The sequence below is a fragment of the Arvicola amphibius genome, chromosome 12 (genome assembly GCF_903992535.2).
Source record: "Arvicola amphibius chromosome 12, mArvAmp1.2, whole genome shotgun sequence".
Taxonomy (NCBI): domain Eukaryota; kingdom Metazoa; phylum Chordata; class Mammalia; order Rodentia; family Cricetidae; genus Arvicola; species Arvicola amphibius.
The window spans coordinates 124,570,565-124,706,384 of NC_052058.2; the positions used below are offsets into that span (position 1 = coordinate 124,570,565).

Consider the following 135,820-nt stretch of genomic DNA (forward strand, 5'->3'; position numbering starts at 1 on the left):
AGCAAGACTGTTCCAAGCAAAACCCTGAGCACAGTGGGTGATTTAAAGGAGGCGCTCTTTGGCAAACACTTGGGTTGTTGAGGTTAAAAAAAAAAAGTGCGTTAAAATGTCAGATGATTTTTTTTTTCAATACAAGTCTTTTATTGTCCCAAAAGACACCCCAAATCGTATTAAAATTCAGGATCTTGTTTCTGGAACTGGCAACTTAGGTCTACTCATCAGCCTGCTGCACTGTTCCCTTTTCAGACACATAGATACCATCCAAAAACTTCCTGATATCCTTGTTCTTAACTGTTGTGGCCTGCTGTATCAGAGCCGCCGAGTTTGAAACAAGTTCAATATCATTTCCTTCAAGGATTAATTCATCCTTCTGGGCTTGAGAGACAGAACAAGCAACGCCTGTCCTCATGCGAACCCTGCGGATGTATTTTTCACCCAAGAAATTTCGGATTTCAACCAAAGACCCATTCTCCTGAATAACGACGTTGATGGGGAAGTGAGCATACACGGACCTCATCTTGTAGCGGAAGCCCAGTGTAACACCCTTGATCATGCTTTGAAAGTGGCTGCAGATGGTTCTGACGGTGGCCATTTCCTTCCTGTTGCCCCACCATTTGTCAACCCGGAGCCTCTTCTTCTTCCCAAGAAGGCTCAGCTCTACATTGATGTGATTGAAGTCCCTCCGGAGGGTTCCTCTGGGGCCCTTCACAATGACTGTGTGCCCCTTCAGAGTTATGTCCACATTTTCTGGAATGTCAACCGTCTGATTGCTGAGAATGGTCTTCATTCTCGCAGTAGATGGGGCAAAGAGAGAACCTGTCAGATGATTTCTAAACACTTCCTTCAAAGCTTTTCTCAGATTACGCTGTCACTGCCGGCTCCAGCCCAGGGCTGAGCACAGCACCTTGCAGGTGTGTACCAGTGTCTCGCGCTGCGGAGAGAAATGGAGTTTCCGTCTCCCAACTAAGGAGCTCATGATTACCTAACACAGTCCCTCCTGCAGACAAGACATTGCTACCAAGCCAGATCAACTCTAACTAGAGAAGAATTTTCCTGGCGATTTTATTAATTTCACAAAGAAAGAATTTGCGAATTAAATTCTAGATCCCCAGCAACACCTTGGATCTTTGTCAGTGTTGCACGTGACCAGTGCAGCTGTGAGCAGTCAGTGAGGTCTGTAAACTGGTGTGTGCCGTCTGCATCTCGAAGGCTGGGCTGAGGTTTGTGGGGAGGGAAGCACCATGGGACTGTAGAGCTCAACTGTGAACTGGTGTGTGCTGTCTGCATCCTGAGGGCTGTGCTGAGGTTTGTGGGGAGGGAAGCACCATGGGGGCTGTGCGACTCTCCACGGCCGCTCAGAACTCCTCTGAGCACACACGCTGGGAAATCCAAGGTATACTCGGAAGATGCTTGCTGTAGTTCTGGCAGTTACATGGAGTATCAGAAGATCCACCCGCAAGGATGCAGTTTTATCGAACTAGGCTGTGTTTGTACTGCATGTGCTTCATGAAGACTTTTTCTCTTTGAGACAGGTGATGTGGGAGAGTCTTCTGTTCGTGTTGATTTCATTCGTTAATAAAGAAACTGCCTTGGCCCATTTAATGGGCCAGCCCTTAGGTGGGTGGAGTAAACAGAACAGGAAGAAGGAAGTGAGGTAGATGGCTCAGTCAAATGCCACGCCTCTTCTAAGTGAGACAGATGCCATGCCTTTCCTCTCTGAGACAGTCGCCATGAAGCCAGCCACCAGGCCAGCCGCGATGAAGCTCCGGCCCAAGATGGATGTATGCTAGAATCTTCCCAGTAAGGCACCACTTTGTGGTGCTACACAGATTATTAGATATGGGTTAATCAAGATGTGAGTAAGAGGCTGAAACTAACGGGTCAGGCAGTGTTTAAATGAATACAGTTTGTGTGTTGTTATTTCTGGGGCTAAGCTAGCCAGTGGCCGGGAGCTGGGCGGGACAAAAAGCAGGCCCGCAGCTCCTCACTACAGACAGGGTTTCTCTTGGCTGTCTTGGCTGTCCTGGAACTCACTCAGTAGACCAGGCTGACCTTGAACTCCACTATCCTTTTCTTAATTTTTTGATTGTGCAGCTTAAATATAATGGGCTATTAAGGAACAGAGAGATGGCTAAATGGGTTAAGAAACTTGCACCAAGGCTGATGACCCGAGTTTGATCCCCAGACTCATCAGGTCTTAAGGAGACATGATTCTCCTACTCCTAAGTTATCCTCTGATCACACAGACATATAGTTAATATAAGAGATTAAAATCTTATTATTGAAGAAGTGCAGTGTGGTGTGGAGGCCAGGGGCAGCTCTGTGGAGTCAGTTCTGGGGACTGACCTGCCATCAGACCTTCCCAGGAAGCGCCCTACTCACTGTGCCATCTCGTTGGATCTGGCTGAGACTTTATGTTGATGCTGCCACTGTGCTAACCCATCAGTTCTATTTCAATAGACAGAAATCACCTTAACAGAATCATGTTAAGACATGAAACGCGCTGAACCATCTCTCCAGGCCCCTGACCTACAAAGTCACCACACTTTTGTCTGTCTGTAGTTATCAGAGTAACAGTGGCTTCATAGAAGTAGGAAAGTTTTTTCTGTTTTCTCAGCGATGTGAGGGCCTTTAAAAAAAATTGTGTGTGTGTGTTTGTGTAAGATGTTCGTGTTTGCACAGAGGTTAGAGAACAGCTTGCAGAAGCTCCTTCTGACAATGCAAAGCCCGGGGACTGAACTGAGGCCACTGGGTGTAACAATAAGCTCCTCTACTCCACTGAGCCACGCCACTGCTCAGTGACGCAGCCAGGCTCCCGACTTGCTTTAGAGAGGGTTTTCAGATTACCAACTGCATCTGAGTCAGTCTTGACAGTGCCTTCCTGGGAGCCGACATATTCTACAGAGATGATCTAATTTGTTGGCTTATAGTTTATTGTATCCCTCAGGGCCCTATTTTTTTGAAGGTCAAGAATGATGGTTGTCTCTTTCGTTCCTGATCTTTTTTTAAAAATGTACATTGGGGGCAGGGCGGTGGTGGTGCACGCCTTTAATCCCAGCACTTGGGAGGCAGAGGCGGGCAGATCTCTGTGAGTTTGAGGCCAACCTGGTCTACAAGAGCTAGTTCCAGGACAGGCTCCAAAGCCACAGAGAAACTCTATCTCGAAAAACCAAAAAAAAAAAAAAAAAAAAAAAAAAAATGTACATTGGGGTTTTGCCTGCATGTATGTCTGTGTGTAGATGCCATACATGTATATGTATTTGATTATAGATGGAATTGGGGTTACAGATAGTTGTGAACTGCCATGTGTGTACTGGGAATTAAACCCAGGTCCTTTAGAAGAGTGGCCAAAGTGGCCATGTTCTTAAGCGCTGAGTCATCTCTGCAGCCCCCTCATTCCTGATCTTGATCATTTGTCTTCCCTCGCTTTAGATGATGCTGGAACTACAGGTGTGCACCCAAATACTGCAAGATCTTTTAAAGACTCCACCTAGTTTGGGCTTCTTAGCTCTGCTCATGTTTCAAACAACCTGATTTTAGTATCAGTAATGTTCTCTATTGGTTATTTCATGTTTTATTTTCACCAGAATTTATATACTTCTTGATTTCTTTTTGCTTGGATGTACTAATCTTGTATTGTTGCTTTTTTTTTTTTTTTTTGAGACAGGGTTTCTCTGTGTAGCTTTGGTTGTCCTGAAACTTGCTTTGTAGACCAGGTTGGCCTCGAACTCACAGAGCTTTGCCTACCTCTGCCTCCCAAGTGCTGGGATTAAAGGCACACGCCACCACCATGTATTGTTGCTTCTTAAGATAGATGTCTGGGCTATAACTTGAGATCTTTCTGGTTTTGCAATAGGCATTTACTGAGGTAGTTTTAATATTCCTTATTTGAAATGTTTGGTACCAGAATGTCTCAGGATTGAGAATTTTTCAGATTTTAGAATATTTGATGTAGGTTTTAACCACTCAAACCCTCATCTGAAATGGATTAAAAATCTATTTCCCAACATCTCACCAAATGCTCTGGGCTTTAGAACACCTGATATTTTGGGCTAGGGATGCCCAACCTATATTGATTTCCCTTTAAAAACTATATAAACTATATGCTCCAAATTACAGCATCCCATTTTAATTAATTAATTTATTTGTTTTGGTATTCAAGACAGGGTTTCTGTAGCCCTGGCTGTCCTGGAACTCGATTGTAGATCAGGCTATCCTCGAGCTTAGAGATTTAGCTGCTTCTGTCTTTTGAGTGCTGGGATTAAAGGCATGTGCCACTACTGCCCCGGATATTCTATTGTTTAAAAAACATTCATTTAAAATATTTGAAAATTTCTGTTATGACCCTCCCATACAACACACGAGCTAAAAGATAACGTAGAACTCCTCACGGTGGTCAGACTTTCGCCTAGTTAACATGACAGTTCTTCATTTTAAAATGTCAGCTGTTGACTTTTTTTTTTTTTTTTTTTCCCCGAGACAGGGTTTCCCTGTAGTTTCTAGAGCCTGTCCTGGAACTAGCTCTTGTAGACCAGGCTGGCCTCGAACTCAGAGATCCGCCTGCCTCTGCCTCCCGAGTGCTGGGATTAAAGGCGTGTGCCACCGCCGCCCGGCTGCTGTTGACTCTTGAAAGAAATACATCTCCTCCAATACACAGCTTTCTGTGTTATGCCCCACGCTAAGGAGAACTATCTTCACCCTACAGAACACCAACTGCGACTTAAGATGGACACTGTGCCCTGTTTGCCAGTGAGAATCTGGGCTTCAAACTAGATTTTGTGCATCTTTCCTCAAGTCCAGAAAGAAATTATGCAACAAATTTTATTTAGCCCAGTCAGTCCCAACACAGCACAGAAAGCTTACAGAGGGTAGAAAGTGCATTAATAAAAGCCAGTCTTTACCCAAAGAAAACAGAAAATATATTATTGATTCAAAATATTTAACACTCGAATGATAAACTGCAATAACTTATTCTGGGTCCTACTGATGAGAGAAAGGAAAAGAAAAGAAGAAGGCTTTACGAAGAGGTCCGTCTCCAGCTGAGCTCGGAAATCAGTAGAGGTCACTAAGTCCGGCAGTCTTTCTTGCTTTTTGCATAAGTGCCCTCAGTTGGAATTGTTTACGGGACAGGAGGCGGACATGCTAGGAGGAAGGAAAATGTTAATAGTTTAGAATGGCTTTGACCCAGGCATGAGGTCAGAGAACATCTATCAATCCTAAAAATATTTAGCAACCTTTGGAACCCTTATCCTATTACATGTACATAAGGCTTTAAAAACTCTACTACACTGCAGGATCTAGCTCAGGGGGCTTTGTTTGGCTTTGCAGTACTGGGATTGAATCCTCAGCATACAACAGGTAAGTGCCCCACCCTGAGATACATTCCCAGCTACATCTTGAGACACCAAAATAATAGGAAAACACACAACAAGCTTAAGCTTAATATAAGTCACCAAACTGTCTCTTGACTAAGAGATGAGGAGAAATGGGGTTAACTTGGCCCCTCGACAATGTCTAGAAAACAGCTTACTTCTCTTGCCTCTCTATTCACATCTTTTCTTATGGCATGCGGCCCTGCCAGAAGACAGTGGTAAAGAACCTTCTTTGTGATTTCTAGCTTACACCCAGCCACTTACCATGTGCCCTGCTCAGCTTGCATGAACACTGAGCTGTCAGCAGGAGCCAGGTCAAAAATACAGAGTGGCTGGTTACTAAGCCTATATTCTCCATGGCCCAACAAACAACAAACAAAGCTTACTAGATCTTCAGGTCTGTTCAGTATTAGCAAGCCAGAGATAACCTACACTTCCTTCTAGGACTATTTGATCTGGAGAAACTCATCTAAAATTATCCAATTCTAAGACATTACTGAATTAAAACCAAAACAAAATAGGGTGGGTGATAATCTCACATTTAGGTGGTGTGACTTGGGAGGCAGAAGAAGGAAGTCTGGAGGGATGCTTATCCCAAGCTGCCCTGCCGTGAACCTGCAGCAAAGCCCCGCAAGGAGGAAGAAAGCCTACCTTCAGGAACACATCCAGGTCTATCACTCCCCGCCTCAAGGCTTCTCCCAGGTAAAAGATAGTGTCTTCAATAGCATTTTCCTCTGCATACAGATTTAGAATCTGTTTATATAGCGGGGCTGTGGGGATGATAACTTCATCAATGTCATTATTTTCTGATTGGTTTTCCATTTTCTCCAGAGCAGAACTTAGTTCTTCATCTTTCTTTTTCAAAAGTTCTATGTTTTTATCAACTTCAGCCTGAAAACAGAACAGTCCACACGTAACTTACACTGATTTGCGCAGGATCACCTGCCGTGCACATCTACACCCCAACCTCAGACAGTGCTTTAAGCAGCCGACCGAATGCTTCCAACAGCTTCCTGGTAAAATGTGTGAGGGAATCTGCAGTCCCTGAAATGAGCACAGCTGTGAAAGTGACACACGGTGCCGATAACTGCCAGACACGGTGCTTTCCAAAAGGAAGTCCCTCCCACAGACAACCATCAAACAAGACTTTCCCACAGGAGGACTTCCCCGTCTGCGGACAAGATTCAATGCCCAGGGCAACACCACTTTCTCCAGTGTCGAGACGTGTGGTGGTTGCAGACTCTCCCTCACGCTGGTGTCACATTCCTGAACTGAAACGGTTGGCTACTGCTATGCTCACTTTATACAAACCCAAGAGAAAGCCTGGAGAGCGAAGGGTCACAGGCTGCACTGATGTGAAGCTCTCGAGGCCCCAGATGTCTCCGGATGATGACACCAGGGAAGCTGCAGAGATACATGTGTGCATACACACATGTCTAAGTGTGCAGGAATTAAGGAGGCCAGGAATAGACGTCAGACTCTTTGGAGCTGGAGTTAACAGGTAGTTGTGAGCAGCCTGATGTGGGTGCAGAGAAAGCAGTATGTGCTCTTAACCATGGAACCATCACTCCAGGCCCCTCAAAGATACTTTTAATAGTGACTCCAACAACATTTAGAAATACTATTCTCTCTTAGGTAGTTTGAGGCTTGAAGATCTTTACCATTTCTCCTGGAAAAGGGGCAATTTTCCAGCTAGCACCCACTTTCCAGGAGAGCAGATGTGGCTGCACTCGAGACCCAAGGTGCTGTAGTCTCTCCTTTCCTCAGTGTCCTCAGCCGATGACCTCCTGCCCCAGTCCCTGAGAACCACCACTCTGCTCAGAGAGCTACGCAGCTGTCTGAAGACACCCGCAGTTCACTGAACTTGTACTTCACACACCCAGGGTGCACACATCATCCTTTGCCTGGGCTATAATTAAACTCCCAAATGTAAATCTTCGATGTATTACTTACTACTTCTTGATCTAAGCGGGTGACCATCTCTTCCAGTTTCTGATGGCCCTTTTTCAGATCCTCCTCTGTTCGTTTCAAGGCATTGAGCTCTGCCTGGGCACCGTCCATCTCCTCTTTCATCCGCCATCTCAGTTTGTCACTGACTGCTGAGATGAGAGACGCTCGGATGGTGTCCTCACTGATTGTGCCGTCTCTGCTGGGACCTGAGGAGATAAGGCACAGACTCTGGACACAGAGGCTCACGTAGGTGTTCAGCATTATAACCGTGTTTGCTAGAAACAGCTGTAACCAGCAATATGACAGTTTCCAGAGTTGTGGCCTTGGAACTGCTACATTTGAGACTACTGAGCTCTTGCCACTCGAGTCTGACAACCCTCGTTCAATTTCTGGGACTCAAGTAAAAAGCTGGATGCAGTGGCCCTATCTGTTACTCCAGCACTCCTCTCTTGGTAGGAGGCAACAACTGGAGAGCTGGATGGAACCAGGAGAGACCCTGCTTCAACATGCGGAAGGTGAGAAACACGCACACATGCACACACACGCTCGCATGCATACACCATCATTCAACATACATGGGACACATTTCTTCTGCTAAACGCATCAAAGAGCTGTATTTCTTAAGCTCCATTCACAGACTCCTTTTTACTTAAAGGAGTAACTGTTCAGGAGTTGAGAAGCAGTTCAGTGGTTAGGAGCACCCATAATCAGGCAGCTCACAAAAGCCTGTTAATTGCAGTTACATAGGATGTGACACCCTCTTCTGGACACTATGGGAACCAAAACACACACACACCAAAATACTAATTTTAAAAAAGGACTTAACTATTCAGTCATCAGGACAGGATAAAGGCCAAACCGAAATCTCTGGTTCCTTACACTGTACTAATTTATAAAGTATTTTTTAAACAAGGATGAGGGGCTGGAGAGATGGCTCAGAGGATAAGAGCACTGACTGCTATTCCAGGGGACCTGAGTTCAATTCCCAGCAACCACATGGTGGCTCACAACCATCTTTAATGAGATCTGGTGCCCTCTTCTGACATGTAGGCATACATGCCAGCAGCACGTTGCATGCATAATAAATAAATAAATAAATAAATAAATAAATAAATAAATAAATCCATACAGAAACACAAAAGGTCACAAGCAGCCTAATCCACCCTGAGCAGAAAGAACAGTGCTGGTGTTATAAGCACAGCACAATGCCGGCATAAAGTGGGCATGCAGACCTGTGAAACAGAACAGAACAGTCAGAAATAACCCCAAGTATCCACTACCATGTGATTTTACGAAAGAAGCGAGAAACATGAAAACCCAACATTACCGTGTAGAAGACCGAGATTAGGTACCTGTCTCTCACCTGCAAAAATCAACTAAACAGGAGCTAAACTAAAAATTCCAACGGCAAACAGTGCAAACACTTAAAGGCCAAGAATATGACTTTCTGACTCTGTCTTCAACAGCTCAGGAAATAGCAAGTGACAAATGGGACCGCATCAAATTAAAAGGTCCCACACAGCAGAGTGGACACCCACAGAACAGGAGAATGTCTCTGTCAACTCTAGCATCCATTTGACCTTCAAAAATTAGACATCAAGGGGACTGTAGATGTAGCTATGATGGCTAATCTTTTTTAAAAGTGTATTTCTGTGCTGTGGATGTCAATATCCACCTTGTGTGCAGGTGCTCGAGGGGTCCAGAAGAGGGCATTCTCTAGGGATTTAGCTAAAACTACAGGGGCTATGAAACATCTGACATGGTGCTGTGATCTGAATTCAGGATCTCTCCAAGAGTAGCAAGTGCTCTTAACTGCTGAGCCATTCATTACTCCTGCACCTGTGATGTCAATCTTGCCTGTCAGTTTGACAGGGTTTAGACTTACCATGGAAAAAAACTCTGGGAGACATGGTGGGAAGACATAAATGTGGGTGACACCTCTCCACAGGCAGGGGGCCCAGGATGAATAAAGAGTAGGAGAGCTAAGCTGCCTGGCTGCAGATGCAATGTGATCAGCTGTCCTACATTCTTGCTACCCTGGCTTCCTTGACAAGAAGGCCTCTAGCCTCAAACTCTGAGTTAAATAACCCTTCAGGGCCGGGCGGTGGTGGCGCACGCCTTTAATCCCAGCACTCAGGAGGCAGAGGCAGGCGGATCTCTGAGTTCGAGGCCAGCCTGGTCTACAAGAGCTAGTTCCAGGACAGGCTCTAGAAACTACAGGGAAACCCTGTCTCGAAAAACCAAAAAAAAAAAAAAAACCTTCAGTTCATTCTGTCAGATATGTTTTTACAGTCACTAGAAAAGTAACTAACATGAGGGCTCAGATGGGAGAGCGCTTGCTCGGCATGTACAAACCCTGGGCTCGATCCCTGTTGTCTTACAAACAGGCATGCTGCAACCCACAGGACACTAGGCAGGGGGTTCAGAAGTTCAAACAGTTCTCAAAAATAATACAAATGGTCAATAAGTACATGAAAGCTGTTCAACATTTTTCCCCAACAGGGAAATGCAAATCAAAACCACACTAAGACTATCTCTCTTGAGTCCTATTAGTCATTATCACAATACAAGCAGCAAACGCTGTTGAGAATGTAAGGTTAAAAAAAGACTATATAAGGCTGGAGAGATGGCTCAGCGGTTAAGAGCATTGCCTGCTCTTCCAAAGGTCCTGAGTTCAATTCCCAGCAACCACATGGTGGCTCACAACCATCTGTAATGAGATCTGGTGCCCTCTTCTGGCCTTCAGGCATACACAGAGACAGAACATTGCATACATAATAAATAAATAAATAAATAAATATTTAAAAAAAGACTATATAGCAGCAGCAAGTCCAAGACTCTTCTTAAGCGTGGACACAGGCGGAGGCAGCAAAGTCCTGTCTGTAAAGGTCACAGTCGCCGTTAGGCTGTAGCTGCTGGGATGAGACCAATCCTAACTTCTTGTCACACAGACTTCACTATAAAACACATCCACGCTCTCTTGAAAGCCAGCCTGCTTTCATACAGGAGAAGAATTCTAATTAAAATGTGAAAGATGGCAGTGGGATATTGATGAGTTAGAGGCCAGCATGGTCTGCATGGTGTTTCAGAACAGTCAGAGGCACAGTGAGACCCTGCCTCAAAAAACAACAACAACAAACCAACAAACAAACAGAATAAAACAACCTGAAAACTGAAAGGCGAAATAAAAAATTCATGGGTTTCTGAAGTAGTAAAATGGGGCAGGAGAGCTCAGTGGCTGAGAAGTTACTGCACTCACGAGACCTGGGTTCACATCTCAGGATTAATATGGAGCTCACAGCCACCCAGACTTCCAGTGTGAGGTAATCCGTACCCTCATATACACAAAAAATAATCCTAAAAAACAACCCAAAACATTCTGAACTACATTCTGAACTTTAGTTCAAAATTTAGTGAGCCCCTTGCCACTGAAAGAAGAAAAAAGAACTGTTTGAAGCATTTCAATTTTTAAACTATTTTTTAAAGTGCTTCAAGAGAAATCATATGTTCTCTTTGTCTACTACAATAAGCCAAGTTCCCACAGACTGACAGTTCTCCAAGTAAGCAGAGCCAACTTCAGTTTTCAGGACTGCAGACTTCTGCAATTCCTGATTAGCAAAAGGAAAGGTCCGGGTAGTGTTGGCACATGTCTTTAATCCCAGCACTTGGAGGCAGAGGCAAGTGGATCTCTGTGAGTTTGAGGCCAGGGTGGTCTACAAAGTGAGTTCCAGGACAGTCAGAGCTGTTACACAAGAAGCCTTGTCTTGAAAAACAAACAGGTCAAAGACTTTAATAATAATAACAACAACAATAATAAATTCTTAAAACTTTATGTCAGATGATATTCTTCACCAAATTTAACCCTTAGGAAATAAGACACAATTTTCCTAGTGTTAGGAAACCAATACCCTCCCCGAGAAGATAATTCCTCAGATAATTAGGCTAATATCTTTAAAGTGCTGTAGGACACAATACCCGACTTAAGGCTACTCAGTTCTCCAACGGTACTTACCAATCACTGTTTCCTGTAAGCCAAAAGGCACCATTTTATATTAGCGAATCTAAGATTAACCTATTAGAAAACAAGATAAACGGTAGTTTTTCTAATTTTTATTATCTTATTTTTAAAACTTTATGTGTATAGGTGTCTTGTCTGTAAATATGTCTGCATACCACATGCATGCAGTACCTGCAGAGGCCAGAAGAGGGTGTCAGATTTCCTGGACCTAGAGTTGCAGACAGCTGTCAACCACCAAGTGTGTGCTGAGAATCAAATCTGGGTCCTTTAGAAAAGCACTGTGTGCTCTTAACCACCGAATATCTCTCTGCCCCAACTTTTCTGATTTTTCACCCTTAACCCAAGCCCACAAAATTGTTTCTCAGCCCTGTTTCAAAAAATGGAATGTAAGACACCTGAGGTTGACCTCCAGCCTCCCTTCACACATGTGTACACATATCTGCAAACACACACCACACAGGTACATATATATACATAAATATAAGAAAAAGAGGACAAATAATACTTAGGGGCTGAAATTGACAGTGGATGGAAACTGCTGGAAACAAACCAAAGATACGGGAAACTACTACTTACTGTGTGGTAACTGTGGAGCCGGAGTTATCACACATTATCTGCTCAGAAAGTGGATCAAACCACGGATATTATTTCTTATAATAACAAAGCAAAAGGTTGGTTTCTGAAGTAGGAGAAAACCTTCCAAACCACTATGTGCACAGAATTTCCATTTGTAGTATTGAGTGCCAACCTGGAACTCGGCACAGAGCTTATGACAGCTTTTATTTAGCAGAGAGAGCTTCAACATTGTTCCAGCTTTGTACAAACAATAGCGCTCTTGCTCCACAGAAACCAAGACTTAGGCAACCACAGGATAGTAAAGTGAAGAAAGCTACCAACAATACACCACATGAGACTCGATTTATTTAAAATCATTAGTTTTCAAAAGCAGCCAACAATTTAGCAGGAGGCTGAGGTCCCAACAGCCCACTACCCACCAACGTGCTATGGTCAGATCCAGTCTTGTGCAGGCGACACAGTGTGGCTGCTGTGCGCTCATGGCGGAAACAGCTATGTCATAGACTACGGTATTTTTCCAAAAAACACAGTATTTGCTCAAGTGCTTACTCTTTTTGAATCTCAGATCAAATCTACCTTTAAATGTATCATTTTCCATAACAGCCCATTTTGCGGATAAATGGAAAATTTCTAAGCCATAAAATTCTTCAAGGTTAATGTTACGAAATGAATTAACTACAAAAGTCTTTGATGGGCAAAAGGTAATCCACAAAGCCCAATAACCTGACAACCTGAGTTTGATCCCTGCAGTGAGTGCTGGAGAGAGTACAGATTCCCCAACATGTCCTCTGAGCACCAAACTAGCGCTAAGAATAGACATACACAAACAAAGACATCTATAACCGAGATCAGAGGGATCATATTATCTAAGAAACAAGGCAACTAACTGTCCCATTCCCATTTCTCTTGTTGCTTGAACTCAAAGAGTAGTTTATTTTAAATGTATGAGTGTTTGCCTGCATGTATTTCTGTGCACATCTTGTGTGACTGGTACTTGAGGCCAGGGCATTGGATCCCTTGGAAAAGCAGCCAGTATTCTTAACCACTGAGCCATCTCTTCTGTCCCAAATTTATAAGTTTTGTTTTTTGATTTTGTTCTTTTAAACTTACAGATTGAATTAAAATCTCCCAGCATTTTAATTTCTTATTCAAGTAATTTAAATTATATTGTTTAGGGCCAGACATAAGAACACACGCCTTTAATCCCAGTACTTTTGGGAAGTATAAGAAGGCAGATCTCTGTGAATTCAAGTCCAGCCTGCCTACAAACTGAGCTCTGGGCCAGTGAATTGTACAGGGAGATCCTGTCTCAAAATTAACAAAAACAAAAGTTTACTGTATAAAGGAAAGTACATTACAGGAAGGACAAGCACATCTTAATTTTCCAAAGCTATGCCATTAGGCAATGCCAACAGAAGCAGACGCTGTCTCGGTAGCAAAGGCACAGGCATAAGCTCCTGATATCAGAGCTCATGACATCAAAAAACACAAATACCAGCCTCCCACCATCCTGTATTCATTCAAGCACGTAGCAAAATACATTCGGGTGAGCTGCCACACACCAGCTGTTTGAGGAGGCAGCACAGATTGGTAAGAGTGAGTTTGACAATAATACAAAGGAAATAAGCAATGAACAAATTCTCTGAGAACAGTAAGAGATAAGGTAACAGAAACGATGAGGGGCAGGATCCCACAAAGCCTTCTAAGCCCAAAACATTTATAGTGAGCGACTCATGAAATGAGGCTTTTAGCAGGAGACATCACCGACTCATGTTTGAGTAAGATCCCTCAGGCCACTTCTGTTAGTATCAAATGCAGGGGCAGCCGGTTCTCGTACAGTAATTTAGACGAGATAATGGTAACTTGTACTGACTCTAGATATTCTGAAGATAAGATGATTCTAGAGGAATCAAGAATGACTTGAGTTAGACTACGGAATAGGTATCAATGAAGATGGGTAAACTGTAGAAAGACGAGTTCAACTTGAGTCATGATGAGTGTAAATTAAGATGTCTGTTAACATCAAGTGGAGACAGCAATAAGGCAGCTGCATATAAGACTGCAGAGGTCCGGACAGAGGTACAGACAAGGCACAATTCAGCAACTGTGGGTACAGACAGGGCATTTAAAGCTCTACCACCAGAGTAAGGAGTCAAAGTACCAAGAACTAACTAGGGATTCCAACATTAAGTGGAGGAACCCGCAGAGACTGAGCACAAGTACCTGTGATATGGGAGGAAAAGAACAAAGTGTGTCCGCTGGAAGAGCGTCAAGCTGGCAGCAGCCCAAGGACAGACCAAGGAGGAGACGGCAGGCACCAGCCATTGGATTTAAGCCCAGAAAGCTCACTATGACTCTGACAGAGCGGTTTTAAAAGATTGGTAGAGGGAAGGCAAGAAGGGCTGAAGAGAGCAAGGACAGACTGTAGTTTCAAGGACGCTTGCTGCACGGAGGAAATGGGGTGCAGATCGGGAAGTACAGTTGAAGCTTCAAGTTGTTTTAGGGTATTTTTTATGTGCCAAACAGTAGCAGACCATGAGGTAAGAAAGGAAATGCTGAAATGGTAACCAGCGCGAGTCAGAAGACATAAGCTCTGGTGGAGAAGCCCTCAGGCCAAGCAGAGGAAGGCAGCCGAATGACAACAGGAGGCAGCCGAGTGGGACAGACAGCAACGGTGTGCAACCCTTTCATGCACGACTTGCGCGGGTGCTTTCTGCTACAGGTGCTCGTACCTGTTTCCACACAGCCAGGCCACAAAGCCCTACGATCTGCTAATGGTTCCTAACCTTACTTTGGGGTTTTTTTCTTTAGGACTATTCCAGCTGTTACCTGCTGGAATAGTGAAGGTGACCTTCAGACCCAACTCAACACATGTGAGATTCACCAGTATGAATGTGGCAACAGGAAAGTTAGTGAGCCATCAGCCACACGTTTAGACTTCTAAATGGCAGAAGGCTCATTTATAGGATGTTAAATCACATTACAGGACACTGATCACTACAGACTTTCCTATATGGAAGAATATTGTAAAATTTTATATGTAACAATGAAACACTTTTCACAGGAGACCTTGACTTATGTAAACAATAAAATGTTCACAATACTTACCAACAGTGGTCACCGGAGGCTGGGAAGGGTACTGGGAGCTTGTTGTGGCAGGGTATGGGCCAGCAGGTGGGTAAGGACAGCCAGGATAAGCACTACAGGAAAGAATACCAAACGTGAAGATGACTCAACGCTGAGTGCTATGAGAACCCCACCGAGAAGGTGAAGTTGACATTGCTAATTAACGAAATTATAGTTTTAGAGATGAAGATATTTATTCAAAGAACAATGTGTGCAAATTCCACTAATGGCACTGGTTTAACGTAAAATGCTAGGACAGCATGGCAGTGTGTACCTACAATCTTGGAAGGAGGCTGAGGCAAGGATATGAGGCCGGGGCTAGAGAGTTGGCTCAGTGGTTAAGAGTGCTTGCTGCTCTTGCTGAGGACCCAGGCTTGATTCCCAGCACCCACATGCTGGCTCATAGTTACACATAATAACTCCAGCTCCAGGGGATTCAATACCCTCTTCTGACCTTGTGGGTACCACACATTCATATGGTACACAGAGATTCATGCAAGCAAATTGCTCATACACATTTAAAGAAAAAAAAAAAAGTCAGATGTGGTGTTAGTGGCTTATGCCTTTAAACCCATCACTGAGGCAGGTGGATCTTTGTGAGTCTGAGACCAGCCTGGTCTACACAGGGAATTCCAGGACAGCCAGGAGGACTGTCTTAAAACCAAAGAGAGGTCAGTGTGGGCTATGTAGTGAGACTCTACCTCAGAAACAAAAGGTCAACATACACAACAGCCTGAAGGTATGGCACACCTATAATCCCAGCATCTGGGAGGCTGTGATGAGTTCCAGACCTGCTGGAGAAATGGCTCAGTTGTTCTTGTAGAAGAGCCAGGTTCAATTTCCAGCACCCACATGGTTGCTCGCAACTGTCCGTAACTCCAGTTTCAGGGGATCCAAAACCCTCTTCTCAACTCTTAGGGCACCAGGTATGCAAGTGACACACAGACATACACATGAGAAAAACACTCATACACATAAAATAAATACATCTTAAAAAATGTGAGCTCCTATATCAAAAAAACCCCAAGAAATAGTAAATAGTCAAGTGTTCTTGCTTGGCTCAGACTATAAGGTTATCTTCACAGAGGTATTCCTAAGGAAAAGACCCCATTAGTAACAGAAGAGCAATTTTCCATTCTGATTTCTAGTCAACAGAGAATGACAATATTAAAATTTTGTCTGAGGCTTATTGGTAACCTTCAAAGCCTTCAAACATTCAATCTGAAAGCAAGTCTTTACAAAATTTAAAAAACTTTTAAGTGGTGGTGCACGCCTTTAATCCCAGCACTCAGGAGGCAGAGGAAGGTGGATCTCTGTGAGTTCAAGGCCAGCCTGAGTTCCAGGACAGGCCCCAAGCTACAGAGAAACTCTGTCCCCCACCACAAAAACAAAAAACAAAAAAAAAAAAACCAAAAACAAACAAACAAACAAAAAAAAACCACTTTTGTTTCTGGGTAGTTCTGTGGCATCCATGTATTCTAATAAATAGTCCTAAATTTAGATTCTGGAAAATCCAAAGTTTCTTTCTAATGGTTTATTTTTATTATCTTAGTTAACGAGTCAGGGTCTTGTTATGTATCCTTGGTTGGCCTGGAATTCATAAATATCACCTTGCCTCTGCCTCCGGAGTGCTGATGCCCAGCTATTTTTACTTTATGGTGTACATGTGTGGGAGCCAGGAGACAAAAAAGAGTGCTAGGTCCCTGCAGCTGGAGCTCCCAGTTTGGGTCACTCATAATTAGGAAGCAGGAAAGTGCTCATAACCAATAAGCCATTTCTCTAACCACTATGAACTTCTCAAAAAGGAAAGAACAAGTATTTCAAAGCCCCAAACCAATCAAAATCACTGTCATTGCCAACCCTAACCCCATTTTTATTTATTTATTTATTTAAAAAATAAAACAAATTTGCATTTCTCTAGATAACCTAAAACTCTTGGAATTATATGCATAGTATCTGCAACAAAATATGACCAACAAGCCATACATGGCAGCCTGAACCTGTAATTCCAAGGCTGAATTAGGATTATGAATCTACAGAGCCAGACCTATCTCAAAAATACCAATAAACCTTTCAGTGAATTTCAACTAACCTTATTTAATTTCCCGTTAGCATTATTTTGATTCCAAACATAATAGAATTTTCATTACCTGGGATTGGGAGGGTATCCAGATGGATATGCGGAGATTCCACTTGGCATGCCTGGCATGTAGGAGGCTAAAAATAATTTTTTAACATTTGAAAGTCATATGCACAGTCCTGAATATAAAGGCTGTAGAGTATTACACATCACTGTCAAACCAAGCAAAATTCCACACCAAGAATCCAATCTCAGGCTCAAAACAAAATCAACACCTGTATTTCTTTAAGGAACTAACAGTTCTTTAAGGAATAAATATTTTGAAGTCAATTAAGTCTCAAGTCATTAAACTGCGTGACAACACTCATGCAAACCCCAACAAGAAGTGACTGGCAGATAGGTCAATCTGGTCAGCTCTACAGCATCATATCCATCTGGAGTTTAGAAGTCACGCTGGCCCCATTTGCTCTAAGACCTGCTCCTTAGGCGGTAACCTGCCTCTGCATCTAAGAAATCCTGGCACATTGAAGACCATATTGACTGATTTGCACAGTCGGTTTTGTTGGCTTGTTTGAGAACACAAGACTCCAAATCACTGTAAGAAATCCTATAAAAAACAAAAACAAAACAAAAAAAAAACTTACATCCACACCCATCTAGACCGGTTAAAAAAAGCTTGGAAATACTACGGGAAAAAGTTAAAAGTCATTAGTCTTCAAGAGCTTTCCTTCATTCGGACCACTTAAGTCAGTGGTACAAAGGCCGGCTCTGGCCTCGATGGAAAAGGACTCAAACTTTCCTTACTAGATCCAATGGTGAATCAGCACTTAAGTCAACAAACAAATGTTTTATTGCCTTCTATGTGATAGGAACCAGGGTCTGATGATGGAGGAAGGTGAAGAGAAAGAAAAGATAAGAGGATGATAAGAAAAGAAGGCAAGAGAGAGACGAGAAGGAATCCTTGGCCACGTGTTGCTTGGAATCTAGTTGGGGCTACAGAGAGTCCCAAGTGGCTGTGTGCTGGCAGGGATAGCACAGAGTGCTATCTATGGGACCATCCAGGGAAGGAGCTAATGTAAACCTAAGAGGTCGAGCAAACAAAAGTGATCCAGTAGAGGAATGACAGATTACGCTCGAAGAAACAGAGACAGGGAGCCTTCAAAGAATGACCTAGAGGACAGAATATAAGCAAGTGGGAGAAGTACGCTGGGCTGCTATCAACAACAGGCTTGGAAGCCTTTACCAGCCCAACAAATCAGGGTTTACAGTCTTCTTGTTAGAATGTTTCAGTAGGTGCTGTAATACTTTGCCTAAGTATAATGAAGGATGAGATTCAGTATTTCATTAAAAAATAAAAAAAAGTTCTCAAAATGTCACAATTCCATTCCACACACAGACTTTTCAAGTAGGATCTCTGAGAAAAGGCGAGTCCACTGTTAAATATCAGCAACACACATGGTCAATATCATTCACTTCCATGCTACTTTCTCCAATGTGCAAACCAGTTCTCAGAGTAGTAATAATTTCTTTTCTTTTCTTTTTTTTTTTTCTTTTTCTTCTTTTTTTTTTTTTTTTTGGTTTTTCGAGACAGGGTTTCCCTGTAGTTTCTAGAGCCTGTCCTGGAACTAGCTCTTGTAGACCAGGCTGGCCTCGAACTCAGAGATCCGCCTGCCTCTGCCTCCCGAGTGCTGGGCTTAAAGGCATGCGCCACGACCGCCCGGCATAATTTCTTTTCTGGTGGCGCACGCCTTTAATCCCAGCACTCGGGAGGCAGAGGCAGACGGATCTCTGTGAGTTCGAGACCAGCCTGGTCTACAAGAGCTAGTTCCAGGACAGGCTCCAAAGCCACAGAGAAACCCTGTCTCGAAAAAAAAACAAAACAAAAAAAAAGAATTAGTTACTGAAGGGCCTGGAGAGATGGTTCCATGGTTGAGAAGCCACACACACACACACACACACACACACACACACACACACACACACACACGCGCACACGCACACGCACACCCACGCACACACGCACACCCACACAACACACACACACCCACCCATACACGCACACACAGAGGTGAAAAACAAGCACTGCTCCTGCAGAGGACCCAAGTCCTATTCTTAGAGGCCACACTGGCCAGCTTACAAATGACTGCAACTCCAGGTACAGGGATCCGCTGCCTCTGGCTTTCTGAGACACCTGCCCTCATGTGCACATACCCACATAAACACACGCACAGGCAATTAAAATCAGTCTTTTTTAAAACTGAGGTGTGGATATAATGGTGGCTTTAATTTTATGTGTCTGAGTGTTTTGCCTGCAATTACTTAGATGCTCCATATGCATGTCTGGTGCCTGAGGGTTCAGAAGAGGGAAAGGATTCCCTAGAAGTAGAATTACAGATGGTTGTAAACTTCCATATGGGTCCTCTGCAAGAGCAACAGGTGTTCTTAACTGCTGGGCTGTCTCTCCAGTCTCATGATGCTGACCTTCTACAGACTCAGTGTCTCACTAGGCTGTCCAGACAGGCCCCGAACTCCTAGGCTCACATAATCTCTTGGCAAAACTTCCAAAACCTTTGGAACTACAGGCACACACTACTGTACTTGTTTTTAATAATGTCTTGTAACATGACTCATCATTCAAAAATTACCCTGAAGAGATAAAAAAATGTTCTAAGCAATGATTCCTCAACTATTAACTATGTACTCAAGTATGTATCAAGGCCTCTTGCTCTCAGGACACGCATGGGAGCATCCAGACCTCGGCTCACAGTCACTGGTGACAAGACAGCTGCTCCCTAAATGTCTAAACTGCTGCTGAGACTGGGAGAGACGGAGTGCAGGGTCTCTTAGGGACCGACTTCAACTAGCCTTTCAGTGCCCAATGAGACAGCCAGTGCAAAACCGGACTGCAACAATGACCAGTGCGGCTTCTTTTCGGAATACTGTATTTCCAAAGCCAATGTGAGACTGAAAGAAATACAGCAATGTTCCCTTTGTCTAAGTGGTAACAAAGTGATCTGAGCAAATAAACGAGGGCATCACACTAGGAAATATTTAGTGCTTTAAACGTAAAACCCTCAGTCAACAGGACCTCACTAAGACAAATCACCAAGTTCACTCTGGGAGGAAGGGGAGGGAGGGGAGAGGAGTCACTTCTTTTACATTCCCATTCTGCCCACGGATCAAGATACTCTTCAGGAAAAACAGATTAAAAACAAGAGAATGAATGACTTTAGGTAGAAAGAAATAAAGTTCACATAATTGGTCATCAAAGAGAAGTTTGTCAGATTCACAACTTAAAACACAATAAAAACAGTACAAAACAAAAATGTCAAAACAAGTTAAGTACAACCAACTCTCAATTACCCAGGATGATTGTGAAGTAGCAGCAAGAACGTCTACATAAAAAGAGCAGGGACCGAGCTGTCCCAGGCATGGACCAATACTGTGCCTGTGCCCTCATCCTTCCAACAAGGTAGTCACAAATTGGCTGTACCATAGAGAAGCACCACAGAGCTAGATGTCCAATATGTACACCCAGAAGAGCCCAACGATGAGCTAGCTGACTGCAATTAATTCTCTACCACACTGACCGTGGAATCTCAGAGACCTCAGGCTACCTTTCAAATTACACCTGCTTTCCAGGTGGTCAAATAAGGCTTTTCCATGGCATGTATAATTTAAAACTTCTAGCTCCATTTGGCATCTTCTCTTCCACTCTGGAATCCAGAACATTCACACTTCGATTTCTACCCACAGATGGAAACCCAAATACCAGTCTTTGGTAGGAACCTGTATATGTGGACATGGGGCCTCAGGATATCTCCCAAAACTCCACTAACAGGACAAGCTAAAAAGCAAAGTAACATTATTTTTAAGAGTTTCACAAGGCTTCACTTCACTTCTGCAAACTTTAATATCAGATCACAATCATACTTACTATTTGGTGGCCCTGTTGCGGTGTATGGCGGGTAGGACGCAGAAACAGTGGGTCGGGAGAACACTGGGGGCTCCTCTCCAAATATCACAATCATGATCTGAATAAGCTCCAGCAACTCTGACCGTGGCTAAAAAGAGGTGAAACAAGAAATCAAGTCAGCCATAATTATTTCTCAGTAAAATAGAAGAGTTTGGCATTTATGTTGTTATTACTAAAGTCTGAACTCAGTCTGACACTCTTCACTCTTGGCTTTTTATTATTGGATGTGTGTGCACGAGCACACGCACCGACCCGTGTGCACGAGGCTGGAAGACAACGCTGCGGTTAATTTGCTCCTTCCACCTTGACTTTAGTTTAGGGGTCAAACTCGTGTCACCAGGCTGTGTGGCCTGTACCCGCACTCACGAAGTCATGTGGCTGGCCTCAGCTATTTTCCTGAACACATCAATGTTCACAGCAGACAATGGGTTACATGAGCATGAAACACGAATATATCTTTTTTACCCACAGTTCTCCTTTTGCTGTGGTAATCACTTGTGAAAAAGTATAGAGCAGGCACAAGCCTTCCAGAAACAGCAACTAGTGAGGATCACCTCAATAGAAGGGACTGGGCCAGCTCAAGGCCAGGCTCTCACAAGCTCACTCTATCTCTAAGTTCTCCCTCTCAAGAGGCTAGAGCGCAAAGCAGCATTGCTTTTTCCTGCCTATCTTCCACTTCTAGCTTGTGAGTGCACCTATGTATTTACCCCACTGCCACCACCACTTGGAACCCAGTGTCTGAGGTTTGGCTTTCTAATGTAGACTGAAAACCACTGGATCTCCAGGTACTCTCCAGGCCAGCAGCACAGACTGGGACTGCTGAGGTATTTATTCATTCATCCTCAGGGATTGAGGAGCTATTGGGTTCTCAGCCTCTCTAATGTATAGATAGACTGCCACTGTTGGTTTACCTAACACTATCACATAAACCAACCTCTTAAGTCTTCTTTGTAGGGCTGGAGAGGTGGCTCAGCAGTGAAGAACACCGGCACAGAGAACCTGGGTTCAGTTCCCAGCACCTACATGTTAGCTCACAACTGCCTGCCAACACCAGATCCAAGGGATCTGATACCCTCTTCTGGTTTCCACAGGGACCAGGCACACATGTGGTTCATATACACATCCAAACAAAACATTCATACACAAAAAATAAAAATCAATAAATCTTAAAAAATAAAAACGCTGGGCTGGAGAGATGGCTCAGCGGTTAAAAGCATTGCCTGCTCTTCCAAAGAAGTTCAATTCCCAGCAACCACATGGTGGCTCACAACCATCTGTAATGAGGTCTGGTGCCCTCTTCTGGCCTGCAGGCATACACGCAGACAGAATACTGTATACATAATAAATTTAAAAAATATTAAAAATAAAATAATTAGAATAAAATAAAATAAAAAAGCTTCTTTTGTAACATATTCACTGTACTGGTTCTGTTCCTCTAGAGAACACCAATACAATACAGGCCTAGGTTATCTGTAGTGCAAATGCTGCCCTGCCAGTTACACTGTCGGCAGAAACACAAGATATTATCCTGGACAGCAATATTTTCAAGAATAAGATTGAGTTCCTCAAACAGATCCCATCAGTGTACCTATTTTTATAAAAAATATTCTACCTCTGAACCCTGTCTGTTTTTGTAAGTTTAATTCAAGTAAATAAAATGATGAATAAGCATTATAGATTCTGTTACGGAACCTTTCCACCTGGTTAGTATTGTAGCTTACGTCTGCATCTTAGTACTTAGGAAACTGAGGCACTACGGATCTCTACATATTTGAGGTCAGCCTGGATGATACTCTAATAAACCAACCAGCCAACCAACAAAAGCCACTATCACCAAAAGCCAAACAAAGGAATAAATGAGAGTCTTTTCTAACTGCCTCAGTTCAGTGACTGGTCCATTGTCTGGATCACCTACTGTCCTTGGAATCTTCCTAACGTGTAAACTGAAGACAGATGCTAGTGAGCAGAACATACATACATGATACTTACGTGTTTCCAGTCATGTAGATAAGGTAGGTAGATTTTCCCGTTTGCATCCACATGCTTTCCTGTTTTAATAGTCATTGAACTAGTAGGCTTAACAAAACAGATAGGGGGATTATATGGGTATGTGTCCAGCAGCCACAGGCATATTGGAATATTATATGTATTACCTGAGAGAAAAGAAGAAATCTCAATTACTCTACTTTTACTATTTTCCAGGAATACAATATATGATGTTGAGAGCAACAAACATCACCACTACTGCCCGCAAAAGCGTTATTTATATTTTAAAATTAAAGCTGCTTCTTGGAGTTTTGGTTTGTAAGCCACATCTGAGGGATAAAAGTGCTGACTGCTTGCTACTGGAGAAATTCTTTTGACTCAACCTAACATTTGATGCTTGACTCTTGTTATTCTAGCTAAAGCCCTGGCTGGGAAAGGGGAAGGGAGGACAGTGACACACCACTCCCTTCCAAAGCCAGCTTCTACCCTCCAATGTTGGCAGGTGCCTTGCTGTGTCTCCCACCAGACCCAAGCTTGCAGCAGCTTTGGTGGTAATTACTCAGAATCTGTGCTGTTACCCTCTCCTCTTGTTTATGAAATAGAATCTCAGTTGAGAAACCTGACTACCATAGTTCAATGGAGGATCTCAAAAGATGCAACAGTTACCACATTAAACATAAACCAGTCTTTAGTGTTCTCAAATGTCCCAAGCAACCATTTCAACACTGAAGTACATGGGTTTCACCTTTACTCAGCAGAAAGAAATATGTAAGCATGTTTCACCTAAAGAAATCAGATGCTAGTGGAGCTTCCAAGTTTTTTTTCTCAGCCCCCAAACACATCTACGATGTGTAACTGTAATACACAAAGCCTTAGGTTTATTACCAACAGCTAGAATTCCCTTTTTGGAGAATGGGGGGGGGGGTGAGGAATCCCTACAGTAACTTGGACCTGTGTGCTGACTCATGAAGAATGGTTTAGAGAAAAGCAGGCTTCCTTTAGATAAAAATCAATATTCATACACTTCCACAACCTGCATTCCCCCACCAGAGCTCATTCCCCGTGCAATGGTGAAGGTAGTAATTAAGCTTACGTTCATCACAGATGCTCTCAGTTAACCTGGGACTATGTAGGCACAAATGACTGACAAGTGTGATCTTCCTATGTGCCCTTCTTCTCCCTTTGAACCTCACTGCACTGCAATTACAGACTGCTGTGTAATATCCCCCACTGGTCGATGCTTGTTCCCCAGATGATGGCAATATTCTGGCGCTTGGTAACAGAACTAGGTCACTAGGGCAGGGCCTCTGAAGGTGGTCCTGGCCCTGGCCCCAGCCCCTCTCTCTGGGGACATTTATGTCCTAGCTAGCCACAAGGAATAATTATCAAACACAACTGTCCTGAAGCAGAATGGGCTCTTAAGAAACTAAATGCTCACTTGTCACTTATACTCAGCAGAGAATCGACTGGTTGAGAGAGACAAGTCATCCAAAGCCATCATTACCAATAGCATAGCTGTAAGTAACAGGTGCCTTTTACTGTTTGCTTAGTACACAGCAGGCTACGTGCCAAGCCTTACATGTATCGCTTCCATGAACTGTCAGTGCCTGAGTTAGGTACTATTCCCGAATGCTGTGGGCGCCCAAGGTCACAAAATTCAGACTGCACAGCAGGAAGACAAATCTAACTGTGTCCCTATTTTAAAGTAAAGTGCCACTTCATCAACAACAACAACAACAACAACAAAAAAAAAAAAAGTGCCACTTCATCATGACAGTCCAGCTTCCCACAGTCAGAAAGGTGTGAACGGTGAGAGGCTGAAATAGCAGACACCTAAGACCCCTCTACAGTGCTGATCCCACAAAACAGCAAATCCCATCCACTGCGAGGCACCTGTTTGCTGCTACCTGACAGAAAAGTTAAGACAAAGCAAAACTGTGAGGTGCTGCTGCTAAATAAAGGGGAGTCAGAACTGGAGTTAAAAGACTCTTTTGTCAAGAAGGCCTTAACTCCTTGGCAGCATGTTCTTGTCAGCAGATACATAAATGACACTTACCTCTATAACGCACAGGGATCGTTCCAGTGAGGTTCACCAGCTCCCTGGAGCTACCATCATTAAAAACTGAAAGGAAAAAAACAAAATTTAATCATGAGCATTTTTGTAGAGATCACCATGTAAGTTACTCTTTCAGAAACACCAGTTAACCAGGAAATGAGGTTAACTTATCAGTGTTCAGTAGGAAGACTCCTTTGTTGACTTGGCTTAAAAAGCTTTGGGTTACCTGTGAAAATGGATCTGAGTGGGGCATTCCCAAATACAAGCTTTTCGTCTCCAACTAAGACAATTCCAAGGCAATTTAAAAAAATCACTCTAAGAGTCAGGCAGTAATGGTACACACCTTTTAATCCCAGCACTTGGGAGGCAGAGGCAGGTAGATCTCTGTGAGTTTGAGGCCAGTCTGTTGTACAGAGGGAATGCCAGGACAGCCAGGGCTGCACAGACTAACCCTGTCTTGAAAAACCCACAACAAACAAAAAACCCATAACATTCTGAAATTACTGGGCTGTAGGCCTGAGATGGATGCCTATGATTATGCCAAAATTATATTCCCAATAAGTTGTTTTTTTAAACAATTTTAAGAATAAATATATCAGTAAATAATAAAAATCATCAAAACTGAGTATAGTTTAAATGGAGCACTTGTCTGGAATCAAGGCCCTGGACTTGATCCCCAGTGATGCTAAAAAGGAGGAAGAAGTCACTACCAAGTGGTGCCATACGAAAAGCTAACCATCATTTCATTTTAGAAGCCTCCACTCGCTGTGGCCAAGTTAAGAGTGCTTATGTGCTTTAAGCCTTGGGTTCATTGCTGCACTGCATAAACTGGGCACGGTGGTACATGTCTATAATCTTAGAGCTCAGAAGGTGAAGACAAGAGAATCAGAAGTTCAAGACCACCCTCACATAGAAATCCTGTCATTCTCAATCTCAAGGTGGAATCAAACTACAGTAATGAAAACAGAGACACCTCCACAGTTAAGCACAGACACCTTCTTTCAACATTTATGTTTACATCATTTGTGTTTTGCTTGCATGTATATAAGTAGACCATGTGTGCATAGAGGATAGAAAAGGGCACCAGATCTCCTGGAACTGGGGTTACAAGCTGTTGTGACTGCCATGCAAATGCTGGGAGTTAGACATGGGTCCTCTGGAAAAGCAGTATGTGCTCCTAACTGCTGAGCTATCTCTCCAACTCACTTAGCCTGCCTGCCTGCCTGCCTGCCTGCCTGCCTGCCTGCCTGTGTCTCTCTCTCTTTCATTTGTTTTTTGAGACAGGGTTTCACTATGTAGTCCTGGCTGGCCTGGAACTCACTCTGTAGACCAGGCTAGACTTGAATTCAGAGATCTGCCTGCCTCACTAGTGCTGGGATTAAGGGTGTGGGCCACCACGGCCTGGCTCTCTTTTTTCTTAAGACAAACAAGTAAACAAACCAACCAACCCATGTTTTAGGTGAATGGGTATTTTGCTGACATGTATGTCTGTACTATGTACATGCTTGCAGTCCATAAAGGCCAGAAAAGAGTGGCAGATCCCTTGGAACTGGAGTTACAGACAGTTGTAAGCTGCTGAGTTGGTGCCGACAATGAAAATGAACCTCAAAGCCTTTTCTATCTTTTGCATAATTTGTGTTGCACGAACTGCTTTATTTTTAATGATTGTTTGGAACAAACACTGTTACACAGGGCAAAGGCTGTACTACGGATTTGTAGGACACAAGGTCCACATTGTTAAACATACAGGCTTTTCTTTAACAGAAGAAAGTAGCAATGTTTACATGGAAAGCTGGAGGAGATACTGTTTGATACCCTGATGATTTTTTGTTAGTCTATGGAGCCAGTTCTCACCCAAATTCCCCCAGAATTCTGAGATAGTTTCTCAGTCCCTAGAACCCAACCACATGAGAGGTCCCATGCACCTTACGGGAGTTTGCTATTATGCTTATTACAAGCCCTTTCTCCCCAGACCCTTGTCCTGAGCATTGTTTCTCAGTAAACAGACCCATTCTTGCTGAAGAGGTCCCAGGTGCTCTGCGAAAGACAAATACTTTGCAAGGGAGTTTAGATGTAGTCATGCCTGAAGCTTTGTTGTGATAATTATCACGAAGAAACTTTTTTACCAAAGTATCACTGTATTTAAGTATGTAAAAAATAAACTGCTTGAGCTGGAGAGATGGCTCAGTGGTTAAGAGCACCGACTGCTCTTCCAGAGGTCCTGAGTTCAATTCCCAGCAACCATATGATGGCTCACAACCATCTGTAATGAGATCTGGCGCTCTTTTCTGCTGTGTGGGCATACATGCAGGCAGAATGTTGTATACATAATACTGCTTGGCATCAGACTCCAGAAGTGTGAACCATCTTGGCTAAGCTGTGCTGAGCCAAATTTCATTTTTGCCTCTCCACAGAACATTTTGCTGCCAGTTGTGAAGCTTTTAAGGACCCCCATATGGATTCAATATGAAACACCATTCAAAGGTTCTTGTGTTGAGGTCTTGGTTGCCTACTGATGGGCCCCAGAGAAGTGACCAGACCATGGGAACCACAGCCTCAGTGGTGAATCAATCACCAGTGTTCATAGTGATGGCATTACTAAAATGGCAGACCAAGCTGGAGCATCTCTCATCCCAGGTCTCTCTCTCCCTTCCGCTTTCCTCCACCATATCCTTCTGCCATGATGCTTTCCCCACCTCAGGCCCACAACAATGGAGTCAAGAGATCACTGACTGAAGTCTGAGACTGAACCACAGCCTCTCCAGCAAGTTGGTGGATTTTCCCAGATAACCTCTCAGTGAGAAAAGCTGACATGTGCTACAACAAACAAGGCAAGCACACACAGCTACACTGGCGACACCAACTCTTCTGCTGACAACTGTCTAATTTTGTGCATCTTAGAGTTACAATACGTGCTTGAAAGCACCTGGGACACTGAGGCAGGAGGATCACTATGAGTTCAATGACAGCCTGAGCCATATAGTAATTTCCAGGACATCTTAGGCTAGAATTAGACCTTATCTTAAAAACCAAACCAAACAAAAATATTACTATGTTGAAACATTACATTTAAATTTACAGTGTTGTTTACTCTAAAAGTATTTTGATAATAGCTTAGGCTGGGTTTAGCCATATAAAATCTGTGTGATGGTGTTAGACTCTATCAGTTTTGATTAACAGTTCGTTTCAGCATGCAGTAAAAGCCACATGCCTTTAATCCCAGCTCTTAGGAGGCAGAGGCAGGTTGATCTCTTGAGCTGGAGTCCAGAGCCTGGCCTACTGGAGCCACTTTGGAATTAATTTTGGTACCATGAGGAGTTTCGTTATGTGGACAGAAATAAGGCAGACCCTCTGTTACCTCCCACCTCTCCACAGACCTACTGTTTTCAGTCCTGCAGTGAATGCAGTTTACAAAGTCTCAGGGACAAAACCCAGTTTTCTGCCTCCAGAGCCAAGGACCTCATAGTGGACAGGAGGCAGCATGGTTTCCGCTCAGCTCTAGCGCCCTCGTGTGTTCAAAGCGGGACAAATGGGACTGTAGAAGCATTCCGCGAGGACAGAAAAGCCTGCTGCACTTAAAAATAAACAAATAAATAAATATTCCAGGTGTTACTTCAGTTACAAATTTATCTTGTCTCAGGATAAAGACAAACTGGCACCTAAAACTGAAGACCGTTATTAAAAAATACTTTGCAGCCAGGCAGTAGTGGCTCACACCTTTAATCCCAGCATTCAGGAAGCAGAGGCAGGTGGATCTGAGTTCAAAGCCAGTCTGGTCTACAAGAGCTGGTTCCAGGACAGGCTCAAAAACTACAGAGAAACCCTGTCTCTGAAAACAAAAACAAAACAAAGACCTAAAGTTTGCAGTTTTATAAAACATAAGGGACAGTTAGTCCCAAGTTGTCTTGAGCTGTGCTCCTGAGAAGAGAGGTGCTATGGGGAAGGGGGTGCTGAGCATCAGGAGCTAAGATCCTGGAAATCCCTGCATGGCATTACCATCTCTCAGCTTCACCACAGGCTGCACTTTGGCGCACTGAAGAGCCTAAAACATCTTGCTACAGTGAAACCTAGTTTTAAAAACTGAGAGGCGAGGGCAGACAGGCAGACTGATTGACTGACTTCATTTAATGTCCAGGCTGGCCTAGATTCCTAGGCTCAAAGTCATACTCTGATTCCAGCTTCCTGAGTAGCTGAGATCACAGGCTCATGCTTCCAGGATACACGTAATACTGTTTAATCTGTAACTGTTAAAACTTAACCACTGAAGTCTGCCTTTAACCTACTGCCTCAGCGGCTCTTAGCAACCGTCTTCACAACTCTGGTAAAAGGCCTGGCAAGATGATTCCCTGGGCAGAGCACCCACTGCAAAGCCTGATGACCTGAGTACAATCCCCGTAACTGACATGGTGAAAGGAGAACAGACTCCTCTAGGTTGTTGTCTGACCTACACGTTTGCTGTAGCATGCTTCTTTAAATATTTTTTGGGAAAAAAAAACTTTATAAAATGATAAACTAAATTATCTTTAAATTTTCCTCCTATGGGCTGGAGGTAGGCATGCTCATATGAGACTTTAGGTGTGATCTCCAGCACAGAAAAACAAATATCTCCCAAGCCTAAACCTGTGTAGTATTGTGTCACGGTAATGCTTTTTAAGACTTGGAAGCACTCGACAGACCTTTTTTTTTTCAGACATATACTCTCCTGTGTCCTGACACCTTTATTAGGCGTAAGTTCAACCCTTCAGTTGGAAACCCAACAAACTGAAAAGGAAAACAAGAAAATTGTAGCTAAGAAGACAAGGAACAAACTCAAACACTAAGGTGGATATTCTCGATCCATTAACTTACCATACGAATCCAATACAGGTTTGAGATCTTTGTACAGAGCGATGACATTGACAGTCTGACGGACAGTTAGATCTCTGTATTTGTACTGAAAAGAAAAAAGTACAAAGTTTACTCAAAACCAATGTACATCACTTTACTGACCGATTTGCTTTCTTTTTTGAAACAGAGTTCTGTGTAGCTCTGGCTGCTCTGGAACTCAGAGAGATCTGCCTGCCTCTGCCTCCCAAGTGCTGGGTGGTGCATGTGCCACCACCACCAGGCTGGATTTTCTGAAAATGTTATTTACTTCGTTGCAGTCTTCTTGAATCTCCTAGTCATCATTAACATTAAAGTCTGAGGGCCCCAGGCTCTCATCTCTTTACTGCCACCTACGTGAACTCTTACTGGAGCTGCACACTACTACTTTAGCACTTGATCAGGTTCAAAGGCCCCATCCAAAGGGCTCGGTGGTTAAGAGCAGGTAAGAGAACTAGCTATTCTTCCAGAGGACTCAGGACGGATTCCCAGCATCCACATGGCAGTTCACAACACTCTGTGTAACTCCAGAACCAAGGGAGCCAATGCCCTCTTCTGGCTTCTACAGGTAGTAGGCACGCACAAGGTGCATGGATATACACGCAGGCATTTAAAAAAAAGTTCCCGGGGGCTGAAGAGATGGTTCAGTGGTTAAGAGCATTGACTGCTCTTCCAGAGGTTCAATTCCCAGCAACCATATGGTGGCTCAAAACCACCTGTAATAAAATCTGGTGCCAACTTCTGTCTGCAGGCACACATGCACGCAGAACATTGTATACCAAAAAAAAAAAAAAAAAAAAGTTTCCGCAGGGCGGTGGTGGCGCATGCCTTTAATCCCAACACTTGGGAGGCAGAGGCAGGCGAATCTCTGTGAGTTTGAGACCAGCCTGGTCTACAAGAGCTAGTTCCAGGACAGGCTCCAAAGTTACAGAGAAACCCTGTCTCAAAAAAAAAAAAAAAAAATAAGTTCCTATCAAAAAAAAAAAAAATTCATGGGGTTTCCTTTTGTTGACTAATCTAGCTGTGAAGTAATGACCGGCCTCAAGTCATAAGACGCTGGGGATTTCAGCTACTCAGAGACTATGCTGCATTTTTCTTTTTTAACAAAATCTTTCTCAGTGTAGTATTCACTGTCAAGATCACTCACCCACTGGTCTTTTCTCCACTCTAGAACGAGCACGCTGCTTTAGGCATATCTGGCAGGAGCTAACCAATCATAACACACTGACACTCATAGGTTGACAAGCTCCATCCATGCAAAGTTCTTAATGGGCTTGTCTTAAAAAGCAGAAAAACACTTAGCTGCTGGGGATGTCACCCATAGGGAAAGCTCACCCAGCATGCCTATGGTCCTGGGTTCAATTTTCTCAGTACAGAAAACAAAACAAAACCATAAGTAAGCCATCAGTTATTCCAACAGAGACTAATATAAGCACAAGGCAAAGCATCAGTGTAATGGCTCTTTATTGCTAAATTAATCACACGGAGAGCCCACATTCCACCTAGTATTCAGCTGACAGTGAGAGCCTCATCGCTAGTTTGACCTCTTGGCACTTCTTTGCTGCAAACCTGTCCACCTGACTTATGAAAGGTCCCATAATTTGTAAATGGCTGCTCACTTCATTCTTTTGGTATATTTTAACATACACGATCCTTTAAATTAGTTTTTGGATCTAAAAGTTATGAGTCAAGATTTTTATGCTCTTTATCTCTAGCAAGTTCACTGCAGAGATGGTTGGCCACTCTTCATTGGGAAGAAACAAGTGTCTGGGTATTCCTGTGGTGTCAGCAATCACGGTGTAATGTCTCTCTTTAAACCCACTACAGCTGTGGACATTCCACCACGGAAACAGTGAGATGTGAGCAGACCTGGCTATGTCGGAACACAAAGTGCGTAGGATTTTCTGTGGTGGGAAAAGAGGTCGTAAGGGTAGCATCCATGATTTTTGCTTCAGCAAAAGCAGCCTTCATCAAAAGTGCTTATTAAAGTTATCAATGCCTGCTATATGGTCTGCTGTGTTCAATTCTGTCTTCATTTTATTTCTAAGTGGTATTTAACCAAGCTGATTTTTTCCTCTTAAAACGTGTTCATGGGTTGGTAAGAAGGCTCAGCAGGTAAAGGCATGAAAATCTGAATCCAATCTCCCAAGACTCCATGGCAGAAAGATGGAATGGACTTCTACAAGTTATATTCTCATCTCCATACACTCACTGTTGCATGTATAAACACACACACACATAAATGTAATGAAAAAGTAAAAAAAAAAAACAAAAACAAAGTTCTTCATTTGTTTTTTAAAGTATCAAAGCTCCTTTCTCACCCTTTGTTGTCTCTCTCTCTCTCTCTCTCTCTCTCTCTCTCTCTCTCTCTCTCTCTCTCTCTCTCTCTCTCTCGGTTTGTTTTTTAAGACAGGGTTTCTCTGTAGCTCTCGCTGTCCTGGAACTCGCTCTGTAGACAAGGCTGGCATTGAACTCACAGACATCCACCCGCCTCTGCCTCCTGAGTGCTGAGATTACAGGTGTGCAGCACCACCATCTAGCTAAATTGCATTTCTAAGTAGCATGGCATCTTGATGAAAATTCCAGCTCCACTGCCCTGCCCAGGCAGTGAGTCATCTCTTTATCCAGCATATCCACACTATATGGCTACCCCACCTGTTGGTGACTGACAGGCCTAAGGTCACCTGTCCCAGTGTTGTGCTCAAAGATCTAATTTACTCAATGGGCCTGAAGCTCAAGAGCAGCAATGCCAGAAATTGTATTAGAATATATTTTCTAATTATTTTACCTTGCTACATTTATTATTATTAACCTTACTGTAACTAAATTGTAAGTTAATTTGGGGGGGAGGGGTTTTGAGACAAGGTTTCTCTGTAGCTTTGGAGACTGTCCTGAAACTAGCTCTTGTAGACCAAGCTGACTCACAGAGATCCACCTGCCTCTGCCTCCCAAGTGCTGGGATTAAAGGCGTGAGCCACCACCATCCAGCTAAGTTAAATTTTCTTATAGGGATACACAGATAGCAAAAAGTACTGTATATACGGGTTCAATATATCTGCTTTGTCTTGCAAAGTACTGCCCACGGGTAGGGGAAGAGGGAGTACTGTATATGTCCTGTTGCTATCTTAACAGATGCATATCCATCCAATGAATGTTAAACTGATTAGGAACAAAATTCCTTACCATTTCCCAATTTTATTCTTCCCACATCCTCACTCTTGCAGCTGTACCAAACCTTGGAAATTATCCTTGAGCCTCTCTCTCTCAACCCACAGCAAATCCACCTCAGCATTACCTTTAAAATGTATCCAGGATTTTGGGCTGAAGAGATGGCTTAGTGACTAAGGGCACCTGCTCCTCTTACAAAGGAACCAAGTTCAGTTCCCAAGACTCACATTAGGAGACCAGAACTGCCTATAACTCCAGCTCCGGGGGATCCAATGCCCTCTTCTGGCTTCCGTGGGCACCCATATGTACATATACATACAGATGTATACTTAAAAATAAATCCTTTAACAAATGTTAACGATACATCTATCTCCAGAATCTGACTTCTACCTTCACAGCTACAACCACGGGCTGCGGCAGCAAAGGCAGGTGTTGTCTCCCTCCCACTCTTACACCCGAGGAACACCCGAGCAGTCCTGGTACCATTTCCATCAACTTGGCTGGGTGTTGTGGCTTATGCCTTTGGTCTCAGTGGATATCAGAGGCAGGGGGATCTCCACTAGAGGTCAGCCTGGTCTACATAATGAGATCCTCAAAACGGGGGAGGAGGAAGCTAGAGGAATGCACTGCTTCTGAAGAGGACCAGAGCTCTGTCTCCAGTACTCACGCTTAGGTGCTTCACAAATGCCTCTAACTCTAGCTTCAGAGGCATTCAATACCTTTGGTCTCTGTGTGCACCTGCATTCATGTGCACACACCCATATGTATGCTTTTGGGGGGGACTAAGGGGGACAGAGTTATACTGTGTAGCTTTGTCTGGTCTTGAACTCACAGAGACCTGCTATTAAAGGCATGGGCCGCTACATCTGGCTCCATATACATAATAATAAAAAACCTCAATTGTTTCCTATCATAATCCAATCAAATGCCAAAGTCCTCACACTGGCCTGCAAGGTCCTCCAAATCTCCCACATCACCGATACTCGATGTCCTACCCCGCTCTTCAGCTAGCCACACCACTACCCTTTAGCTGACAGACCTCAGCTTCAAGCCTCTGCACTTGCTTCTCCTTTTCCTAGAATGTTCTCAGCTCAGATTACTCCCAAGCTCATTTCCTTTTACTGTCCGGGTTCTGCTGCGATAGCTCGGATCCCTTCACTACCTGACAGAAAACTGTGGCCTTGCCCTCGTGGGCTATTTCTTCCTACTCTTTCTCTCCTCAAAAGGGGTTGTCAACTTTCCTACACTATCACTATGACTTGGATAGTGTTGGTTTCTATGTGATTAAGTTCAGAAGTACAATTTTACTCTAAATTAGTTAGTTTTAGTCTAACTGTTCACACTGTTGCATCCCACAATTTATGGTACAAGAGCACCTTTTTTTTTTTTTTCCTTTGAGGCAGGGTCTCACCATGAAGTCCAGGCTGGCCTCAAACTCAGATTTGCCTGTCTGCCTCCCAATCAAAAAAGGTGGGTGCCACCATATTCAGCTCAATAGCAACTTTTAATGTGACCACTTTCTTCTACTCTGTTAATAGTGACTCATCTTCTATTGTAAACAAAATATTGTGCATAGAAACAGAAAGTTGATGGTATGAACACAGTTATTTGCATAAAGCAAAACTGACTTACAATAGAAATATACTTAATTGATAAAATCACAACCAGTATTAATTAAATGGGAGCTAAGATAATGTTCAAGGGAGAAAACTGGTCTGTAGTGATATTAAAACTTTCTCTCTGCATGGGCCAGAATATCTGATTCCCCAATCAGATGAAGTTAATGGGCTACATCAGGTTCCTCTAAAACAGTGGTTCTCTACCTATGGGTCATAACCATTGGAAAACACAGATGTTTATGTAACGAGCCAGTAGCAAAATTACTGAAGTAGCAATGAAGCAATGAAATAATTCTATGGCTGGAGGTCATCACAACATGAGGAACTGTATTAAAGGGTCAAAGCACTAGGAAAGAAGAAAACCACTGCTCTAAAAGCTTAATTGGAGCTTTGAAAAAGAAATGAAGATAAACATTACTACACAGATAAGGTTTCTCCTAACCCCACTCTGTTATTAGGGATAACTACAGGGATTCTAAAAAATAAAATCAAGACGCCTAAAAGATACACTTAGACAACAACGAAAACATAAGAGGTTTAGCCTTCAAAGACTATGGTCATAAATTTACTAGAAAAAGTCTATATATACATACATATATTTTAAACATCATTTTTTGTTTGCTTTGAAACAGGGTCTGTATATCCCAGGCTGGTCTGGAACTCACAATCTGTCGGCCTGGGAGTGGTGGAATTAAAAGGCCTGCGCCGCCACGCCCAGCTTATTCGTGTTTCCTTGTAAACTGAAAACCTCTTAAAACTACGATTTCTATCCTTCTTGCTTTAATAAAAGTATCAAAGCCAACTCGATGAAATGGAGGAGTTAGGGCTCAACCATATTAGATAGATTTTATTTCAATTAAATTTGGCAAATTAGAGAAAGCATCCTGGAGTCGGCTGTCCCGTGATTAATATGTAAAGTATTTAAAAGCCCTTTTAAAAAGTGAAAGAAAAAAAATCCACAACACCAGTCAAGCAATGAGAATTTTAAGTTCAACTCAAAGTAAACAAGCGAACAACTGAGTTAATCACAGTTAATGCATGCAATGAAACGGAACCGCAGAGTTCGCCAGAGTGGGGAGGGGCTGGCATTCTAGATTTTCTGGCCACTCTACTTCAGCGAGTCAATTTCACCAACAGTCCCCGAGCTCGGGCGGGCCGGATCTGAGCAGCGCCAGGCTCCAGCCCGCAGGACAAGGCGACAGCAGGGCCGCTTGGGACGGCAAGCAGCGCCGGGCGGACAGCAGTGGCCGCGCCAGGCACGATCCTGCTTTTGTTTATGGAGGCGAAGGCGGGAAGGGCCGCTACGCTGAGGGAAGGCAGCCGCAGCCCAGCCCGCGGGGCCGCCCATTAGGAAGCGGGCTCACCTTGGACATCATCTTCTTCAGCTGACTCTCGGACACCGCCATGGCGCGCGCCTCCGTCCCCGCAGGCAGAGGGTCAGCGCCACGGGGCCGCCCCAGGCCGCCAGACAATCGCCGCCGCCCCGCCCCCGCCAAGCAGGAAGCCGGCGCTCCGTGCTTCCGCTTCCTTCGCGTCACTTCCGGGAGCGCCGCTCTGCGGCTGGAGCTGTGCATGGGGTGGCGTCGGATCAGTTCCCACAGTTGTGAGCAGGCTAGATACTGACGGCAAGTCTTTGGGCTGGCCCCTAGCAAGCCTTGTTTGGCAGGGTCCCACGGAAGGCCCTGGTCCTGCGCCACCCGCTCTAGCTTGTGGGCATTGATTTAAGCGACGATGCCCGATGTTCCTCTTGATGTATCACATGCGTTTTTGTTACAGTCTTTTTAGACGCTCGAAAAAGCCTTTATGCTGTGTTTGCCAGGGCAGCAGGGAGCTCTTTTTCTCAGGAAGACAGACAGTAATTTACTTATTTCCTTAATAATTCCTGTGTACCTACCATAAAGATAACACAGGTCTTTGACACAGGTTTACTTTCAAATTAAAAAGAATTTTCCCCTTCTAACTTCTGAGCCATCTCTCCAGTGTTAATCCCAAAGATGCAAAGACCACAGACCCAAGTCATCATGGCCAAAGTAGTTGAAGCAAGCAAGCAAAGCAATGTTTTTCATTTGTGTGTACTGGCTACCTCCCCTAAAGCGGAGTCCAAAAGGTCAACCTTGGACACATGAAAAATAAGGATTTTTATAGCTCAGGAATGATGGGGAATTTGGCCGGCAAATAGGTAGGGTTACAGAAATGGGCATAACAAACTGGTCATAACAACCTCTTGTGAGAAAAGGACGGGGTTGCAAGGTGGTCATATCTTGGACCAGGTAGTACAGAGCCATTTGTAGTTAATGTTACAGGTGAGTCATAGCCCAATCCTTGAGAAAGAGAGATTTAATCATAACTAGGAATGTTTGTCTTACTATAAAATGGCTTTCAAGCCAGACAGTGGTGGTGCATGCCTTTAATCCCAGCACTCTGGAGGCAGAGGCAGGACGATCTCTGTGAATTCAAGGCCAACCTGGTCTACAGTGAATTCCAGGACAGGCTACAAAGCTACACAGAGAAACTCCATCTTGAAAACCAACAACAAAAAGATGGCTTTCAAGCCTAAGATGGAGGTAGGCTGATTCATCACAAGCCCAATTTTCAGATCTTAATTACTTTGTAGAACACAAGAGGTGGTATTCGAGCTAAGCTAAATTTCTATTTCCAATAAAAAGCTTGTTATAGGGACTGAAGAGATGGCTCAGCAGTTAAGAACACTTGTATGTCTGGCAGCAGGTTAGGTTTAGGTTACAGGGGATCCCAGTGGCCTCAGTGGGCATCAGACATGCAGGTGATGCACATATACACAATGTGCTCATAGCCATCATCCTTATTCTTTTTTATTTTATTTTGTTTGTTTGTTTTTTCAAGACAAGGTTTCTCTGTAGCTTTTGGTGCCTGTCCTGGAACTAGCTCTTGTAAACCAGGCTGGCCTCTAACTCACAGAGATCTGCCTGCCTCTGCTTCCCAAGTGCTGGGATTAAAGATGTACACCACAACCGCCCGGCATACCCATAATCTTTTTTTTTTTTTTAAAGTTAGTGATGGGGGCTGGAGAGATGGCTCAGAAGTTAAGAGCACTGAGTGCTCTTTCAGAGGTCCTGAGTTCAATTCCCAGAAACCACATGGTGGCTCACAGCCACCTATAATGAGATCTGGTGCCCTCTTCTGGCATGCAAGCATACATGGAAGGAATGTTGTATACATAATAAACAAATCTTTTAAAAAAAGGTTAGTGACATATCAACCATTAACTCTTATTAATTCTATAATTAGTCATATAAAGACTAGGATAGACAGTAGTGAAAGATGATACAGCTAGATGACCTCAGCATACAGTCCAATGGTATCAGTTCCTTTCTAAGCCAAAAGTCATGGGCAAAAGAGGTCTAAAGTGAAAGGGAGTGGCATGAGTCCGCATAGCCCATTCCAATAGGTAACATCAGCCTTGAGTAACGGTTAGTTGTGGTCAAACCTCCATCTACCCTGTTCTACCCACTGTTTTCAGGTTGTTTAAGTGTGCCTGGGAGCTGGAGAGATGGCTTAATGGTTAAAAGTGTTCTACAAGTTTGAGGGCATTCCTACCCATGCCTGTAACATCTAAGCACTGGCCTCAAGAGGGTTGAAGAAGGATCACTGGGGCTTGCTGGAATCCAGCCTGGTAAAGATGTGAGTCCCAGGTTCGGGAGGAGACCATGCTTCAAAGAACAGGATGAGAGTGATGGAGAACACCGACTGCCTCCTGCCCCCGACAATCTCTTTAAAAACACCCAAAAAGCATGATTTAAAACTTCTTATTTAAAGTTGCAGCTTACTTAGAAATGCCTTTAACTGGAGCAACTGTTTCTACAACCTGGAGGAGCGCTGAGCAATACACGGCTTTAGAAGTTTCCTGAACTAGGTGTAGTGATCTGTAGTCTATGACTGAAGTCCTTGGGAGCCCGAGGCAAGCTATATCACATTACCCTGTTTCAAAAGTTTTCTTTTTTGGATTTTTTTTTAAAAAAATTAAGTATGCAGTATTCTGTTTGCATGTATGCTTGCAGGCAAGAAGAGGGCACCACATCTCATTACAGATGGTTGCAAGCCACCAGTGATTGCTGGGAATTGAGCTCAGGACTTCTGGAAGAGCAGGCAGTGTTCTTAACCTCTGAGCCATCTCTCCAGTTCTTTTCAAAAGTTCTCTAATATATATCTCTATCTAATATATAATCTAATCTATTATATTGTGTATATAATATACATTAGAATATATTCTAAATTATATATATATATAATTTAGAAACAACTGATAAAGGTTGCACTTTCATTTTGCACTTGAACCCTTTAATCTGAATGTATTTTCTTTCAGTTAATCAGACATCACATAGTCCTTTTAAAGTCAAAATTTATTTTGTTCATTATTTTTTATATTTAAGGAAAACAAGGTAAACCAGAAAATGAAAAATATACCTTACAGTATCAAAAAGCATTTCAATCCAAGCCCCGATAAAAACCATGAGGTACTGCATGATTTTGGAAAAATGAGAGCTGCCCCCTCCTTGTCTGATGGCAAGAAAAAACATTTTACTTAACACAGTATTTTTTAAATGAGGAAATAAATCTTTCACTAGTTTTTCATGAAAGCTTGAATTTCAGAACATAATAAGGTTAAAAAAATCAGGATTTATAACAATGTCGGACTGAAACTTATCGGACGGTAGCTATTACCCGGGACTTGAGCACTGCTGCAGAGCCTGCGCTCGTGCCTCAGGTGAGAAGTGCGTACACTGGACACTGCCCCCTGGTTTTGAGACTGACAGAATATAAAGGTTAATCAAGTCAACATTATCTAAACCATTAAGACATGTGGAGAAAATGAAAGTTACCAGACAGACGCGCTGTGATTATTAACCACCAAATCAAAATGAGGTGGTGATGGCGCCACCTGAGTTAATAATGTGACAAAGACTTCTGTACTATGGCCTTTTGAGGTTGAGATCAAACTCTAACAAAATACTTGGAATAACAGTGAGTGCTCAATAAATATCTGTTGTATTGACATTTCTTTCTATAATCAACATAGTTCTGGGCAGTTTGCTGTTATACTATCCTGCAGTTGGCTTATTGTTCAAGAGAGTTATCAGCTTTTAGAAACTAAGTTCCAGATGAAGCACAATGGTGGAGGCCTGGCCTAGCATGCATCAGACCCTGGAGGTCTGGCCTAGCATGCATCAGACCCTGGAGGTCTGGCCTAGCATGCATCAGACCCTGGAGGCCTGGCCTAGCATGCATCAGACCCTGGAGGTCTGGCCTAGCATGCATCAGATCCTGGAGGTCTGGCCTAGCATGCATCAGACCCTGGGTTAGATCCCCACAAACAGAACAAAACAAAACAAAAATTGTTGCTGGGTATGGTAGCCAGCACTCATGAGGCTCAGGCAGGATGATTGCTGAGAATTAGAGACTAGTCTCAAAAACAAATGAAGAGAGCCAGGTGGTGGTGGCAAACTCCTTCACTCCCAGCACTCGGGAGGCAGCAGTAGTAAAGATCTCTGAGTTTGAGGCCAACCTTGTCTACAAAGTGAGTTCCAAGGTAGCCAGAGCGGTTAGACAGAGAAACCCTGTCTCAAAAAAACCAATCAACCAACTGATGTGGGATTCCCCTCTGTATGCTGTGAGTACCAGTGGTTAATAAAGAAACTGGCTTGGCCTGATAGGGTAGATAGGCAGGGGAAACTAAACTAAATGTTGGGAGAAAGGAGGCAGAGAGAAGCCATGTAGCCTGCCGGAGACAGACGTGCTGAAACGGCTGGTAGGTCATGGCCACGTAGTGATGCACAGATTAATGGTGATGGGCTAGAAATATGCTTAAACTATTGGCCAAACAGTATTGCGAATAATGTAGTTTTTGTGTGATTATTTTGGGGCTGAGCAGCTGGGAATCAACAAGCGGCCCTGCTGCAACAACCAACAAAAATAAACCAAAAAGCCAGGCGGTGGTGGCACACGCCTTTAATCCCAGCACTCGGGAGGCAGAGGCAGGCGGATCTCTGTGAGTTCGAGACCAGCCTGGTCTACAAGAGCTAGTTCCAGGACAGGCTCCAAAGCCACAGAGAAACCCTGTCTCGAAAAAACAAAAAAACAAAAAAAACAAAAAACAAACAAAAAAAAAAAACAAAAACAAATGAAAAGAAATTCCATTTTAGGAATTACTGAATTCCTAATTAGTTATCACCTAGTAAAAAACACTAAAACACATAAGAAATTGTTTCAACTTTACCTTCCTATCTTGTATAAAAGGTCAGTAAAAACAACACCAAAATCATCTACAAAGAGCTAGTGCTTACCTCCTCAACAACCCCAAGTTTTGTGGTTCTGGGACCAAACCCAGGGTCCTATGTGTAGCAGGCAAGCACCTTACTACTGAGCTACATCCCTAGTCTGTATGGCCAAGGTTTAACCCAGTTAAGTCTGGAGGAAGTCTTCCTTAGCACGTTACTTTTCTACTTCCTCAACATTCGCTTGTAGTGTAAGTACCCAGTGTCATGACTCCTTTCTACCTCACAAACCCCTGAGCTTCTCGCTGAGCAGCCTAGATTCCAAACACTCTGGATTTCCCTGTACTTAGCACACTTGCATTCATGTGCTGTTTTGTTATTGGGTTCCCCTGCTAGTCCATAAGAACCAGGGCTTGTCCCTAATCTGGGCATGTTCACCAATAGTGTTTTCCGTTGTGAGAAGCTCTTAATAAACACTAGCTGAAGGACTAAATAAACAAACACCGTCTTTGGCACATACCACCTCTGCTATTTGCTGAGTCTCTGGGGGTCAGGCTAGTCAATCTTTGTAAAAAAAAAAAAAAAAAAAAAAAAAAAAAAAAAAAAAAAAACTTTAAAAAATAGCCAGGTGTGATGTGCACGCCTTTAATCCATGAACTCGGGAGGCAGAGGCAGGCAGATCTATGTGAGCTGGAGACCAGCCTGGTCTATGGTAGTAAGCTTCAAGACAGCTAGGACTAAAAACCTTGTTTAAAAAAAAAAAAAAAAAAAAAAACAAGAAAAGCTTCCATATGAAAATAAAAGTAATTCTTTCATAGTATCCCAAGCCTCAACTTTAGTTAGTGTCTTGTGACAACTTGGCTTTTAGGCCTCTAGGCTTCCCCACAGCCTCTGTTGCTACCTATAAAAGTAGAGGTTGTACAGGTAAGTAACACTCCTTAGAACCCAGCAATCTTAGACACCAAAGTTCAGTTTCCTCCTCTGTGATGAAGATAGAGAGTCCCTACCGCAGCCAGTCAATGTCAGGACTCTACAAATAAGAGCTCACTGTATAGGAGCTGTCACCTGTGTGTCACAGCCGCCACTGTGCTGTCGCTCCACATGTTAACACTGACTGACCAATCACCAAGGCACAACTCTCTCTTCTGGGGTGACTAAGGCTCGCTTGGAAGCAGACGACCAATTTAAGAACAATTTTTTTTTTTTTTATAAAAGCCTCACATTTTGCTTTCAAAATATACTGCTTGGCTGTTACTCATTACCTATGGCCACAGAAACATGCATCTCTCCTTTTCTACTAATACAATTTTAAGATACATTTGAGATCTTTTAGCCCAAGAAGAGGTTATTCTAGAAATTTTCAGAAAGGAAGTGTCATTAGAAATTAAATCATATATTATTTTTCATATATTTAAAATTCCATTTAACCAATTTAAATGCATACTAAAATCCTTTCCAATGCAAGTGAACTTGAAGAAGGAAAACAAAACGCTTTGCCATTACCATCAATGGGATGTTGCAGAAGAAGCAAATAGACCCGTGAAGCTAGGAGTCCCTGAATGTACACCTGCCACAGGCTCGGTGCCCACCCCACCTTCAGCTCACCATGCTCAGAATGAGTGTCCAGTGAGACTCTTTACGGAGTGCACGTATTTCAGAACATCTCTAAAGTGCTAGGTGTGCCGAAGTTAGGACGTGCGATTTAAACAACAATATAGGTGTGTCAAAAACTCCAAAAGAAATCAGATCCTTTCCCGTTCTCTAACTTCTCAAGGATTCAAATTATAAAGCTAATTAAGACGTCGTCTACTATAAAGGCTGTTTGTGAAATGCCAAGTTGTGGAAGTTGCCAAAACTGTGTGTGCTGGCAAAATTAAATAAGCTTCCCCCTTCAGGTGACTGCACTCGAGCGTCAGAGTTTCAGCTGTTGCTGGAGGCTGTGGATTGAAGATCCACTGTTCTGGAGTGTCTCAGTCATTGTGTCTTCTCCTGCTGTGGTTTTGATGACCTCAGATACTCCCCCAGTTCCCAGGATGCACGGCAAACTTAAAAACACTTCATTATCTAAACCATGACATCCCTGAAATGAAAAAGTTGGGATTATAATAAAGCTGAACTATACGAGATATTAAAATCACGGGGCTATAGAGAGGGCTCAGCAGTTAAGAGTGTGCACTGCTCTTCCATGGGATCGGAGTCATTCCTAGCACCCATGTCAGGCAGCTCACAACTGCCTAGAACCCCAGAACCCCAGCTTCAGGAGTCATAGCCTTCATGGGCACTGCATTTACATGTTCAACCCTTGCCATATAATTAAAAATTAAAAAAAAACAAATTTAAACAGATAATGAAAAGAATTCTCCCTTGCTTTTCTAGTTATATTACAAAGTGATGGGGCTGGAGAGATGGCTCAGAGGTTAAGAGCACTGGCTGCTCTTCCAGAGGTCCTGAGTTCAGTTCTCAGCACCCAGATGGTGGCTCACAGCCATCTGTTGTGACCTGATGCCCTCTTCTGGCCTGCAGGCATATATGCAGGCAGAACACTATAAACATAATAAATAAATAAATCTTTAAAAAACAAAAACAAAAAACAAAGTAATACAAGTTCAACTTAATTTGCTTATTGATTTTCTAAACTCAAGTTATGGCTCCGGAAAATGTCTGAAAGGAGGAGCCTGGTCAAAGATGCCCTCTTTGCAGGGAGGTAAACTAGCTGTGTGCAATATAGTCAGCAGGCTGGAGGCTAATCCAGAGATGGACAATAGAGTCCTTGGAGAAATACATCATGGGCTCTGGGCCCAGCCACACACAGTAAGTTATTTTACGTTTTCTTTCCATGTTGTTCTTTCCCTCCTGGTGCTCAAGAAAATCTGCCCCAGACTTTATGCTTCAGGTTAGCTGTATTTTGGGTAAAATTTATGTTCTTGTAAAAGGCAGAAAACTGCCGGGGTGACTTGCAGGCTCAGGAAAATAAGTTATATGAACACCTTCGAGACGTCCCCCAAGTTCTATGGGAGTGAAAGGAAAAGCTGCAGGCTACCTACAGTAAAGCAAGTCAAGACGTTCTGTGCTTACCCGAAAGCTGCCGGTGCTGACACAGCAGTACTGCTGACTTTATATGATTAATATCAAAGATATCAAAGTCTAAAACACACGTGAGTGAAAGTAAGTTACCTTTGCAAGAGTTGATACAGAGTGCACTTTCTTTTTATTGTTTACAATAGTGTCCACCAGGTCAGCCACAGACAGTCCAACAGACCAAGATCTCTGACCCTTTACCCTCAACAGTTCCATGGCTCTAGATTAAGGGAGAGAGAGAGAGAGAGAGAGAATCTCAGAAAATTTAAGAAGGCTTGCCGATAATATGACTTAAGCTTTTCCTAAGATTTGAGAGCCACAGTTCACAGAGAAAACACAAATACTCTCATAGCATAAAAAGATGCTTACTGGCCAGGCGGTGGTAGTGCATGCCTTTAATCCCAGCACTAGGGAGGCAGAGAAAGTATGTCTCAAAAAAACAAATAAACAAACAAATAAATAAATAAGAGATGCTTACCATCTTGAATATTTAACTAAACAATAGCTAAACAGTAAGTATTAGCTGGTGTGGTGGCGCATGCCTTTAACCCCTGAACTTGGAAGGCAAAGGAGTTCCAGGCTAGCCAGGACTAACTGTCTCATAACAACAAAAACAACTGAACAAACAGCCATATAAATATCAGTTCAACGCAACAATGATAAAAAGGACTGATAACTAGTTTGGGTGTTGTGGGAAGAAAGCATTCCTATAATCACTGCTCAGAGCATAAAGCAATGTCAGGGAAAACCGGCAGCACTGATCTAGAAGCCCTTTTTCTCATCCTTTGTCCTATGGCTCAAGTGTGCAAAGGTACACATATGAGCATGTTTGCTGTATATGAGAAAAGCTTACCAAAAGGGGACTGGTTAAATAAATGGTTGCCAAATGCCTGCCACACCACAGGAAAATAAGGCTGGCGCTGGAGAAGGCTGGGAGGTTGGGGAGCAGGTGCTGTTTTTCTAGAAGAGGTGACACCCTCTTCTAGCACCCATGCACACACACACACTTACATATGGGCAAAAATCACAGAAAAGGGAGGAGCCAGCTGCTTTCAGACCATTTATTTCACCGTCAGCAACAATGCTCCCAAGTCTGGTGTGGTAGGAAAGTGTAGATCTCAAACTGTCAGCCTGCAAGTTTTAGCACATGTAACAGCTGGGAAGAGCAGTGAGCGAGGCAGTTATCTGCACTGACAGACTCCTCCGAGTTGTTCGGTTTGGATGGTGCTGGAGATTAAGCTTAGAGCCATGGATGCACTAAAAGACTAAATTCCCGTGTCTTACACCAAAGCTGCTGGTGCTAACACAGCAGTCCTGCTGCTTTATATGATCAGAATGGAAATAAAGTCACCTCTCCTGAAGCTGATAAAGAACGTACTCTGATGTGGGAAGGTCTTCTGTTTTAATAAAGAAACTGCCTTGGCCAGCCCTTAGGTGGGTGGAGTAGACAGAACAGGAAGAAGGAAGTGAGGTAGATGGCTCAGACAATTGCCCTGCCTCTACAACCAGATGCGATGAAGCCAGCCGCCAGGTCAGACATGCTGAATCTTTCCTGGTAAGACAACACTTTGTGGTGTTACACAAATTATTAGAAATGGGTTAAAGCAAGATGTGAGTAAGATGCTGAAACTAATGAGCCAGGCAGTGTTTAAAAGAATACAATTTGTGTGTTGTTATTTTGGGTGTAAAGCTAACCATGCAGGAGCCGGGCGGGATGAAAAGCAGGCCTGCCCGCAGTGCCTCACTACAGAAGGAATGCAGCCCGCGCAGCCCCATCACTACAGAACTCTTACAAGATGGTGCCTGGGACCCAACTGGTGACTCACAACTGCCTATAACTCCAGTTCCAAGGGATCTGACATCCTTGTCTAGCTGCTGCTTGTGTCAGACACACATGCAAATCTTTATATATATAAAACAAAAATAAATCCTAAAAAAGAAGGTAGGCTTACTTGTACAATACAGAGGGATATTTAATTTTACAATTAATCAAGCGGCAGGATGGCACAGATAGTATAATCTATTAAAAATGAACACTGTATGTGCAGAAATACTACAAAGTTGGAGCATGTGGATGTTAAACTGGTTGTTTCTAGAAGATGGAATTATCTCAGTTTTTACTCTCTAAAACAGCAGTGGTTTTTGAAGTTTATAATAGGCATACTGTCTTGTAAAAAAAGTATGTAAATTAAAACTGTTTAATTTTATTCCATTTAAAAACTACAGGGAGCATAATTCAGTGGTAAACACATGCTTAGCACATCCATGGCTCTAATTCAATTTCCAGTGCCATCAAAACTAAACCAAGCTGGGCGATGGTGCCACACGCCTTTAATCCCAGCATTTGGGAGGCAGAGGCAGGGGGATCTCTGTGAGTTCGAGGCCATCCAGGTCTACAAGAGCTAGTTCCAGGATAGGCTCCAAAGCTACAGAGAAACCCTGTCTTAAAAAAACCAAAACCAACCAAACAACAAACAAATGAACAAACAAACAAAAAACTAAACCAAACAGCAACAAAATAGAAGAAGTTATGATGCAATAATGCAGACTGTCTTACATTATTACCTTGCGCACTACTCTTTCCAGCTGTTACATGTGCTAAAAAAAACTCATAAGAGGAAGATCTACAAATCTACACTTTACGACCTCTCCAGACCTGAGGGGAGTACTATTTGTGATGGTGAAATAACCAGGGGTCTGAAAATAATCTGTGTGTAAACTCAACGGCCAGGACAAAGTGTGCACAGCACCCCCTCTGACAAGACTGGGAAGCTTTGATCTTACACTGATTTCCAAATGTATTCGCATGTACTTAGTCTGTATCCATTTCTGGGTGCTCGTAGAGACAAGTCCTCTTTCCCATTAACTTAGTATTGGATTAGACATAAAGGAGGCAAACCACTGTTTGAAATAAGGACATTCTCTTTCCTTTACATGTCTGAACGAGCTTGTAAAGCACTCCTAGACGTCCAGGACCACACAGCACTGGTCCTTGCACTTCCAGACTTCCTGTGAGCTAGTCCTGCTTACAGAAGTCTGGTAAGAACCTGCTGGGTAAACAGCTGCCATGTCAGCTGTGAAGCACGGAACTTAGCTGGATATTCGAAATTTTTCACCGTTACCTGCTGGACAGCTGTGCCAGAGAGCTATGACTCATTACCCCGTCTCGGCCACTCCATGAGCACACTAAAATTAAACAAAGAATTAGTTATATTTTGCCAATAATGTGTGACAAATGACCGAGAGTGATGGCTTATGCTTTTAAATGCAGCCATCAGGAGGCAGAAGCCGGAGGACAGATCTTGAGTTCAAAGCCAGCCTGATCTACACGAGTTTCAGGACAGCCAGGGCTACACAGTGAAACATTGATTACAAAACAAAAATGGTGTGACAACCAAAGGCCCCATCTTTTTGTCGTGTCTCATCCTAACAACAGTGACTTTTCCATTGACGGCACTGAACTTTCTGTGCCAGGACAAGAAAGATTTTGACCCTAAATATCCTAAAAATGTGATCCCTGTGTCTTTCCTGTTCTCACTCATCAGCAAAGATTCCCAGGGGCCACCCCACTCTTCAGCCTGGAAGAGCTGCTTCCTTGGGTGGCTGCAGACAATAGGCTTTCAAATGCTGTAAGCACTTGACATTTGTTCTGCTGGGAAGCAAGCTGACTAATTTGAGAAAAAACGTGGTGACCTCTTTTGGGATGGAATTTCTACAATTGTAGGAGAAGCAATGACTTCCAGGCTACCTGCATCCTCTAACCGTAGTGTTCACAAGACAATCAATTTGATTCAGCACAAAGAAGCTGCAGCTTTTAGAGCATGATGGGACCTGAAGCCTTCTTTCTGCCTATGCCAAGCATGCCCTCTGCAAGGCACTGCATCCGAAGTGCCCACAAAATGGCTATCTGTGCTGCTTTTTAATACTGGCCTGAAACTGCAACATTTGAACCATTCCAGTATTCATCTACATAAGGACACTTTTTAATATAAATCTGTTCAGAGTAGGCAAACAAAAATACATTTGGTTATAGGAGAGTATCTTCTGTCTAAGATTCACATACTCTAATCTGCATTAAAAACAAACAAACACCAACAAAAACAGACTATTTACGGTTGTGCCAGCCACAAGGGACTTGGCAATATGCGAACGCCACCCTTCTTCAAGCTGACTGATTATAAGCTGCCCTGGCGCAGGTACCACTTGCTCCTCTTTCGTGTCCTCTCCAGGATATTTTCTTTTTTAAAAAACAATTTATTTAGCTTTTTTTAAAAATGTGCATTGGTTTAAAGGCATCAGATCCTCTGGAACTAAAGTTACAGCCAGTTTTGAGCTGCCATGTGGGTGCTGGGAACTGAACCTGGGCCCTCTGGAAGAGCAGCCAGTGCTCCTAACCTCTGGGCCACCTTTCCAGCCCCTCCAGTATATTTTCTATTATGGTGCTGAGGACAATCAACCCCACACACCATTCAACGTTATATTCGGTAACAACAGCAACAACAACAAAACAGACTTGCAGTAGTTGAGGTGACAACCACGGGAAGCGTCGAGCTGTTTTTATAGCGCTGGGACTGAACCCAGGTCCTTGCTCGCTCTGGGCAGATGCTCCACCACTGCACTCTACTCACTGTTGTCTCCACCTCCAAAACAACAACAGCAAAACCTAAGTCCCGTAAAAGAGAACACAAACCCAAGAACTGTGACACAAAAATATACATACGTATGGGAGGCTAAGAAACTTATTTATTTTTACTGTGTTTTTGTTGTTCTTTTGTTTTTATTGAGACAAGGGCTCACTGTATAGCACTGGCTTGCCTGGAACTCCTTTTGTAGACCAGACTGGCCTTGAACTCCCAGAGATCCTCCTGTCTCTGCTTTCTGAGTGCTGAGATTAAAGGTGTACACCACCATGCTAGGCCCAAGAATTTTAAAATGGTCTACTTTGAAGGGTTATATAAGAATTATTTACTTAAGTTTTAATATGTTAACAATATTTAAAAACTGGGGTATGGGGAACACTTGGTAACTGAAATACAGTATTATAGACCTTGACAGAATGAATAAAAATAGCAAGATAGGTATGAGAAAATATTCACAAAGAAAATAATCAGAAAATTATGAGTATTGCTGCCAATATGCATAGTTAAGATGGAGCAGATGAATAAATAGGAATCTCATATCCTTTTTTGTACTCAAATTTTTAAAAATTTTGTTTATTTATGTACGTGAGTGTTCTATTTGCATGCATGTATGACAGAACAGGGCATCAGATCCCATTATTATAGATGGATGTGAGGCACCATGTGGTTGCTGGGAACTGAATTCAGGACCTCTAGAAAAGCAGCCAGTGCTCTTAACCCATAAGCCATCTCTCCAGCCCCTTTTTTTATTTTATGATTTCCTTACTTTATGCCTACATCTATGTGTATGCATGGAAGCTATGCTGGAAGAGGCCAAAAGAGGGCATCAGAGCCCCTGAAACTGAGTTCCCGGCAGTTGTGTACCATGTGGTGCTCAGACGCAAACCAAGCCCGCTGCAGGAGCAACAAGTGCTCTTGACCACTGAGCCAGCTCTCTTGTCTTGTGCATCTCACATCTTTTAATCTTTCCTCTCTATAAGCCCTGACCCATAAGTTAAGAGAGAAAATGTTCAGAGTTCAAATCTGCTTATCACAGAATAAAGTAAGTTAGGGTTCACTTAATTACTTCATTTTCTGTTTTACTGCCCAAACCTTTATATCCTGGTTAAGACATTTAAAATAATGAATTTAATCATCTTTATCTTCTAGTCCCCAATCCTCAAAAACAATCCCCAAAAATTTTAATGAAAAATGTCCATAGGGGACACAGGCTGTAGTTAGTCAGTAGAGGGCTTGCTCAACATGTATGAAGGCCTGGTCAGACCCTCAGTACTGGGTAATCATAACTGACTGGTGATACACACTGCAATCCTGGCACTAAGGAGGTGAGGGAAGGAGGGTCAGAAGTTCAAAGGTCATCCTCAGCCACATAGCAGGTTAAGGCTACGCTGGGTATATGAGACAGTAAAACACTGTCTATAGGATTGCTCTTTACTGTTACCCACAAAACCAAACCTGTGCCAAAAGAGATGACACACTCTGTTCTGAGGCCCAGCCTCAAACTGCTGAAATGCCACTGCAGTGCTCTGCATTTACGTATGATTTCAACAGCACAGTTTAAAAACAGCAGCTCTTGAGCAAATGTTCTGCTAACCATCTTACTCGGTGCAGAACAAATGGCTGATTTTTGGTCAAAACAAGGGGGTGTCAGGACCATTCATTCAATCCAAAATAGGAAAGCATTCCAAGCTGAAGGAGATGGCCACCGTATGAAGAGCAGGCATGTGGCATAGCATGGTGATGATGATACAAAGACACGAGGGGCACACACTGTGCTATTGCTTGTAGTGCAGGCACAAACTTACCTAACCTCGCTCTGGGAGAACTGGCACTTACGCAGTCATGGAGGTAAGCAGGAACTAGCTAAGTGAATGGGTGTCCGGGGAAAGGAAACAGCAGGTACATTCAGAGTGTGTGAACCACTGTAAGCGGCCATCTGGCTAGCACCAAACACCTGGCAGAAGGGCAGCTGAAGCTGAGAAAGGAAGCAGGGAACAGAGCGGAAAGGTCTTATTTACCCTCGGACTCCTCCCTGGCTGTGGCTATCACTGAAGAACTAGAAGAGAAGAATTTTACTTAGACAATTCTGTTTTTATAACTGTTCCCAAGATGTAACATTATTCCACTTCCAAGTGCTCTTTCATGTATCCTTTTCCTGATTCTCATTCATTATGATCTTGGAATAACAATTCACTGAGTATTTACTCTGGGCCAGGCATGGCATAAAATATTTAAGTGGCATTAAGTGACAGCAAGAAAGAGCAAATCTTTAGTATCAATTTAGAGCAGCTCTCATTGAATAAATCACCCTCAGCAGCTCACTCATCCTTACTGGGCTGTGTATTTCCTCTTCTATACATTTAGAAAACAGGCACTCAGTCAGGCAGTGGTGGTGCATGCCTTTAATCCCAGCACTTGGGAGGCAGAGGCGCGTAGATCTCTGTGAGTTTGAGATCCCAGCACCCACATGACAGCTCATTACTGTCTATAACTCCAGTTCTAAGGGATCTGACACCGGTGCTCACACAGACACGCATGCAGGCAAAACACCATGCACATAAAATAAAAATAAATAAATTAAGAGAAAACTACTTCTTCCTTCCCAGGATATTTGTAAAATTTAAGTGAGATACCTGTATAAAAAGTACTCCATAAAATGATAATAATTAAAACTCAATTTTAATCACATTACTGTTGTTACGTATGCAAAAATTATTACCAGTTGGTTTCTTACATGCAGTCAGCTGAGGGAGCCTCTGATCCATTTCTGCCTTTAGGGCCATGTAAGGAAACCTAGCCATGTTTATATGCCACTGTGAGCAGGAGTTGAAGACTGCACACAGGTGAGAGCCAGGTGTGTGGTTCTGTGGTTAGAGTTTGTCTAAGTAATTACAAGGATCCCTGGAATGGATTCTAGCACTGTAAAAGACAAAACAAGCCATCTGATTCTTCCTAGACAGTAAGCAGGACGATGGCCTGGGGCATATGAGTTACTTCCGTGGTGCTCACGATAATCCTGACTGAGGGTACATTCATGAGTGCTTGCTCTATTAGGTTTCAAAGTTTGCACATGGATCTTTCTATATATTTATACAGATATATGTCAAATATTACAACACCAAATTTAAAGAATCCAAATTTGCATTCTCCTATATTCTTCTGTTTCTGGTTCTCAGTTGAGAACACAAGTCAGATATACCATGTCTATTCCCTGTTTTCACTGCCTCTTAACAACTGCTCGTCCAGAGGACCTGGGTTCAATTCCCAGCACCCACATGGCAGCTCACACCTGTCTGTAACTCCAGGATCCAATATCTTCACACATATATACAGGCAAAATGGCAAAGTACATAAAATAAATTTTAAAAAGAGGCATGCTATAAATCCCTACATTTGAGATAAAAGGCCATTTAATTTTTTTAAAAAACCTACTTTTTAAGGAGATTTTAAGTTATTCTTGTTTAAAGAACTCAAATTCCATTAAATTATTTTTCTTCCTTCACCTAGACATACTAGATGAAGATATACTTTCTCTTTGTGAGTTCTGTAAGTCACTACACATATGAATGTACAAAGACTATGACGGAGGGATAGGTCAGGCAGTAACTACAGTACTGACTGTCTAGTACATTTTAAAATGCTCTTATCCAACTCAATATTTATTGTACATGAAAAACTTGATCTTCTTAGGGGACTCGCTAAATACATTATGATATATCCTATACTTGAAGAGAATGCATGAGCATCCATATCTAAGGCCATCTGCAGGAAATTCTTAGCTAGCGCCTCTGCCTGGTTCTGACTTCCCATTCCTCTATACTAACTATTCAAATCCTACCCATTCTTCCAACACCTAACCGCCTTTACCATCATTCGAGGATTACAGGGACAGTATTCTTCTTTTCCTAATAATCCCAACCCATGTCAAATGCATGTGTAAATGACTAGGCACCAATACTCAGTCAAAGAGTATCCTGTACTTTGTCAGCTGAAATAGCTGGTATTTCCTTCTCTCTAAAATAGACTGTGTTCCACACCTCCCTTTACATGACAGCTAGTGACGCAGCAAGTAAGCGTCGACACTCAAATTTTTGTACACGGGTGGAAGAGATGAAATCAGGGCAGCCACAGTGCTATCTCCTGAGCAGCCTGGCTTCCCAGCATGGAACAAGGCATAAAGGAAGGCATCTCAGATACAGAAAGCCTTCTTTTGGGAGAAGAAGAGGGTTTTGCTTTTATTTCCATACAGAGAACTGAAGTTATGGTTTTGTGATAGGGAGAGAACAAGTAGCACATTAAAAAGGCCATGGGCTGAAAATTTGTTCAAAAAAAAAAGAAGGAAAGAAAGAAAGAAAGAACAAAAGAAAGAAAGAAAGGGAGAGAGAGAGAGAGAGAGAGAGAGAGAGAGAGAGAGAGGGAGCAAGAGAGAGAGAAACAGGAAGCATGCATTTAGGAATGAAGACCGAGTTTAAAAGCAAAAAGTTGGATGTGGAGAGAGTAATGGGGATTTCTAAATGCTTCAGGTATTGAAATGCTTAAATGGAAAATTAAAACTTTTAAATTAATTCTAGACTTCAAAATTCAATTAAAAATATAAAACTTGACAGAGGGGGTCTTTCCTTAAGCTCAAGGAAAACAAATATGAGTATAACAGGGGCCGAGTTGCAGCTCAGTGGTACTGTACCTGCCTAATACACTTGAGGCCCTAGGTTCAATTCCCAGCAGCACACACACACACACACACACACACAAATGTGCACACATATGTGTTAACACACACATACATGCACAACAAATGATCCTCATGAAGGCTCGTTAACAGCAGGTACTCACTTAGCTCCACAGATCTGAATGTCATGACGTCAGAGAATCAGCAGGAAAATTAATAATGCCATACTTACCTTTGTTTTCTCCCTGTTCACCAATAACCCATACTTCTTTGCCTGGAGTCTGTGCCTTCAAAACATTCGTAGTAATGTATTGTAATCTCTGTGAGTCCAGATTGCATCCAGTCCCAATCACTCTATTTGCGGGAAATGTGCTCAGCTTCCATGTCACATAGGTCATGATTTCCACTAAATAATACACGCAGAAAGAAAATTTAAAGATTTTTTTAAAAATGTATGCTTGCTACCTGCTCACAAGGAAAGCCCTGTTTCCCTGGAGAAGGGAGTCAGAGCCTCTACAGACTCTGGAAGTCTTAAATGCACTGAAGCGTTATACTCCCCAAGGCAGGTCTTGTTACACAGTCTAGCTGGCCTTCCTCCCTCTGCTCCTGAGTACCAGGATTACAAAGTACACCAAGATGGCTGGGAGTATGTTTATAAAGTATACTGAAAACACTAGCCAGGTTGAAGCATTTTTCTATAATTTTCTCATGAAACAAAAGTTGTTAGGGGTAGAAAATAAATAAGTTCCCAGAACAGTTAAGCAAGAAAGGTGAAAACTGGGCGTAAAAGCAGGAAAATCTTAATTTCATTTCAATAAAGCACTAATACTGGTGTGTGTGTGTGTGTATGTGTGTGTGTGTGTGTGTGTGTGTGTGTGTGAGAGAGAGAGAGAGAGAGAGAGAGAAAGAGAGAGAGAGAGAGAGAGAGAGCGCAGGCGTGTGCACATGCATGCACGTACGTGAAGGGTTTTGAACTTCATGCACTCGTGGCAAGCACTCTATCTCCAAGACATATCCCCAGCCCAATAATCTCATTTCACTCATAAATTTCTTCTATGTTTTAGGCTTAAATTAAAATACCAGTTCATATATTATTGTGAGTACAGCATCTTGAAAAAACAAACATGACAACTCCCTTTTTCTTATATGACAAAAGTGTCTCCCAGGATATAGAGACCAATCACAAATGAAACACAGAACTCTGGAATATTTCAAACATATGCTCGCCTGCTAAGCCCAAACCACTAACTCTTTGGAAATATTTATTTCCTTAAACAATCCACAAAATATAGAACGCTGAAGATGAAGTGAGGGTGGGGAAGGTGGCTGCCATTTAGCCTGACAACCTGAGCTCAAGGGCCAGAACCCACAGTGTGGAAGCAGACATGCCCTCTGACATTCACACAGTGGGTGCATGTGCACACATTCACAGAGAAAAATCAAGGAAAGAAGTTTCTTTGGATGTGCAGTGTGCTTCCTAACATCTTTGCAACACCAGAGACTCAAGTTCTTACACGTAAACACCACTACATGTTTCTCTTGGGGATTTTCACCATTTTCTCACTGAAGGAGGTATGGCTAACAACTGGAAAAAAATACCACATTTTGTCAGTGGCCACGTCAGAGGAGCTGCAGCCAGCAATGGAGCGTTTTGAGTTCAATTCACTGAACAGCAAAGCTACAACAAATAAACCCTGGAGAAGCAAAGTCCTGGGGGGGGGGGGGGGGGAATTGTCCCTAGAATGCCCCTTGCTACTGCTGTTCTGCTGTATTTGGCATGGTGATTTACTGTGTAAAAGGATCCCACTGTGGTTGTTTCATGGGACAACCCCACTCCTCACTGGGCAATTTAATTACAGATCATGATGAAGATGACTTTTATAAGAGCAATGATGCTTAGCTGAATCTATGATTTAATTAAACTTTTTGAGTAAGCCTAAAAGATATAGTTAGTGTCTTTTATGGGACAGTTAGTAAAGATAACTAAAGAAATGGTTTAGGCAATACCGCCTAAGTGCTCCAATAAAAGATACAAAAAATGCAAAACCAGGCTAGAAGTTACCTTCCTTGGTTAGATCTGAGATTTTCAGAAAATGAAAACAAAGAACAAGGAAGTTTCATGCATTATAGACCCATGAATTCTGCCTGTGGAAAACAGGTTGATGACTAAAGACAGCAATTAGCAAGTATGTCTTCACACCCAAGGTTAGGCCTGAGTTCCCTGGTCAAGTAGCTTACAGAATTAATCACAGGTTTTGGTATGCACCTTGGAAAAAACAAAATTGTGAAAGGAAATTAAATGACCCAAGTGTGTGTAAAGAACAAAGAAAAATAGATGGTTAGCTAGACCACTTGAGTCAAGTTTTTTTTTTTTTTTTTATAGGATAAGAATTTGCAGTCGGTGGTGGCGCATGCCTTTAATCCCAGCACTTGGGAGGCAGAGGCAGGCGGATCTCTGTGAGTTCGAGTCTAGCTTGGTCTACAGCACAAGTGCCAGGACAGTCAGGACCACACCAAGAAAAACAAACAAAGAATTTGCTCCATGGAAACTGCAAACAGCCACCTGCCAGGACAAAAGGAACCGGCTGAAACACACTTGGCTTGCTGAAAGTTTAATCATGGCTTTGGGGTGAAGAGGTTATGATGGAAAAATTAATACAAAGAAAACATTTAACTATATGTGGGCTTCTAAGAAAAACACGTAACTTGTGATCTTAATGTGATTCCTTCTTATGTAAAGATTTTAATTTGTTTTTGGAAAATATGTAACTTGTGGTTATGAGGTAATCTTTCCTTGCATGGAAATCTTTGTTTTAGGTGGTATAAAAGGGATAAGGAGAAAATACAGAACAGAACAAGCAGCAGAAAGAAAATAACAAAATCAAGAACTAAGGTTTGACCCTCAGAAAAGTGTCCTATGTGTGTGTATGCAGTTTTGCCAATGCCACACCTCCGCTCCAGTTTCTCTGACCTGTTGAGAGCTGATCTCCCGGCAATATTTCATGAAAAGCTGTGATCTGTAATCTTGGTGATACAGTTACAAGGAGTAACTGGTGACAGCATACAGTTGTATAGACTATCCCTTGTAAGAGCAGTCTTACTACAGTTTCCTTTATATAACAGTGCTTTGGCTTTTTAAAACCAGCAATGGCAACTATACTGATGATCGGGACAATTGTTTGAATTTGAAATAAAGCCTTTACCTGGTTGAGATGCAACAAGCAAGACAGCATGTTGACTGTAATGTCCCAGAGCCGGGACAAGAGCTCTGAACATGTCCACATTGCTTTGCACAGCATGAAGGTAGGATTCAGAACCACCCAAAGAGTTGGCTGTGAAGATCACCACCTTGGAATGAGCAGAGGCAGACAAATCTGATGAACAAAAAGAAACAGTCTGAGTTCAAGATAGTCTACACTAATGTTAGTACATGATAAAATGTTTCTCCAGTCTGTGAGCTGAGAGCCTCCAGGCATACACGCCCCTACAGCTATCAGTCAGAACACTGAAGAGCAACAACATGGATCCTATGGTACACAGCTGTGATCCAGCACTCGGGAGGCAGGAGCGTGGCTTCAAGGTTGAGGCCAGCCTGGGATACATAACAAGACAGGCAGGAAGTTGGAAAGAGCCAGCACCAGTACACAAAGACTGAGTTTTCTATGTGACTCACAGCTCTTAAAGGGGAAATGAGTAGTATGCTGTAGGCAAAATGAGCAGCCACTGTCTTCTGTACTGAGCCTGGGAGCCTCAGGATTCCTTCCAAGTGACTGTGCTACAGCCCGGGGAGAGCGGGAGGACTGAGCAGAGAAGTGAAGGGCTTGGGTAAGTCAGCAGAGGGGCTGGAATTCAGGCCCAGGCAGTCTGGTTTCAGATTCTACGCTATTAACCCCCAACCCCCAAGGAAAAATGGTACTGGGAGAGGTTAGGAAGCTTGTTCAGAGCATCAAGTTCAAGTTACAACACCACGCCTTGGCTTCAACCCAATTTGCCAGAATCTTCCTCCTTTTCCTCCTTTGGCTCTGAATGATAAAAATGCTCTCATCCTCATGGGTAATTCTGAGTCCTTGCTTGGTGGCAAGTACCATGGACTGAACATTTCGCCCAAAGATTCTGCTCTTTAAATTATTTCACCAGTTATTAATGGCTAACGAGACGCACCAGTAAAGGATTTCCTTAGGTCTTAAACAGTCTCTTCCTCTAGGGTTGGGGACTAAACAATCTTCTTACAGGATCTGAGAGTTAAAAGGTCCCTTAAGAACCTCAGGGCCTGGAACAAGAGAATATCCAGCTCCCCAAGGAGCCTCACACGGCCATTAAAAGAACTACAGTGCTCTCTCAGAGGAGGAACAGGAGCCAACTGTCTCCTCAGGGACTGAAGGCCTATTGAACTGTGACATACTATTTTTAGAACAGACAGGCAAGTCAACCCCACCACCACCACCACCCTCAGTGCATCTCAGTTTGTGTAACTGCTTTACACAGCATTTGGAAAGCAATCAAGGAATGGAGGAGACCTAAGGAAAGACAAAAAGAAGCCCACAGCACTGTGGCAGCATGTGTAAAATGGTCTTCTCTATAAACTGGTAAATGTGTTTTAGGAGACACATTCATTTAGAGGTCTGTTTTTAATATATTTTGATTTTTAAAATTTATTTTTAGTGTCATGCATCTGTGTGTGGGTGCCACGCATGTGGGTACTCATGGAGGCTGTTAGAACCCCTAGAACTAGAGTTATAGGCAGTTGTGAGCTGCCTCACCTGCGGGCTAGGAACCAAACTTGGGCTCTCTGCAACAGCAGTATGTGCTCTTATCCACTGAGACAGCTCCCAGGCTTGGTGGGCTTGTTTTTAAAACTATGCATTCCTGGTAAAACATTTTAAAACCAGTAATCCCTAAATATGGTATTTATCTAGATATCTGTACTAATATGATGTCACATACACTATAAAATGACGCTTTTTTTGAAAAGGCAGAAGCCTAGCCTTGGTGGCAGGTGCCTATAGTTACCACTAAATGGGAGAGGCACGAGGGGCAGCAGGAAACAGCAAGACTGAGTCTCATACACACAAAAAGGGTTAAATGGCAAAAAAACTTCTTTTTCATTTTCTTCTTCCTTTTGTGGGTGTGGGATTGAATCCAGGGCCTCAGACATGATAGGTAAGTGTTCTACATCCCCGACTGCCTAAAATAGCATTTCAGATCTGATTTATTGCACAACAACCTTTCTGTTCTCATTAAAACTCATGGTAAGAATAGTTTGCGCACAATCAAAGTGAACTGAGCATCTTTTGTTAGTCTTGGCTTAGACGTCTCCTGTGCACCACAGCAGACAGTACATTCCCGGCTACAGCTGAGAAACTGAACTTACTTTTCTTATGTGTGAGTGCTCTGCCCACATGTATTCCTGGAGGCCAGAAGGGGTCATCAGACACTGTTACAGATGGTTGTGAGCCACTGTATGGGTGCTGGGAATTGAACTCAGGATCTCAGGAAGAGCAGCCAATGCTCTTAACCTCGGAGTCATCTCTCCAGCCCCGAAAACCAACCTTTCAATGAGAGATTATGTGACCTGCGAATATCAGACTATAACGTGGCTGAGCTAATTGCATCTGTCTAACTCTAAAGTCAGTTCTCTGAACCAATATAACCAGAGAAAGAAAGCAACCATGGCAATGCTTATTTGGAGACATAAATCAGAGAAAAAGAATAAATTTTTTTGACCAATTGGAATGAGTCTGAATGGTATTTGCTCATTTGACTCCTGCTAACATAATCAGTCTTAATTCGTGTAAGACTTTGCATAAATCCACTGATTTAGTTCCAAGCCTTCCTTTCTCAACATGTAAACAAGGGATTTGAAACAGGCAATCTTCATGGCACTTTTTAGTCATAAAATTCTAGGACCTGGACTGGAGAGACTCTCAGTGGATCAAGGTTCCTGCCATTACACTTGATAGCCTGAGTTTGATCCCCGGGACCCAATGCAAGGAGAGAACCAACTCTCGAAGGTACATAATGCTACAGGACATGTGTGCCCACCTCCCAGTCAAAGTTAAAACACTGTTAAAAAAGAACGTAGGACCTAATTCCCAGTTCCACATATCTAAGACTCAATCAGTAGAAAAAGAAATATAACCATCTTTTCTTTTAACCAGACGTTTTCTTTTATTTCTACTTTTTAAAAAAGTTTTATTTATTTATTTTTATGTGTGAGTGCTCTGTCTGCATGTATACCTGAATGCCAGAAAAGGGCATCAGATCCCATTACAGACGGTTATGAGCCACCACATGGTTGCTGGGAATTGAACTCAGAATCTCTGGAAAAGCAGTCAGTGCTCTTAACCTCTGAGCCATCTCTCCAGCCCCCACAACCATCTTTAAATAGAATAATCAAACCTTTACTGATCTCTACATTAGGTAGGTTGAAGATATCAAGGTCCATCGTTCCTTGGTTAGTCCCATCGGAGAGGTCTAAAAGGAGCAGCTTGTCTGCAATGCCCTGTGTGGAAAAATTAGAACAAGAGCAATGTTCTACCAACATAGCCCGTTACTCAATATGAGCTCACTGAGAAAGGAGAGCTCCTGAACTACTTGAGAATGAAAAGAAACAAAGCAGCAATACAGAAGATGTGCACCTTGTGCAGGTGACACTGCCCTTCAGGCTTGACTACTAAATACCGGGACCTAACATGGCTTACTCAAGAGGCAAACTATATCTTCTTTTGGAATGAATGACAAAGGGGATATGGTAGGTATGCTACTGTTCCTCTTGAGTTTTGATTTTTAATACCATAGTACCTGTTGTTGTTATTGTTCTTTTCTTTTTTAGTTTTTTCTGAAACTTGGTTTCTCTGTGTATCCTTGGCAGTTCTGGAACTCGATTTGTAGACCAGGCTGGCCTTGAACGCACAGAGATCCTCCTGCTTCTGCCTCCCAGGTACTGGATTAAAGGCGGGCACCACCACACCCAGCTTAGTACCTATTCTTAAACAGTCTAAAATGATTTGGGGCTCTATTTTAGCATACCACTCCCTGCTTAAAAGTAAAAACTCATGCCAGGTTCTTCAAAACAAACAAACAAACAAACAAACAAACACTTTCTATGTAGAGATAAATAAATATAAGAGAGAGAGGGAGAGCACACCACAATCAAACCCTGCTGTCATGCAGTATTTTCACCAAAGATGCCGCAGAAAAATACTCCCGGTACCCAAGGATGGCTCCCAGGGCAGTACGGTGAGTAGACTGGAAGTGACAGCGAGTCAATGACAAGAGTGTGGGGAGTTGGAGCCTTTAGGTCTCGAGATGCCCAGGGGCTACTAAGAAGCATTCCATTTATTATCTGTTAACTACGCACGGCACCGGCCTTAGCTTTATTTTAGGTGTTTGTGAGATTAAGTATATGGCACAGGGTCAGCCATGGTAGTCCTTTCTAAAGCATAGCTATTACCTTATTATTGTGAACCACACTAGGAAAATGCAAAGAAAGTATATGTTTCCATCTTCATTCAGTACACACACAGATCCAAACGTGTGAGAATAATTAGTACAACTGACATAGCGGACAATTTCTCTCCTTTTATCCTTCCCTCTCTGTATAGTCCTAGTTGTCCTGGAACTCTCTGTATAGACCAGGCTGGCCTTGACCTCAGAGACTTTTCTGTCTCTGCCCATGGAGTGCTGGGATTAAAGGCACGTGCTCAGCTCAATTTAATAATTTCTATCAAAAATTTAAAACATTTTAAAAATTCAAAAATTAATAAATTAATCTGCTAATCTCATTTACAGAAGTTATCCTATAAATGTACTAGTACATGTGAAAAATGACATGATATGTATAGATCTTCAAGATGAAAACCAACCCAAGTATTCACTTCAAACGAGATAAGAAGTACTTCAATTCAGGATTCTGGAAGAGGGGCTCAGGCTACTAGGCTACTCAGTCACCCGTGAAGCACTGATCACCAGGCTGCGGTAAAAGGGAGATTTAGCAGAAGACTATGAATTTCTAACCAGTTCTTAGGAGATGCCAGTGTCACCACTCTGAAAGCCACGCTCTGAAAGCCAGCTGTGGCTGTCCGTGGGCAGAGGCTGCTTGTTCATTTCCCAACTGCCCAGACCCAAAATAATCACATAGAAACTATATTAAATAAATCACTGCTTGGCCTATTAGCTCTAGTTTCTTATTGGCTAGATCTTACATCTTAAATTAAAATTAACCCATTTCTATTATTTTGTATTTTACCACCAGTAAGGTTCTGGCTGGCGGCTCATGTCTTTCTCCTTTGAGGCTACACAGCATCTCTCTGACTCCACCTACTCTCTCTCGACATCTCTATTTGAATTTTCTGCCTGGCTTTACTCTGTTAAGTCACTGGCAGAAATCAGCTTCTTTATTAACCAATGGAAATAAAACATATTCATAGCATACAGAGGGGAATCATATATCAGCTGTCAATGTTTGTAATCTCAGCACTCAGGTGGCTGAGAAAGGAAGACTATTTAAGAGTAGGTTAGGGGGCTGGAGAGATGGCTCAGAGGTTAAGAGCATTGCCTGCTCTTCCAAAGGTCCTGAGTTCAATTCCCAGCAACCACATGGTGGTTCACAACCATCTGTAAAGAGGTCTGGTGCCCTCTTCTGGCCTGCAGGCATACACACAGACAGAATATTGTATACATAATAAATAAATAAATAAATATTTAAAAAAAATAGTAGGTTAGGTTGCACAGCAAAACCCTGGTAATGATCTAGACTACAGGTTCTGATCCCCAGAAGCCCATGCAAATAAATGCGGGAAGGGAATGGCAGCCCACATGCCAATTGTAGCCTCAGAAGGCAGAGCCGGGGTTCCAGAGTAAACTGGCTGGGGAGACTAGTCCCACTGTCCGGCTCCGGCTGTGTCTGACTGGAAGATCCTGCCTTGATGCATAAAGTGGCAGACCAATCGAGGATGATCCCAATATCATCTCAGGTTCCCACATACCCACGCACACTCACACACGCCAAAAAATGCATACACACATGTGTAATACACATATACGTGAAAAATGGAAAAAGAAAATTAAAGTCCAATGAAAGTACAGATATACTTCCAGCAACTAGGTTTACATACCTTTGCTGAAATTGCCATTGTGCAGGCAATTCCCAAATCTCCACTTCCGACCACAGTAATTTTATTTGCTATTTTAGTCTCATGATTTGTCCAGCCCCTTGAATTTATGTCTGAGACACCTACAAAATAAAAAAGATCATCCTGAGAATTAAAAAATAATATTAAAAACTTTATTTTGTAAATGTCTTTATTTATTAAACTACAATTGAAATGTCACATTTCCCTTTTGTCTAAAATAAAAAGGCTATAAATAATATAAGAAAACTATATTATAATAAGTACAATGACTATATACAGTATATACAGGTAATAAATACATCAACAATGTCTAGTCCATTTGCATTTGACAAATTCAGAGAAAATATTTCATATCTATCCTATCTTGGTGAGATGGCATACATTTAAAATCCCAACACTCAAGAAGTTGAGGGAGAAGGATCGGAAGTTGAAGACTAGCCTGAATCACACAGTATGACCTTGTTCCCCTCCCCCCCCCCCCAAAAAAAACCCTTTCTAGCATATTTTTAACAATAAAACTTAAAAAAAAATAAAAAGCTCTGCTAGAGATTCTATAGATTAGTAAAACAACAACACCCAGCCAGCGCTGAAGTGGTGACGCAAGGGCGGGAGGACTGAACTGCGCGGCAGCCAGGAGACGCAGGCGGTGCTGGGCTACACAGTGGCACCTAGTCTAAGGAGCAGGAGGCTGGGCACTTCTGCACACGCCTGGAATCCCAGCCTTGAGAGGAGGAGGAAAGGTCAGGAGTTCAACGTGATCTTCAGCTGCACAGTATTTGAGGCCAGTAAGAATTACCTGAGATCCAGTCTCAAGTGAGTACATTGCACTCCCCTCCCCTGCCCCAAGAAAAACAGTGGTCTTCTATTGAATGGTCTTTTACATAGAGAAGTTCTTTTTAAAGACAGAATTATAAACATTTAAAACTTTTTTTTTTTTTTTTTTGGTTTCTTGAGATAGGGTTTCTGTGTGTAGCTCTGGAGCCTGTCCTGGCACTTGCTCTGTAGACTAAGTTAGCCTCAAACTCACAGAGATCCACCTGCCTCTGCGTCCCAAGTGCTGGGATTAAAGGTGTGCACCACCACCACCCAGCAAATGTTCAAAAACTTTTTATTTGGGGCTGGAAAGATGGCTCAGGGGTTTAGAGAACAAGCTGCTTTTCCAGAAGGCCTGGATTCAGTTCCTAGCACCCACATGGCAGCTCACAACTGTCTATAACTCCAGTTCCGGGGAATCCAAAACCCTCACACAGACATACGTGCAAGCAAAACACCAATGTATATAAAAACTAAAAATGAATCATTAAAATAAGAGTGGGGTACAGGGCGAACAGGCCAGAGACACACTGTAAGCACATATGAAAATGTCACACTGAAACTATTATGCATAATTATTTATGCCAGAAAAAGACTGAGGAAGACACTCAACAGTGATCTTTGAGCTCAATATTCACAAAAATCCTACTGAAAATTTCTGGGCATGAATATTTGATTTTAGCACCAATAAGAAACTTAGACTTATATCCCTCTGGACTTAATAAGCCAATAATAAGCCAAAGCTACAGACACATGAAATGATAAAGGTTTGGATAATTAATTTATAAGGGGCTCTGAATAAAGCAAGAACTATTGTATCTGTCTATGTAAGAGTAACATTTTTATATTTTAACAAATTTTATTTGGAACTATATAGAGCAATTTTTATTAAACAAATATACATATTCATATACTTATTTATTGAATTTAAGTAGCAAAGAGTACAGAATATAAGCGAGAAATTCTAATTTCTTAACCCGTAGGTGATCTGACTGACAATACAAACCTTCAGTGATTTTTGCAATATAGGCTAGCAAGTCGACCTGCTGCGCTTCGTTGGATGATGGCACCGAATAAAGAGGAAGTTCCTCTTGAAACTTGGCGATCATTTCTTTAATTAATCCAACAATGACAGATTTAGGCTGAAGAATACAGGCAAAGGGGACAGTTACACAACATTATTTTTCTAAAGAATACTAGTTTTATATTGTCAGTCAGCCAAGGCGATCCTTGAACAATGCGCAGTTGAAGACCTGCAGATACTGCCTCCCCTGATGTCTTCTACGAGCCTGTTCTTCGTCTTTACTACAACTCCTTCCTGTTTTCTTTCTTCAGCAGTGCTGGGAACTGAATTCACAGCCTTGTGTGTGCTAGGCAAGTACTTTACACTGAGCTACACCCCTTACCAATAACAAAAGTAGCACACGCTTTGTAAGCTATATCTACTATATAGCAAAAAAAAAAAAAAAAAAGAATGCATGGCAGCCATCCCATGTAACTTTTTAGTATTATGCAGAATTTTAAATAACCAGAGAATCATAAGGAACTTCGCATGATGGAAACAGAAGGAAGCCTCAATGGCATAACAATACTCTATATGGTATAGCTCACTTTATGCAGCTTTAATACTGCATATTTGTTCATACTGCTGTTACATTTAAATGGCACCATAACTTTGGCTGTCCTGGAGCTCGCTCTGTAAACTAGGCTGGCCTCAAACTCACAGAGATCCACCTGCCTCTGCCTCCCCAGTGCTGGGATTAGAGGCATGCACTACTACTGCCTGGTTTGTTTTAATAATATTCTTAACTGAAAAGTACAAACAAATTCTGTCATACAATAAGTAACTTCCCTGGAAATCTCATGGAAAATATTCCACATAGCTGTACAATACAAGCAGGAAAATGCTACACCAACATCTTCCCAATGCAGGGAAATAGGATAAACATACTTTGCAGCAGAATACCCAGGGCTGAAACTTTTTATTTTGAAGTCATTTCAAACTAATAGAAAAGCTGCAATAGTATTTATCTGCCATCCAGGTTGGGACACAATACTTTATCCCTATGTCTACTTCCTACTGAATTTATTGTGTATTTCCTTACAAAAGAAAGAAGGAACGGCTAGAGTAATGGCTCAGCAGTTAGAACACTGGTTGCTCTTTCAGGAGACTGGGGTTCGCTCAACTGCCTATCACTCCAGTTCCAGGGGATCTGATGCCCAGTTCTGGCTTCCATGGGCATCAGGCACGCATGTGATTCACATACATATATGCAGGTAAACGTTCATATACATAAATCTTTTAAATTTATTTATTTTCATGTGCACTGGTGTTTTGCCTATATATTTCTTTGTGTGAGAGAGTCAGATCCCCTGGAACTGGAATTATAAGCACTTGTGAGCTGCCATGTGGGTGCTGGGAATTGAACCTGGATCCTTTGGAATGGCAGCCAGTACTCTTAACCTCTGAGTCATTTCTCCAGCCCCCATAAAATAAATCTTAAAGAGGGCACAGATATCAATACATATTTTGAAGGTAGTTTTAAAATATGGTAAGGTAGGGAATTCAACAAAGAAACAGGGCTGAGGAAACGGCTCAGTCAATAAAGTGCCTGCAGTGCCTGCAGTGCAAGATGGGGACCCGGGATCAGATCCTCAGCAACCAGTCAAAGCTAATATGTCAGTGTGCGGCTGGAGCCCTAGAGCAGGGGAATATCTAGAACTTGATGGCAGGTCTGTCGAGCCAATCAGAGAACTCTGGGCTCAGTGTGAGACCCTGTCTCAAAAACAAACCAAGGGACAGAAAAGGGTCAGCGAGATGTCTTGGCAGGTAAAGGAACCTGTTGCTAAGCTTGACAGCATGAGTTTGACCTCTGAAGCTCACATGATAAAAAACTGACTTCCACAAGTTGTCCTCTGACTTCTACACGCGTGCCATGTCACATATGCATGCATACGGACACACACAAACACGTGCAATAAATACATAAAATTGAAAATTTTTAAAAAGTAACAGAATGCCAGGCTGGGGTATAACTGAGCAGTACAATGTTTGTCTGGTATGAGCAAGGCCTGAGGTTCAATCCTTAGCACTGCAAAATGAAAACCTTAGTAAGGCCTAGGGTACAGAATCACAGCTGTTTCAGAGAGAAGGGCAGAAGGGTCACAGCTCAAGGTCTGGCCAAGGCCAACATGGACAAAACTCAGCAGCAGAATGCTTGCCTACCATACTTCAGGCCCTAGGTTCTTCTGTCTCTCTCTCTCTCTTTCATACACACACACACATGCATGCATACACACACACATACACACACACATACACACACACACATGCATACACACACTCAGTTAAGTAAAGCACATTACAGATTACATAGAGTATGATGAACTTACACATAGTTAAAAAACAGGTAAAATTACACATATTACACATATCTACATAAGAATTATATAGCATAAGAATTATTAATAGGCAGAAACTAGGAAATAGAGTCCAGTATTTTGCTAGTAGCTTTTCGTGTATTCCCTCAAGTGGCAAATGAGAATAAAACAAGGAACAACGTCAGCTGGCTCCCTGACCTGGAGAAGGCAGGTATACAGGCTGATGTCATCAGTGTTTTGATAATGTCAAAGACTCAAGAGAAGTCAATTTCAAATTCTTTCTAAAGATCACATGAAAAATGTAATTGAAAGATTATCCCGGTGTGGTGGCGCACTGGGAGGCAGAAGAAGCAGCTCTCTGAGTTCAAGGTCAGTTTACATAGTAGACCCTGACGCAAAAACAAAATGACAATAAATAAAAAAGGAAGGAAGATGCAGTATGCTTACTTATACCACCAAGATCCAAGACAGACATTCAGAAAAGAAAATCCAATCTGATCTTACATGGCTCCAGTTTTGGAGATAGGGCAAGTATATTCTGCCTTTGGCGTCCACATGTTTTCCAACTGAGATTTCCATGTTTGCAGTTGGCTTCAAGAAGCAAATGGGTGGAGCAAAAGGGTGAGAATCCAAAATCCAGAAGCGAATGGGTATGTTGTACGTATTACCTATTTGAGACACATAAACAATCATGACACATACGTATGCATGTATAATGCCACTAGATGGTATTTTAGAAACAGGCGGCTAGGCACAGTGGTAAGAGCTTATAATTCAACCTCAGGATGCTGAGGTTCCAGGAAGACTGAGTTTGAACTCAGTCTAGACAACATCAAGACCCTGCCTCAATATAAAAAGGGGGCTGAGATGGAATTGACCAGTAGAGTTTTGCCTAGTGTGCATGAGGCCCTGCGTTCAGTCCCAAGTACAGAGATAAAAGGAAGAAAGGGTAGCCAAGCCTACGGTATGTAAAGGATGGGTGTAAATCACCCTGCTTTTCCTTTTTTCTACAATGGTAAGAGGGTCTCACTACAGCACCAGCATAGCAGAGAAAAGCCAACAGTGGCCAACTCTTCAGTTCAGAAGCAATTGACAGGACGTGCTGTACTGTAAGCTTGGGACACAAAATCTTTCTGGGGTAGTTTCCTTTGCTCATCCCAAGCAGAGACACTGTCGCCTCTCTACTTTTCTACCTGTTCCACCCTGAAATTGTTTGCTTACCCAGTCTGCCCTTCTACTGTGGATTCTCTCTCATTCATTTCTATATCCCTAGCGTCAGGTACTATGCCCAATATGCTAGCTGCTAAATAAGTCTGTCATATAAATAAGAAAGAACAAACAGATGGAAAAGAACAAATGAGCCGACTGCAGTTCGGATATTTGCCCTCAAGCAGCCCAATAATTACAGGTACTATGAACCATAAGATGAGCTAGACATACAAAACTTAGAGGAGAAGCTGAGTCACCTTTTCTTAGTAACCCTTAAATTTTAGTGCATGTCAGAAGGCTGCACGAAACTGAAACCATGCAGATTCCAGAACTTTGTGAGGGAGGGGAGGTCCAAAACGCTCTGCATTTTCTTTTTCTTTTTTTTTTTAAAGATTTATTTTATTATATATACAGTGCTCTGTCTGCATGCTTTCCTGCAGTCAGAAGAGGGCACCAGATTTCATTACAGATGGTTGGGAGTCAGTATGTGGTTGCTGGGAATTGAACTCAGGACCTCTGGAGGAACAGTCAATGTTTTTAACCTCTGAGCCATTTCTCCAACTCCAATGCTCTGCATTTTCAAGAACCCAGCATACACCTACACTCCAAAAGTGAGAGTGGGGTAGGATTCTGAACAACACCCACCACCACCCACACCCGCACCCAATGGTACATGAGTCTTTTACAAACACTATTCTTTAGAAGCGCTCCAAATTCTTTTCAGGAAAAGACACAGGCTTATGATAACAGGTCAAAGATAAGTCAATGGGTCTAACTCAGCAGATCATCTGCCTGGTGTGTAAGGCCCTGGGTTCAAATGCCAGCACTGCAATTATGTTAGATCAGGACTAATCAAAGCCATGTGAAAATAAGAGACCAACCTGAACAGAGGCGATTGTCCTTTATCTAGAACAATAAAGGAAGGACAGTCATCTCTCTTTGGGAATAGGGACTGTGCCCAGACTGGGGGCTTGACAAAGGAACTTTGAGGGTGGAACTTTATTGGCAGACTTGTTCTTTGTAGTCTTGGGGCCAAGTAATGCCAGTGGATGTTGTTCTCATGGCCTGATCTTATCAGTCCACTCCTGGCTGCCTGCAGGCTTCTCATTACTCGACTTTCCTGTCAGCCAAGTGCTCTTACCATAACTCTGTGAGTTCCTCAGCTCATGTGAGGCTCTGTTTAACCCTTTACACAAAATAAACCACTTTGGAGGAAGAGAGAGACATGACTACATGCTCTTCCGATTTTAACCACGTAGGTCATACCTTCCAAGAATCAGTGCCTGCCTTGGTTGCCATGAAGCCCAAAGCTAAATCCAATGTTAAGTGAAAACTAAACTTTTGACCAGACATCTAAAATTTAATTATTCTATCCTTAACAATCATCCCTGCTTCACAGTCTATGCCTTACACTGTATTGAGAGCATTCTGCCCAGAAGCAGGATTCCTACTTCAACATATTAGCCATGTGACTTCACCCAAGTTACTCAGCTTCCTTCTGCCTCCATCCTTTCCTCTGTAAAATGAGAGTAATACTTGTTCTTATTTCATGGCACTGTTGGGATGAAGTCCATGTATGTTAAAGTAAAGCACTTTGCCCATATCCCTCACCATTTGATGTAACCCAACAGGATATAAACAACATTATTTATTTCTTCTTTCTTCCTTCTCCTTCTTCTTTATTTTATTTTTTGAGACAAGGTTTCTCTGTGTAGCCCTGACTGTCCTGCAACTAGCTCTGTAGACCAGGCTGGCCTCGAGCTCACAGAGATCTGCCTTCTGCTTCCCAAACACTGGGATTAAAGGTGTGTGCCACCACCGCCCCGGCCTAGACAACATTTCTTGAAAGCTTCCCTTGCCATGCTAATGTGCATCCAGGACTGCAATTAATACATTATAGACATGTTAAAACCTGGCAATCTACCGGTTTTATATTGGTCTTTCTCAGAACCATCCCTTTGGTATTTACAAGGTGGATATGGGCATATCCCTACCTGTTGGCCCAGAGAGAATCCTATGATTACAAAACCATGTGACCACAGACCACGAAGGGACGGACAAGTACAGAGATACAGCATCATACTCCAGAAGGTAGTTATGGTCTATGGTGACATACCTGGAGCAGAGTTTTCCAAGTGACAGCTGCAATAACCACTCGTGAAGTGTGTAAAGCCCAGTGCTTGAGCTCCAGTATTGGAGTGAGGGGAGTACTGCAAACACTATTACTGCTCTGATGAAAACGGCACAAGGATCAATGACCACACGCAGAGTCAGCCCTGCAAGGGGCTGGCAGTATTAAGCTAACCCTTTCTTGGGGCTGGGGTGTGGAATGTAGTACAGTGGTAGAGGATGGCATGTGAGGTGTTTAGAGTTTGAAACCCAGCTCTGTGAGGGGGAACCACAATACCCGGAAACAGCGACTATTAAAATGATAAAATTGAGGGGCTCAGAGATTAAGAGCACTGGCTGTTCTTTGGCTGCTCCTCCAGAGGTCCTGAGTTCAACTCCCAGCAACCACATGGTGGCTCACAGCCATCTGTAATGAGATGTGGTGCCCTCTTCTGGCATGCAGACAGAAGACTGTACACATAATAAATAAATAAATAAATAAATAAATAAATAAATAAATAAATAAAATAGATAAATAAATAAATCTTTGTGTGTGTGTGTGTGTGTATGTGTGTGTGTGTAACACTGGCTGTCCTGGAACTTGCTTTGTGGATCAGACTAGCTTTAAACTCAGAGATCCGCCTGCCTCTGTCTCCTAAGTGCTGGGATTAAAGGTGTGCGCCACCACAGCCTGGCTAAATAAATCTTTTAAAAATGATAAAATTAAAATCAGCAGAGTACTAAAAATTATTCTCTTGCCTCAAAACAAATTACTTGAATCAGTTTCCTTCCCCATCTCTTTTCCTCATTCCCTTTCTTCTTAATGTCTAACCAAGCAAAGTAGAGAGTGCAAGTAAACGACGCACAGTACGAGTGAAATTCTGACAGCTAGAAAACAGGCTGAGATCCCGGCAGGAGAGAGAGAAGGAAAGCAAAGGCAGAGAAGCTCTGCCTATCCTACCTCCCACTCTGCAGCCTCGGCAGAGCCTATGGCCAAGGCTTTCATCTTCAGTCACAGGCAGAAAAAAGCCCCTGCATACTTATGGAAAGTCACTAGCTGGCTGGGGAGACAGGAAGTAGGGAGGCTTGCGATGGTCTAGGAATTAACATGGGGAAATGCCTGATATTTAAAGAAGTCTTCCAAAATCTCACTGTCCAATGTTGAACTCTTTCTTAAGAGATGTTTTCTCCCAAAGCCCTCTTCTCTTTCCATCAAGTTTATTTATTCCCATCCCTTCCAGTCAGTAATCAAGTAAACCACACCAGAAGAAACACTCGGTGATAATTTCTAGTAAGTATCAGTTACTGTGTATCAGTCATTCCTGGCGGTGCTCTCCGGGCTGATCTGCACTGTGAATGAATGACATTTTGTTTTGTTGGAGATGTTGACTCTGCTGTCTCACATCCTAGGTCCAGGATTACAAGTGCACTACTTCACACACAGCAACAACAAATGCTGAATGGTGGGACTGTGGGCCCTGCTTCAGGGAACTGCTCTGAACAGAGCTGTGCTGCTGTCTTTCTAATGATATGGCATAGCCGATCTTCTACTGAACCAAAGGTTACACTGTTGAACAGAACAGCAGGTAGGGAACAGTTAAGTCCAGAAACTGTCAATGACTTCTTTTTCTTTCTTTTTGAGCAAATCTTTACTATCTCAACTGTCACTGAACTCTAAAATGTCTAGTATAGCACAACACTCGTGACCAGGCTGAGATTCAGTTTTAGCTACAGAACAGAGAAGGACAGAGAGGGACAAGCACAGATGCCAATGGGAAAGCGCAGGCCTCTGGCACTCCATTGCTGACAGCACGGCCCTCTCTCCCCAGTGCATGCCACATCTGTGCATGCTCTCTTCTGTCTTCAGACCCCACCAGCCCAGTGGACAGTATTCAACAAGTACATGTTAAACAGAATTAGCATTGATCTAGGCCTCCTTTGACACATACAGGATCCCGCCAGATCTGGTAAGGTCCTGACCAGACAAACCTCAGGAGTATGTCAAAACAGTGGTGTGCAGTAAGGAATTGAGCTGAGAAGTCCTGCATTCTCTCAGCTTCTGGACTTACCCTGATACATCACAGGAATAGTACCAGTGAAGTTCAGCAGGTCTTTTTGGGAAGTATCTTTGAAAACTAGAAGAAAAAGTTCCAAAATGTCAGTGAGAAGAGAAAACAGCAATCAATGTGTGTGACTGTACATATAGATTATGCAAAAATAAAGAAAGAAGTAAGAAAGAGGTGTAAAAACTTAAAACTTGGACACTGAAATCCAAGTTCAAAGCCCACCTTCCCCTCTTAAGAGGCATGTTCCTTGCCAGGCATGGTGTCCTACACTTGTAACCCCAGCACTTGAGAGGTAGAAACGGAACTGCCATGAGCTCAAAGTTAGCTTAGCCAGGGGTACATACTGATCCTGCTTCAAAACCAAGAAAGGGCTGGAGTATAGCTCAGTAGATAGAATATTTGGGTAGTATTCATGATGAAGCCCTGGCTTCAACCTCCATCACCAAAGAAAACGGAGTGAAGGTGCCTGCCCGTAATCCCAACACTCAGGAGATGTAGGATGGGGATCAGAAGTTCAAGGCTATCCCTGGCTACATGGCAAGTTTTGAGATTAAAAAAGAAAAGAAACATAATTTGGAAGCTCTTCAGACCAAATAACCGGTAATCCAAATAATGCAGCAAGGACTAGAGGATGCTACCCCTACCGTAGGTGTCCATGGAGTATCTGAAGTGCGGGAAGAACATGCTCACATTCTTCAGCTCTTCGACGGTCAGATCCCTGAACTTGTACTGAAATGAGAGGAACAAGCAAGGAATGAACGTAAAACTGTGAACAAGACTAACGCCTGCTGGATGCCAGGCCCAGGGCAGGGCTTTACCACTGCGGTGTTGCCAGTATTTGGCTCATTATTAATCTGAGACAGGCTCTCTCTTTAGAGTTCAAGTCGGCCTCAAGATGGCCATCCCCCTGTCTCAGCCGCCCAAAGGTTAGGAATGTAGGTGTTCATCACCAAGTCCTTCCGATCTGCTCTTTTAAACCATGGTGCTAAGGAGTAAGCATAGTTCACAGCTGCTCAGTTTTATAAAATAAAACCTAGAGAATCCACGAAATTTGCTAAGTCAGACACCAAGTAAAGCAGTAAACCCCAAGCTTAACCCAAGACCTATGCCTTGATTAGTTAAGTCTATATGTCTCCAAATATCCTGGAAGCCTATGGGACAGCACAGGCTGACAGCATGGGATGAACCACTCATCACTACTGGACATCTACTTTAACAAAAAGAGCGTGATTGCGTTTTAATGTACTGATTTAATGTAGTTTGCAGGAATCGGTTCCTTCCTGCCGCCATTCAGGACCAAAGTCAAGGCTGCCGGCGCTTATGGCAGTGTCTAACAAGCTGTCCGTCCCCAACTCTCTTCTGAATGCCTCAGTCACCAGAGACATCTCGACTTTCCCTCCCGCCTCTAGTCCTGTATCCTGGGTTTCAAGGGGAAACGAAATACCAGCAAGAGTTTGCTACAAGTGGATGAACTGCCTCTCACTGCCTTTCACTATGGCCCTGCAGACAACATGTAACTTCTTTCAACTCATTTTCTTCCCTGCAAAGAGAAATAATACCCACTCCCTAGACTTGCGATGAGGATTAAATGAAAGGAAGGAAATCTATCAACATACTGGAAATAGAATAAAGATACGTGGGAAAAGCTTCAGAAAGGTACAAAAGTGATGTTGAAAACTTAACACTGGGAAGAAATAAAATGGAAAGCTGTTTTAAATGGGAAGATATCCTGTGGTTGTGGATCTAAAACATCAAGATAGTAATATTTCCCAAAAGATTCAGCAAAATCCCTGAGTGAAACTCCAGCTGAGCTTTTTGTCTGCTTGTTTTGTGTGTGTGTGTGTGTGTGTGTGTTTTGTTTTGAGACAGGGTTACTACATATAACAGCCCTGGCTATCCTGGAACTCACTTTGTAGACCAGGATGGCTTCAAACTCACAGAGATCCTCCTGACTCTGCCTCCCCAAGTGCTGGAATTAAAAATGTGCACCACCACTGCCCAGCCAACTGAGTTTTTAAATAAAAGTCTGAAAATTGGGCTGGAGATGTATCTGAATGATAAAGCATTTGCTTATGATCTCAGGAGGCCTACTTTCTGTCTGAAACACACACACACACACACACACACACACACACACATACCTCAACTCCAAACTTCAACTAACATGGAACAGCTATCTTGGAACAGTCAAAATAATCTTGAAAATGAACAAAAAAAGGGTTGGTGGGATCACCACATAATCAAGATACAAGCCATAGTCAAAATGAGACAATAGTAAGTGCTGGAGAGGATTCAGGGGGCAATCAAAACTCCCCCATACCTGTCTGCACTGCTATGGGGAAGATAGAACTGCATTGCAAAACAGAGATGCTCAAGTCAGGTGTGTTGATATATACCTGCCTTCGATCCTAGCACTTGGGAGACAGAGCTGGAAGATCATGGTGAGTTTGAGCCAGCTTAGTTTACATAAAGAGTTCCAGGACAGCCTGGGTTACATGATGAAATCCTGTCAAAAACCAAACAAACAGGTATACAGGCTGGAGAGATGATTAAAAGTATTTGACAATCTTCCATAAGGCCTGGGCTTCAGTTCCCAGCACCCACATTAAATAGCCCAAACCTCCTATACTTCATGTCCAGGGGTTCTGACACCCTCTGTTGGCCTTCTACATGCACCCACATACAGCAAGTAGTATATACAAGCACACACATACACATAAGCATAAATAAAAATAAACCTTTTTTAAAAAGGAATGAGGAGCTGGAGAGATGGCTCAGAGGTTAAGAGCATTGGCTTCTCTTCCAGAGGTCCTAAGTTCAATTCCCAGCATCCACATGGTGGCTCACAACCATCTGTAATGAGATCTGGTGTCCTCTTCTGGTGTATGTATACATAATAAAGAAATCTTTAAAAAAAGAAAAAGGAATGAGCCCGTCGGTGGTGGCACACACCTTTAATTCCAGCACTCAGGAGGCAGAGGTAGGTGGCTTTTTGTGAGTTCGAGGCCAGCCTGGTTAGCTTCAGGACAGCCTCCAAAGCTACAGAGAAACCCTGTCCCGAAAAAACATAAAAAATAATTAAATAAAAAATAAAAAAAGGAATGCATTGTCCAAGAAAATCAGAAATCTGGTTTCAACGGTAATCTGAACTTTCAGGACCACTAACCAAGTAACTAACTTCTGACCGAGAGGGCTCTGGCTGCCCGTGGGCGGGGAATCAGGAATACTGAACATCCGGCCTCCGGGATGCAGGTGCGACGGAGCCCTCCACCTTTCTACAGTCAAGCTGTCTGCGGAGATCTCTCCTCGAGGGTGCCTAAGCTGTGGCCACAGCCTAGGTGACCGCAATACAGAAACAAGAGCACAGTCAGTGGCTGTCCAGAAAGAAGCACTGCGCAGAATCGATCGCTTCCATATGATAATCGGGACTTTCCCAAGCAGTCACCTGCAGGGAGTGACTCATTCAAGAGAGACGAAGGGCCGCCAGCCTCTGACCCCACACCCGAAGGCTGAGGCAGGGGGACTGCTGCAACTTCCCAGCCAGCCTGAGCAACAGCATGAGTCGATGTGTAAAAAAAAAAAAAAAAAAAAAAAAAAAAAAAAAAAAAAAAAAGCAACACAACGATTTTGGGGGGAAAAAAGGATATGGGTAGGGGTTGGGGGACGTCGAGGGAGGGTGTGAGCTGGGGCAGCGCGAGGTGACGAGGACGCCTGGGTCCCGCCCGGCCCGCCGCCCGCCCGCACCTTGCCCAGCAGCCGCCTCACGGCCTCACAGTCGAACTCCATGGCCGGCAGAGTCACGGTCCTCGGCTGCACCGGCCGCACCTACTCCCGAACCTGCTGCGGACGGAGGCCGCCGAGGTCCAAACTTCCGCAGAGGACGGTCCCGCCCCCCACCCGCCCCTTCCAGTGGACCGATTCCCGCAGGACGCACGCCTGGGCGGTGCTCGGAGCCGGGCGTTGACCGGAACCCCGAGCCCTCCTTCCCGCCAGCCGGCGGGTTCTTAGCCCAAACCAAAAGCCGGAGATGGAAAACAACCCGTAGCTCCGGGGACCGCAGCGCTATGCCAGGCGGAAAAACACCTCGGCTTGCTAAGGGAAACTTAGCTAGGAAGAACCCATGAGCAAACAGGTGCAAGCAAATTCCGGGAAGACTTGATTTTAGCCCAGAATGCGAGCGGAGGGGCGCGAAGGGGACGGACGATCAAAACCAAAGACTGTAACTGGATTTGGATGTTCAAAATCAAAGTTTTGGCGTAGATAGGAGTAGATGGGAAACTAGTGGAGTCTCGTCAGATAACTGAGCTAGTGAGGCCGATGATAAAAAGACCAAAAGGCCAAGACGAGGTGGTTAAGGGGAAAAGTCCCCTCATTTATCTGGATCTGGTTAATTTCTACGAAGAGTCAAGAATTTTGACAAGAGCCCTTGCTCCTCCAGAGGACATGAATTCGATCTCAGCATCCACATGCCAACTGTCTACGACTCCGGTTGCCTTCTTCTGGCCCCTACGGGGACCTGCAGACAAAACCCTTATACACGTAAAGTAAAAATAAATTTTAAAAAGTAATAATTTTGACATGACTGACCAAAAATGAAATTCTCTTTCCTGAAAGCCTCATAGGATTATTAAAATGGCTAGTAAGCTATGCTTACGATCAGAACACATCAACCTTGTGAAACCTATGCATAGCAAAATGGCTTACATTCTTTTGATCCATGCCTACACATTACACCCATAAATCCCCTTATAACATCACTTACCGTAGAAGAATCCTATGAGAAAATAAGCATACCACCATATTTAAGAATCAGTCTTATAGACCACCTTTCTTAAACCACATATCATTTTGTGCTTTGTAGTTTTGCCTAATAAACTGCCTTTTTCATTCTAACTTCTCCTGAAAGTCTTTTTGTGCAGCAGGAGTCAAGATCCCTGCTTGCACCTCAGGGAGAGCCCTGGGGCTGAGGTTCCTCCGGCTTCATAGCTAGCGAAATCCATCTTTGTTTCAGGTATAGTGCACTCACAGTAACTTGCTGGAAATGCAAATTCCTGAGGCTGGAGAGATGGCTGGGCAGTTATGTCAATTGTAACTCTGGCTCCAGGCCTGTGGAACACCTCTGGCCTCCCAGAACACCTGCACTCAAGAGCGCGCACACACATATGTTGGGAATATTATTCTCAGGTGTGTGGCTTTTGTTTATGCTGCATTTGTTTAACTCTGTGAAGTTGTGTTACTGTGCCTGTCTAGAACACCTGATGGTTCTAATAAAGAGACGAATGGCCAGAAGTGAGGCAGGAGTAAGGAAAGGCAGGGCTAGCAGGCAGAAAGTATAAATTCAAAGCAAAATCTGGGAAGGAGATAGAATGAGGAGCAGAGAAGAAGGAGAGGAGGAGATCAGGTTAGCCATGGAGCCAGTCACAGAGTAAGAAGGAAAGAAAGGTATACAGAAATAGATAAAGATAAAAGCCCAGAGGCAAAAGGTAGTCAGAATAATTTAAGAAAGCTAAGAAAGGGGCTGGGGGGATGGCTCAGCGGTTAAGAGCATTGCCTGCTCTTCCAAAGGTCCTGAGTTCAATTCCCAGCAACCACATGGTGGCTCACAACCATATGTAATGGGGTCTGGTGCTCTCTTCTGGCCTGCAGGCATACACACAGACAGAATATTATATACATAATAAATAAATATTTTAAAAAATAGGGGAACTTTGAAGAACTTATTTGTTGACACAAAAGTGTATATCTTACTGTATGATGTCTTGAAATATTTATACATTGTGAAATGACTAAAATTAGCTTATTGAACATGAGAGATATAGACTTATTTGACCAGAAACTGTAGGAACAGTCTGAGAAAGCGGTTTGTTGTGGATACTGAGGATAAAAATCAGGTGCCTAGCTCTGTTGCTGACCTCTGTTCCCAGCTGCCAGGTAGCCTGTTTTAGCCAACCTTGGTGGTAAAGTCAGGTCACTGTGCTATTTGACTTTCTAAAGATAATTTTCAGGACTCTGGCTTGAGGAGACTTAGCTACCAGAAGCTGGAACACAGCTGTATTTAGGAAACTAGATTTATTGCTCCTTACAGCGGGGGAGCACGTTTCTGAGGGACATTGGTACAGCTCAGGGAGATGGTATTTGAAGCGTTCAATTCTGTTATGGGATTTGGACACCTGGTGGAAGCTGTAAGGGAAAGAGGCTCATTCTAGATGTGTCATATCGGGAGCAGTACCAGTGAAGATCTTGGGAGACGAGAAGGCTGTGACTGGCAAAGCAGCAGAGGTTGTGTGGTTTAGCAGAGAGGAGGCTGTTTCGTGTTTCATTGCTTTCATCTCTGCAGTGTTAGTATTCTATGGGATGTCTCCATCCAACAAAAGAATGAACTGATCTAGCTCAGAGCCACAGGGCAAATCCTGTCAATACTGAGCTTAGCTATAAGCAGCTCTCTCTCTGTTTCTCTCTCTCTCTCTCTCTCTCTCTCTCTCTCTCTCTTCTCTCTCTCTCTCTTCTCTCTCTCTCTTTGTGTGTGTGTGTGTGTCAAGCTGCATATATGTCATATGTCAGGGATTACTGTCTTCTTTCTCAGGCCATTAGTAAGAAAGAAAAGCCACTGGAAGAAGAAGGTTATGAAGAAAAGAGTGATGTATCTGAGCTTTTTTTTTTTTTTTTTTTAAAGATTTATTTATTTGGGGGCGGGAGAGATGGCTCAGAGGTTAAGAGCATTGCCTGCTCTTCCAAAGGTCTTGAGTTTAATTCCCGGCAACCACATGGTGGCTCACAACCGTCTGTAATGGGGTCTGGTGCCCTCTTCTGGCCTGCAGGCATACACACAGACAGAATATTGTATACATAATAAATCATTTTTTTTTAAAAAAGATTTACTTATTTGGGTTGAAGAGATGGCTAAGTGGTTAAGAACACTGGCTGTTCTTCCAAAGGACCTGGATTCAATTGCCAGCACCCACACGGTGTGGCTCACAGCAGTCTGTTAACTCCAGTTCCAGGGGGATCCAATGCTGTCTTCTGGCCTCGGTGGGCACCAGGAATGAATGAAAGTGGTGTGTAGATATACATGCAGGCAAAACACCCATACCAATACAAATAAAACAAAAAGGATATCTTCACTTTAATATGTATATATATGTACCTGTGGGCGTGTACAAGTGCCCTGGGAAGACAGAGGGCGACAGAGCGCCTGGAACTGGAGTTACAAGAGTGAATGTTAGGAATCAAACCCAGGTCTTCTGGAAGAGCAGCCAGTGCTCTTTAACTTGCTGAGTCATCTCTCCAGCCCCAGAAATCTGACATGCTTTTGATCCCATAACCCCACTTTTTAAAATATTTATTATTATTTATTATGTATACAATATTCTTGGTATCTATGCATTGGAAGAAATGTTGTCTTTGTGTATGCCTGCAGGAAGAGGGCACCAGACCCCATTACAGATGGTTGTGAGCCACCATGTGGTTGCTGGGAATTGAACTCAGGACCTTTGGAAGAGCAGGCAATGTTCTTAACCACTGAGCCATCTCTCCAGCCCCCGTAACCCCACTTTTAAGTCTATTTTACAAGTTGGACATAGTGGTGCACTCTTTTAATCCCTACATTCAGGAGGCAAAGGCAGGCAGATCTCTGTGAGTTCCAGGTCAGCCACAGATACACAGTGAGACCTGGTTTGGGGGGGCAAAGGGGCCTGTCTTACAGAAATAAGAGCACTGCTGAGAGTCCAGTCAGCTAAGTGCTTGCTGCACAAGCACTAAGAACCTGGCTTTATTCCCTCGAACCCACTTCAAACAGCCAGGCTTGCCGATTTGATCTTGTAATGCCAGTACCGGGGAGGTGGAAACATGGGTTCTTGGAGCTCTGGGAACTCAGTGAGAGAAGTGCCTCAAAAACAAGAAGGTGGATATCCGGCGCTCACAACCATCTGCCACTTGAGTTCCTCGGATCACATGTCCTTACCTGACCTCCACAGGCACAGCATGCAAGGGTGCACAGACATACAAACAAGCAAAACACCCACACGTGGTATAATGTCCCGCTGGTCTGGCGCCAGAGGGATAGCAAGCAACCTCCACTATCCATGAAACCCCGCTGGGTTACACCTGACACAGCCCCTAGGCCTTCCTTTGTGTTACAAATACCTCTTGTTACTCCTGTGAATCTTGACTGAGAGTTTCCCATGGACACAAAGCCTATGCAAAACTTGGTTTAGAGGAAACTGGGGAAAACCTTGGTACCTCATGAATCAGGTATTTGCACCTGGCATTGTATTGTTGGGAGCTTCTATTAGTTTGACATATGAGAATCTACTAGCTAAGTGTAAATATAGAAAAAAAAAAGATGCTGAAGAGAAGGGAAGGTGCTTCAGTTCACCGAGACTGAACCCCCTGCAGTTGCAAAGGCTAAATTCATTCTCAATGTGTCTCTGAGTTTTCATTTCTCAGACCCGTGTAAACCCACACACCCAGGCTGAAATATTCGCGACACACACACATATAACACAAAGAAAAATAAAACATAAAAATTATCTAGAGAAAATGAAAGATATAATAATAAAGGTGGTGGTGCAGGCCATTAATCCCAGCACCTGGGGAGTAGAGGCAGGTGGATCTCTGTGAGTTTGAAGCCAGCCTGGTCTATAGAGTGAGTTCCTGGAAGCAAAGGCTGTACGGAGAAACCCCGTCTCAAAATAAAGAAACACATACAAACATACATACATACATAAAAAATAAAAACCAAACAAACAAAAAAAGTTCAATTTCTAGCACCAACATGGTGGTCACAACTGTCTGTAAATGCAGTTACAAGGGCCCCAAAGTTTTCTGCCAGCCTTTGTAGACACCAGGCATTCAACTAGTGTACAGACAGACATGTAGACAAAAAGCCATGCACATGAAATAGAATATAAAAATTAAAAAAGAAAATACAAAAATGCACACATGGTCTCGAGAACCCGGCGGCTGAGTGCACAGTTCTTAGAGGTGCTCCGAAACATTCCCTTTTTGATTGGTGGTAGGTACAATACTGTTGATGTATTTTTCAAAACTCAGTGTTTGGTTTAATCTTAAGAAAAGCCACTACGCCGACACAAATAACTCCAATTAAACCAGATTAGACCAAATTAAAATGTCTATGTTTAATAAATGCAGCACTCACAGGTGGACTGAGACAGCATGGTCGGGAGAGGAGATCACACAAATCCCGGAACCATGTATTCCTCCCCTCTTCCTGTGAACCTAAATAGCTTGTGGAAGTGGTCCTGACCCTCCCCGAGGAGGGGTCAGCTCTTGGCAGGCTGGGGAGCTGGAGTCTGGACCAACGCAACTCCCAGGCCAGGGGCTGGAGTGATGCTTCCAGTCACTCTCTCAGTAGCAGGTTTCTCCTCTATACTAAAAAGAAAGAATAAGTTTTATCATATGTAGATTATACTTCAGTAAGACTTCAGATTAAGAAAAATGAAAGATCGAGGCCAGCCTGGTCTACAAGAGCTAGCTCCAGGACAGGCTCTAGAAACTACAGGGAAACCCTGTCTCGAAAAACCAAAAAAAAAAAAAAAAAAAAAAAAAAAAAGAAGAAGAAGAAGAAAAATGAAAGAAAACAGCCAAGTAGAGGTGGTATATGCCTTTAATCCCAGCACTCGGGAGGCAGAGGCAGGCAGATCTCTGAATTTAAGGCCAGTCTAGTCTACTGAGTGAGTTCCAGGACAGCCAAGGCATGCAGAGAAACCCTGTCTCAAAAAGCAAAACATAAGAAAAACAAAAAAAACAAGAAAGCTAGACAAGGTAATGCATGCCTTTAATCCCAGAACTCAGAAGGCATAGGCAGATGGATCTTTGTAAGTTTCAGGGCAGCCAGAGCTACACAGAACTTGTGTTTTAAAAAAAAAAAAAAAAGAGTGTAGGTTTTGATGTTCTTCTTTTTCGGCGTGGGGTGTATCACTGAGCCAGAGGAAGGGAGACCCAGGACGCGACCACGTGCGTGGGAGGATTGTTTATTAAGGGAAGGGGGGTGCTCCACAGTGAGGGTCAAGGGAGGGAGGAAAAGAGAGAGAAAGAGAGAGAGAGAGAGAGAGAGAGAGAGAGAGAGAGAGAAGAGAGAGCAAGAGAGCACATGGCGGGGTTTTTAAACTTTTAAAGGGGTACAGTGTTCTTGGGAAATGTAGTTTTTGGGTCCAGCAGGGTGAAACTGCGATCTGCGCTTGTGCGCAGGGGCCTTCTGCTCACAAAGGCCTTCTGGGAGGTGTAGTCCTCATCCCATGAGAATCACATCTCCACCCTTTTTGGTTTATTAAAAAATTTGGGGGGAGTCTTAGTGGGTAGGGAATGGGGGCGTAGCCCGGTCTCATAGCTGCTTCCTGCTGACTTTGTGGGCGTCGAGGGATTTTTGTGTGTGGGGGGTTCGATGTCCTGGTGTCCTGGTCCCATTTGCTGGCGTCCTGGGATGGTTCCGGTGTGTCCTGGTAATGATGTCCTGTTTACTGACGTCCTGGGATGTCCTGGTGGTCCGTGTCCCGGGGATGGCTGATTGAAACCGCATCCGTTGGTGTCTTGAGGAACTGGGTTGTCGTTAGGTGCTGGAAAACAAGAATCGCATTAGGAAAGGAAAGATTAAGGGGGGAGGGATATGAGGTGAAGGCTTAAGGATTCGAGGTAGTGGGGGGCTTTAGGGTTTTTTTTTTTTTTTTGAGGCCAAGAGTGATAAAAAATTAAATGATACTTATTCCGTTTGAATACTTATTTTGTTCGTGTCCAATCCGTTCAGGTATGTCAAGCTGGCTTCCTAGAACTTAAAGAAAATGCCTTAAAAGAGAAATAAGGTTTTTTGACCATATTTATCATCTGAATCCCTTGTCTCCGTGAGCGATGATGATTTCTGTAACGACAACTAAGTAGTTATTTAGAATTTAGAGGTCATACATAGGAAAAGGAAAAGAGGGTGTGTTAGTGTAATAAAGAGTTAAGTGTAGATGGAACCGTTATTTTTCTTGTACTGAAGTTGGTGTCCTCTGGAACTTGAGAGAGCAAGGTCCTGTCTGAGTTACTGTGAATGAGGAATCTTTTTGAGTTGGAGGAGTGAATGGTTTAAGGTGTGACAGGTGAATCCAGTGAGGAAGTCCTTCGAGCTTGGCAGCTGTGGGAGTTAGAAGAATTACTCTGAGGGGACCCTGCCATTTAGGGGAAAGGGTGAGGGACGTTGACCTGGGGGAGAAAATAGTACCTGTTCTCCAATCTTAATTGGTGGTGGACATGGATTAGTACATGGTCGAGGTAATGAGTGATCAGTGAAATCCCACAGTAGCGAGCGTAAGTGGGTTAGTAGTAATGGTGTGAGCAGGTGATCAGGTAGGGGGGAGGTTTTAGGTGGAAGGCCAGGGGTTAGAACCGGCCGTCCATACATGAGTTCAAAGGGTGAAATAAACAGCAGGCTCTTTGGTAGGGCCCTGAGTCTAAGAAGGGCCAAAGGTAAGAGCTTTACCCAGTCGAGATGCAGTTCCTGTGACAACTTAAGAAGGGTGTCCTTTAGAGAGCGATTGGCATGCTCTACCTTACCTGAAGACTGAGGATGGTACAGGATATGAAAATGCCAAGGAATGTCGAGAGCCTTAGACAGGTTTTGAGAAATCTGGGAGGTGAATTCAGGGCCGTTGTCTGATTGGAGAGAGGTTGGAATCCCAAACCGGGGGATGATTTCTCGGAGAAGAATATCGGAGACTGTCTGGGCTCTCTTGTTAGTAGTGGGGAAGGCTTCAACCCACCCGGACATTGTATCCACCAAAACCAGAAGATATTTAACTCTTTTGACTGTAGGCATATGAGTAAAGTCCAGCTGCCAGTCAGTTCCTGGAAGAGAGCCCCTAGCCTGATGGGTAGGAAAAGGGAAGCTACGGTATTTAGTCTTAGGATCTGACTTTTGACAGATCTGACAGGAGGCAGTCATGGCCTTTAGAAATCTTATATCCTCAGGAGTATGTTGGAGATGAGCCTTAACAAAGTGGAGCAGGGCCTTATTATTAGGGTGAAAGAGCCTGTGTAGGTAGGACAGGATCTGCTGGGTGTTGGGTGTCTGTGGGAATGTGGGCTGTACTGTAAGGACTCCCTGGGGAGACTGAGGTAGATCCGGGCTCTGGAGTGCTGCTGTCTTAGCTGCCCTGTCAGCCCGATTGTTTCCCTTGGAAACAGTAGAACTGTCGGACTGATGAGACCGGCAGTGAATAATTCCTATAGCTTTAGGGAGATGAGAGGCTTTTAATAAGTCCATGATATGATCAGAATTAGTTATGGATCCACCTTTTGTCGTAAGAAGCCCACGCTCCTTCCAGATAGCTGCGTGGGATAAGAGGATATGAAATGCATACTTAGAGTCTGTGTAGAAATTTAAAATTTGTCCTTCCGCTAGCTGAAAGGCACGGGTGAGAGCTATTAGTTCAGCCTGCTGGTTGGTAGTATGAGCAGGGAGTGCCTTTGCCTCAATTATCTCTGTATCTGATACTATAGCATAACCCGCTTTACGAGTCCCATCACATAAAAAGGAGCTGCCATCTGTGTACCAGGTGTAAGTGGCCTGGGACAGTTTGCCCTCCTGTATATGTGAGGGGTGAGGTAGTAGGTCCTCTAGGATTTCAATGCAGGAGTGGGATGGGGAGTCATCAACCTTAGATCGAGGTAGAAGGTTTGAAATATTAAGAGGCGGGCAGCATTGAAACGTGAGACTGGCATCTTCCACCAGCGCCACCTGTAGGGAAAGAACTCGAGAAGGGGGTAGGGTTTGTAAGCCTTTGTAAGTTAGGAGATTGGACAAGTTATGGTGAGAGAAGACTGTGGTATGTGCTCCAAAGGTCAGTTTTTTTGACTCACAAATCAGAAGCTCAGCAGCTGCCAGCGCACGTATGCAGGGTGCCCAGCCCCGTGTGGTGAGGTCCATCTTCTTTGACAGGTATGCTACAGGCGCAAAAGAAGGTCCCAGTTGATGTCCTAAGACCCCGAGAGCGTATCCCTCCTTCTCTGCTACATAAAGAGAAAAGGGACGAGTTAAATCCGGAAGATGAAGAGCTGGGGCTTGAATGAGAGCCCGTTGGAGTCTCTGGAAGGGCTTTATGATCGAATGGGGTAAGGGCTCACGCAGGGAGCCCAGAGCTGCTTCGTACAGGGGACGAGCTAAAAGGGAAAAGGAAGGGATCCAGGAACGCAGGAAATTGGCCACTCCCAGGAACGATAAGACCTCCTCTTTGGTCAAAGGAACTGTAAGGGATTGAATTAGTTTTTTTCTGTCTAGAGTAATAGCCTTTTGTGTTGGGGTTATGGTTAAACCCAAATACGTTACCTCAGTAGTGGACAGCTGGGCCTTAGAGGATGAGACTCTATAGCCCTTTTTGGATAGGAAGTTTAATAGGGCGGCAGTGTCCGTCTTGCTGATCTCCAAAGACGGGCTGCATAGGAGAATGTCATCTACATATTGAATTATTTTTGATTTATGGAGAGACAGTGAAAGCAGATCAGAGGCCAAAGCCTGGCCAAAGAGGTGTGGGCTGTCCCGGAATCCCTGGGGAAGGACGGTCCAGGTGAGCTGTGTGGAGAAATTAGTGTCCAAATTAGTGTCCGGGTCAGTCCAGGTGAAGGCAAAGATGTTTTGAGATTGAGGGCTAAGGGGAATGGAGAAAAAGGCATCCTTAAGGTCTAGAACTGAAAAGTGAGAGGTTCCTGGAGGAATATTGGATAAAAGTGTAAAGGGATTAGCAACCACTGGGTGAAGGGGAACAACAGCTGAGTTAATAAGCCGGAGATCCTGGACCAAACGATAAGTCCCGTTAGGTTTCTTAACAGCCAGTATAGGGGTGTTGAAAAGGGAGGAGGTGGTGCAGAGTAGTCTTTTCCTCAAAAGGTCAGAGATAATCGGTTTAAGTCCTCTACGGCTCTGGGAAGAGAGAGGGTACTGAGCTTGAGTAATGTATCTGGTGGGGTCCTGTAATTGAATGACCACAGGGGAATGGTGTTTAGCAACGGCAGGATTTTGAGTGTCCCATACTAGAGGATCCACCAGGGAGGCTGGAAGAGGAAGAGAGGCATTAGTGTCAGAAGGCTGGGGAGCCAGGAGCAGCAGTAACTGTGTCGTTGGCGAGTCTGGAACAAAGCGAGTGGGGGGAGCAAAAGAAATGGAGGCTCCCAGTTTAGCTAAAAGATCTCTTCCCATTAAAGGCACGGGGCAGGTTGGCATGACTAAAAATGAGTGAGAAAAATGCCTCTAAACACGCAATTGAGTGGCAGAGTCCGCTGGGGCAAATAGGGCTGTCCCCCTACCCCGACAATAGGGGAATTTGAAGGAGAGGTTGGCCCCCAAAATTCCCTCAGAACCGAATACGTAGCTCCGGTATCCAAGAGAAATGAGATGAGCCTTCCCGATACAGTGAGAAGTACCCGTGACTCCTGGCTGCAGATAACCGTGGCAGTCGGGGCGGAGCTCGGGCACCTTCAGTCATCCAAGGCCAGACCCAAGAGGTCCACTTGGGCATTCTCTGTGTCTGCATCACTGAGCACACGAGGACAATCTATAGACCAGTGTTGTTTATTTTGAGATGGTCTTGCTAGGGAGCTCTAACTGGAAGGGAATTTACTAAGTAACCATGCTGATTTAAACTCAGCAATCATCCTGCCTTAACCTCCCTAGTGTTGGGATTGCATGTGGTTTGTAAGACTCATTTTAAGACTTGGGTGTATCGTTTTTTTTGGGGGGAGGAACAAGTTTTTCATTCGTGCGTGAAGTATGGTCATCTTTAGCAGAACAACACAAGAAGACCGTCTGTACATATGGAGTTGCATGTGCGTAGAAGAACACGGGTATGTGGCGGTCAGACATAAGGAAACGTGTTGCTATACTTGCCAAAAGTGAGGTCTTCAATGGTGTCTGAGAGAGCATCTACGTTCCAAACGTGGACTAGATCAGAACGAGACACATGAGGAAAGGTGTAGACTGTAAAGGAGGGATTTGGGTGTGGGCCACTCATTTAGGAAGTTTGATCATAAAAGGATATCGACCACAGGACAGCTGGGAAGAGAACGGTTGTGTCAACTGGAGGCTTTTTTGAGAAAAGGCCAGGGATTGCTCTGGCTTTTGATAACCAAAAAAGAGGACCAGTGGAGAACTGACCATGGGTGAAGAATATAAGTACCAAGTGATTTGAGGGAATATTCCTCCTCTTAAAGGGACCCCATCGTAAAGATAGGAAGAGAGGTCCTGTAAGCGCGAAATAGTAGAATAGCTGGATTAGGGGTCCAAGGACAGTGTTGGCTAAATAGCAAGTTTGAGGCCAGCCTGGAATACATGAGATCCTGTCTCAAAATAAAGTAAAATAAAACAAAAAAAGTGTCACTTTCCTAGACCCCAGTTTGTTTCATTGTCAGCTGTTGTAGTGACACGCCCTTTCAAACCTGTTCTCACGTTAGTGTGTGCCCTGGTGCCCCCTAGTGTAAGGCATCTGGGCTTTCTAAACTTTGATTTTTCTCACTAGTGAAATGGGGTTACAGGGATGGTGCCTACCTTGTGACAGTGTTGTGCAGGGAAGTACATGAAGAACTCACAGGGCTGAGGTACTGTCTGGGGGAAGTACCGCAAGCAAGTCAAACCTAAGCCACGTGACCGATGATGTCACAATGCCTTCCCAGACTCCAACTTCAGAGAGTCTCAGATCCTTTGGAATCAAGGAATGGAACTAGCGTGCGACACGTCTATCAACTGAAGGTTTCATGAGTTCGCGCCTTTGCCAAGATCTTGGCGAACAGTCTCTCACTGTGTGATTGTAGCTCAGAAATTATTTTTCTTTTGGTGATGATCGTGCTGGGCTGGATGCTTTTTGTTGGGCTTGCATCCTACATGGGGACATTTCCAGAGGTGATGGTAAGTGCCAGCCTTGCATCCCAGCTACTTCGGGCTCGGCTTTATGCTCCTGTCTGGGATTTCTGACCAAACAGGGAAAGTCGTTGAGGTTTTTACCAACTTGGAAGTCAGGATGTGACAGAAACATCTCATCCCATTGGGGCTCCTTCTTTCGAGGGTTTAATACCCCTTCGCCTGCTTTGATAATGTCACTTGTATCCAGGCATTATGGCATTTTTTAAAAACAGCTTTTTACAGTTCTGCTGGTCACAGTACCTAACTTCAGAGTTTCAAGCCAAGCAGATGAGGAGTTTCTATTAGGGACAATGGGATGAGGCATTCCCCAACCGGGCCTTCCGTTCACTACACAGAAACACTGACTTCCCATGGGGGTCAATGAGCGGGGCCATGTCTACTTCTAATTTTCTTTCTGACTCAGCCTCCGACTCTAAAGTGGAAAGAGGGGCTGCCTGTTTGGGAGACCAAGGCACGGCGAAGAGGCCAAGCTTTGGAGGACGAGCTGCTGCTGCTACTGTGAGGTCAGGTCTGTCGGGCTGGGTCCCTGTCTGTCTGTCCCTAGAATGCTCCAACGCCCTTCCCAGACACAGGCCGACTGTGGAGGGGATGGCTTTCGATGTGTATTAGGGGAGAAGACTGGGGGGTACTGCTGGGGAAAGCAAGCTGAGAACCAGCTGTCTGGAAATAACCATGCCTCCCAGGCATGTTCCTTCTGAGCAAATTCCACGTATTAGTCCATTATTTCACACACACTATATTATATTAGCATATGTTAATTATATATTTTATCCTACACACATATATGCTATAGTAAAAAAGTCTGTATATCCATGTGTATAGCCGACTTTGATCGTAGTACCCCTCCTCTCTACTCTCGTTTTCCTCCCTCATCTCCTTTCTCTTCCTAAATAGATCCTTTTTTCTCTCCTTTTTTGAGACAAGGACTCGCTATGTACCCTGAGGAGCCCACTAAGTAAACCAGGCTGACCTCACACTTGAACACAGAGATCCCCCTGCCTCTGCCTCCGGAGTGCTGGGGTTGCAGTCGTGTGCCACCAGGCACGGCACAGATGCCATCTTGTCACCGCCTTGTGTGCATGCTTAGACACTGCTCAGCCTTCTGCCCCTTCACAGCCCCCATATCCGGCAACACCCTGACCACGGTCCAGACGTATTAACCAGAATCGTTAATGTTTGTCCATGCTAAAACATAAAGCTAAAATAACTGAAAGGAAGTGTAAGTCAAAGCCAATGCCATGTGGTTACTTGGAAACATGCTGAGTTTCGCAGGACAGATGTTACTAGGTCCCTCCAAATCCTTCACTGAAGTGACCACCCCCCACTGATGTAATTGTGGCTTTTATCTTTAAAAACATTGCACACCTGAGCTTGGGCACTGAGACATTTTGGAGGCATAAGCCCACTCTTGGTATGGCCATTAATAAAAAGCTCATGCTCATTGGCTTTGTCACACGGTTGTTGTCAGGAACCCTTGCATGGACCATTTCCAGATGAGTACTTCTAATGTCCCTTCTAGAGAACTGGGAAGCTAGAGTTAACAGGAACCTGAGATCAAGACCCAACTTTGCAACTTACTGCATGAACTGGGGAGGTTTAAATCCTCTGAACATCAGTTCATTCATTGGTACGATGGGAACTATTTCAGCCTTTTACTATTTTTGTGAATATCACATTTGTGAATCCATGTAAGGTGTCTAATGCAAACCTTGAAAATTAGTAAACTACAGATTTAACCAAGTGAAATGAGAACCTATTAGCAAGCATTTATAGATGATGGTGGCCTTGGGGTACACACAACCAGCTCATTGTAGGGGTACAAGCCGGACCTCTGAACATCTCACACTCCTTCCACTGCAACCAGGGAGACCCCCTTTCTGCAGTCCCTCTCCTGGACTTCTGCCAGCTCACCCATTTCAGAGCAGTTAGCATTGCTGGAGGAAGTTTACTCTTGGTAGTCTTTTTGTTTGTTAAGACAGAGTTTCTCTGTAGCCCTGGTTGTCCTGGAACTGACTTTGTGGACCAGGCTGGCCTTGAACTCAGAGAGAGCTGCCTCTGCCTAGTGAGTGCTGGAATTACAGGCATGTGCCACCACCACGTGGCTTCTCTTGGTAGTCTTACTTTGCTGACTCGCGAGCAGGATTTGTGGGGAAACTACTCCAGAAGGCAAGGGATGGTAGCCCTGGCCCCAGGTATAGTAAGAGCGGGAAATGACAGCTGGCCTTCTGTTCTGACCTCAACCCACTGGCTCAAAGCTATCACGTTGCTTGGGTGTGAGAGAAGCGACACGAAGCAGCCAAGCCGCTGCCACAGAATGCGACTCAGCCACTGAAATTATTTTGTGCTTGGGAAAGAGCGCCATAAGCAGCCGATATCCATCCTTCTGTTCCTTTCCCAGGGAGGTATTAGGAGGTTTAGCTGGATGAGGGTTGGATTGCCATCTTACAAAATACGAGACTTCGTTAGGTGGCTTAATAATAGCCTTATAAATAAATAAAGCTGTTGCCCACCTAGTTTATTCATTTCCCCTAATAAGTCCAGGTGGTTTTTATGTGTTACAGAAATCTTTTTCTGCCTTTGATGTGTGAGAGGTGTGAGAATAGCTCCCTTTTGAGGTTTCTTTCATTCAAAAGTACCTCTGTCCTGGCCAGCCTATTGATGCTCTCACCCTGGAGGCCCAGTGTCACAGGGACTTATGTCATAATTGGTGCCTGAGCTTTAACACCCAAAATGGCCATCTTAGTTTAGACTAGGCCACAAAGTTCACCAGTCAAGAACTGCCATGCTGGTCCAGCCACCATCTGGTCTGGAATGAAGTCACACAGAGTCCCAGGATCCTGCGAATAGAGCCAGGCCTTCCAGTAACCGCTCCCCACCCGCAGCAGCCAAGAAGGCCCACGATGATCGTTGTCTTATGGATGGTTCTCATTGCAGGAACGATGTGGAAGGGATATAAATATCCCCCCGGAGGGGTAAGTGTACATTTGACTTCTTTACTGTCAGAGTCCCTAGCAGTAACACGGAGAGCATGAAAATCTGGTCCTAATAACTTTAGAAACATTCTCTTTAGTATTTGAGAAAAAGTTCCTGGAACGTGCCTGCTTCTACTGTTAGCCACTCTGCTTAGAACGGAGCTTTCCAGGTTCCTAGAATGTACTTCTAAAGAGCAGATGTCTCATTCAGCTTAGGATGGTCTGGAACTAGGAATACAGCCAAGATTGCCTTGGTTCTCCACCTCCCAAGTGCTGAGATTACGTAGTGCTGTGGGTGAGACCCAGGGCCTCCTGCACGCTTGGCACCTACCATGTGAACTACACCTCAGTTTCTCAGATGTTTTCGTACACATACTTCTGGCAGAACACTATATACTTAATAAATCTTAAAAAAGGGGGCGTCATTTTTAAAAAATGTTTAGTCTTCAATATTATTTCCTATATCAGTTCACCAACCCCAGGTGGGGTTCTGGTGGCAGACATCTCTGCACTCTGCCAGTTCCCACAGCGCCGAGTACTTTTTGGTGGCAAGCATAAAACGCTTTGGGCAACAGGATGAGGCAGCCTCCTCTTTCAGTCCTTGGCACCTGCCTCAGCCCTTCAGCCTAGCCTAGCAATGCTAGTCTTCTGACATATGCTTTTTCTTCCCTCACAGACCCCCTTGGAAGTAAACAAAGATGATCCTGGTGAAGTCATGCAGCTGTGAAGATCACCCAACTGCCCAGTTCCTGTTGTAGGTTTCACATAAAGTAATCGCACATTATTTTTTGTCATATTCTGTGTAGTTACCACACTTTTTAAGATGAACAAAGACAATATTCTCCAGAGATAGAGGGTGAGTTGGTAGGTGGGAGTGAGTGGGTGATGGTCCGGTCCTATTTGTCAAAGTCTGTAAGGCTGAGACACCTCATTTAAATTGTCCCCTCTTGGGTAATCATAAGTAATGATTTTTAGACCCACTTCCCAAATACCATATCCCAAATCCAGAGTCCAAAAGTAAAAATTATCCCATGGGGGCTCATTTAAATACAGAGGGGAGATGCTAAGGTGGTATTTAACCCTCACCCAGACCTGCTAAAGCTGGGTCTTGGCCTCACTTGAAATGACCGAAGAGAAGTTAAGAGGCTCAGGTATCTTGCCAGCACAGACCTGGACACAGTAGAGATGTAGATGCAGGCTTCTTCCAGGAACACCTATGTGTTGTGTGCTAAGGCAATGGTCAAAGAACGGTCTTGCTAAAGTATCTCCCTCACCTGAAAAGCAAAGAAGTTATCCAATGATCCTTTTAAAAGATTTTTAAAGTTATTTCTAATTATAGGTAGGTATATGTGTAGGTCTGCATTGGAATGCAACAGAGGCCTCAGTTTCCCCTGGAGTTAGTTAGAGGTGACTGTGAGCTGCCAATGCCGGTGCAGGGAATGGGCTCAGGTCCTCCCCAAGAGCTCTTGGGTAGTTCGTGCTCTTAACCCCGGCCACCTCTCCAGACCTCTGATGATCCTTTTAAAAGACAACATATATATATATAACCTAGCTGCAGCTCTCAACATGGGTGCAGTAAATTTAAGTCCAGGGCTAGGAGCCTAAGCATAAAATAAGCAGTTAATAAATCAGGAGTCTGAGCTTCGGTATCTTAAACCCTCTGAAAATGAGATGAGGGAGGTGGTGGTGGGGAGGGGAAGAACATTTCGGTGACTGATGGCTCCACTGTTCAAGAGAAAAGACGTACCCAGATGTACCCAGCAAAGCATTCCTATCGTTTACACAGAAAACACATTGTTATTCTTACCATTTGTTAAGAGGTACTCTGTGTGTTTGTGTGCTCACCTGCGTGGAGACCAAAGGTCTTCTAACATCCTCCAGCTTAATTTTTGAGACAGTCTCCCACTGAACCTGGAATTTGCCACTTTGATTTAGACTGGCCAGCCAGTGAGCCACGGGAATCCAGCCATCTCTGCGCCGCCGAGTGCTGGAGTTACAGATGTATGCCACCATGCCTCCCTTTTACGGGGGACCTGCAACTCTGACCGCAGACACGTTTGTGTGGCAAGCACTTTACACATCAATCCACCCTCCCTGGACTGTAAGATTATTTTTCCTATGGAAAGGGAAATGAATCCAAAATGCAAATGAAGTACTGAGGAATTTGGGATTAGACACTATTAGTATTTCCTGTTCTTCTCAACCATGACCTCAACCCAGCACACTGCAGTGGGTCGTTAAATAGTCTCCGTACTGGCCTCATGTGCGTCACTAAGGGTGCCTATCCATCTGTCCAAGTATGTCTCTGTCAGAAGGCATCGGGTATCCTTTATCACTCTGCCTATTCCTTCCAGGCAAGGCTGGAAGCCCTAGTAATCCTGTCTCTGCCACTCTTGGAGCTGGGCTTACAAGTGGGTGTGGCGTACTTACTTTGTTATGTGTGCTACATGTCACTCCCATCTTCATAGCTGTACCCTGAGTACTCTAAACACTGAGCCATTTCTCCAGCTCCTCAGGCTTGTTTGTTATAGTGGATTTGAACCTGATAATTCTGACAAGAGAAATTCACACACCAGCTCTGCTGTTTCTCTTCCATTTCAATAAACCTTCAAAACCCTGAGCCACAAGACTAGAGCGCACCGCTCTAACCACTGAGCAACCTCTCCAGTTCTCACATGTCATGCTTGTTTTGATTTTTCTTGAAACGGGGTTCTCTGTGTAGCCCTGCGTGTCCTGGGTTTCACTTTGTAGGCCAGGTTGGCCTTGAACTCACTGAGATCCTCCTACCTCTACCTCCCAAGTGCTGGGATTAAAGGCCTGCGCTAGCACTGCCTGGCACTTGATGTCTGAAAACACAGTGCACTCTAGGTGGTGAAGGAAGAGAAATGAGCGGTAGCTTGAACAGTCACAGTATCTAAGGCACAAGCCTGGTCTCCGAACCTAACAAGTCTACAGAGGCTCTAGCTAGCACGGTGTTCCAGGTGGTAAGAAGGAGCTTCAAGTTTTGAACAATGAATGAAAACCAGTAAAAATATCAATAAAATATTTTAATGCCTACAATTTCTTGTATACATAAATTGCAAAACATTCACCTGTATATGCAAAAGTATATTCTTCTGCAGGTCAACAGCACCAGAAAACAAGCTAAGCTATGTCCAAATTTTCTTCTTTTACATTTGATTTGTCCATTATGTAAAAGACATCATGATTTAATAACTCCAAAAAAATCTATATTTCACTCTTAATCATACACTAAACACCTGAATATGTATTTCATCACATCCACTCACAAAATAAATAGTCTAATCAGCACACTGAAAATAAAACAACCAGTCTCTCTGCATATATTTATTCTCTTTCCAAAATGTTTTGGTCTTCTGCTATATCTCAGAAATGTACTACTAGCTGCTTTTAAGTTATAAAATACAAAATAATTTATTTCTTGGAGAAAATCTTGGGGGTTACCATTACAAAAATGAAATTCCATGTTCCCTTAGACTTTCTGTTAAGTCTTTGAACTTTCTCATGACACACACAGGGCTGCCCGTGACATGTGGTACCCTGCCTCTAAATGGATACAACTGCATCCACTGCACAGAGAAAGTACAAAGACCAGTTCTGAAGTAGCCTTAAAACAAAGTGCCCTTCGCTTTAGCAAGTGGGACTGTGCAATCAGAGCCACAAGTTTTATGAAAACTACTTTCTTGTCACATAATTTGTTAGAGAATGCCACACCCATGATCATGTAACATTACAATTGTGGAACATTACTACATTCGAGAATTAACATCACCCAATAAAAGGCACATCTTCAAATAGTGAATCAAATCTGAAAATCAAGACAGTAGAGAGCATACATTAAAAATCAAGCACTTAATTTGTAAACCTTGAAAAAAGAACAGCCTGCTCCTGTTTCCTCCTAGGCTTTGTAAGCTTTTCTCAGTGGTCAGGAAATACAGAAGAGCAATAGGGAAGACACTTACAGTCTTTCTTTCCTGTGTTTTTTCAACATAAAAGTCGATGCATATCTGTTAACAGAAATGCACTCAGACATGACAGACATTACAACCTGACTCTACCAAGTTTTGAAACTTTAATCTAGCATAATGGCTCCTTTCTGTGCAAATAGCTGCACCCTGTAACTGACTGAGTACAGTGCTTTCAGTCACCAGAAACCTTGCCTGCAATTATAGCTTCCAGAGTAGGAATATTGAAAGGTTATCCAAGAAAAATCATGGAGGGGAAAGCATACAAGTGATAGCAAATAAAATAACGTTCCAGCCCTACTTTATCAAGTAGAATATCATACTCCCTTTAACCGTGGGATAGGGAGCCAGGCGGTGGTGGAGCACACCTTTAATCCCAGCACTCGGGAGGCAGAGGCAGGCGGATCTTTGTGAGCTTGAGGCCAGCCTGGTCTACAAGAGCTAGTGCCAGGACAGGGCCAATGCTCCACAGAGAAACCCTGTCACAACCCCCCCCCCCCCCAAAAAAAACCCCACCACCACCAACAAAAAAAGCCAAAAAACCAAATCTACATGGTGAGTTAAGATATCATATACCATCTAAAATTTAATCCTTGCACTTTTGAATTAAGTTTGAAACTCAATTCAAAATGAGTAAGTTTTAAGGACTGGGTCAAATGGTCCCACAAAGGAAAGCTAAAAATGATCACTCATAATATTCAAGCTTAAAGAATGAAGACATCATAGACAAAAGACATAAAGTCTGGACCTGTTGAAAAGCAAGAGCTCTTTGTAGACCAGCTTCTCCAGCACCCCATCCCTCATGGCTTAAGAGCTGAAGAAGCCAGATTCACTGTGGAATTGCCCCACAGACCAAATTCTGACTGCTTCCAACCCTCGGGTCTCTAGCATCCTATCTCTTTTTCTGTTGCTGACTATCCTTGAGACATGGCTTCCTTCCAGCCAGACCCTAGATCAGCCTGGATGGACTCTAGGCTGAAGTGACATAAAGTCTGTAGGCCTGACTTCTGAGAAGGACAGAAGTTTCACAGCTCAGTAAATCACCAACAGGAAACTTTCACCACAGTGCATAGTTAGAAATCAAAGTGCAATACGGACAGAGGAGAAGGCGGTACTCTTCTTGATACACTAAATACTTAGTTTCTGTTTTTTTGGTCATTAACATTTTCTAAGAAATTTAAGCTACAAATGCAATGTTATTAACATCAAGAGGTACAGGGGCACCTTAGGGTCCCAGAATATCTTTTTGAATGGGAAATAGAGCAGAGGGCACAACACATGTCACTTGTTGATTTTTTAAACCATTACTCTTTCAAATCTAATATCCAAATAGCCATCATTCTTTAATAAAAGGAAGAAAGAAAAGAAGAGAAAGAAACAAAACAATCAACAGAATAGTAAGGGCCTCATCTACTTCATACTAAGGTCAATGTGACAGGAAGCCTGAAAGGAAAACTAGAAAAGAATATTTCTTATTCTGGAAAAATTTATATTTTAACTTAGAAAAATTTTATCACCTAATCATATAAATTAAGAATGCTTAGCATCCAATCCACAAATAATGCTGAATACAATATAATTCTATTTTGTATGTCAAAGTCACAAGGGTGACATTCATGTAATAATTATAAAGCCTACTCTTTCCTGGGTTTTCAATTCAAACATAGACTGGGACAGGTCACTTTATTGCTGGCAGCATTCACAGAAGTGCTAGGCCCTTCCTAAAGACAGTACGACTGAGATCTGGGTAGTGCCCCACTCACACATCAATCTTTTTCTCCTTTTAAAGTAGCAAAGGAACAATAATAGACCCGCTGACTGGTAAGTGGCCCCACAGTAGTGTGCATAGCTCATCATGATCAAAGCCGGCACCTGTGAATCGTTAATGTCATCAGAGCACACGGCAAGCATCGTATCATCTGCATTACAGATTCCAGCCTGGACTGTCTGAGAGCACTGTACACTCAGATGACAGGACAGTGTGTGTTCCTTCCTGAGTGCCCGGGTGTCGATCTGAACGGGTAAAGGCTTGCTCAGTCTGAAGGCAGGAATCCTTGCAGCAGGGTCCCAGATTCACACATTCAGCAGCAGCTAACGTCGCTTCAGCTTCTTGGCCTTTCGACGTTTCATTTCTTCCTCTTCACGTCTCATTTCCTCTAAGTCCTCTTGCATACCTAGTCTTAAACTATGGAGAAATTGTTTTAAAGGGTATTTGTTAATACACACAAAATTACGACGTTAAAAGGCAAGACTGGTATCTTTTGTGTGGACTGTGCTAATGAGTTTGCTCATGTAAAAGGGAGACATTTATATACACATACATACATACACACACACACATACACACATGCAACACACAATTTAAAACGGGGTTACAGACACAAAATGTAGAATAAAGATTTTTACAACAGAAATCACAAAAAAGCCTTAATATCCACATTTAAATTAATAAAATATAAATTTATCTCAAATTAAAAAAAAAAAGATTGTGAAGTCAGGCAAGGTGGTGTACACCTTCAATCCCAGCACTTGGGCAATGAATCCCTGAGTTCCAGGACAGCCAGGACTACATAGAGAGATCCTGTTTTGTTTTTTTTTTTTTTTAATTTGTTTTTTAAGTTTAAAAAAGGTGTAGGTATGTGCACGTGAATGCAGATGCCTGTCTAAGCCAGAACTGGGCAGATTCTATGAAGCTGGAGTCACAGGCAGTTCTGAGCCACCGGATGTGGGTGTTGGGAACTGAACTCAGGTTCTCTACAAGAGCAAGTTCTCCTCCTCGAGCACTGTGCCATCATTCTATCCTCTTAAAAAAACATTTAAAAATAAAGAAGACTCATGATCTGAGTTTGTCCTTGGCACCCACATAAAAAGAAAATAACTGACGTACACATACACAGTACAAATACCCAGAAGACATTCATTCATCAGTAATAATTGAATTCTTCTTTCTAATACTTATTTTTGACATTTTTTGTAGTTACAGGAGGGGGGGTCAAAAGAAAGAAAGCTGTTTGTGTTGGGACTGAGGTGAATTATTTCTCTGTAATGGGAAACCGCTAACACAATAAGCAAAGTAATCATTTATTATCCTTACCCAGGAGACTCTCAGGAGCTCATGACTGGGCAGCTACACAAGAAGGAGGTAGAGGGAATCTAATCTGCTGCCCCTAGGTTCCTGAGGCAGCAAAATTACAAGTTCCAAGATCGAGACAAGTCTGATGGGCAAAAAAACACAGTCCATGGCAGACTCAGACGCCTCTGATTTCAGTGTACATTACACATGAGATACTGCAACCGCCTTGGCTACATATTAATCCCTACAATGCTTCAATGAGTAAAGCAATATCATCTCATTTTACAAATGGGAAAACCTTAGAAAGGCAAAGAATTTGTCTAAGGCTTTCACAGCCAGCTAGTATCAGTATCGTCCAGAGAACCATGTGGTCTGGCCCCCATTCCAAACCCCGCAGCTGCAAGCTTTTCAGACATTTTTACATAAAATTACATAATGTACCAAGTCTCCCGCTCACCTCTTGGCTTCCTCCTTCTGCTGCTCCTTCCAGCTGCTCTCCATGTAACGTAAGGCATAGTCACTTTCGTCTTTATATCTGGCAAGAAAGCAAAGTAAAAAATGAACAGAAATTCAATTTTCTTTCTTTTTTTTTCGAGACAGGGTTTCTTTGTAGTTTTAGAGCCTGTCCTGGAACTAGCTCTTATAGACCAGGCTGGCCTTGAACTCACAGAGATCTACCTGCCTCTGCCTCCCGAGTGCTGGGATTAAAGGTGTGTGCCACCACCGCCTGGCAAGAAATTCAATTTTCTTATAGAGTTATATCCTCATCTAACCAAACCAAACCAAACCAAATCAAACCAAACCTACTTAACACTAAACAATTCGGTTTTAGGATTCCTCCCACCTTGTTTGGGAGTGAAAGGCCAGACAATGGGTAGAAGTTGGTTTTTCAGTAAAGACACTAAATGAGCCTTAGATCCTTACAAGGCAACTCTTCCTGAGCCCAGCATTCACAAAACCACCGAACCCAACTTCTTCAACCAGCTACATTCATTTAATACCTTATATTAAAATCCTGAACCACAATATGAAAATCGATACATATTAATACATACACTAGACCATTATGACCCAGTGGAATGAGAACTTCCAACAGTAACAAGTAACAAGTCAATGGTGTGACCAGAAGTGACCAGAAGCGTAAGCAAGTGTTACTGCTTCCCAAGCTGCCCTGAACTCACCAGCTCTGACTTCAGCTCTAGAGCAACTTGATCTTCCTCCTACTAAGAGCCCCAGATGTTAAAGCCTTGTAGATGGCCGAGCTTCTCAGAGGGGCTTCTAAAGATGTCAGAGGAAATGTTGACAGGTCTCATCTGTCCCACGCACATACGACAATACTTCCAAAGTGAAGCTTTATTTCTATACATTAATGGCTCACAAAGCCTTACTTGGGGACTTTATAAAACACATGTGCATTCAGCAGGACTAAGGTTGGGGCCTGAGACCCTGCAGGTTTAATAAGCTCCTAGACACATCAATAATAGTGATGGTCCCATACTAGTGACCATGGTCCACATTCCTGGGTAGCAAAACATTACACCCAAGAAAAGAAGGTGTTGTCGGGTGGTGGTGGCGCACACCTTTAATCCCATCACTTGGGAGGCAGAGGCAGGTGGATCTCTGTGAGTTCGAGGCCAGCCTGGTCCACAGAGTAAGTTCCAGGACAGACTCCAAAACTATAGAAAAACCCTGTCTCGAATGCCCCCCCCCCCCCCCCGCAAAAAACAAAAAACTAGAAAGAAAAAGGAAAAAAAGAAAAGCAGGTGTCTTACCAGAATGACTTTCTGACTTCAAAGCCCATCTATTTGTATTACATGAGGCCGCTTTACTCCCTCTCTTTTAAAGAAAGCAGCTCACAAGGAAACATTACAAAACACTCTGAATTCATCAGAAACTATTTTGTGCCTTAGTTAAGGTTTCTATTGCTGGGAGCAAAACCAACCCAGGAAGTAAAGGGTTTTTTTTTTTGTTTTTTTTTTTTTTTTATTGTACAACTTTTAAATCCACTATCCAGGAAGGCAAGCCAAGAACTAGAGGTAGGAACTAATGCAGAGGCTGCTCAATGGCTTGCTCCTCATGGCTTACTCAGGCCACTTTCTCTGTTTCTTTAAGGGTTTTTGGAGACAGGGTTTCTCTGTGTAGCTCTGGCTGTCCTGGAGCTCACTCTGTAGACCAGGCTGGCCTTGAATACACTGAGATCCACCTGCCTCTGCCTCCTGAGTTTGTGCCACCACAGCTGGCTCAGCCTTTTTTATGTAGCACTCAGGACCTCTAGGCCTGGGGCGACACTGCCCACATCAATCAAGAAAATGTGCCACAGGGTTGCCCAGAGGCCAATCTGGCAGCGAGCATTTCTCAACTCAAGGTCTCACTTCCCAAATGACTGCAGACTATGTCAACATGACATTAAAAACTAATCGGCACCTGCTCTAAGACTAAATCATTTTAGGACCCCCCACCACCTAAAGGTTCCTAACTAAGCATTTAATGCCTCCATTGTTAATGTTTCTCTCCTACAAACGACAAAAAGTTGATATTTAGGTAAACCTTCAGCTTACTTTTTTCGGTCATAGCCAAAGATTTCCCGAATATGCTTGGATATTTCTTCCTGAGGTTCTCCTTCATCTTCGATGAAATCATCCATTTCTGAATCATATTCATCATCATCATCATCTTCATACTCTCGAGGTCTTTTGTAGCCAGTCGGGAAGGGGAGCCTTTGAGGACCTAAGCACAAAGCCATGACTTATAAGAACATTGTATGGCAAAGTATTTCTTGCAGTGGACTATATCACCTGGAGTTCAGAGAAACAAACAGTAAGATGGCACCCCTGGCAGAGTCGTGGTGGCCCATACCTTTAATCCCAACACTCAGGAGGCAGTGATGAGCAGATCTCTGTGAGTTTAAGGCCAGCCTGGTTTACAGAGCGAGTTCCAGGACAGTCAGGGCTACATAGAGAAACCCTGTCTTGGAAAACCACAATAGAGGTGCAGCTGAAAGCAAAGCATCCAGCCGGCGCTCAGCACAGGCTGCACATCCCTGCTGGATGAAGAATCTGGAGGGACTGAGCCTTGTTGCTTGTTATGTTTTCTAGCTTAGACATACTTCTGGTATTTAAAAGATCAGTAAAATTTCTGGAACTGGGTTGTTACAAACTGCCATAGAATCAATTTTAATTCTACCAAATAAAGATACTGAAAGTAGTTCCCTATTTTTCCTGTATTTCTCTTAAAAATTCAAAGTCCTGCACTGCCTTAGCTACAGCTATCTGGGCTTGGAGCCTGAGCCAGCAGTTTAAAGATGCTCTAGGCAACACAGCAAGACCACACCTGAGAAAAGAAAAAGTCCCAAGTATAAAATGTTCTCAGAATTATAATTGTTCAAAGAGAGTTAAAAGTATAACTGCAAGAAAAACTCACTTTATTATTGTATTTTTATCTTAATGACTGAAAGTAAAAAAATGACCTGGGGATGTAGCTCAGCAGAGAGCTTGCCAGGATATATGAAGCCCTGGGCTTGTGTCCTGGCACTATAGCTATATATATAGTATATTTGGTGGTACACACTTGTAATTCCAGCACTCAGGAGGTAGAGACAGGGTATCAGATATCAAAGGCCACCCTCAGCTATACAGTAAGTGCCAAGCCAACATGGGCTACCTTCTCTTAAAAAAAAAAAAAAAAAAAAAAAAAAAAACCACAAACTAAAACATTAATTTCCTCAGTCCCTCAACAAAAACAACAAAGAAAAAAAAAAAAAAAAAAAACCCAAAGAACAACTTTGCAAAAGACACTTAACAGACAGTGTCTGAGAATAACCTTCTTCTAGTCTCTGAAATCTAAAACAAGGGATTTGGGCATTGGTTTCTTTTTATCCTCTCTATGGATCCCAACAAATAACAAGTACCTATGCAGCATGCAGTGTCTACAGGAAGCAGCTGGCGGGGCCCATCAGGGACTCCAAACTTGGAGATGGCAGACTCCTAAAGCACCAGCAGCAAGGCTCTTCACCATGCCTACTACAGGAACAGAACTCAGGACAGTCTAAGATAGCTGCTGGGGCACAACAGGTGCCAACGAACATCTGCTGGTGAACGGAGCACCAAGGCTTCACGCTCATCATTATTCTCTCATCTTTAAGCCTCATGGTCTTCAAGTAAAACACTATCTTATCCACCAAACCACCAGCCATTTCTCTCACAAATCAGTCAGATTTGCTACATGTGAGAGAACAAGGTGGTGTGTAAACAAGGGATCCCAGACAAGCCTCTTTTCTACTATCAACAGTCAGTACACACAGGGCACGAGGACGTGGTTGCAGGGTTCCTGGTCATATAAAGTTATGTACTTTCCCAATGGCATGGTGATATTTTACCTGGGGCAGATCTGTAGCCAGACATGGGAGGCTTCATTCCATTTATCTGTCCATTGCTTGACCGACTAATAATATTCTTTGAAGAAATTGTTTCTGAGACAACAGTGCACTTAGGTTTTATGGGGAGGCCTGGGCCACTAACTGTTCGTCCAGGTCCTAAGCTGCTCACTGGTCTTCCAGGGCCTGAACTGACAGTCCGTCCAGCTGGAATGGAACCACTTAGAGATCTCCCAGGGCCACTGACTGACCGCCCAGGGGGACCTTGGTTGCTCACTGGTCGTCGAATGTCATGTGGACTGTTTACAGGCCGCCTAGGACCTCCAGAACTGCTCGAAGGTCTTCCAGAACTACCAGGGCCACTGATGGGTCGCCCAGGGCCACTGGAGCTGCTGGCAGGTCGTCCAGGACCATTTGTGCCATTGACTGGTCGTCCAGAGGGATGCGGATGGCTGGCCAGCTTTCTGATCCCACTGGCTGACTGCTCAGGTCCTGAGCTGGAGCTGCCATTCTGGCGCCTGGGCATGGTGCCAGAACTAACTGTGGGCCGGGCTGTCCCTGGGCTGGGTCGTCCAGAAGCTGAGTCGCTGTTGCTGCCTGGCTGTCTGATACCTGGACTCTTAGCTTTGTTGTGTGAGAAGACTGTGGGCCCAGGTTTGGAATGGCTGGGATGAGAAGGAAGAGGTTTTTTGGCTTTGTGCTCAGAAGCAGGTTTCTGAGTCCCACTAGCAGCAGTCTTTGGGACACTTGGGGAACAGGTGCTGGGGTGGGGCTTTCCAGCCCCATTGAAGACAGGTCTATTGTGTGAGGCCTGGGAGCTACTGCCAGATCCTGCCTTGGTTCTCTCTCCTGACATGGATTTGGATGAAGGCAAAGCTACTTGCTTTTCACTGGTTGTGCTGGGTCTGGGTTTCTTCTCAGCATGAGGAGACAGCAATCCTTTGGAAGAAGGCTGCCTGTCCCCAGAACCCTTGCTGGGTTTTGTGCCCACACTGTCTCTATGAGAGGGGGTCCTTTTGGACACAGGCGGAGGTAGTTTGGCGTTGGTCTCAGGTTTCTTTTTCTTATGCTTTCGTTCAAGAAACTCTCGCTCCCTGAGTTCCTCTGCAGTCATGGGCCGCTCCTCGGCTTTCCTCGCTACCTTAATCTCCACTGGTTCGAACTGCTTCTTCTCAGCTAACCTCAGCAAGTCAGTGAAGTTCATGGGTGGAGGGGCACTTTTAAGGGGGGCCTTTGGTTTGCTTTCAGCTTTGAGAGGCTCTTGCTCCTCCTCGAAGTCCTGCTCCAACTCATCCTGACTGTAGTCTAGGAACTCTTCCTCCTCCACCTCATACTCTGGGTCAGTTCCCTGGTTCGGGCGGCTTTCTGCTATCTGCCTCTTCTTTGTCTTTTCCTCCACAGGAATCCCATCGTAGCCATGAAAATTGTCCTTTGTCCTCTTGGCCATAGCTCTGGCTTTCTTGTCATGTTTGAGCTCAATTCGTTTTCTCACTAGTTCTTCTTTCCTCCTTTTCTCTTCTAAGGCTGAAAGGAATAAAACGAGAACACACTGTTGCAAAGTCTCAGGACAGCTCATGTGATACCTGTCCACAGTCAAAACACAGACAACACTGAGATATCTAGGAGTTAAATGAGGAAGTCATCTAATAAAAATCAAGAAAATTTTACACAAGTGGATCATATATGAGCTTCTCTTTATGTGTAAGCAAGCAAGGGACTTGGTTTTGCTTTATATGTAAAAAATGGCTCATAAATACACCTAGTTGATGGAACACCAGCACCCACTGAAGAATGAACCAATGCATACCTAAACCAATGTCAGGACCAAGGTAAAGAATGAAGACTTGTTATAGAGAGTTAGTTGGTCGCTACACCAGGCCTTTTCACCTCTCCCCAAGACATAAGGCCTTGCTATGTTGTCTGGGCTGCTCTCAAGCTCATGGGCTCGAGGAACTATCACCAAGCCTCAGCCCAGTGAATACTTGAGGCAACAGGTGAATATCACTATGCCTGGCTCCACAAAGCCTTGAGGGTGGGTGGGACAGGGGCAGATATAACAATACAAATAGTTAACTATGAACAGGCACCTATGTATATGTCCATAAAGTTAACTTAGAGACACACATACATCATCCCCAAATTTATTAGTCTGTTTCGACATTTTTACAAACACACACTGTTGATTCGAGGATGGCTTTGGGGGCAGACACTGAGACTGAGAAGAGAGACAACACAAGCATGTACCTTTCCGTCTAAGCTCCTCTTCTTTCCTCCTAAGGAATGCCTGCACAGCTGCCGACTGGACACCTTTCACTTTTGGGTCTTTCTTGGGAGGCCCCACTGCCAAACTGTACCTTTTCTAAAAACAAAAGCAATATAAGAGCTATAAGCAATTCAACTTTAAGGATATATGAAGAGTCCAAGAATAAAAAGATAAAAATGTAGATTCCAGAAATAAGAATGTAAAAATAAAGAAATATGAAGTTATAAGTCTAGGAGAATAAGAACAGACTGTCAGCAGCTTTCTCAGCAGATTAAGGATCAATCGTTCACAGTGAGCTATTTTCTCAGAGGCTTAAGAAGCCTCCATCAGCTTAGGTCGCTTCATTTTACAACTGGCTGTTCTATTTACAAGGCCAGAACTTCTCTCTGCAAACTGAGAGTAGTGTCCTGGCCATCATTGATGAACTGAATTAACCCTTAGGAAATAGAGATGTGTGACCTCTGGGTTAGGCACTGTCTCTGTTATGGGAAACTGGCACCGTTAAAGGGGAGGCATGGGGCTCCAGTATACACAGCCTGGAGGAACCAGGAGAAACAGTGACCACGGTGCAAACACCTGGTTTGACTAATGAGCTCTGATAATGGAGCCTGTAAAGTATGGCAGGCTGTATCTGAGTTTTACCTTGAGAAAGTGTGAAGAACTTTCAGCTGTCTTCTAAGTTCCCAGCCTAAGAACCAATTAATTCTAATTTATTAACCTTCTGGTATTACTAGCAGTCCCCTTTCTGACTAACTGCTAAAGACACCTGTTTTCTTGCAATTAATGACTTTCACTGTAATCTACTCTAAAACATATTTCATGATAGCTGCCTAGTTACCCATTGACGTTAGAACTCATTCCCCTCCTTAGGGTCTCCGTTGGGGCAAGATTGTAAAAATTCCTTTGTTCAGACCTAGTGCTTGGTGCCCTTACTATAAAAAGATGGGTTCAGAAACTGGCCTTTTGCCACAGCCTAACAAACACTATTTCTGGCTGTGGTCTCAGCTAGCTGATAAGCTTCTGTGCCCTGTGGGTTTTTTATTTTATTTTATTTTATTTTATTTTTAAGTTTGCTTCAGGTTTTCCTGGGATCTGGTTTCTGGAATAAAGTTTGCTTCTGGTTCATTAGACTTGGTGGTGTTCCCATCTTTGTGCGACACCCCCCCCCCACCCCGGACCCAACAATATACAGTCTATGTGGCTCAGTGACAGAGTGCTTGTCTGCCAGTGCTTGTGCACCAGCTCTGAGTTCAATTCTCAGTACTGCAGAAAATGAGGGAGGAAAGAGTAAGAAAAACAAGAAATCTAAACAAAGGGCCCAGTAATCTTTAACTGTAGCATTTAAATTTGTGAAATATTAATTTGCTACACAAGTTCCGTTAGACTGGTTTCCATATTAACAAGATCACCAATACCGCACAGGCACAGATGGTGTTTTCCTGGACTTTGGTTTTTAAGTAACTGCATAAAGAAAAATGAATGATTGAGCCCTGAAAGAAAAATATTTCAATTTTTTAAGTATCTACTACTAAAGAAGCACGGTATGCAGCTAATTCTCATGTCTGGGACATGGGACATAAATCTATGGGCCAGCAATTTTTTTTAAATTACAGAACTGAATAAGACAGTCTCACACATACAGGTACTCTACTACTAGACTTCATTCCATCCCTGAAAACAAGAGTCTTAAAGTGTCTCCCCTCTTCTGTTATATGAGGCAGACATCTTTTTATGTACTAAATCTTGTCTGTGATGATAGTAAAAGAAATTCATCTTTGTGGGAAAAGTCAGCAGTCTGTAAACCCCAACGCCTCCCTATCCAGCGTATGAGAGTTTGTCAACGCCCATGCTCTCCCATCCTGTGTATGCCCACCCTTGGAGGGAAGCCGAAGGATCTGCTTAGAATCGGGCTGCCAGACACAATGTATCTTTTTTCCTTTTCTTTCCTCTATTGATACAATGTATCTTAAAATAAACTCAAGTTGCAGCTGGCTACTAGATACAATGTATCTTTTCCCTTTCTTTCCTCTATTGATACAATGTATCTTGAAATAAGCTCAAGTTCCAACTAAATAGGACAAGCAGCTGGCGAAGACGGCAGGCCTCATCCAACCCGAAAATCCTGCATGATGGCATGCTGACAACTGACTCATTCCTGACGGAGAAATCCCAAGACAGTTCCAATTGTTTTCTAGTCACCCAAGCTAGGACACAATCAGATCCCTTAGTTAGGCCACATCTTTGTAAACTGAATTGAGAGCTCTTTCCTGCAGGAATACTATGAATATAATAAATGACACGGGATTCAAGTGTCACATAGCTCACAGGCAGCATCACAACTGAAATGATTTTTGGTATATTCAGAGTTTCACAGCAATCATCTCTGGTTTTCAGGATATTGTAACCACCTCAAAAAGAAATCACTTACTTAAGTGATGGGTCTGGCAACCATTAGTGAACTTCCTATCTCCATCTCCTTCAATAGCTGAGTAATATTGCAGGGCATAGATCCATATCCTATTACTTATCTGTTCACCAGTTGTCCATCTAAATGATTTCCATTTGTTTTTGCCTTCATAAAAAATGCTGCTGAGACATTTGTATGCAGTTTTAGGCAGATGTACGTTTAAACTTCTTGTTTTTTTTTTTTTTTTGAGACAGGGTTTCTCTGGTAGCCCTGCCTGTCCTGGAACTCACTCTGTAGACCAGCCTGGCCTCGAACTCACAGAGATCCATCTGCCTCTGCCTCCTGAGTGCTGGGATTAAAGGTGTACACCACCACATGGCTATGATCATATATTTTAACACTAAACTCAGTAGACCTTTCTAAAAAGGGCTGCAAGCATGCAAGCAGATCAAAGATCAAAATATGTTTTGATGAACAATTTCTCCCCACCTCACAGTAAAGAATGATTAAAAAAAAAAAAAAAAGCCTGAGGCTGGGGCACACTGTGTTCTCTTTAAGACAGAAGAGTCATTTGGTCCGTCCCCTGATCAGAAGGTCGTAGATGGCAGCAGCAACAGCGCACCAAGGTGTACACATCAATTCTGATTCATTGTCTGGGTTTCATGAAAAGCAGCTGGACATGTTTCTTTTATCCTAAACATATCCGTTTTACCATCCTGCAAAGCCAACTTCATCACTCAGTAGGACCCCATGAATGATCCCCAATGGTGGCATTGCTGTCATTTAGTACAGCAACTGAGATTTAGCCAAGATTTTGTAATTCTAAAGCCAACAAACAGGCTTAGAAAACATCAAGCCATTTAAAAACACACTCCTCCCATTGAAACCATCCTGTAGAGATCAGATTAAGAAGCAGCATGCGGTCTGGAAATCTTACCCAGCAAGTGCACAGTCAGGACCAGCATGTTACTTCCCCTCATTCCCCAAACTGCTCCTTAGGAGAAACAAGACTGTTGTAATAGAAAATAGAAATTTTCTGATGATTTTACATCACTTATTATTGGTTAGTCAAACAATGTATTCTTTTTTAAAAAAATAATTTATTTATTTTACGTACATTGGTATTTTGCCAGCATGTATCTCTGTGTGAGGGTGTTATATCTTGGAGTTACAGACAGTTGTTAGCTGCCATGTGGGTGCTAGGAATTGAACCCAGGTCCTCCGGAAGGGCAGTTGGTATTCTTAACAACTGAGCCACCTCTCCAGCCCCCAAGCAATATATTCTTAACTTTAATCAACACCCACAAAGTTTTATACACCTTTTCAAGACATTAGTCAAGAATGAATGCAGGAAACCGGCTCTTTGCATTAAGCTAGCTCAGCGGGATGGCGAAAAGGGAATAAGACACCCAGAGCATCTATTCAGGTTGGCTATGTTAAACATCAAAATCAACCATCACAAGGTTTATAAAACACTCAGTAAGGGTTGGGGTATAGCTCAACAGTAGAAAACTTGCTGGCATGCTGGAGGCCCTGGTTCAGCCCTTGGTGCATTATTCAAATCTACCATAAAACTGCACATTAAATGAGTTCTTTGTTAGAAACGGCCTTCAAAAAGGATAGTTGTTTTCCTGGTGCTCAGGCACAGGCTTTGTGGCTGAATGCATGGTGAATGCAGGTCTTATGACTAAGGACCAAACATGTTTTCACACTTCACTTTCTATTTGACTCCAACACTGTTTTTCTCAGGCCCACAGCCCAATCTTAAACGGAATTCCCTAATTTCTATGCATATCTACCCCAGACAGTTAGGTCTACAACTGATCTTCCCTATATTCTTCTCCTTTCCCATCCTTTAGGGGAGTGATTACTCTTTTAGAACAGACTTCCAATATCACCTGTCAGCCAGTTTTCCATCCATGTACTAACCAGTATCAGTCCTGTTTAGCTTTAGAGATCAGATAAGATCAGGTGGGCCCATTCAAGTGGTCTGGTCGAGTGACCTGTCCACTGTTTCTAAATGCGATTGGTTTGGCCTTTTTTCCATCTTTATACTGAGAACGTTATAAATATCCAACAGTATTATTGCTTAAAGCTGTATTAAAGAAGAGCTGAGGCAAGGAGCTTGAGTTCTATCTATGAAGATGACAAACAATACACTCTCTTCAATCAACAGAGAGTCTGGGTTAAGAGCAGGAACTTTGAAGCAGAGTGCGGGATTAGATCCTCCTCCTTCACTACAACCAATCCTAAAACTCACTGCGTGGCCTTGGGCAATTTCTTCACCTCACTAGGCCTGTTTTGTCATCTGTAAAATCTCTTTCATATGCTCATTATGGCAACTAAATTAATTAACATATGAAGAGCTTAGAACAATTCCTGGCAAAGGCTCAGCACAATGAATATTAATTGCTATCACCATTATTTAGAAAGAGATTCTCTAAGGTGTTACAGAGAAGAGAGACAACAGAATCCCCGTGGGGTACTGCTCTACCCTAGAGAGCAGCTGTCTGAGACACCAGGGATGTCTTGGCAGCTCTACCAGAAGGCCAAGATCCAGTTTCTGTAGAGCAATCACTACTGCAGCAAAAACTTTTGTTAACCCACACTGTTCTTCACAAGGAACCATCCCAGCACTTGGGATGCAGAAGCTGGCAGATCTGTCTGAAGCTAGCCTGGCTTACATAATGAGTACCACAGGTCCACCAAGGCTACAGAGTGAAATCCTGTCTTTAAAAAAGAAAGCCAGTGACAATGACTGGTTGCATCATCTTGATCAGCTGTTATTTTTGTATTCAGAATTCCACTGAGAAGAGTGTGTGCCTAACACTTACACACATACTGCAATCTTACCTTTGTTTTAACTAAAACACTAGGATGATTGTTTCATTTCAAAACAAGAACAGTGAAGGAAGTGTTAGTACAAGCTGAGCATCCTTAATACAAAAATTCAGAATCCAACATGATCCAAAATCTGAGATGTTTTGAGGACTGATAGTGAAGTCAGGTAAAATCATAGGAGACAGCTTGGTTTGAGACCCCACTTAGTTTTGGCTTATTCTCAAACCCCTGGCATAAAGTACTTGGCAGCCTGCTTCCATTACTTGCACATACTATGCACACATAGCCACTGCAAACAACGTACCCAGCAACCTCAGAACCACACAATCCCTCACTTGTATGGGGTACACAATCTCCCAACTCTGAACAAGGGGATACTTTCCCAACCCCTGGTAACAATCAAATTTACAATTTTTATTTAAAAGTATTTCCAGTTTACTAGGTATGGCAATTATAGAAGGGCCAATTGAGCTTAAACTGGTTTTCAGAGAATGCACAGTAAGGAAAAATTGCATTGTCTTGTAACCCAGGGAGAATCTTTATTTACCATCTTATGCCTATGCATAATTGGAGGAATGGACAGAATTAAAATCAGATGCATTATGGGGAGGGACATGCACAGCAGAGGAAATGATTATATAACCCATCCATCAATCAAAATAAAGAACCTACCCTAACTGTATTCATAGTAAACTAGGCCCCCTTTCCCCAGGCTGCATCCTGGGGCCCTGAGTACCTTTACTCTTGTTCTGTCAAGTATTATCTTATTGCTTTGTGCTAAATAAAATTATCATGTTTCTTTTGCAAATGTATGTGTGTGCCCTTATTTTCAACTCTTTGGATAAGAGGCCAAGGATCTGGAAACACCCAACTCAAACTCTGATCCCTTTAACAATAGGACACCACAAGTTGAAAATTTCACACCACGGGTTAAAGTCAATGCAGAAGCACTTTAAGGTGTTCTGTGCTTAAGAACACATAATGCTCTTGTGAAGGACCGAGGTGCAGTTCCTAGCACACATACAGAGGATCACAACCCTCTCTAACTCCAGTTCCAGGAGATTGAAGAGTACAAGAATAAAGAATATAAAAATGTAGATTCCAAAAATAAGTAGAAATAAAGTTGTAAGCCCAGGAGAATGAGAGCAGACTGTCAGCAGCTTTCTCAGCAGCTTAAGGATTAACTATTAACAGTGGGTTACTTTACAACCCATAGCTCTGTTTGTGAGGCTGAAGCTGCCCTCTGCAAACTTAGGGTCGCTCTGCAAACTGAGGATCAGCTTTTAGATACCCCCTGGCCAGTCATGGCCAGCAACTGATATGAGCGGAGGTAACTTTTAAATGATGGGATGGACGTGACTTTTGACTTTTTGGTTTTATATTTTTCCCATATGCTTCCCTGCCATGCAAAACTGGCAGTGGCAGGGAGGTGCAGAGCCTTGGTAAACACCATCAAGGAGTGCCAGGGGAAAACAATGGGCTAAATACAAATACTAGTTTAACTGAAAAACCCTGTTAATGGAAATTACAAAGAAGGGCAATTTGTATCTGAGTTTTACCTTGAGACTGTAAAAATTCTTTTGTTATTGCCTAAAATGCTTGCTATAAAAGGAGTAGTTTGGAAGCCATCTTTTGCCACAGCCTTACAAGAGTGAACGCTGGCTGTGGTCTCGGCTAGCTGGTAAGCTTTTTGTGCCCCATGGAGATTTATTTTTTTGATTTTTTTTTCCTGGAATAAAGTTTGTTTCTGGTTTACTAGACTTTGGTGGTCTGTCTCCATCTTTCCACGACCCCCGTGGACCAGCTGGATCTAATGCCCTCTTCTAGATTCTGGGGCACTGCACTGCACACCTGCACAAATATACAAGCAGGCAAAACACCCACATACATAAAGTAAGTTTTTTAAAAAAGGAAAACTGTTTTAGAAATATTGTATGAAAGTAATTTTCAAGATCTGGTTACCTGAACAAAATCTACGCAAGACAGAGCTGACATTCCCAACATCATGTATAGTAGAGGGGCTCATGAGACCTGTGATAGTTGGAATGATAATGGCCTCCATGAGGTCCCAGGTGGTGGAGTGGTGTCACTAGGCTTTGGGTTCCTAAGATGACATTTCCAGTTGGCTCCCAGCTACTACTCCAGCACACTCCTGCCTGCCTGCTGCCATGCTTTGTGCCATGATGGTCATGAACGCTAACCTTGTAAACTAGTAAACTGCTCGATAAGTTGCCGGGTCATGTGTCTTATCACAGCAACAGGAAAGTAACTTAAGACAGGGCTCATTGCTCCTTGCAGTAAATAAAGGTTGATGAGCTAGGGGGCAGCAGCTGCTCAGGGAGGAGTCATTTCTTTAGTGGTTGAGTCTCTGGTAAACTGCCCATGCTCACGCATGCTCATGCAAGTGGCCCTATTCCAACCCAATGGAGTGCTCTTTTTTTTCTCTTTCTCTCTCTGTCTCACTCACACACGTCATGAAAGTAGGAGAGGGGCTTGGGAGAAAGGTACAGTGGGAGAGGGGTGAGAGGATAATGAAGGGTAACAATAATTATTATTATTTGTGTATGAAATTGTCAAAGAATAAAAAACTAAAAATATCTCCAAACTACATAAATTATATACATACATATGAAACAGATTAATTTTGTTTTTAGACGCCATTCCTATCCTCATATCTCATTATATTTATATAAATGTCACAAAATTCTGGGGAAAAATCTGACACACAGAATACTTCTAGTGCCAAGTACTCCAGTAAAAGGGTATATACAACTGTAGCTCTGCAGCCAGATACAGACACCTACATCTGTGACAGGCCAACATGTTAACCTATTGGCTTTTACCCATCTTTAGTCTGGTTAGCTTTCCTCAGTAAAGGTAGGTCTAAGAACTCTAAAGCTCGGATAGGATCCAAGAAGGTGAGGAGAGAAATAGCTAAAGAGGGGAAAGGACCAAGCACACAAAGGGATGCTGTCAGTTACTCAAAGTCCTTTGATTCCCTAATCAGGTTTAGGCCAAGTAGATCATATTATGCATGACACACAGCGGTGTGTGTGTGTGTGTGTGTGTGTATGTGTGTGCGCGCGCGCGTGTGTATCAAAATGCTTCTTGAGCTGGATGGTAGCATTTATTTAGCTATTTAGAGACATGGGTTCATGTAGCTTAGGCTGGTTTACAACTGCTTTGTAGTTAAGGATCTTGAACACCTGGTGAGAACAGCCTCCTGTACCTCCCAAGTGCTAAGAGTTCAGGCTTTCAGTGGTCCACAGGCTAGGGGTAGCTGATAAGGTACTTATTTTGCAAAATTTGTTACACTTGTTACCTGTTTAAGTAAAACATTGTTACCTGTTTAAGTAAAAGAAACACTTAAATAAGGGAAATGCAAATTTGGAGACTAGTCATATTAGCTACATCTTTCAGAAACAGGTAAAGGATTTGGGGATGGAGCCCAGAAATTGAAGCTCAGTTGCAGAGTACTTACTTGCCTTACATGAGAGGTCCCAAGCCCAGTCCCATCACTGAGAAAACAATAATATGAAAACAATACACATATGAAATACAACTCTTGTTAATGTATGTTAAATACTAAGCACAGTACATATGGATTTGTAAATACTGTTTATAATTGTTCAAATTATTTTGAGCTGATAAAATTAAGATGCATAGATAAATCTGTTTACGAAAAATCATGGATTAAATTTCATACTATTTAGCTAGTTTTATTCCAACTGCTTTTTATGACTTTAATTCCACATAAAAGATAAAGGAGCTAATGTTGCAAACAGAGTCAATCTTCTACGACTTGGGAGAAGAGAAAGATGATTCATAAAATGTGTCTTATTCAATTATTTAATTTTAAATTACGTCACCAATTTACCTTTCTTCATTTTCTGTTAGTGCAGACACAGCAACAAACACCATGTATTTTGAAATTTTTGGATTATTTGTCTGCTTCTCTCCCAGTAGCTATTGACTTTTAATTAATAAGTTTATTTTTTTGAGATAGGGTCTCTCTATATAGCCCTGGCTGTCCTGGAGCTCATGTTGTAGACCAGGATGGTCTTGAACTCACTGAGCTCTGCCTCTGCCAGTATTGTAACTAAAGGGGTGAGCCACCACACCCACCCAGCTACTGGCTTTTAAAATCTGGGTTCTGGGGCTGGAGAGATGGCTCAGAGGTTAAGAGCATTGCCCGCTCTTCCAAAGGTCCTGAGTTCAATTCCCAGCAACCACATGGTGGCTCACATCCATCTGTAATGGGGTCTGGTGCCCTCTTCTGGCCTGCAGGCATACACACAGACAGAATATTGTATACAGAATAAATAAATATTTTAAAAAAATAAAATCTGGGTTCTGATTTTTCCACAAGACAATTACTGGGCATTAAGGCTACTACCTTTTTTTTTTTTTTTTTTTTAAAAAAAAACCTTTTTTGAAATTCAGAAAGATCTAAGATGAAATAATTATGCAAAGATGAATGGGCCTAACACTGACTTGAAAATCTACAAATGCATAAAGTATTGTTGTTCCAGGTTTCAAAGGCTTGTGCCCACAGCTTCAACCTGCAAGGATTATGAGTTGTGGCACAGAAGAATGCTTATTCTGAGTGATTATTATCGGGATGGGAGATGGCTGTTCATATATATACATACATACTATATATAAAACATATGTATGTATATGTACACATACAAAAATAACTACTCGTCATTTTAGGTTAATATATTCAAATGAGTAAAAAAATAGGCTGGATTGGACCAGAAGTGGCAAGAGAAGGGAAAAAAATACTGCAATATACAAAACTAGGAAATGAAGAGTCCACGTGAGATCTCAAATTCCAGCTGACTGAATCGAAGAGAGGTGTTTTGAGTTGGACCCTTCACTGATCAAACCGCAAATATCAAAACGCGAAATATCGGTTTACAGCTGTGCTGGGGGACCTTCTGATGATCCAGAAATGATTAGTTTATGCAAAACAGCTATGACCCCAGAAACCAGATGTCGGACCACTTCAGCATTTAGCTCTGGAACTGTGCAAACGGAATCTAAAAATCTGGAAGTCCAATAGGAAACGAAAGCTGAAGTCGGCTTTGCCTAACCCGCTCGAACAGGAAATCCGTCACGCACCTTAGGCAAATAAAAGGTCTACCACACACCCGCAGCCCACGTGGTCACCTCACAGTTGGCCTTGGGTTTCCTGAAATGCTCTAACTTCTCTTCCCAACGTAAGACACCTCTTTGGCAGGTGATAACATCTTTGGCTCAGTGGGTGGGGCCACGAACAAGAGAACCTTTCCAAGAAATCACGCTAAAACCGGCATTAGACTCGCCAAAAAGAACCAAAAAGCTGTATCGTGCGAAGTCCTTAAAGTGCCCGAGCTTCCTGGCTATATTGGTCTTCAATATAGGGGCTGAAGTTTTTTTCGAAGCCAGGAGCTACTACTGCTAGACAGCATTCTGCCAGGCGCGGCTCACTCACCCACTTTTGCGCAACTCTAAAATCCCCAAGCCGCAAAGTCCACCTTTCGGGGAACATGGTATGGCGGAAACTACCCCCCCACCCAAAAAAAAGCTCCCCTTTCGCATCCCCGTATAAACTCCAGAAGAGGGCGTAGTCCAAGTTTCCGAGGCCGATAGGCGCTCGCATAGAAGTTCCACCCGTCACATACGAACTTGACGCCCGGGATTCCTACTGCAAGCCCGGAGACTCACCGGTACGTGGTTGACACCTTGTCCTTTGGAAGCGATCAGGAGGATTTCCCTGAAGTCCATGTCTGGCCGAAGAGAAAAGCCCGGTTGGGCCGGGGACTCGGGACGCGGCGGACTCGCGTCTCGCCGCTTCGCCTAGCTCCGCTGACTGGCTTGCCTTGGTGGCCCCTCTCCCGCCGCCCCTCGACACGGACACTTCCGGCGCCTTCTAATGCCGTGTGCCGCCCCCGCGCTGCAGCTGACTACAGCACATATGTGTGTGTGTGTGTGTGTGTGTGTGTGTGTGTGTGTGTGTATATATACATATATAAACACACAAGCCCGGCGCCGCCGCAGCGCTAGCCACGACTGCGCAACTTCCGCTTTCGGGGGCGAGACACGTAAAAAGGCGTACGTGGCTTTTGGCGTTGTCTCAAGTGGGCGGGACCGAAGCTTTTGTCAGCCAACCAGACGCAATATAGCAGCTAGGGGTGTGGCCAACAGCGGGAGCGATCCTGAGCGTCGCGTCTTCGCAGCCAGAGGGTCTCGGAGGACGGCCGGTGGGGGAGAAGAGGAGGGACCTCCTTCCAGGTGTGGGTTCTGTAGGTATCACGCGTGGGTATTCAGATCCCAAATGGCAGCGTTCCAACGGCTGACCCGACAGGTCTGGAGAAGATTTCGGTTGCGTTTATCGGCTCCCCGGGGCCGCGCGTGCGCACATGGCTTCGCCTGGTCCTCGAATGCTAGTTGCTCAGAGCACAGAGGCGCCTGCTGCTTTTTGTCCAGGGAATGAGAAAAGCCTATGGTCACATATCGAGCCGGGTTTGACCCTGACGCACTACCGAACAAACGTGCACTGGGAGTCTAGCCTGGCTTTCATTTGAGTTATCCTGAGTTTGCAAGGTCATTTTGTCTCAATAAAGTACATGTGAATAACTAGGTATACCAGGATCTGGGGTGGGAATGGATCATGGATCGTTTTGGTGGGATGGAAATACCCCAAACTGGACCGTGGGGGCAGCTGCAGTACTTGTACAGTTGAAAGGGGTGAGTGTATCCTATAGACTGTGAACTGGTGTTTAACCGCTGTATTGGAATGACTCCACTTCAGACTGGGTAAGACACCAAGATGAAACCTTTGCCATGTCACAGAATTGAAATTATTAGTTTTCTTCTTCCTCAGCTCACAGGTACTTACTCTTTCCCCAGCCAAACATAGTATTCCTTCTATAGATGCTTTTAAAAATATATTTTATGTGTATGAGTGTTTTGCCTGCATGTGTGTCTATGTACCATGTGCATGCAGTGCTTGGTGCGCGTGGAGGCTGGAAAAGGGCGTGCTGTTCCCTGGAACTGGAATTACAGATGGTTGTGAACTGCCGTGTGAGTCCTGGGAATCCAGTTTGGGTCCTCTGGATGAGCAGCAAATGCTCTTAACCAAATGATCTCTCCAGCTCTTATAAAATCTTACAGCTCCCAATATTTTCTCTCACAGTTTTTAATTACATACTTAACACATTCCCTTTTTTCCTAATTACTGGCTCTTAGGCTAAATGTGAAGATCTGTGAAAGCAGGAATAAACCATAAGCGCTTTACCCATCACTGTTCCATCTCCAAAATACATCTCTGCTCATGCACATTAGTGGATGGATAAGAAGTTTCTAACTCTGTGTCATGATGGCTGGCATGCAATATGCTCAGTACATCATGTGGGTTGTCTGATTAAATCTTAAGTGATTTCATCTTTTTTAAATTAAAAAAATCGTGTGTGTGTGTGGACATTTGATGTGCCACGGTGCACATATGGAAAGAGTCTGTGTGTGTGTATACATTTGATGTGACACAGTGCACATGTGGAGAGTGTGTGTGTGTACATTTGAATATGTGCCACAGTGCATATGTGGAGATCAGAGGACAATTTATGGGAATTGATTTTTTTGCTTCCACCATGTGGGTCCTAAGAGGCACCTTTATCTGCTGAACCTTCTCACCAGCACAATTGATTCAAACTTAACAAACTTGATCTACTTATTTGCTGCTGTAGATGAAAAGTTGAGACAGAAAAGAGATTTTATAACTTGCCTGTAGTAAAAGGAACGGCAGGCCACTTCCTGCCGCCTGGCTCCCGGCTAGCTTTACTAGAAATAATTACACAGAAACTGTATTCATTTAAAACATTGACTGGCCTATTAGCTCTAGCCTCTTACTGGCTAACTCTCAGATCTTGATTAACCCATTTTTATTAATCTGTGTTTACCATGATGTCGTGGCTTACTGGGAAGATTTTAACCTACGTCCATCTCAGGTCTGAGAGCCATGGCATCTGCCTGACTCTGCTTTCTTTCTCCTAGCATTCTGTTCAGTCTACTCTGCCTATCTAAGCTGCTGTCCTATCAAAAGGCCAAGGCAGTTTCTTTATTTAACCAATGAAAGTAACACATAGATAGAAGACCTTCCTACGCCACTTGCCACTTGCCGGGCAGTGGTGGTACACACCTTTAATCCCAGCGCTTCCAGAGGCAGAGGTAGGTGGATCTCTGTGAGTTCAAGGCCAGCCTTGTCTACAAGAGCTAGTTTCCAGGACAGGCTCCAAAGCTACAGAGAAACCCTGTTTCGGGGAAAGAGAGAGAGAGAGAGAGAGAGAGAGAGAGAGAGACAGAGAGAGAGACTGTTCTATTGTTGTACAGTTATTCAGTGAACAGCACATATGAGATTAACCAAACTGGATTGCATCCTTTTTTTTTTTTTTTTTTGGTTTTTTCGAGACAGGGTTTCTCTGCAGCTTTTAGAGCCTGTCCTGGAACTAGCTCTTGTAGACCAGGCTGGTCCCGAACTCACAGAGATCCGCCTGCCTCTGCCTCCCGAGTGCTGGGATTAAAGGCGTGCGCCACCACTGCCCGGCTGCATCCTTCTGTTGTGGGGTATCCACCAGAGAAGGGCAGACACAAGTTTAAGCCAATAGAAGTCTTCATTAGCTAGCAAGTGTCGTCCTTAGCTGAGCCTTTCTCAGGGTGAACTTTTAAGCACAAAAGCCATACCCTGAGTTGACATACTTAACAAGAACAGTTAGATAGAATTGGAACTACAGAGCCAAAAAGTAAGACTTTCCCCAGACTTTGATGGATTAGGACTTTGTTTTTGATTTGGCAGATGATGCAGTCAATGTGCTAAGTTTTATGGCTTGAATGGTATTTCCATCATGGAATCAGTTGTGCTAAGGTCTGGGACTGGCTATACTACTACCCCCACCCTCTTTTGAAATACAAGGTCTCACTTGTAGCTGGAACTCTGTGTAGACCAAGGTAACCTCAAATTTATGGAGATCTGTCTGCCTCTACTTCTTGAGTTCTGGCATCAAAGGTGTGCACCACTAAACCTGAAATACCTGTTCCATATATGAATTAACCCATGAAGATAAAATAGCTATCAGCAGCTAACAGTATAGTAGTAATGAACGTGTGTGTGTGTGTGTGTGTGTGCACATGCGTGAGTGTGCATTTGTGTGTATGGGACGCAGTAGGTAATGTTAAATCAGTGCTGCTGGTGGTAATTAAGTAAGGAGGAAGGGGAGGGCAGAATCCCTGCCTTTATCAGGGGAAGATAATGAATTCAGCAGATAATTCCAGAGAAAGCATTACGTGCTTGACCTGATGGACAGCACAGAGACCCAGCTCCTGCCCAAGCAAGGCTTTATTCCAGTAGTAACTGAGTAAGGAAAGTTCGGAGTGGAGAGTTGCTAGAGTTTACATGGAAAAGGGCAGTGAACACAATTGTTATGCTTCTTAAATGTAACTGGGTCTCCCATACTTCAGCCAGCAAGTTCAGAAGTAATAGAGTTGCAGTCAGAATATAAGCACGGAGCCAAGAACATCCTTCGAGGTTCTGAATTAGCGGGTCTGTTTAGGATGGTATGAAATAAGGTCAGAAAAGTTGCACAGTTTGAGAAGGTATTGAGAGCCAGGGTAGGATGGAAGAAACTTAAGACAGAGCCGTCAGAGCTGGGCAGAGTGGTGCACGCCTTTAATCCTAGCACTGAGAAGGCAGAGGCAAGTGGATCTCTGTGAGTTTGAAGTCAGCCTGTCTGGTCTACAGGGCGAGTTCCTGGACAGCCAGAGCTACATAGTGAGACTCTGAGCAGGCAGGCAGGAAGAAATTAAAGTCTGAATAGCATTGCTTTTGCAAATAAGCAATACTCACAAAGGCCAGGGAAATACACTGTTGTGGAAATATTTAAGGTCAGTTGGTAAAGTATTAAACCCAATGCTGCAGAGCGGCCACTGTGTGCCGGACACTTCTGAATAGCTTTTACATATGAAGCACTTGGTTTCCCACAGCACCTCTGCTAAGCAGTCATCACACGAGTGGTCTAAGTTCGTTCAAATATTGTCTGTGCCATCATTTGGCTTCAGATTCTGTTGTATACTATTACTGTTTTGTTATTTTCTTGAGAAAGATTTTCTAGACAGCCTTGGCTGTCTTTGAACTTGCTCTGTAGACCAGGATGGCCTTGAACTCACAGAGCACTATGTCTCTCTGCCTCCCAAGTGCTGGAATTAAAGGCATGTGCCACCAAATCTGGCCTTGTTATTTTAATTATGTGTATGTATGTGTGTCTGTGTGTGGGTATACATTACATCAGCAAAGGAGGGCATAAAGTCTCTAGAAACTGGAGTTAGTCACTTGTGAGCTGTCTGATATAGGTTCTGGGAATTGAACTCTAGTACCTGCTGGACCACCTCTCCAGCCCCCCCCCCCCCCCCCTCTCGCTACTTTTTATTTAAAATGTTAATGTACCTAGTTGGATGTAGAGATGCTTTTTCTAGCTCTACCAAAGTATGCCCATGTATATGCAGAGCCACTCAAACAGTTCTGCAGAGGACTGGGTGGAATGGCTCTTGCCATCAAGTCCAGCAACTTGAGTTTGATCCTCAGGACCCACACGGTGGAAGGAGATAACCGCCTCCTGCAAGTTGTCCTCTCATCGCCACACGTGCCAGAGCATGAACACCTAAACTCCTCCACACCTCCCCCACACACCGCAGGATGTAATCCAAACTTTAACAAAGGAAAAAAAAAAACATTGAAAACACCCTGAATGGTGTCTGTTAGACATTGGAGCAGAAACGTTTGTGACCCTACAAAGAACAAAGTGAATAATGATCTTTTAGATACATTGTTAGAGAAGAGAAAGGATGTTATAATACACTGTTCTAAAGGAAAGTGGGCATAAGGTGCTGGCCGTGTAGCTCAGGCTTAGAGCCTGTACCGACACATGCAGGCTCCAGGCTCAATCCCCACCAAAAGAAAAGGTTTCTCTGTGCAGCCTTGGCCATCCTGGAACTTGTTCTGTAGCCCAGGCTGGCCTTGAACTCTGCTGATTCACCTTCCTCTGCTTCCGGAGTGGTGGGATTAAAGGTGTGTGCCATCACCACTAGGCTGAAAGTTAGGTTTGTTTTTTTTTAAAGTAAATTTAAAGTATACTCACACAAACTGGCTTGTCTCTGTAAGGGTTCAGCTGAAAGGAAGGCCACAGGCCAGCAGATGCTCTAGAAAATGGAGAGAATCATTCTCAGGCAGGAAGGAAGTGGGTTTCTGTTTGAATGTTTTTCCTTGTGTCAATATTTCTGTTTCTAATTTTTTTGGTTTTATCTTTTGAGAAAGAGGATGTGATATGCTGCTGATTTATAGTGCTCTCCACTTCTTAATGGGCTCTTCTACGAGTTTCTTCTTCAGAGTCCTCAAGGACATTAACAGTATTTGTGCCTCTGAGTAATTTTCAGAAAGAAATGTGTCCTTTGGGCCTCAGAGTTGCTGTGGTGGAGGAGCTTCTGTTATGGTTTAGTGAGAGGCAGGGGCTTGCGCAGGGCGTGGCAGGGCTGGGCAGGGTAGGGCAGGGCTGGCCCCCGTGGCCTCAGCTGACTCAGCAACATTTCTCCATAGTCCAGTAACCTCAGCCAGCTTTTAAAAGAGGCTTCAGCAAATGGTGAAGAGAGAGAACTCATGTTAATGAGGTGTGAGGAGAAGCAGGCGTGCGTGCGTGCGTGCGTGCGTGCGTGCGTGTGAAGCTATTTGGGGAGGAAAAAGAGATATGCAATTAGTGAGGGAACCTTGGGGGCTACACTGGGAGAAAGGCAAACAGTGCCAGAGAAACCCCTGCAGTCTCTGGTATTTGGAAGCCTGCCTAGCTGAAACTGGAAGCTGGAAGTCAGCAAGGCAAGCGCAGGCGCAGCAAGACCTTGTCTCAAAGTGAACAAATAATTGGCTGTGTGACACACACCTGCAGTTCAATGGCTTGGAAGGGGGGTGGGAAGCAGGAGGGTCAGGAGTTCAAGGTCATCCTCTTCCAGGCTGTCTTTGGAATCCAGAGGCTTCTCCTAAAAGATAATTTAAGAAGTCTCTTATGGCAGGGAGGGGATCAGAGAAAAATGTAGAGCTCAGTAAAAATCAATTAAAAAAAAAACCAAGTCTCTTATTAACCAGGCAATGGTGGTGCACACCTTTAATTCCAGTACTCGGGAGGCAGTGGCAAGCAGATCTCTGTGAATTCAAGGTCATCCTGCTCTACAGAGTGAGTTCCAGGACAGGCTTCAAAGCCACAGAGAAACCCTGTCTCACAAAAACCAAAAATCAAACAAGCAAACAAAAAACATATGACTGGTAACTTCAATGTAAATATACAAATATATTTGATTGAAACTATAATGTTGGCTCCTGGCTGATGCGTAGAAATGAGATACATATGTTATGGAATCAATCTGTAATCCTTGCACTTTTTTTTTTTTGAGAAAGGGTCTATGTAGTCTTGGCTGTTCTGGTACTCTCTAATGTAGACCAGCCTGGACTGGAACTCACAGTGGTCTACCTATCTCCTCCTCCTGAGTGCTGGGATTAAAGATGTGCTGTTATGCCTGGCTAATCTTAGCACTTTTGAGGCTGAGGCAGAAAGATTTAAAAAAAAAAGGGGGGGGGGCAGCCTGGGCTACAGATGAGACCTCTGTCCCAAAGCAACAATCATACAAAGAAAAAAAGAAATGGCATATGTCCACTGTACTTGTTTTTTTTTTTTTTTGTTTGTTTGTTTTTTTGTTTTTTTTTTCGAGACAGGGTTTCTCTGCAGCTTTAGAGCCTGTCCTGGAGCTAGCTCTTGTAGACCAGGCTGGTCTCGAACTCACAGAGATCCGCCTGCCTCTGCCTCCCGAGTGCTGGGATTAAAGGCGTGCACCACCACCGCCCGGCATACCACTGTACTTGTTTTAAGGTCTGCATTCTGCCCATCCTCTTATCCATCTCTCTAGCATGAATGTGTTTGCAGACAGGCCCCTTAATGATAATAATCAAGGCTAAGTGAGGTCATTGTGGGCCCTGATCCACATGACTCATAAAAGAGGAAGTCAGCTAGAAACATGAATGCGCACAAAGAAGGTCAAGTGAGAGGCAGGTGTCTCTCTGGAGTTTGGGGCCAGTTTAGTCTACAAAGTGAGTTCTACACCCCTGGGCTATCTTTTTTTTTTTTTTTTTTTAAAAAAAAGGAAGAATAACAACCAAGATATCTGAGGTGACTGAAGGGCCAGAGGCCATCAATGACACAATGACATCTCTCACCCAACTGAAAGGCACGGAGAAGGAGTCAGGCAAGTAGCTCTGTGGACACTCCATTAGTTTGTGAGGCTGCTGAAGCTTTTTGGCACCTGTGAAGCAGCAAACCCAGTGTAGGAAAATCCACAGATATAAAAACTGCCAACACACAAGGATAAGTGTACAACATTTATTGCAGGCTTATGTGTTTTGGCACAACCCTGGAAGTAACCCGGGTGTTATCAGGAGGACAGGAGCACACAAAGAACCCACTCCACCCGTGCCTTGGAACAGGGGAGTTTGATGGGAAAGAGTTATGGAGTACAATGGACTTTGAGGAATGAGGGATTGGCCCCTTAGTTGTCATTCCAGCATGGCTTTTGAAGCAGGGTCTCATTGCCTGGATAAGGTAGGCTGTTTGCTTAGAGAGCCCCATTGATAGTCCTGTCTACTGGCCCAGCCAGAGCTTGAATTAAAGGCATTCTCCCACAGGTCCACCTATTTACCCGCCGTGAGCTGACACTCAGGAATTTGTGCTGGCAGAGCCAGCAGTTCAGGGCTGAACTATCGCCCCAGGTGAAGTAAGGATTTCTAAGGACTACAAAAGGTCACCAATCCTCTGAAACAGCGTCCGGGGAAGAATTCCATCTCCAGAGCTAAGATTCAGATGTTGGTGATGATGCGACTATGGGTCGCTGCTGACTAACAGAGAAATCAATGGAACTCGCGGGAAATGTGCCTGGTGGATTTGACATCTGCCTGCTAGGGTGCTTGGGCCCGCCTCATTGTGCTCCCTCCTACAGAGCTGCCTGAGGGGCGGGAGGAGTTTGCAGAGGGTGCTGCTGGTTGTGATGACTGCCCCACAGAGCGGTCGCCAGGGCGCAAGAAGCCATGCTGACAGTAGAGTTTGTCCAGGCCGGGCTCATGCAGGATCTAGGACATCGAACACTGGTTCCTTCCCGTTTCTCTGGCGCCCTCTAATGACAGAACTTCATTATTGGTAGGGAAAAATATTTAAAGAGCCCAGAACTCTTTTTCCATTGAGCAGTCAACGGGTAAATTTGGAACTGAGAAAATCGATATCTGAATCGGTGAGATTATTCTTACAAGGAAACATCACAGAATTATTTGTAATGGCTAAAAATTAGAAATGACCTGGATGTTCTTAAAATGATGACTGGTCAGGATCATGTTTCAATCAGCACCTCACACCTGTAATCCCAGCACTCCGAGGATGTCTATGAGTTGAGGCTAGCCAGGTTCGGGCCAGCCTGGGTTACAGTATGAGACTCTGGAAAAAGAAAATACAACACCTCAACAGAACAGCAATAACAAAAAGACAACAAAAACTGTAAGATTGATATGCATTGGTACGGGAGGAATTTAAAGAGCACTGTCTTGTTTGTTTGTTTTCAAAGGTAGGGTCCTTTAACTCATTATGTAACAAAGGTTGACTTTGGATAATCTTGAACTCCTGATTAGAAAGTCTGCCTCCACCTTCTTAGTTCTCGTTTACAGGTGTGTGCTACACACACCTGGCTTCTAAGGGGTTCTTAGAGAAAAGCTCATGATTGTTTCTGTGAAGTGAAAAAAAAAAAGACAGAAGAAAGAAAGGATGGGGTTAAAAATCTCTCCAAGCGGGACTAGAGAGATAGTTTAGTGATTGTGAGCCTCGCTGCTCTTAACAGAGGACCCAGGTTCAGTTTCCAGCTCCCACACGGAGGCTTATAACCAGGGATCTGTTGGCCTCTTCTGGCCCCTGAATGCACCAAGCATACACAGTACTTACATTTAGGCAAAATACTCATACACATAACATAAAAATAAAATCTTTTTAAAAAGTATCTCCAATAGAGGCTGGAAAAGAGCTCCAACGTCTAGCACTTGCCCACCATGCACCAGGTCCTCGGTTTAAGCGGGGGGAGGGCACTGCAGAAAGAGCCTCCAACAAAAATACAGGGAGAAAGGAATGGCAAACTGGGGTACCTCACAAAAAGCCTCCAAGAAAAATACAGGGAATAAATAAAAAAAATTTAAACTTACTTATTCCATCTCTCCCACTCCCTCTCTCAAAAACAGTCTTTGGGCCCTGATTTTTTTTTTATCTCTGTGCCTCAATACCCTAGGGTTGAGATTACCTGGGTGTGCTGCCATGCCCATGTGCCTTGTTTTTCTTTTGCTTATTTATTTTGTTAGATGTGGATTGAACCCAGAGTCTTCCGCATGCTAGGCAAGTGCTCTATGACTGAGCCACACCCCCAGTCCGCAAGTACTCTTTATACTGGCAAAATGGAGAGATGACTTACATGTTTAGCTGCTGCAAGTTGATTCAGTTAATTAAGGTATACATATGTAACAGACATTCTTAAAACAAAGTACCACAAGTGTTTAAAATGTATCCTGATCTGGGTGGTGGTGGCTGTTATGGTTTTGGTCCCTGTCCCTTTAAGAGACAAGCCGTGTCCACTCCCTCCCCCATCTGCTGAGGCAGGCTGATCTTCAGCTTCCAGCCTGAGCTTTTCCATCTTCCTCTCGGAGAGGCAGCTTCACTTCTGCCTCTCTTCCCCCTTCTCTCTCTCTCTCTCTCTCTCTCCCTCTCTTTTCCTCTCCGTCTCCCTTTCCCTCTCCCTCTGTCCTTTAATAAAGCTTTATGTCTATTTTCTGTGTCTGTGCCATTAACCCCCCGCTGCACCGCCTGTTCACCCGCCGCCCTGGTCACACGTGTTCCGCGAGTCTCCGCAGCTATGCGCAGCTGCCCAGCTATTATCTTTTTAAGAACAAAAGTGGCACACATCTTTAATCCCAGCACTCAGGAGGCAGAGGCAGGCAGATCTCTGTGAGTTCGAGGCCAGCCTAGTCTACAAGAGCTAGCTCCAGGACAGGCTTCAAAGCTACAGAGAAACTCTATCTCGAAAAACCAAAAAATAAAATATAACAAAATAAAATGTATTCTGGTAGGTGGGAAAAGGTGAAAATAAAAAAGTGCATGAGCGTGTTGTTTAAATGTTCATGTATGTATAGAAATTTACCCAGGTGCATCTACCTCAAAGTAATGGTAGCTTATGTTTCATTGATTGGTTTTTATTTTTATTTTATTTTTTTATGTGTATGGGAGTTTTGCCTTCATGTATGGCTGGGCACCACTGCATGCCTGGTGCCTGTGGAGGCCAGAAGAGGGCATCAGATCCCCTAGAACTGGAGTTACAGATGGCTGTGAGCCACCATGTGGGTGCTAGAGATTGACCCTACCGACTGAGCTACAACCCCAATCTCAGGGCAGCTTTTTTTTTTTGTGATAAGATTATGGATGATAATCTTTCTATTTTTGACTTTTAAATAAATAAAAGAATTATTATTTTAAAACAGGATCTCCTTCTGTAAGTCCTGGCTGACCTGGAACTGACTATGTAGAACATGCTGGCCTTGAACTCACTAAGATCTGCCTGCCTCTGCCCCCCCCCCGAGTGTTGGACCTACAGGTGTGCATCACCATGCCCAGCTATTTTCGCTATTTTTAGTTCCATGTAGGTGTGTACATCTCTGTGTGGGTATGTGCATGTGCGTGCAGGTGTCCTTAGAAGCTAGCGGATGCTGGGTCCTCTGGAGCTTGAGTCAAGCAGCTACAAGCTGCTCACTGTTCCAGGAATCTTTCTGGAGTGAGCACTCCACCAGTGAGAGTGGAAGGGAGGAGATGCACGGAGAGTGAAGCCAGGACAGCTCCCGAAAGGCTCCCCACTGGCTCCAGTTTGCATTCTCATTTCATAAACAGAAGTGGCAATCGCAGGTTGGTAAGGGCAACAGTCCTTTGTTTCGGCCGTTCCTCCGGCTCATTCTGCTCCAGGTAGCTAGTGAAGTCCTGCTTGGCAAACAGGAAGTACAAGGAGTACTTTAAGTGGATCATGAAATAATCAATCTCTAATGATTGGCCTTTTCTGCCTTATTCTACTTCACAACATGGGTGCCAGGAAGTGAACTCAGGTCCTCTGCAAGATCACGCTGAGAACCACCGAGCCTCTCTCCAGCCCTTAGATATATTTTTTAATTGTATTATGACAACCAAATCACAAAGACAATATTGCCCAGTAGGTGAATAGCGTCAGGATCTTAGGGTGCCCTGTGTAACCTTTGTTCTGTGCATGACCCATCTCTGAAGGGACAGCTTTATCTAATAGTGCGGATTGTTCTGCTTTCTCTTGAAGTTCATGTAAATGGGCCCACATAGCCTGGTTTTGCTGCTCTGTTCACTCAGTGACCTGTTTGGGAGGTTTGTTTATATTTCTGTGGACAATAGTTTATTCTCACTGGTGCATACTGATTGAATGGATACATTATACCTTACTCCCTGTTGACTGACATGTGGGTTGTTTGAAAGAACTGGGGCTTACCTCTAACAGTGATCACTTTTATTTTTTAATTTTTTAAAATATTTAATTATTATGTATACAGTGTTCTGCCTGCATGTGTACCTGCACCCCAGAAGAGGGCGCCAGATCTCATTATAGATGGTTGTGATCCACCATGTGGTTTCTGGGAATTGAACTCAGGACCTCTGGAAGAACAGCCGGTGCTCTTAATCGCTGAGCCACCTCTCCAGCCCCAGTGATCACTTTTAAAAGGCAACATCCTGTAGCTTTCCTGAAGCTCTTTCTGTCATAGAGGGTTTCCGCATCCTTCAAGGCTTCAAGGCTTCAAGGCTTCAAGGCTTGGGCCCTGAAACCCTGCCTAGGGGTGGCGAGGGATTGATGGCCAGACACACAGATGCTTGCAGAAAGGTTGGGGTCAGGTGGGGGTGTGCTCACCCTGGGCAACCCGGAATCTCAGCGTGTTTTTTCTTTAGGGCACAGAGCAGAGAGGTTAACTAGTCTTAGTAGAAGGTATTTATAGATTAGCAGTCCCAGACTGCAAACAGCGGGGAGGAGAAACTGCAGTCGGTAGTTTTGGTAGTTTTTGTACACACGGGTAGCCCCCTCACACCAGGGCCACAGAGGAAGGCTTTGTCTTCCTCCTGGGCCTGACTTTGGTCTTTGGTATTCCCATGAGGCTGAGGCACTGGCGTCCTAACAGGGCCCATGCCAGCAACACACATTCACTCAGGAGTGCAATCACTTACGGCTTCCTCTGCTCCCCACAGTGGATTAAGAATCTGTCTGTGTGTCGGGTAGTGGTGGCTCATGCCTTTAATCCCAGCACTTGGGAGGCAGAGGCAGGCAGCTCTCTGTGAGTTCGAGGCCAGTCTGGTCTACAGAGCGAGTTCCAGGGCAGGCTCCAAAGCTACAGAGAAGCCTTGTCTCGAAAAACAAAACAAAAACAGGAATATGTCTGTGTCTGTGATCAAGATCTCTTGAGTTAATTGGGAGCCTAGGGACCTTGGGAGAGGGTTGAAGGGGAGGGGAGAGGCAGGGAGGGGAGCAGAGAAAAATGTAGAGCTCAATAAAAATCAATCAAAAAAAAAAAAAAAAAGAATCTCTCTGTGCCATGGCCTAACAGCTGCAGCCCCTGATGTGGAATCTTAATGAATGCCTGCACCTCAGGGTTCTTTCTCAGATACTGATGGAGGAGAGTTATCTGTCTATGTTACTTTCATTGGTTAATTAATAAAGAAAACTGCCTTGGCCCTTTAAGAGAACAGAAAATTAGGTAGGCGGAGTAGACAGAGCAGAATGCTGGGTAGCAGGAGTTGGGGAGACGCTTCAGGCAGTCGCCATATGCAGTCGCCATGCTTCTCCTCTCCAAGATGGATGCAGGTTAAGATCTCTCCTGGTAAGCCACCCCTCGTGGTGCTATATAAATTACTAAATATGGGTTAAAGCAAGATATGAGAATCAATCAATAAGAAGCTACAGATAATGGGCCAGGGGCCAGGCAGTGTTTTAAAAGAATACAGTTTCCGTGTAATTATTTCGGGTGTAAAGCTAGCCGGCAGCTCAGTGGCGGGACACAGCCCGCCGTTCCCTTCTACAAGATACGCTATGTTGAACTAAATCATGTGATATAAACTTTCTGCCACTCCTAAAAGGCTATGAAAAGTCAGATTTCTCCTTTGTTCTGGGATTGGTTTGGAGATGCCTCAGATGAGTTTTGCTCAGGAATTTGCTTAGAAGGGTGTTCTCTGAAGAGGCTCCTCTGCCCCAACCCTCTGCACTTCTCCCGGTCTCTCTGTCTTCTTATGGCTGTCATTCTCATTCATGAAACTCCTCTCCAGGTTTTAAAGTCGTGCCACCTCTTGCCTTTAGTCTAAAGTCCAGTCAAGTTTATATCTACATATTGTTTCTGTATAACACGCACCTTTGTACCATCATGGCCTGGGGGGTCCTTTCTCCAAATAAATCATGTTCTTTTGGAAGACATTACATGTCATCTTCCTTTCCTGACCAATTACTGCTGTCCTGCTGTTCTCTTTTATATATATATATATATATATATATATATATACACGTACACACACACACATATATATGTATATATGTGTGGGTATGTGTATGTATATGTATATAATATATATGCATATACAATATATTAAATATATATAAATAACACACATATATCAGTTTCTGGTATGGACTCGTTATGAGCTGTGTTGCTATGAGTCTTCTAGAAGAGGTGGTTTGGGGCAGGAAGAGGTCCGATGACCAGAGCTTGATGCCCAGATCCCACGTGAAAAGCTGGATGCAGTGAATACCTGTCATCCCCGTACTCTGGTGTGTAGGGCAGGAGCTGAGAGAGATTGGCTGGAAGCTCAAGTGCCTGACTGGCCAGAGAAGCAGCCTAGAGAAGCCCACTCACACCATCACCTGGCCCCTGCACCCAGACTCCTTCCAGGATGAAGGATTTTTCTCCTTGCTAGTGATGGAACCCTGGGTTTGTGTAAGTGCCCCACCACGAGCCGCACCCCAGTCCCCTATCCGTGTTAAACAACTTCCCATGGGGCTGGGAAGATGGCCCAGTTGGTTAAGTGTCTGCTACACATGAGAACCTGTGTTTGAACCCTAGAACCTACCTGAAAAGTTAGGCACCTGCTGGGGAGGCTAAACCAGGCAGAAAGAACTTTGGGGCACACTGGCGCATCGGACTAGTCTAGTCAGTGGTTTCCAGGGTAGTGAGAGATGCAAAAAAAAAAAAAAAAAAAAAAAAAAAAACCAAGGTGTGCCACCAGACAGCAGCACCAGCAACCGAACAACATGCCCGTGCTCTTTCTCTTGTTCGCGAGCAGTGCTCCGAGCCCACAGATCCGCTGCCACAGTTTCCAGACACCTGCAGCTTCCTTGCCCACAGCCACCGTCCTCTGTGAAACTGTCACAGTCCTCTGACTCCCTTCCTCCGAGTGCTGAGCCCCGAGAGTCCCCCTCTTGAAACTGAGGCTACAAACGGCAGTTGTTATTTTAATGCGGGGGTGTTGGGGCTCCCCTTTTGCGGTTCTTAGTGTCATTAATAAAATAATTTGAGTTAATCTGTGAGTTCGAGGCCAGCCAGTCTGGTGTACAAAGTGTGTTCCAGGACTGTCTCCAAAGCTATAGAGAAACGCTGTCTTGAAAAATTGAAAATAAATAAATGAAAATAAAAAATAAAGTAATTTGAGGGGCTGGAGAGATGGCTCAGAGGTTAAGAGCACTGACTGCTCTTCCAGAGGTCCTGAGTTCAATTCCCAGCAACCACATGGTGGCTCACAGCCACCTATAATGAGATCTGGTGCCCTCTTCTGGCATGCAAGCATACATGGAAGGAATGTTGTTGTATACATAATAAATAAATAAATCTTTAAAAAAATAAAAAAATAAAGTAATTTGAGAAGAGATCATGGCTCAGTGGTTAAGAGTACCGCTGCTCTTTCCAGAGGACCTTGGTTCAATTCCCAGCACCCACATGGTGGCTCACAGCCATCGATAACTACAGTTCCCTGGGATCTGACACTCTCTTCTGGCCTCTTGGGGCACCAGGCACGCATGTGGTGTACAGACGTACAGGCAGGCAAAACACCCATACCAAAAAATAAAAACGAATAAATTAATTGAAGCCAGGCAGGGGTGGTACAGGCCTTTAATCCCAGCACTCAGAAGGCAGAGGCAAGTGGATATACAAAGCAAGTTCCAGAATGGCCAGGGTTACACAGACAGACCTGTTTCAAAAAAAAAATTTAAAAGATGTATTTATTTATTATGTATGCAGTGTTCTGCCTGCATGTGTGTCTGTAGACTAGAAGAGGGTATCAAATCTCATTACAGGTAGTTGTGAGCCACCATGTGATTGCTGGGAATTGAATTCAGGACCTCTAGAAGAGTAGCCAGTGCTTTAACTGCTGAGCCATCTTTCCATCCATGAAAGAAATAAAAAAAGAAAAAAGGTTTTAAGAGTAGATTGAAATCAAAACTCAAGGACAGTTTTATTAGAGTTTAAAATTACCCCAAGGCAGGCAAACTACAAACTCCAGCAGTCATCTGGAGGAGGGGACGGAGGAAAGATGCCATTTGACCTGGTATAGAGGTCAGACATACACACGGTAGACATACAGTCACAGGGTAGGCAGGGAGGCACTAGGGAAAGACAAGGGGAGCCCAAAATGTTGTGTGTGTGTGTGTGTGTGTTTGTGTCGGGTGACAGCCCAGAGCATTGAGGAAAGCAGGCTTAGGAAGAAGAAGAAAGAAAAAGAAAGGTTATACTTCTCTAAGGATTCAGAAAACCAGGCTGACTTCTGCCCCTCACACAGCTGAGGTCTGTGAGGCTCTGCACTCGGGCAGTGGGTCAGGACAGGGGTCACATGCCAGATATCCTGCGTATCAGATATTTATATCATGATTCACAACAGTAGCAAAATCACAGTTATGAAGTAGCAATGAAGTAGTTATGAAGTAGCATCTTATGGTTGGGGTCACCACGACAGGAACTGTATTAAAGGGTCGCTGCATTAGGAAGGTTGAGGACCACTGCATTATAGGACTAATTGCTCCACCTATCTCTTTGGCATGGTGTAAGGTGAACCCCCTCCCTAGGGGCAGTCCCGTAGTCAAAAGTTAATGAACCAGCCCAGCTCTATTCTATTCTCTTGATCAGGAGCCTCTTTTACATTTTTGCCTGGCTGTGATCATTCTTTCCGGAGCCAATGTTGAGTGACCATGGCCCAGCTGCAGATACTGCTTTCTCCAAGTAGCATGATTCATTATGGAAATGGCTTCTCAGAGTCTTTACCATTGTGGAATGTAAGAAAGTCACAACTTTCCAGACATGGTGGCACACTTGGGAGCACTTGGGAGGCAGAGGCAGGTGGATTTCTGTGAGTTTGAGGCCAGCCTGGTCTACATAGAAGGTCCCATAAGTCTCAGAAGCTATTCATTCTTAGCTTTGGATTAGTGTAAGATCTACTAAACTAGTGTAAGATCTGCTAAGATGATATTCAGGCACAGTAGTCAATAAGTGGTTACTAAGGATAATTTTGGCTCCAGATTTGCAACATCCAAACTCTCCAGTCAGGGTGGTCTAATATATCAACTAACCAAGGTGTGGCTGTTTTTTCTGGAAACTTCGCCTCTCAGAGCCCTTGAAATAGAATGCTCAGATAAATTATAGGCTACCTAGTTAAATCTGAACTCCTTTTTTTTTTAAACTATAGGTGAACTTGATGGGGGAGCTGATCAATCCCTTTGTCTGAGGGGCGTGCCCCTCCGGGGCCCCAAATACCTTTAAAACATCCGTGTTGTGCTTTTGTTTTTGCTCTCTTTATTTCCTGCGCTCCTCGCTGGAACCTTGGCTTTTGTAAGTTCCCTTTTCTTTCCTTTATTAAAGCTGAATATTATATATTAAAGCTAGTCTGGTTAATCATAATTGCCGATCGACCACGCCCCTTCATGAACTCAAGTAAAAAGTTATTTGTTGTTCATTCAAAATTTAAATTTCTGAGTGTCCTGTATTTGGAATTGTTGGTTTCAGCTACCCTACTTAGAAACTAAAGGCAAGATTCCATCTGGAAAAGAGAGCCTCAGAGAGGTCTTGTGGTAACTCCTCGCCTTACCACTGGGTGGCGGTAGAGCACTGAATCGCACGGGGCGGCCAGTGGGGATGGGGGTGCCTCCATATCCCATGTAGAATCTCAAATCATCTTGGGCGGTGGGATGCCTCAGTGGGTAAGGATGCTTGCTGCCACCAGGTGGTAGTGGCGCACGCCTTTAATCCCAGCGCTTGGGAGGCAGAGGCAGGTGGATCTCTGTGAGTTCGAGAAGAAAAGATGCTTCCTGCCAAGTCTAATAGCCTAAGTTTGATTCCTGGAAGGAGAGAATTGTCTCCCACAAGTTGTTTTCTGACAGCACACTTGAGCTGTCACACACACACACACACACACACACACACACACACACACACACACACACGAAAGCCAGAAATACATATAGCCTTTAATTAGGGAAACTAGTGAGAGCCAAAGTTTTATCCGGCAGTTTTCCCCTTTATACTCAGAGGCACATAGGTGGCTACTCGTTGTACTTTGTACCAGACGAAAACAAAGCACACAGACTAATTATCCACCCAGGGGCGACTGGTTGAATAAATGATGACGTACTCTATGGTAGAATTATAATTACAGAGCCCTGCAGTGCTTTAAAGACTGATGCAGACTTGGCAAGGAATTGCAACAGCAGAACAGGGCAGCGCTGGCTCAGGGCACGTCATAGGGAGTCAGGAGGTCGCTGCTAATGAGCGCGCAGACACTTCCAGAGCTAAACCTTTGACCTGGACTTGGCCCTCCCACCCACATTCAAGCTGACCTGTGGGCTGAGGAAAGCAGCATTTCCCAGAGGCATTCTTGGTATCTCACCGATCTTCCCTGTAGCCCGCCCCTTACTACCCAGAAACTGAGACCTCACCTAACCCCTTCTTACAAGATTCTCTCACTTCCCCAGAACTGGTCTCAGTTCCTTGATGTCCAAAGTTATAAACACAGCTGTGTCTCTGGTGTCTTACAGGCCAGATGAGGACACTGGATCCCTGGAGCTGGAGTTACTGATAAGGAAGGTACTATGTGGGTGCTGGGAACTGAACCCAGGTCCTCTGCGAGGCACCAGCCCCCACAGATACTTTTTAATAGGGGTCCTCTGAAGATTAGCGTTAGCGAGAAGAGAAAGACAGATGGGACTAGTCACTGGGCAGGTGTTAAAATTAGGAACAGAAAGATGTTTTCAGAATTTGGTGTGAGAACAGCAGTTCCCAAAGTGTGGACCCAAGTTAAGGCCTTAACCAAGAAAACCAGAGGTGCTTTATACTATATTTGTAGCTAAAATAAAGGTATAGAATGAAGCCTTTACTCAATTTAGTTGCATACCTAAAAGTGTCCTGAAAGATAAAGTTGAGTGTCAGTGCCTGCCTCTCATCTTGGCCCCTGGGAGTTCAAGGTCGCCCTTGGTACGCTGAGTTTGACAGTACCTGAAATTCATGAGACCCTGTCTCACAACTCCTAAAACTCCAGGCCAAAACAAGCAATGCCTTGCAACAAACATAAACAAAGCAAACAAAGAAAGCCTTCAAAAAATGAATTATACTGAGCAGTGATGGTGCATGCCTTTAATTCCAACACTTGTGGGGGAGGTAAAGGCAGGCGAATCTCTGTGAGTTCAAGGCCAGCCGGGTCTACAGAGCAAGTTCCAGGACAGCTAGCGCTACACCAAGAAACCCTGCCTTGGAAAACTAAAAATAAATAAATAACCCCCCCAAAAAACCCAATCAAACAAGACAACAAGTACATGGGTATTAAATCTGTATGTATGTCTGCATACCCGAAGAGGGCATCGGATCCCATGGGACTACAGTTATAGACAATTGTGCGTCACCATGTGGGTGCTGAGAATCAAGACCTCCTGAAGAGCAGCCAGTGCTCTTAACAGCTGAGCCATCTCTCCAGCCCAAACAGAGACTATTATAAAACTATTAAGACCATCTGGGTATGGTGGTGCATGCCTTTATCCCCAGCATCCAGGAAGTTGGCAGAGGCAGGAGGTCTCTGCATTTGAGGTCAACATGGTCAACATAGTGAGTTTCAGGCCAGTCAAGGCTACATTGTGAGATTCTGTCTCAAAAAGCAATCAGTCAATAAGCCAGCCAGCCAGCCAGCCAGCCAGTCAGCCAACCAGCCAACCAACAAAAACAAGATCAGAGGGATTGGGTGGAGCACACTTCTAAGGCTAACAATTAGGAAGTAGAGGCAGGTGGATCTCTGTGAGTTCCAGGCCAGCCTGTCAGGGTCACATAGTGAAACACTATCTCAAACAAGCAACCCTTAAACAACCTCAAACAACAAGAACACACAAATATGAAAAACTGAATTTTCCAGGGTAATGACTTCAATATTCAAAAAAAAGCAAAACACCAAATCTAAAGTATTTCCCTAAGTTTTTTGTTTCCTTTGTTTGCTGGCCCACTGAACTCTGACTTCGGTCATCTGTTGGATAGTCCACCTGTCTCTTTTGGTGGCTACTGCAGTACTTCCAAATGAGAAGCCCTTGGGGTAGGGCCAGAAACCTGAATTCAAACAAGAATTACAGTAAGTGGTGTAGTAAGTAGCCTCCAAGATGGCCTCCAAATGGTTCCTGCTTCTGGAATGGAAGCCCTTGAGTAGCTTTGC

The 135,820-nt window shown here is 43.6% G+C and overlaps 5 protein-coding genes across 7 annotated transcripts; 1 reads left to right on the top strand and 4 right to left on the bottom strand.

The window, feature by feature from the left end:
* Positions 1 to 208: 208 nt before the first annotated feature.
* Positions 209 to 802, bottom strand: LOC119802820 (60S ribosomal protein L9-like). The gene has a single exon (XM_038313962.1). The coding sequence runs from the start codon at positions 785 to 787 to the stop codon at positions 212 to 214; it is 576 nt and encodes a 191-aa protein (XP_038169890.1). The 5' UTR covers positions 788 to 802; the 3' UTR covers positions 209 to 211.
* Positions 803 to 4,803: 4,001 nt separating this feature from the next.
* Tsg101 (tumor susceptibility 101) lies at positions 4,804 to 36,302 on the bottom strand. Its single transcript, XM_038314024.1, has 10 exons — positions 36,155 to 36,302; positions 29,989 to 30,073; positions 25,141 to 25,206; positions 23,088 to 23,251; positions 21,060 to 21,186; positions 17,193 to 17,259; positions 15,025 to 15,116; positions 7,326 to 7,528; positions 6,024 to 6,263; positions 4,804 to 5,142 (listed from the first exon to the last, which is right to left on the bottom strand). The coding sequence occupies exons 1-10, from the start codon at positions 36,194 to 36,196 to the stop codon at positions 5,053 to 5,055; spliced, it is 1,176 nt and encodes a 391-aa protein (XP_038169952.1). The 5' UTR covers positions 36,197 to 36,302; the 3' UTR covers positions 4,804 to 5,052.
* A 5,882-nt stretch (positions 36,303 to 42,184) lies between these two features.
* Uevld (UEV and lactate/malate dehyrogenase domains) lies at positions 42,185 to 75,988 on the bottom strand. Of its 3 annotated transcripts, XM_038314243.1 has the most exons (13): positions 75,885 to 75,988; positions 72,785 to 72,869; positions 72,144 to 72,209; positions 67,261 to 67,424; positions 64,382 to 64,517; positions 62,545 to 62,663; positions 59,828 to 59,930; positions 56,632 to 56,802; positions 53,661 to 53,834; positions 47,242 to 47,305; positions 44,216 to 44,339; positions 42,945 to 43,121; positions 42,185 to 42,891 (listed from the first exon to the last, which is right to left on the bottom strand). In XM_038314243.1, the coding sequence occupies exons 1-12, from the start codon at positions 75,924 to 75,926 to the stop codon at positions 42,954 to 42,956; spliced, it is 1,416 nt and encodes a 471-aa protein (XP_038170171.1). In that variant the 5' UTR covers positions 75,927 to 75,988; the 3' UTR covers positions 42,185 to 42,891; positions 42,945 to 42,953. The 3 variants fall into 3 exon arrangements, 2 of the variants coding, with proteins under 2 accessions (XP_038170171.1, XP_038170169.1); XM_038314241.1 differs by having other exon boundaries at positions 42,185 to 43,121; XR_005283517.1 differs by lacking the exons at positions 42,185 to 42,891; positions 42,945 to 43,121; positions 44,216 to 44,339; positions 47,242 to 47,305 and having other exon boundaries at positions 53,699 to 53,834; positions 56,632 to 56,776.
* An 11,972-nt stretch (positions 75,989 to 87,960) lies between these two features.
* On the top strand, positions 87,961 to 88,546 carry Spty2d1os (SPTY2D1 opposite strand). Its single transcript, XM_038314158.1, has 2 exons — positions 87,961 to 88,029; positions 88,448 to 88,546. The coding sequence occupies exons 1-2, from the start codon at positions 87,961 to 87,963 to the stop codon at positions 88,544 to 88,546; spliced, it is 168 nt and encodes a 55-aa protein (XP_038170086.1).
* Positions 88,547 to 94,048: 5,502 nt separating this feature from the next.
* On the bottom strand, positions 94,049 to 116,004 carry Spty2d1 (SPT2 chromatin protein domain containing 1). The gene is made up of 6 exons (XM_038314051.2): positions 115,671 to 116,004; positions 104,692 to 104,806; positions 102,451 to 103,971; positions 100,634 to 100,802; positions 98,533 to 98,610; positions 94,049 to 97,187 (listed from the first exon to the last, which is right to left on the bottom strand). The coding sequence occupies exons 1-6, from the start codon at positions 115,728 to 115,730 to the stop codon at positions 97,094 to 97,096; spliced, it is 2,037 nt and encodes a 678-aa protein (XP_038169979.1). The 5' UTR covers positions 115,731 to 116,004; the 3' UTR covers positions 94,049 to 97,093.
* Between the last annotated feature and the right edge of the window lie 19,816 nt (positions 116,005 to 135,820).

Bases quoted from the DNA above. Each gene is read 5' to 3' on its own strand.
- LOC119802820 (XM_038313962.1), bottom strand. From the start codon at position 787: ATGAAGACCATTCTCAGCAATCAGACGGTTGACATTCCAGAAAATGTG.
- Tsg101 (XM_038314024.1), bottom strand. From the start codon at position 36,196: ATGGCGGTGTCCGAGAGTCAGCTGAAGAAGATGATGTCCAAG. The intron at 30,074-36,154 runs GTGAGCCCGCTT...TTTTCTTTTCAG, and splicing joins TGAAGAAGATGATGTCCAAG to TACAAATACAGAGATCTAAC. The intron at 25,207-29,988 runs GTAAGTTAATGG...TTTTCCTTTCAG, and splicing joins ACCTGTATTGGATTCGTATG to TTTTTAATGATGGTAGCTCC.
- Uevld (XM_038314243.1), bottom strand. From the start codon at position 75,926: ATGGAGTTCGACTGTGAGGCCGTGAGGCGGCTGCTGGGCAAG. The intron at 72,870-75,884 runs GTGCGGGCGGGC...CTCTCATTTCAG, and splicing joins TGAGGCGGCTGCTGGGCAAG to TACAAGTTCAGGGATCTGAC. The intron at 67,425-72,143 runs GTAAGTCCAGAA...TGTCTCAAATAG, and splicing joins TATTCCTGTGATGTATCAGG to GTAATACGTACAACATACCC.
- Spty2d1os (XM_038314158.1), top strand. From the start codon at position 87,961: ATGATCGTGCTGGGCTGGATGCTTTTTGTTGGGCTTGCATCCTACATG. The intron at 88,030-88,447 runs GTAAGTGCCAGC...TTTCTGACTCAG, and splicing joins GGACATTTCCAGAGGTGATG to CCTCCGACTCTAAAGTGGAA.
- Spty2d1 (XM_038314051.2), bottom strand. From the start codon at position 115,730: ATGGACTTCAGGGAAATCCTCCTGATCGCTTCCAAAGGACAAGGTGTC. The intron at 104,807-115,670 runs GTGAGTCTCCGG...TTTTGTTTTTAG, and splicing joins AAGGTGTCAACCACGTACCG to AAAAGGTACAGTTTGGCAGT. The intron at 97,188-98,532 runs GTGAGCGGGAGA...ATTTCTCCATAG, and splicing joins CAGAAGGAGGAAGCCAAGAG to TTTAAGACTAGGTATGCAAG.